Genomic DNA, 144,179 nt, shown 5'->3' on the forward strand with positions numbered 1-144,179 from the left:
AATCTGGGAATGCGTCAAGTTCCATGGATGTTCCTGTGGGTGTTCCATGGAACGCCCCTTTCACGCAGAGTGATGCGAGAAAAGGGCCTATATTTACAAGGCCATGAAAGACCATGCAAGGGTGGCTTTAGGTGGGCTTGTAAATATGAGCAGGTTCACTGCGCCAACTGTGCGTAAAAAAAATGACAAACCAGCAGCACAATGGGTTTGTAAATAAGCCCCACAACCCTGAAACTGGTCTTTGCTTTCATTGGCACACAATTGCAGGCACACACACATGCACACACACAAACACACACTCCATATAATATGGACATGAAAATTAATACACAAACTCACATACACAAAAAAGCAGGATGCACAAAATATGGAAAATACAGCCACTAAACATACACATTTACCTCCAACAAAAAGATCTAAATAGGAATTCAGACAAGCACAACAGGCACTCATCAACAATATCAGTGCATACAAAAGACTTACAAACATGCAGCGTGTACACACAACTATGACATCATTCAAAAAGAAAACTTAAGACACCCATCATACACATGCAAAACATTTGCATAAAATACTCAATACAGACCAGCACACTTTTGGGCCAAAGGAGGTGCCGCACAGAACACAAACTCACTCTTCATGTGTGAAAAAGGCCACTTTATTAAAGATAGGTGGACCTCACAATGTTACCTTGCCCTTTGCTATACAAAAATACACCTCATTAGACATTGGTTCACCTACTTGCCTCCTCCCCCTGCCCCTAAGGTTCCCACATTTATTTGCTTTCCTTGCAACTGTTTAAAACCCCTGCTCATTTATTAACTGTTGAATTGTAACCCCTGTAACTTCTTACCTACTTTTATAAGCATCTACCTATCTAAGTATCTACTATCTTAATTTTTCATTTCTTCCTTCCGGTGTAACTTGTTCACAACCGTAAACTTAACCTGTAACAATGTGAAAACTAGCTGCCAACCGCCTTGCACCCACTTCAAGCGACATCCAAATACAATTATTCCCCCACGCACCTTTGCTACACAAAACCCGTCATATATGTAGAAACATAATCCATAAACTTCCGAAAAAAATTAAGGGGAGGGATGTTTACCCTCCCTGGCCGGCAGCCATGTCACATTGCTAAATATGGTGACACGGATCACTAGATGGCCATTTAAATATCCGCCCGACAGCCCAAAATGCCTAGCCCAGTCCCCATAATTGGCCCAAACCCCCTTGGGGTGCAAGCTTTCTAAGCGGTTGACTGCCACCCAAAGCCCCATTACCCAAAGACGACACAGCATAGACCACAAACTCACTCCTTATGTATGAAAACTTTTTTGAAGACAAGTTCCCCTCACAATGTTACCATGGCATTTTCCTTACAAAACTACACCTCACTAGACATTGGTTCACCTACTTGCCTCCTCCCCCACCCCTAAGTTTCATACCCTTCTATCCTTTCCTTGCAACTGTCAAACACCCATACTTGTTCATTAACTGTTTAATGTCAACCCCTGTAACCTCTTACCTATTTCTATAAACATCTACTTCTCTAAGTATCTATTTTAATTTCTCTGTTACTTCTTCCTCCTGGTGTAACTTGCTCACAACTAGGGGTGGGCGGAATTTGCGGAATCGCGTTACGCAAATCTCCGCGAAACGGTAAAAAATCTCTGCGAACATGCAGAAATTCCACGAACACAAGGAATTGCTTGTTCACAATGCTTTTTTCCTGTTCGCAATTGCTGTTTGCGTGCTCGGGGGGAAATATCTTGCGAACACGCATTTTGAGTACGCGCACAAGCAAAAAATTTCGCGAAGTCGCGGAATGCAGACTTTTGGGCAATTTCGCGTTCTCCGTGGAACACGAAATTACCCAACTTATGCAAATTCAGCGAGCGGAATGGAATTTACCGCCCAGGACTACTCACAACAGTAAAATTTAACTGTAACCATGTACAAACTAGCTGCCAAACACCACTTCAAAAAGTCCTACTACCTCACCAACTTTTCTGACCCCACCCACTAGAAAGAACTAGGGAACCTGTTTATGTCCAGGGCCATACCCAGTGCCTCCTTTGTCTGATTCAATTACGCACCTTGTCCAAAGCAAAACAAATGCCCTCTGTCCCTTCTAAAGAGTTCCACCTCTTTAACCTCAAATCAGGAGGCTCTACCCTACCAACCTTTCTCCCTACAAAGCTTCTCATGTCCCTGTTATATTTACATCCCTGATTAACAATTGAGTCATGCAGCACTGCCCCCTACCGCTGAGTCCAAGAAAAAATTTCCGTCCACATGATGAAACATGCAGACCACTGCTGCCCTAATTCTAGTAAATCCCTCTTAATCTGCTACAGTGACACTAAACCTTGACACACCCCAAATTATATTCCCCTAAGAGCAAGATTAAAACAGCTGAGCAAGTAAACAGATGCAGACAATGTCCAAACAATGCTAAAGCCTGTAGCAACGCATCCCACCCTTCCAGTGAATCAGTCAGTCCGAGATTCAGACCTTCCCCTTTCTGCACTACATGTTTTGCAGCTCATTGTACCAGATGAATGTCCTATTATCCAGATGGACAGATTTGCCGCACCCAGCCCGCTGCACCTGCATCTGAAAAGACACACATTAAGAAAAATGGAAGTCTTCAATTTTCCTCAAAACATCTGATCCCCCAACCGGGAATAACCGTGAAAGGAATCAAACACCAATCGCTCCAATTGCCTTATCCTGTTCCAGCACCACCTTGTTAAGGTTCATCTACAGCTACTTTGCTCATGAAAGAGAGACTGCCAAAATGCTTTGGGGGTTCTCCCAACTATGACAACACCCTCCACCTAACCCATAGTAGCTGGGCAGCAGTCAAAACCTCTCCCAGACTTTTGCTGAAAACTACCCAAAATACCATGTTAGACATATTATTCAACCTAACCCCCCAAAAAAATGATTAAAGGCTGCCTCAAGGCAAGCCGTCACCAGAAGGATTTTGCCTGTACCTCTTTGATCTGGCTTAAAGTATCTCAGCGACACCACTACAGAAACTAGATCCCTGTCGCCCCACCCTCAACTGCTTTCCAATCCAACCCTGACACTCCTCTTCTGTCCAAGAGATCGCCATTCAAATGTGATAACAAACATGCAAGGTTTTATGGTGGAAAACAACGCTAACTCCTCACTGCCTTTGGATCGCTGTGGCAAGATCCCAAACATTTTCCCTGAAAATGTCTTCAACACAGGTTACTGAACCTTGATCTGATCCCTGCCTCCATTGCCACCCATCAAACTTGTACCTGCCCAGTTCACCTGCAGAAGGAGTGTAACCCATAGAAGTTCCCCATACATGCACTCCCCGCAAGGATTCCGGCAACCGTAATTAGGACAATCTGTTGTTAAATTATGTGAAAATAAACTGGATGACATCTTCCTCCTTGTCCAAGCCTCTGACCACTTCTGTAGCATGACAATATATATTCTTAGTTGATATGTTCAGAATCCGTACCATCAACTGCTGCATCCACTTTCACCTATGGACCACATCTCATTTAGACCTGTTAATCCCTGGCAGACTGTTTATTGACCATGTGTACCACTACAATAATGTCCCCCCTGCAAATGGCCTTCCTGTCTGACGATTCCTGACCCCATAATGTAACCCCTAACCCTATAGGAAAATGCCAAATAAGGCAATACGCCTATCCCTATGTTTACAGCACCCTGGCCGTTCTTCTGCACACCATCAACCCTGCCAGTATAACTAAACCATTAGCACCTGCAGCATAAGAGTATCGTTGTATGTTCCATTCCCATTCTTTATAAGCTGTCCCATGATTGCCATTAACATCATCCAAAAACCTGCTCCCGACGCATCAATCCTCCCTGGTCCCTGAGTTGATCGCATGTGATGTTGTGATGTCAAAAACCCGCTAAGGTCTGCTCCATCTTCTACGCAATGTCCTTCCTATCCGTATTACTCTACATGCAAAGTCAAATGTCCTGACAGAACCTGTACCTCCCTGACCATCACCTTTTGTTTAGCCAACATGTCATCTAGCCGCATCTGCACATGCACTGTTTATTTATTGGTAGGCATGCCTGCCATTGCCACCAAATCCAATTCAATGCCCCGAAATGCTAATGATATTTTGCAACCAAGTGTTTCTAGTTCTAGATTGCTTGTGATGTTTTGCACCGAGGCTGGTGAGATTCCGAATGGTCCACTCAGTTGTTTAGTTGCTGCCGTTTCCGCCGCTGCTGCTCGATAGATGCAGAAGCTGAAGCTGAGCTTGGTGCGACCTGCTTCCTCGTGTCCCGGTTCCCTCGGCTCTCCCGGACCCTTTGCGGCTGCCTGGTGTTGGTGTTTGGTTGTGTGCCACCGAGGGCTCCACGGACACGGACAGTGGCACCGCCCACTGCAGAAACGGAGCAGTGCCTCGATTCCGGCATTAGGCGAATGGTGTTCAGCGCCTGGAGGAGGGTGCAACCAAAGGCAGCAGAGAGGCGTGAGAGGCGTCAGAGGCGCCTTCAAGGTAACAAGCAGTTCATGTCGGGAAAGTGGGGTGGGGAATGAATTGTTTTGCCCCCCAGGACTCTGCATGTCAATCCCAGAGTCTGTGTCCGGACATTTGAGCTTGGGCCTCCCTGACCTAATTTTTTGGCTTTACTGGAAACAGTTGCCCAGGTAGAAGTGAGACAGTTCTGTCCCGGCCCACATTCCATTGCTGACCCGCAGATTAGTGGGACACTGGCACTGACACAGGAATTTGCACAAACAGCCTGCACCTGAGTTTCTGGGTGGAGGTGGTGACAAGTTGGGGCAATAACCGGGAAAGTCAACAGCCCCAAAGATTATCCTGACACCCCACCCAGACCCGGATCTGGGCATACAAAACCATTGAGCACAAGCCCAAAGGAGGAAGGACAAGCCTGCCATGGCCCCTTACAGCCACTGACAATCGGGCCTCCGAACTGCAGGATGACTAAAAAAAGCCCTTGCATCGTCAGAAAAGATAATACCTCTGAAGCAAGCATCACCTAGAATATTAAGGAGAACACGGAAATCAGTCCCTGACTTAAAGTCCTTTCTAAAGACTCCAACAGCAGGCCTCCTAACCCAATTTTTATAGAAACGTTGCCCCAGCATCGTAAACCACCCTGCCCTGTCTGACCCACTGTAAGAGCCAAGGCTAGCAACGTAACAAAGCAACGTTCAGGGAGCTCTCCCGACAGCAAACCCTTTGCACCCCAAGAGCAATGTATCCACATTGGGAGATGCCGGTCCCATTCTTGCCCTAGGCCCTGCTGCTCCTCAGGAAATGAACACAAATTTACAAGAGCTTTAGTTGTGGACACCACAGTTCCGACCCTTGGAAACCACAAGCAGGTTGTCACAGCCCAAATACACTGTCAACAACAACCCTCTCCGCAGCCCCCCATCCAGTCAAGTCTATCTGAGCTCTCAGGACACGTACCAACTATGACTGAAGTGTAAGAATGTCAACAAAACCTCGGATATGTATCACCGATATTCTTACAAAATTTGGAAACGAAGATATAATGAACATTCAAGCTCACTCCAAAGCATTTTAGATCGGACAGGGAAACCCAGCCATCTCTACCCATTCAAACTCTTTAAAATAATAGTTTTATCAATGATTCAGGACCAACTCCAATGAGTGAATCAATTCACCCTACAGCAAGGGCACTAATCTGGCAATCAAATAAAATGGAGCTGCAAATCGATCTCTTATCCACCATTGCATAACGTCTAGTGGAGATGAATAACAAGGTGGATCACATAGAGAATAAGCTTTGCTATAATAAGGATATCTGGCCCTACACCTGCTTGTGTGCAGTCCTCATCGACAAATGGGCAACACTTTCTACAATTTTAACTGACTTGCAGGCTGATTCATGTACGGGCCGTTTTGCGTGGCCCTAATAGCGAATCATAGCGACTCGCTATTGAGGACACGCAAAACGGCATTCATGTAGGAATTGCTAAATAAATAGCGATTCCTACATGTTCTCTATTTGAGAGTAGCAATTTGCTACTCGCAAAAAAAGGACTAACTCCCCATTCATTCCTATGGGCCAAAAGGCCCATAGGAATGAATGGGGAGTATCCCTTATTTGCGAGTAGCAATTTGCTACTCGCAAATCAGATAGCGATTTTAAGGGTGCCAGGGGTGTCCAAAGGACACCCTGTAGCACCCCTTAAATGCAAATTGTAACAGGTGATGCGCACACACATGTCCAAAGGACATGTGTGTGTGCAACATGCAACTTAGAAAAATGCTTTTAAAAGCATTTTTCTAAGTTTTTGCTATTTACCGAGAGGTCTGACCTCTCGGTAAATAGCGGCCCAATTTTGCTAAATCGCAATTTTTGCAAGTGTCATGAATAGCATTTAAGGAATCTCTAATAGAGATTCCTTAAATGCTAATCCTCGCATATTTGCTAATTCCTCATTAGCGATTTTAGCATTTGGGATTGTGAATCCCAAATGCCAAAATTGCACTCGCAAAAGGCAAGATTCTGAGAATCTTGCCCTTTGCGAGTGCAATTTTGCTTCATGAATCAGGCGGTTGGTAGTCTCACTAAAGGCACAATCAGGAGACCCCACCAGCCCGCTAAACAACAGTGGTATTTTATCTACAACTGTGTGTGCCAATACGCAGATTAATCTGATTGAAGCCAACTTGGGCATATCTCCCACGAAGCCCATCGATCAATCACTACATGAGCCCATCAACCCTTCCACCAGAACATTGAGACCAAGTTCCTGCCCTTGCATTTCAAACTCAGCCCTCACTTAGAAAATTAAAGATGAGCCTCTCTTGAGGTGGGCCAAGAAAAAGAGAAAAAGGCTAAACCCTCCAAAAACATTGTTCTCTCGTTGACAACTTACAATCAAATACCACAAGCAAACAATGACAAAATACGTCTCTACCCAATCTTCGCCAATAAAAAAGCCTTAAGCACTTAACCACCCATAGTGTCAATGGCAACTGTTGCTTAACAAGCGACTGACAGATCATCACCTCCAACTACCCAAATGTGTGACTTGCACAGCCTACTAGGTCTGGCAACCGAAACTCAACCAGCTCCTTTATTAAACATCACAAAGTTAGAGCATAATAGCCAACAATGCTCACTCAAGTAACAAGGTCCTATTATCAGGGAACATATCTCTCAGGGACTTCTCCCCCCAGAGGATCCATGACGCAACAATCCTGCCATTCCAAAGCCCCACTTTCAGTATAGGAACCCGTCAAGGAGATGCCTGTCCAAGCTGCAACTCTGTTCAGATGGGACCAAGAGCGCAGACCAAAGCGAACTAAATCAGCAAAACAACCCATGAGGTAATTCTCATGCCCAAATCTCACATCAAGGGCCAACATGACATTTTAAACAGGGGTAATATACTTCGCTTATTTAAGCATATCCCCACTCTGGCAGAAACACTATAGGATGACCTTGCCTGGGTCAAGTTCTTGAGCCTTCCCAGTGATTCCCATGGCAAATCAACCTCAAATGAGCTGAGTTGTCACACCCGGGTGGGGCTCACACCAGAAGAACAATCCATAATGGCAGACTGGAGCATTGGCACTGCATTTCCTGTACCAGAGAAATATACACATGTGCTATCAGCACCCCCACCAAAGAACAAAGTTTACTCTGTTTTAAGGGGGACAGCGAGCAATCAACCAGGGCACAGTCCAGCTGCAAAGCCAATATCTTATAAGATAACAAGCACCTTTGATCACAGGCCTGTTTACACCAGTGGACCAACGTACATCTCCGGTCACGGAACTCAGACTCGTCCTGAAGATCAGCCACTCCGATGGCATCGCTAACTTCACAAAGGCTGTCTACCACCAGACCAGCACCAGAATCTCAGAAACTAATAAACAGTTGACCATTATATACTGGAATGTAGCCAGGTTAAAAAGACTCCTTGGTTTCACCTCAGTAACAAATTATCATAGAGAAAACGACATCTTGTGCCTACAAGAGACTTGGGCTAGCATCTGGCGGTCTCTCAATTTTCAATAATCATGCTCGTAGAATAGAGACTACCGTAATTACAACCAAAACTCCTGACCTGCAAGCAGTACTCATTAGCGGTCTAAAAAGTAACAACAAATCAATTTGTCTTCTATTAATCAACTGCTATCTTAACCCCGCTGCTCAGAAAAAAAAAACAAGCACTAAAAATATTGACAATAAAAATGGACCTTCTTTTACACAAATAGGTCTCACATTTCCCTTTCATTCTTGGGGACCTGAACACCCCGGAGTTAGGGAATTTGAAAATCAACTCGCTACCCCACACCGAAGCTGCTCTTCTGCAGCAGCTTTTCACAATCAAAACTTGTTTTCCGCACATACCATCAAGATAGTTGCGGAACCTCGCTGGTTCCCTCACCCTACCTTCAGGGACAAGTCTACATTTGACTACATCTTCATTTCGGCCCAGCTGGTCCCTCGTTTTAACAACTTTGAAGTGCTTAACAGGGGTGAGAGTGACCACAGACCACTGAGGGCTATTTTTCAGCTAATAAGTAAAATCACACCGCAATTGGAAGCAATGGGGGGCTCTAATGGAGAAGAGCAACATGAAGTTCTGAGCAGAATAAAATGGTCCAAAAACCTTGGCCTAAAACTATTGGAGTGGATAACACACAAAGATTTAACCCTACAGATGTGTGCACCCCCCTCCCGCACCCCCCGGAGCACTGAAAAGCACTTCTAGTGGAAATAAAACATGCTCTACGGGTGCGACTAGGAATCAATCTAGCACATGTTGCCCACACTTGCGGTAGAATCGAAGGCAATCAAACAACGGCAATTACAGTTCTTTGCGCTGAGCACAGAAGGAAAGTTTGGGAGACAGGAGCCAAGAAAATTGAGGCAGAATGGGTAAAAATATTTACCATCCTTAAAGAAAGAGGACATATCCAACTTTGGAAATATATTAATCATCTTAGTAACACTGGACAGACAAAAGGGAATGGAGTGGCATCCACTGAGTGGGTCAAACACGCAAAACAGCTATACTTAACCCATCAGAACATGTGCCATACTTGTTCACAACAACCCTCTCCAGAATCATGCAATGTCGACAAAACACCTAATATCACAGAGGCCGAGGTAACCATTCTGATGAAAAAATATGAGGACAGATGGTGCTCCAGGACCCAATGGGGTCTCCGCATCAGTGTTTCAAGCCTCTCACACATATTGGGCAGAACAACTCACACCACTCTTTAAGTACGCTTTTACCACATCCACCGTCCCATCGTCATGGAAAGGTTCTATACTTTCCCCCATCTACAGAAAAAGGGGACAGCACAAAACCAGAAAACTATTGGCTTATTGCCCTATTAGATATCAAAGCGAAAGCATATGCAGGAATATTACTGAAATACCTAGAAGCCTGGGCAAAAGATAATAACATCCTTCCTTTCTTTCAATCCGGTTTTAGGAGTGAAAGTTCCACCATAGATAACATCATAGCACTGGGTCACCAGTTACATCGAGCAACCCAACCATCACAATTACCCCTCTTTTGCTGTTTTCGTGGACTACAGTGCAGCTTTTGACCGGGTTGATCGAGGAAAACCATGGGAAAAACTGGACTCCCGAGGAATCCCCAAACAGTTGCTGAAGGCAAAAATTGCATTACATCAGCGGACTTGGGTCCGCATCAAGACCAGCAAAACCACTGTAACAGCTAAGGTGCAAACTAATAACGACCTGGAACAAGGATGTGTTGTTGCCCTTCTACTTTTTAATCTCTATACAGCCGACCTGGGAAAAGCCCTGGAAGGGTCAAGTTTATTAACACCAAGGCTGGGGAAAGTAAGGCCCTAAATCCTTCAGTATGCTGATGACGTTCTAATAATGGCTCGGACGTGGACAGGACTAAAGAAAGCCCTAAACGCCCTATATAGATATAATCAAAAGTACAATCTATTGTCGAACCAGGAGAAGACCAGGATACTCATTTGTGGAAAGTACTAATGAAAGAAAACAGTATAATGGTGCCTAGGCGAACTGCAACTCAAAACATGCACAAGCTATAACTATTTGGGAATCAGGCTATCGGAAGAGGCAAAACCAACAGTCCATCTGAAACATTTAAGAAGTAATGGGGCCGGCAATATTTATAGACTGAGATATCTAAACCAGCATCTTCATAGACCGACAGCAGAACCTATTCTGAAAGTTCTAAGAGCTAAACTTGTTCCATCTTTTAACTATGGTCACCTGGTTTTTCCTGGTGCCTATAATAAGATCCTCATGAACCTCCAAAATTCTGCATTCAAAAAGGTTCTCACTCTCCCACGGCAGGTCAGGAGAGCCAGAGTAAGGCTATCACCAGCTCAGGGGATACATTAAAATATTATATTAGCATGATGCGTACCCCTCCATCCTCAGTGAAAGCGCACATTAAAACAATCTTGAAGAGGGAGGCTCTCCATCGCAAGTCCAGTTGGCAGCAGCTATAATTCTACTCGAAATAGAAGCCCAAAATTTGTACAATCAGGATATCCCGGTAACAGCCAGGAAAAATAAGGTGAACACACAGGTCAAGAGAATATCCTTTGAAAGGGATCTGGAAAGTCTACACAATCAACCCAACCTCTTCACATTGGATGCCTCTTAAATCCAGGGAAAACCGCAGCTCTACTTTTAGCAAGCCCTGTCAGTTCCAGTCTGTAATAGAATCACTTACATGAGACTTCTAGCACTGCCCATTGTGGACTTTAATCTCTCTTGGGCCCGGCAAGACAATTTAGTCACCTGTCGTCTCTGCAGTTACTATCGAGAATCTTGGCTCCATCTGCTGTGTTGCTGCCCAAAGTTAGCCAGTGAGCAGCACCGCCTGGTACTTCCAATTTGCAGGTCTCACGGCCTTAGTCGATGTAGAGAAGCATCAGACTTGTGCTTCCCTGCTAATACAGTGCAAACCATGGCCCAACTAGAGAAATTCATTGATGCACTTCGGGCCGCACTGACACAAAACAGTAAAGACACAAGAAGTTACCAGTCGGCCATTAAACAAGAGTGACTATGATTAAACATCTCCCAAAGTTCGACACACCAGCAATTTTTCTCCAGCTTGGATAATAGTTTTTAAGGTTTTATTTCATGCTTAGTTTTTTAGCAAACCCTTTGAGTTTTAAATGTTTCACTTTTCTCATTTATAGTAAACTGTAATGATAGCATATTATAACGATTTTAATTAATTGAGCAATAAAGTACGATACGATACAATGCTCCAAAATGACAACACAGTTCTTGGACCTTGTGTCTTCTCAGGTGCCAGGGGCACTGCCAGTACCCCAGTGAGCTCTTGGCGCCTTGTCAACCATTGCTGACAGTCCGTTGAACTGGGTTGGCCAACCAGGAAGAAGTCATCAACTTAGTGTGTCACCGTATCTTTACCAGTTTTCCATGTGAAAACCCATTGCAGAATTACACTGAAACACTCAACAAGACACAAGTTATGCCACACCCCTGGGAACACTGTGTTCCCCGAATATTTGTCCATTAAACTGAATGTCCAATAGCTGGAACTCGTCAGGGTGCACAACCAATAACAGAAATGAAGATTTAAATCAACGTGTTCTCTTTTTGCTCTTCCCCTCACTCTCTCAACCAGTCCCCCTGCTACCTCTACAGCTAAGTATGAAACAGAAGTATGTTCCACAGATATGAAATTGTTAAGCCAGAAAACCCACTGGCTGAAACAAGTGCTGTATCCATCTGAACTGCCTTGATTATTTCTTTAGAACAGTCTCAATAGTTGAATTGACCAAATCTCAGATCATCAATTTGTAATGGGCTTAATTATTCCCTCTGCAACTTCCTTGAACAGCTCCTCCCACACCACTGCCTTATGTAAATTGCCTGACCTTAAGCTATCTGCCTATCTGTTGGACCAAGGTCCCTTGTACCCTAGTTAACCCCTCCTCCTCCCAGAATCCTCGACTTAATCACATTGCATCCTTATTGAGGAAGTTAATGTGCTAACCAAACATCAAAAATGTGTTATTTAATTGGCGACCTTGCACCCCCACTCTGCTGTCCTGTAGGAGGCAGGGTGCGGTTTTCCTTCGCCAAAACTGCCACCCTTGACTGTTGAAACCGTGGCCTAAAAATTGTCCGAGTGGGTGTGGTCCTGCACACTTCAAATACTCAAGTGGGAAACAGATCTACTCTATCTCACATGAATCTTTGATAAAGTCCCCACAGACTTCCTTAAATCCCCTTTGATGTTTTTTTAACCCCCTCCACAGTAGTGCAGTTTTAAAGGGGCCGGTATACTAACAGGAGACCGCAAGCTGATGTTTTCCTGAACCTAACATTCCCATTGTCTGCTGGTAACAGCTCTATGTTTATTTCCCCCCATTTGGCCTCGGTGTCGCAGTGTAACCAGGCCCTACATTCTTCATTATGTAACCAGCCCTAACCTACCATGTGTTACCTGTACCCTCCTGATCACCTCTGTGTATTTGAATAAGACATGTCTCTGTGTATTTTCCACAATAAACACTAGCAAAAGTTAGGAAAACAGAAGTCCAATTCCCTATTGTCATCGGCACCTATGCCTCTTCAACAAATCCAGTGACCGCTTCTTTATATCTTTTTTCTTTTTTCAATACCCTTCCTTTGTCCTTAATTCTTAATTCTCTGGAAAGCGATATTAACATCTCCGTATGTTCACCATTACATCTTCCCTGTGTTTGGTAACATAAGTGCTCCCAGGTGTTTCGTCTGTACAGTAGTTTCTTTATTATCATCTCATGACTTCCTTTTACCACTGCACCCAGAGGCTTTGTGTTGGCTGTCTCCACCACCTTGTCCACATCCTTGTGCGCTTGCACCATTTTCCCCCTCTTCCCCTTGACCCTCAGTCATCAACCCCTGCCTGTCTCCCCCTATGTTCTGTGTCTCTGTACCTACCCAGTTATCTTACGCATACAAAACATTTCTGGAGCCAAACCTCCTGGTTCTCTGTGCCGCACACATTAACCCCTGACATCTTATCAATTGTGTGACCCTGAAATCCGTCCCCTCCATTGCTTTTTGCCTGGTGTCAAGGTCAGTGTCCGCACTGGATCCAGCCACCTAACCAGTCATGAAGCGTTTGAAATGGCGTTGGTCTGTGCAGGGTATCCTTTTCCTCATGTCCGAGCTTGCAACAGACTAGGCAAAACATCATTACTGTGACCACTCCAGGCCCCTTGGGGATCTCCCCTCTTTCCTCCTACATTTTGCCCCATCTGCCACACTCCTTCATCAAAAGCCCAACTGTGTGCTTTCTTCTTTCCTGACCCAAGAACCTGCCTTAGCCTGCGTGATTAGCGGTGCCCCTGCTATTTCCTGCCCTAGCTGAATTACCTCCTCGATGCCCACCACCAGGTATCAGCGGGCCGCAGTATGTCCTTCAGTCACAGCCTTTTGCTCCTGATGCCTGCAGACTCAAATGGGGTGTTGCACTGCCAAGGCCACCCTTGACCTTCATGGCAACGTCGGGCTCGTCCCCCGCTGAACTCCGGTTGGCTGCTCCAGACCCTCCCATTTCTTCCCCTCTGGGGCTTTGAGCCACATGTGACTCTCCTGAATTCGCCTTTCCCCGTGGCTACTTCTCCTGCAAAGCAAAAGTAAGGTCCAGCAAGTCGGAGTTAGCCGCCATATCTTGCGTTGCTTTCCCTGCTGTCACGATTATTGTCTACGCCCATTACCCCCTCCCATCTACCTCCCCATGATCTGTGCCCCCCCCCACCTCAGGGCCCTGCCCATCAAGACAACTGGGAGCCTCCACCATGGCCCAGGCCACCTCATCTAAACATTACCCAACCCCTCCCGCCCTTGCAGTCTCCCGTTCCCAGTGCTTCCCCGTGTACTCCCTCTAAACACCCTGTCTGGGTAGCCCCCCCCCCCCAGCCACCACCCTGCCCTCGACCCCCCTCACCCAGTCCTACCCTGCTGTGATCCATAAAAATGTTTCCTCCTGCCATTGGCCTGAGACTACCTTCTGCCCAAATCCCAGCCATGAAAACTAGGAGCATTTTCCCCCACTCTCAACCCTGCTCCTCACGAGGTCCTCTATGCTGCCAATGCCCTGTATACCCAGGTGCTCAGTCGTGTGGGCCCCCTCCTTAAAGGCAACTTTACCACCCTTCCTCGCCGGTTGCCGTGTCACCTCACTAAATGTGGTGACACAGATCACTAGATGGCCATCTAAATATCCCTCTTCTCCTACCCAAATGCCTAGTCCAAAAAGAGCCCAATTGGGCCAAAAGCCCTGGGGTGCAAGCCTCCCGAGTGTTCGGCTGCCCCTCTAAGCCCTATTCTCATGCAGCCAATCCTGAGCAACACTGGTGCTTGAAAACGAATTGTGATATGACACTGGCTCGAAAATAAATCCAATGTAAAAACAAATTGCGCCCACGCGGTGCCCCTTACTCCATAAAAATCAGCTCTAGGCAATGTTTGCCTGAAATAGAATGAGAGCACGCAGCCTGATAAACCACTCTACATTTAATCAATGCCAAACGTAACATCTCTCACTCATAGGTAACTTGTCACAGAGAGCAACAGGCCTTCTCGTCACATGTCACAAATCGCCTGTTTGCACATGTCTGACTGTCACTCTGAGGTACTCAAAATGAATAGGGGATATTTCCGCTCAGCTTAAACTCTTGCTTCTGTTTCAATCATTTTTAGAACAACAAAACATTTCACTTTGATCTAAGTGTTGCTCATGTTGAAATCGTGTCAGCAGCTTGATCTAATGACCTTGAATATCCGATATAAAAACGAAGCAGATTTTCAAGGGTGTTTTGAATTCGAACTTAAAAAGAGAGTGGGTGATTTGTGTCTCACTGTGTAAAATGAATCATAGCACCAGCCCTATCCCTAAGTCAGTCAAGAATTAATACACTGAAATGTAATGTGCTCCATTTTTGCTTGCTTCGATAATGTATAGCAGGACCTCCTGACCCGCTAGCTCGCCAGAGGATATCACTTTGAGCCCTTGCTCTAATCATTTGTAAAAGTGTTAAGCTGGATTGATTGTTTTTAATTCTGTGAACAAAACGGAATAATCTTCTTTTTAAAATTACTCGCTATTCGCATTCTGGCACGCACTTCACCACACTTGAGACCGGTGTACTTTTGATGTAAAAAAACGTACCTAAGACCGCTGAATCGTCTTCCCTCTGAATGGAAGGGGGAGGACACCACTTCCTGTTTCGAACTGCTGGCGGTTAGCGCTCTAGCAGTTGGGTCTACCGGGGCTATTTAGCCCTCGCCCCCTACTGAGCTCGCAGAGGTCGCGCGCAGTGGAGCCGAAGCTACGCCGAAGAGTAGCCAAAGAGTAGCCCGTCTGCGCCCGTCCGCGACTGGACGGGGCCAGGGGCCACCTACTCTGCCCTTGTTACTATGGACTGCCCCATGCCCACCCCTTGTATCAGGTATGCACCACATGCTATCAGGGCGCTGCAACCCCAGGGGAAATATAGCTGTACCAATAAAACGCTAAAATGTCCTGAGGGTCCCTTCTCCTGCATCAATTGCGGTTTTCAAGCTACGCACTCCTACATCATTGCCGGACGGCCCACAGATAGCATAGATTCTCAGGGAGGCTGGAAAAGCTTTTTGTTAAATGTCAGATCACTCCCTAAACATTATATACAATTATGGGACACCATTTACAGCATTCAGCCTGAGATATGTTTCTTAACTGAAACATGGCTGAAACCCCACACTATCCCCACTATCACCTTAGGGATACCCATGGGATATAAAATTCTTCACCTAGACCGCCCTGTGAAGGTAGGAGGCGGGATCGCTATCATATATAGAGACACTCTGAACATCAGAGTCTTAGAACAAGTGATGCTGCCTACCATGGAAGTACTAATCTTTCATCTAAAAATCAATCCCAAGGTACATTGGAAAGGAGCACTAGTCTATCGCCCGCCTGGACCCAATGCTGGGTTCTCCCTTGCCCTCACTGAATTGTTAGCCCCCCACATGAAAGCTAACGGGAACTTCATTTTACTTGGAGATTTTAATTTCCATATTGACACTGATGATCATCCGGATACTAATGTATTTCTGGCAGACCTTGCCGTCTTAGGGCTACATCCGAGAAATAGTGGTCCCACTCACTCGGGTGGTCACACCCTGGACCTAATCCTCACTACCCATCCCAACGTCTACTGTCATCCCCCTAAGCACATTAAATGGTCTGACCATAAAATGATAGATTTCTCTTTACCACACTTATCCAATCCCATAAATCGCCCGGCCACTCAGTCCACTAAACGTAGACCATGGCATAAAATTACTTTTGCTAAGCTTACTCCAACATGGGAACAGCCTATACTCTCCAACTCTGATAACATCGATACTGCTCTCTCCAAGTTTAACTCCACACTGATGACAGCTATTGACACTCTGGCCCCTCAGAAAAATGTGAAAAAACCCACCATAGCTAAAAGGGAAGCATGGTATACTGAGGCCCTTAAAACAGAAAAGCAGAGATGCAGAAAATTGGAAAAACTTTGGAGACGGACAGGCAATGGGGAAGATAAGAGCCGATACTTGGAGGCTATGACCTCCTATTACAAAAATATAAAAAAAGCAAGAAAAACAAGTCTCACCACCCAAATTGCAGAGGCGGGCAACTCTACAAGAGAGCTATTTAAAATCATTCAGACCTTCACAAACCCTGAAGTATGTGAGAGCCCAGACACCTTTACCCAAGTTCTATGTGACAAAATATCTCAGTTCTTTGAGGACAAAATAGAAGGGATATACAAAAAAATCACTGTAGTCTCTGATCCCTTGGAAACTGAGATCCCTGACATTTCCCCAATGTTGACCTCTGGAAAAACTCTTCAGGTCATCCCAGAAATAACCATCAAGGACCTAACCACACTCATCAACCAAATAAAGACTGGCTCTCCTACTGACCTGATACCCGCCAAACTCATCTCCCCTCTAAACAAGATATTAGGTCCCCCTATTCAGAAATTGCTCAATCTCTCCTTTGCCGAGGGTCAACTTCCACTAGCCTGGAAGGAAGCGGTAGTGAACCCCATACGTAAAAATTCCACCTTGCCCTGGTCAGAACTCTCCAACCTCCGCCCGATTTCTCTCCTTCCCTTCATCAGCAAATTGGCAGAGAAAGACGTTAACCCGCCCTTTCCAGCTTTATCGAGGCGACAGGGGGCCTGGACCAATCTCAATCTGGGTTCAGGCCCAACCACAGCACTGAATCGGCCCTTCTCTCTGTGACAGATCAGATCAAAATGTCACAAGATATAGGTGGTTCCATGGTTCTAGTGCTGTTGGACCTGTCCGCAGCCTTTGATACCGTGTCCCATAACATCCTTCTCAGCCGTTTGCAGGGAGTAGGAATTGGAGGCTTAGCACTATCATGGTTGGAGAGTTTCCTCTCCGGGAGATCGCAATCTATCAGCCTGGGCCCCTTTCATTCCATCTCAAGGGTGCTCACGAAGGGGGTGCCACAGGGCTCATGCCTTAGCCCTACATTGTTCAATGTTTATGTGGCCCCCCTTGCTGAGATTGTGCGGAAATATGGGTTCATACCGGTTTCCTACGCTGATGACACCCAGCTCCTCTACCCTTTCAGCTCCCATGGCCCCAAAGTCAAGGAGAACTTTGCTGAGGGTATGAGAGCGGTGTCACACTGGATGGCGGTGAACTGCCTCCAATGCAATGTGACAAAAACAAAGGTCATGCTCTTTGGCAAGGCAAGCATCCTTTGGTCCCCTGACTGGTGGCCAATAGATCTCGGCCCAGTACCTACATCCAAACCTCATGTAAAAAACCTTGGGGTGAAGTTGGACCAAAAGCTGACCCTGAAGGAACACACCAACTACATCGCAGGGTTGTGTTTCCACACCATTGGCCTACTTAGACGTGTCTTCCCATATCTCCCTGCCACCTATAGAAAGACACTTGTACAGGCCTTGGTGACCAGTCGCCTGGACTACTGTAATGGCCTGCTGACATTAGCAAATGCAGATGCAGTAGGTCGTTTGCAGGTAGTCCAGAATACGGCAGCAAGACTGGTCATGGGTGCACCAGCCAGGACTCCCTCTAAACCCTTGCTGAAAGAACTGCATTGGCTTCCCATACGGCAGCGCATCAATTTCAAAATCTGCTGCACGGTTCACAAATGCCTTTATGGAGCAAGTCCTAAATATCTATCTCAATCCCTGGAGCTGTATCAGCCCAGTAGGTCTCTCCGCTCAAGCAACCAAGCCCTTTTAAAACCCCCTGCTACAAAGAAATCTAGACAAGGAGACCGAGCCTTCTCCTCAGTTGGACCTGCCCTGTGGAACAAACTTCCCATCGATGTAAGAACAACCACCAACTACTTGTCCTTCAGAAAGACATTAAAAACCCTTCTCTATCAAGAAGCATTTCTGTCCATATAACTTCCTAGGATGCTCTTCCTGATAACTCTACAGCTAGCAAAGCGCGGAGATACCCTTACGGGATTGATTCCTGCGCTATAGAAGAAATTAAAATAAAATAAAATAAATATAGACAGTTTATACCATACAGCGCCTGTGCCTGGTTCACATCCGTAGTGGGAAGCCATCCACCATGATGCTATCTGAATGCAGTGCCGGCTGGCACAGGTAAACGCGCTAGGGTGGGACGGGACCGGTGGGAGGGGGGAGTCGACATACGACGGAATAGGTATATTTAAATAAATAAATAATACCTAATCTGTCGTGTTTTGCCTCCCTCCCCTCCGCTCCCCGCCTCACCGTGCTTACCTGCGCCAGCAGCAGCTGTCTGCATGTAGCTCCCTCTTTGGTTTATGCCCGCTGGTCGGAGATCACGCCGTCAGTTGAGACCGTCTGCCATGGTCCTTTCTGTGGTTCCTCCACCACAGCCCGTCGACTATGTTCATTGTGTAAGAAAAATTCAGTGGTCATTGCATCGTCTTCTCATTGAATCTCCTTAATACTTTTCTTATAATGCATTTATTAGTTCGGATATAACACAAGATAAAAACAATACATTTGTGGTATATGCTTGGTGGCATCACATGCCATGTACACATAACAGTAAGCATTATGGAGCATATTTTTGAAAAAAATCAAGAAGCGCAGTGCAGCGCAGCAAGTCACTTTGCTGTGCCACATTCCATGATAGGGAAAGGAAAGGAATGCACTGTATCTAACATTATATGGCGCATTCCTGTCTTTTCCCTACTCTGGCACACAATGTGCTGCCTAGCGCCAACGTAGGCACCCTTGCACCATGGTCCAAGGGTGCCCGTGTTGTAATCAGGATTATTTTTGTGCACGAAGGGACGTCTTCCTGCATAAAATCAATCCTGAGAGGCATGTTCCTCTTTCTATGTGTGCTTCAGAATGAATGAATGAATGAATTTGTCATTTGTACCGCGCTATATGGAACTTAACCCAATTAAGGGCATCAAGGTGCCTTAAGATGGAGAGGAAGCAAAGTCATACATTACCAGGTCAACGGTTGAAGAAGAATGAAACAGGGCTCAGAATGAATGGTCTAATACGCTAACGAGAACAGCCAATCCATGATTTGACATTTTAGATCATTAGTCCATTAATATCTAGCAGTAGGGAGTCTTTCTTGCTGAATCAAGTTATATAGTATGGATAATGGTTACTGTACAGGGTTTGGTGTAACAGGCTGTTGGTGCTTGAACAGGTAGCTATGAAGGGTGACTAAATATAAGAAGTGGTTAAGGGGTATGGTGCTGCCAGGAAAGGGGGAAACCCAAAACCCCTAAAAGATCAGGTGCAGGTTCCTGAACTAAACAATGAGACACCAAACCTGGGCACACATATAAATATTGACAGTACATAAAGTAATAAATAAATGTGGTCAACACCGGATGTATATCTTGTAGCTTTTTATGCGTGTAGATAAAAAATAGACAAACGCCAGCCGACACGTGTTTCGTCAAAGGACAGTGCCTATGACTCTTCAGGGCTGGGGAAAGGTGACATAGGGAGACCATAAGTGTTAAATTCACAATGTGTCTCATTATATAGTATGGACACCATACCTTTATTTGAGGGAATAGATAGAATGCATGTCGGTGCATGGGGGATGGGTGTTGTGGGGATGTGGGAAATGAAGTTCCTCATTTAGCCCGAAGCCTATAACGTAGGAAACCATCTAGTGAGTGTGACCTGGTAATCTGTGACAGGCTGGGTGAAAATAAATTTGGAATCTGAGTGTTGTGCTAAGGGATTTTTATATACAGTATTTTATATACAGTATGGAGGCCCTCATTCACTAAGATCCAGTCCTCCTGGCTTCTTGGAAGATACCAATCAAATAAACTCTATAAAAACAAGCAACCTCTTAGAGACTCACCAATATTGGGTTTGCATTGAGGAGGAGCCAGATGATGGAGCATGGCCTATCAGTGAGTAAGAGCCTTTGCCTTTTGAAGAAATGATCCCTGAGCACAACACCTTGGTCCTGAGAACGTCTTCAAAATAGATATTATTGTAAAAGGACATTAGGGACCAGACACCTATTTGTGGACACCATTTATAGGGTGGGAGTATATTGGTCCTCCAGTCCCCCACTCTACCCTATTGTGTACGAGACTGGATTGCTTTCCAGCCCAGGGTAATTCCAATATTAGAATTCAGAAGCATTGAAAGAGATGTCTAGTTTGTGGGATACATATATTTAAAAAGAGATATAATACATTTGATAGTACCACCATTTTCATTAGTGGCCTGCTAATGAAAAGGGAAAGGTAGCTAGGGAGAAAACGTACTGGTTCCTTTTAATATGGAACTCAGTGCTGAAAGTAGGTCATTAGTCCTAATATGTGCGCTAGGGAATGAGATAAGCAGCTTGTTCCAGCGAAAGAAGGTCCTGGGCAGGCCCCTCCTTTCCTGAAGCCACATTCCAGTGATTGAATGCCTTGCCAGTGCCCAAAAACTCTGCTGTAGTGGTTAGTTGTAGATCAACATGGAACAAGAGCCAGAACATGGTGCATATATTCATAGCTGCCAAGTTTTCCCACATCAATGCGTGATGTTCTGGTCTAATGTAGTCCTGTTTACAAAGAAACCAAACTAGAAGTCCCAGAATTGAAAGACCTGGACTAGAACAGCACATGATGCATGAACCAGAGAAACGTGGCAGGGCTGTATATTATGGGCTGCAGATCTTCCCAGGATGTACCCAAACTGATCATATAGGATCCGATTTTGGAACAGTGAACACACCCTTTTCACTAATGTCTTGCTAAAGGAGTTTATGAGGGAGAGAGGCTGTAAGAATCACAGCAGTTAGGTGGCTTCTCCTGCTTCTTTAGCATGATCAAGATAGCCTCCCTCATCGAGAAAGATAGGCATCTCAATTTACATGCGCCAAGGTAAGGGTCAAAACTGTGAGCAAATTCATTATAGACCTGGCCTGGCAGTCTATCACTCACAGGACCACAGTTTATAACCAGCTCTCGATAACTGTCCTGATCACCTCAACAGTGATAGGATGCTTGAAGACCAGGGCTATATTGTTAAATTATGTATGTTCAACACTGGTTTTAGATGAGTACATTTCAGAGTAGAATAAGACAAGTTCATTTAGCACTTGTTCAGTATCTTCATGTGTGCAGTTATCACTGGTTGCTACTTGAACAATATTGTTTGCTGCCAATGGGTGATGGGTTGGGTTAGTAAGGGTTTACTGGGGCGGTCGCCTTCTACAATGAAGCGGTTGGTCACATTTTTCCTCAAGTGTTTCAGTTCTGCATCTGTAGTTTCCTTATGTTCAGTGAGTTTATACTGAATGTAATTTAATATGATGTGTGGCCAGTACATGTTTAGGCTATCCCCAATTTACTGAGTTCTCACTCGAGATGGTCCAGAGGGGCCCTGAAGGTGTTTGAGACACCACAGTGTTTGGAGATACATAGTTTCCTGAGGATGGTTTAAAACCCCTTCTCACAGCGTACACCGATTATCTACTGTGGTTTAATTTATAGTGAAATATTCTAGTATTGCATTCTGAAACTCTTCCCTAAACATAGGATCTGTTGGAGTGCATTGAGTGGGGCACCACATAAATTGCTTTATGTTGAATATCTGGAGTCCACATGTTGATTGGCACATGGAAGTAGTCAGACACGGTCCTGGCTACATGTTCCAACCAAGAGTGTACATCTTATGCAGTAACCTAGTAGGTGGCTCTGGATCATATATTGAAGACTGATTAAATGAAGGTGCCCTCACTGGGAAGAGGGTGTCTGTTCCACCACACAACAATCCATCCCTAGGTATCAATTATGTCTAAGGAGTTGAATGCCATGTTGGATGTGCCTATTGAGAAGCATACGTTTGGTCACAATGGTGGTCTACAGCAAAATATAAATTGCTGTTCCAAATTGTTGTCTGGTGTGATAAAAGTAGGCATTTATTTCACACTTCCCGTATAACCTTAGGGTAGTCTTCATTCAGCCCTTATGTTAATGAGGGTAATATGATTTCCTCCCAATAGACCATCGCCCATGACATACCTGTCAAATATATCTCTCTGGACTTTCAGAAGATGGAATTGTATTACGTTTTTAAAAAAAGAATCACCACCTCTCTAGTGTAGGAAGAAAATTAAGAAAATAATCAATATAAGGCCATCTGGTTGTGAAAGAACACTCTGTGTTCTTAGCTAAGTGAGTTACCTGTAGAAGGGAGAATTGCTACAATTGCAAACAATCATAGTCCCAAAATGCACAGTTAAATCAATGGTAAAAAAAAACTCTAAATGATTAAAGTATTTCCTCCGAATCTTATTTAATTTCTTGAATTATATTTATTCCATTTTGCATGATTTTTCATGCTTTGTGAAATTCTCATCAATATGAGTCAATCAAAATACAATTGTAACTCCATGCTTTCCATTGCATTTCAGACCACCTGTCCTTCATCTGGGGAATATTCTCATAACATCAGATTGGTAATGAATAACCCGAGTGAACAGTCTGGCATTTTCCCAGCTGCTGTGGCAGAGATGCTGGGAAAACACCAGTCTATTCACTCAGGTTACTCTGTACCAGTCTGAATTATTAAGAATATTGAAGGACAGCTTCTTGCGGAGTTCAGGAAGAGAGGAGGAGGCTCTGGTATGGAGAGGGATGCCTTTCCATGCTTTAGGAGAAATGTAAGAGAATGCTTGTCCTCCTGATTTGGTTCTGTGTATGCAATGGATGTTGGTGAGCATGAGTCCTGTGGAGCAGGAGAGGCGATTGGTCAGGTAGGTGGGGCCCAAGTTGTGGAGTGCTTTGAATGTGTGTTTGAGGAGTCTGAATTGGGTGGGCTTGTTTTTTGGACAGCAGTGAAGTTCCCTGAGGCGTGGTGTGAGTTCTGTTTGGGAGGTTGATGATGAGTCTGGCTGCTGAGGTATGGATGGTCTGTGGTCTTCTAGTGAGTTGCTTGGTGATTCTGGCTTAGATAGTCCAACTTGCTGGTGACTAGGGTGTAAGTGACAGTTTTTCCAAGGTGTATCTTGGAAGCCATTTGAAGGTCTACCTCTGAATTTTCAGGGTGCGGAAACAGGATGCAGTGAGGGCATTGACTTTTACAGTCATCATCAGTTTGCTGTTGATTATTCTGAGATTCCTGGTGTGGGTTCTGAATGTAGGTCCGAGTTCGGCCTGCCACCAGTTGGTGCCCCATGGTAAAGTGTGTATGCCAAAGATCTCTACTTCTGTCTTCTCCATGTTGAGCTTGAGACAGTTGTTTTTTATCCAGTTAGCTACTTCGGTAATTCTCACAGTGAAATGGTTTCTTGTGTTGGGGGTTTAGAGGAAGAGTATGAGGTGCATGTCATCAGCATAGGAGAGAATGTTGATGTTGTGTGAATGGATGACATGGGGCAGAGGAATCATGTATGCGTTGAAGAAGATGGGGCTGAGCGATGAACCTTGAGGACCACCACAGATGAGTCTGCGGTTTTCCAAATACTAAGCTGCCAGGCTCACAGCTTGTGTTCTATCAGTTAAAACGAAGCAGATCCAGCAGGGAGAGGGTCCTTGGATGCCAATATTTTGCAGGAGCCTGATGTTGATGGAGTGTGAGACTGTGTCAAATGCTGCAGAAAGCTGCAGGAGAGTGAGGGCTGCTATCTCTCCTCTTTCGAGGATCACGTGGATGTTGTCTGTGGCGGCAATGATGCTGTTACTCTGGTTGGGCCTGAATCCAGACTGAGTGGCATTGAGGAGCTATTGTTGCTTGGTGGACAGTGAGGCATCAGCTGATTTGTTTCTCTAAGACCGTTGCTAGATATGGTAGGAGGGAGATGGGTCTGTGGTTGGAAAGCATGGCTGGGTCAGTGGATGGTTTCTTGAGCAGGGGAATGACAGTGGCATGTTTCCTGCTGTCCAGGAATGTGGCTGATTCGATGAAAGCATTGAGGTGGTGCAGCTGATGGTATCTTTGAATTTTGTTGTGATAATGAGCAGTGGTTAGGAGTGTTCAACAATCAAGGAGACATGGAGTACTGTGAGTTTATACTGGCAAGTGGTTGTATGTGTAACCCTTTAATCAAGGGTATCATTTGGAAACACCAAGCATTCTCACTGGGCTATTGTAAGATTAAGCAGTGAGGATGGAATCACATATCAAAGTGATATTTGAGGCTCCTGTTCATGATTTCTGTGCATGATATCACAGCCCAGATTTCATACCTTATTTGGTTGCACCGAAAGGGTTTATTGACAAGTTTTCTTAGGTGGTTGATGGGCCCAGTATGATTCTGCGCTCTGTTTGGGAATCAGTGATGAGTGGGCACAAGTAGATCTACCAGATTGGTGGTACCAGCAGTTGAAGAGATGTTAAGGGGGGTGTGCCTGAGAGTGACAGGCTATGGTGTGCAGGCACTGTACTGTTATTTTCCTCTGCCCAATATCTCACTCAACTTTGCCTTCAGGTGAGGGTAGTAAGGCTGAGTGCCTGCTAGTGCATGTGTGATTCAGGTCTCAGCAAACACTTCTTCTCATCAGCTCGACTTAGGGCCCTGTACATAGGCTGAAATGCAGACTACGAGTAAGATAGAGCACTACAGACAACAGACCGGGGGCACACAGGCCAGGCCTTTTCTCAGTCTCCTTAGCTAGATTCCCAGACAACTATGGAGGGGTGAAATGCACCAAACAAGATAAACTACTCCCTTCTCACTATGGCCAATGCCTACTCCCACCAGTACTAGCACATTGTCACTGGCAGCACCTAGGGAAATGAGGCCACTGATCTCTGCAAACCTGCAGACCTGCCTCTGGGCGCCAGGCAGCTTGTGTTAGGTCCCACATTACCCATCACCAGTAATTCTTCACATAATATTGTTAGCAATCAAGGCAGTTGGATTGTAGCTTTATCAGTCATGCAACGCTTATGTAGCAAGGATTCTGGTGGGTTGTTTCAACCTGGATTGTAGAGCGGGAGTGTGGCCATCTCCAAACTAGCACTCTGTCATCCTTGTCCCCGAAGATCATCCATTGTGGTCCACACTGTCTATTCTCATCATCTGATATCCTCAACTACGCTGCTAATGGTGTAGTGCCTTCACTGCTGCACTCTCGCTATATTGTCCCCCTTAAGGGCTTTCCGTTTATGGTCCCTGTTTCTGGTAGAGCACCCATTGCTTGAGACCCTGACCCATGATGCTCCCTCGATATTGCCAATAGCTGAGAATCTCTATTTTTGGTCACAAAATTGACCATTAAGACATTGTGGACACTGTGTGATATCCTCCTTACAGACCCTCGACCACAGAATGTCCTGTTTGGTGCTAGCACTAAATACTCTCCACAGAGGTGCTACACAATATGACACATGCCTTTAGTTCACAACCATCACTAAAAATGTCATCTGTGTTTCTTCTGTATGGCCTGTCATTAGGAATGTTTTACAATGGTGCTTTCTGTTTTGACATTCAACATTCAATCTTGCCATGAACTCCATTCTATCATAATGATACTCTGTATTCTATCATAATGTACTCTGTATTCCTTTTGGGTTTAATAGTAATGAGGTCCTATTGGCATATGTTGGAGATGTAACCTCTGTTTCTTCATGTAACCCTTCCCCACCCAGCTTCCATAGTTCCATTACTAAATTTCACCTATCATGATGCTCTCTGTTTACCAATCTTTTTTCAGGATAAATCTTGCTGTCCACAAGGTGCTCCGTTTGTCAGCTGTCTCAAAATGCTACTTTTGTTATGTGTTACCCGTCAATGTTTCAAACCTCTTATCAGAAAACATTCCATGAGCTCTGCTCATGATGTCTGCAGCATCATGGACCCATATGTAATCTTCCACATTAACATCTCATTAGATGGCACTTGTCATAGCTGTAGACCAGTGCTGTCATTACTATTACCTTTCCTACTGTAGATCAATTGTTAGAGACACAATGGTCATCTCTGCAAGTTGCACCCGCCTAAATGTATTAATTCAATGTGGAGAATATCTCCAGTGCTTCTTTCAGTGTGTGATGTCCACTCACTGTGGCCCAAATGCTAGGGACTCTGTGCAATGGTGTTCTCTTTATATAGTACCTGCCTCTTGATAGACTTTTCATTGTAACCTCTCTATATTGGTCCTCACGAATGTGGCACCAATACCACTATAGTCATATTATGAAAAACGGTCTATGATGGGCGCCTCTATGTATGCTTTCACTCTCACTAAGCTATCAGTGGATTCTTACTGCAATGGTGCATTCGGTTTTTGTCGCCACTCTCACTATAAAGTCGTCATTGAATGTACTAGATGATTGTGCTGTCTGTCTGTGGAATCAGCCTCACTAATGACCTAGCAGTGGAAATGTTTCATAAGGATCCTGCTTATTTCAGAGAAAATCTCAATAGAGTCCATCCCTGCAGGTTTTGCCTATCATTGTTCTGAGTATGGAGAGATATTCCAGTGGAAAGTTACTATAATGGTGTCCTCTCTTTATGGTGAGATACAACAATTTGTTGGTTGAAAGTCTTGACAATAGCTTCAGTTGAAGCTCTGCATAGAGCTGCTCTCTGTGGGTCCAGTCTCACTGTAGAGCAATCACTGAAGTTTCTCAAATCTGGTGCTCTGTGTGATGTCAACCTCACTCCAGACCTATCTGTGAAGACCATTAATATTCACGCTCTCTCTATGGGGCAACCATCTGCCTATAGACCTACTTTTGAAGGTCCTGCATACCAATCCACTTGCTGAATTCCTTTCTTTTATTTGATCTTTGACTTGTAGAGTTTGTTTCCTTTACAATTACAACCTACTTAACATGGATAATTTAGCATTTGCTGCACAGTCATGTGACATAGGTTCTAAAGAAGTGATCTTGGGTAAATCACATAATCTGCTCAAGTTATTTTAAAATGCGGAATCAGTAGCTGGGATTCTTTTATTAATGTCCTAGTTTAGAGTTTGGCAGGTAAGTTACTATATCATAATCCTTATTGTTATTCCATCCGCTATATCAACAGTGCATTGTTTTCTAGGACACTTGTACTAAGGTGGACAGGTAATGACGGGGTATGTTGTTCGCCAAACTCTAAATCTAGCCCTAAGATCTTTTGATGCTACACATTTTTACTAAAACGTTTACCACTGCATAGAGTATGTGCTAGTTGTAGACATGAGCAAGTGTGGTGGTGTGGCACTCTGTTTTTTTAATTCTGATTTAGTTCAATCCTGGGGTAGCTTGGGTGCTGATTGGTTCGCTCCATCTGACCAGTGGGGAGTTGTCGAATATATCAAATTGGATGCTGTCAGGGTTGACAGGGTAGCCAATCGCACTCCTTAGGGAGATATATGATCTCTCCAATGTTTAAACCAATGTTTAGGGAAAAAGTACTCATGAAGTATACCAAGGGAAGCGACTTTTCATTCAAATTTATTCATCTGTTCAAAGTTATTCTCAATGTGTGCTGTTACATCACAGCTATATGAGGATTCCAAAACGTTCCATGAGGTTTGAACAATCCATCCAATCGATATTATAATCCTCCAAATACCCATTGCATTTCGTGCTGTCCGCACTTCATCAGGGGAAATACATTTTTATCTATAAAGTAAAGTCAAATGAAGTATTGTCAGTGATACAGGAGCAGACCACAGTCTGTCAAAGAAGAAACAATGAAAACATTTTATGCACTGTATATTGTCAACCAATCTGTTTACATGCATGGTAAAGGAAAATGAGAATGTGCGTAGGGAGAATAATAAAACATAACCAAAGTGAGGGTATTGCTAAAACTAGTGATGTTGCCTGTAATTTATAAAGCCGGTGGATTCACATGTGTGGTAAAAAATCCCAACGTGTATTACGAATGAAGTCTCCATTTGGGTAAAATTAAACTCGCTAAACAACAGTGATATTATACACAACTGTTCGCTCACTAGCCCCGTGAACATTGTCACCGTGACCGGAATTGCATCACAATCTTATCGGATGTTTGAAACAAAGCAACTATGCCGAGGATACATTCTAAAGTATATTTTGTGTGTCACTTACCAAGCGGGTAATCAGGAAGAAAGCGTAATTGGTCTTCTGGCCCTAGTCGGGATCGAGTTTGTGTATAATGCGCATGCGCTTAAACACGGTCTAAATGGTTCCCTCGTAACCCGGAAGTGTGTTGTATCTCCTTTAGAATGTGAATGTACGATTAATTTACAATGGTAACATCAAAAAACGTGACAATAATGGTTAATGCCGGATATAGCAAATCAAGTAAAATAAAATTACCAAAATTAAGATCATTGCTGTTGTTGGTGCCGGAGAATATGTGGAAATGGTGGCCATGTTGGTACAGTGTGATTCACATAAACAAAGGTGCTATCGACTAAAAAAAGAGAAGGGTTTACAAAATCAAGGAGTGTAAATTCAAACAATGCATCAATGTTATAAACAGGGGATGAATTAAATAGATCTAGATAAATAACGGTGTTCACATAATGATACTCTGTATATAACAAAGTAATGAAAAATTAAATTGCAATCTAAAGATTATTCAATAGTTTTGTAAACATATTGAAAAAAAGGTATCTGTGCTATAGAAAGCAGCTGTATTCAAGCCGTTCATTTAACCCTGTTGGGTTGCAGGAATTCAGTTTTTTAATCCAAAATATTTCACGTTGAAGCAGTCTTTTTTTGTTGTCACAGCCTTGCTTCACAGGAACGCACTCCAAAACCATGGATCGGATCTGGCTGATGTTATGGCTGTTAGAGATGTAATGTGCGGCTACAGGAGCCTTGGTAGATTTGTTTCTTATAGTACTCTTATGTTCAGTCATTCAAGTTTTTATTTTCCTCTCTGTTTTTCCCACATAAGGGAGTCCGAATGGACATTTTAGTAAATAAACCACATTTTTGGAGTCACAAGTGGCATTGGTGAAAAGTTCAATAAGTTTTCCTGTGGTGGGATGGTTGATACTGTTACCACAAATTATGTTATTACAGTGTCCACAGTTAGCACATGGAATCGTCCCTGTGTACTTTCTGATTTTGTTACGTACATCCTTTTCAATCATATCCTTAAGATTCTTTGATCTTTGATAGGCGAACAAAGGTTTTGTGAAGAGTCCTTTAAAATCAGGTTCCTTTTCAACCATTTCCCAATTTTTCAGAATGATTCTCTTTATCTGTTCACTTCGGTTTGAGAATTTAGATACAAACACTGGTCTGTCCTGATTCGTGTCCTTTGGGTGTGTCTTGAGTGACTCTGCCCTGGGAATGGTTTGTGTTCTCGCTTTAGCTTCCTCAAGAATTTTATCCGGATATTTCCGTTCACGAAATTTTGCATGACATTGTCATCCCATGTCATTGAAACATCATTTACCCTATTCTCAGCTGCTAAGAATGAAAAGAATATCATCAAGCGATCAAATTTATGAAACAAACGCAAATCAGATGATTGCAAAATTTCGTGAACGGAAATATCCGGATAAAATTCTTGAGGAAGCTAAAGCTGTGTATAATATCACTGTTGTTTAGCGAGTTTAATTTTACCCAAACGAAGATTTCATTCGTAATACACGTTGGGATTTTTTACCGCACATGTGAATCCACCGGCTTTATAAATTACAGGCAACATCACTAGTTTTAGCAATACCCTCACTTTGGTTATGTTTGATTATTCTCCCTACACACATTCTCATTTTCCTTTACCATGCATGTAAATAGATTGGTTGACAATATACAGTGCATAAAATGTTTTCATTGTTTCTTCTTTGACAGACTGTGGTCTGCTCCTGTATCACTGACAATACTTCATTTGACTTTACTTTATAGATAAAAATGTATTTCCCCTGATGAAGTGCGGACAGCACGAAATGCATTGGGTATTTGTAGGATTATAATATCGATTTAAAGGATTGTTCAAACCTCATGGAATGTTTTGGAATCCTCATATAGCTGTGATGTAACAGCACACATTGAGAATAACTTTGAACAGATGAATACATTTGAATGAAAAGTCGCTTCCCTTGGTATACTTCATGAGTACTTTTTCCCTAAACATTGGTTTAAACATTGGAGAGATCATATATCTCCCTAAGGAGTGCGATTGGCTACCCTGTCAACCCTGACAGCATCCAATTTGATATATTCGACAACTCCCCACTGGTCAGATGGAGCGAACCAATCAGCACCCAAGCTACCCCAGGATTGAACTAAATCAGAATTAAAAAAACAGAGTGCCACACCACCACACTTGCTCATGTCTACAACTAGCACATACTCTATGCAGTGGTAAACGTTTTAGTAAAAAGTTGTTTCCCTTGGTATACTTCATGAGTACTTTTTCCCTAAACATTGGTTTAAACGTTGGAGAGATCATATATCTCCCTAAGGAGTGCGATTGGCTACCCTGTCAAGCCTGACAGCATCCTAGTTGTATACATGCCATATCCCCCAAACCCTATTTTAATCATATTTCATCACCTCATTTAATAGCCCCATAAGGAATTGTGAGGCTTAGACAAGTGTGAAACACAATCCATGGCTGCCTGATGTTCTAGCCATAAGGGGCTGAACATTCATCTGCAGTGTGAGAGTCAAGTGCAGTGAAACCATGCCTTGGATGAAGACTATGAACTTGGCACTCATTCATGAGGTGTGTAGTACATCGACTTCACCCCATATTTGAGGAATAGTGCTTGAGTTCACACAAACCTTGTCACAATTTAAGTGTAGGCAGACAGGTTATGGAATGTGAATTTGCCATGTTGTACCCGGGATAACAGTTCATTCTTGTTCCATTGATGGACATTGGGTAAGGTGGCCACGCTAGAACTGGAATAAGGCCATTAATAATTGTGTAGATCTTCCATGGAGATAACACAGACATCTCGTCCACCCTGAAACGGTCTGAAACTAGTCTGTGATGGCATTGTGTAACTTGTGTGGAAGCTAATATTAGGAGTGACATCTGTTTGAGAAAGAGTAAAACCAGATTTGAACAAGAAGGTTATCCCATAGTCTAACAAAAAACACTTTCTAAATGTTAGGGACCACTATGGGATGAGCACTGTGGGCATGCTTTGTGTTACGCTTGTTGCACATAGGTATGTGCCGAAAATCTGAGGAGCTGTCATGAAATAGAGTAAAGTCCTGTAGTAACAGGCAGAAATGAATGAATGTGTGCTAATTATACAGCGCAAAGCTAGCTGTAAAGGACTAGAGACTGTGTGTAGTCACAGTTGGCACAGAACTATATCAGTAGGAAGCCACAATTTTAAACTAATACAAGTCAGTTATAGGTTTGAGTATCAGTGATTCTGTTGCTGGTGCTATCGTAGCAAAGACTGAAATGTTTTCTCTTATCCTTAGTGTAAGATGTTGCATTTGCCACAGTCTTTCTTAGGCCTTTCTACCAAACACATGTCTGTTTATTTAGGTGTCAATGCTCAAACAGATCCATTTAGACAGCCCTTTGAGTATCTTTGTGTGGGAAGGTGCATTTGATATTACAGTGCTAGAAAGCTTCACATCACCTGCTATATCTTATTTTCTCATGTATTTGTTGTAGCACACTCATACACCCAATGGACGCTACAAACCTCGGAGCCTATATGTCTTTTGAAACATATTCTGCATCCCTCAAATTCTACACTCTACATCCTGCTTGAAAGATGGACCTACTCCACCAGTGACATAGCCTAGTGTAAGTAAGTCTTTATATGTGTGATTAATTTAAACCATTGAAACATAGTAAAAGTGAGTTAAGCAAGATCAAGAATTGCAAAATAGTAAATTAATTAAATCGTGTTACCTAACAAGTTTTAGATGCTAAATAAAAATTTCACCTTTCATTCACTAAAAGTATGTATGACTAAAACAGTTTAGGGATGGATCTATAGGCGACAAGCCAGACATTGTCACCTAACAATGACTGACAGTTCCTTCTCCCCTGTGCAAAGTTTAGGACCTCTGACCCTGCTCACAGGCAGGCCACTCCTCACGCTGCTGCACGGCTCAGCCTCCATTGTTTTTGCCTAATCTTGTATTTTTCCCCTGTGCCTAACCTGCTTTCTTGCCCAGACTTGTTTTTATTTCTCTGTGCATGTACTTGCTTTCTTGCCCAGACTTGTTAATATTCCTCGGTGCCTGTACTTGCTTTCTTGTCCAGACTTGTTTTTATTCCTCTGTGCCTGTACTTGCTTTCTTGCCCAGACTTGTTTTTATTCCTCTGTGCCTGTACTTGCTTTCTTGCCCAGACTTGTTTTTATTCCTCTGTGCCTGTACTGGTTTTCCTGACCAGACTTGTAATTTTATTCCTCTGTGCCTGTACTTGTTTTCTTGTCTAAACTTGTTTTTCCTTCCAGTGCCCAGTTCTCCCGCGGCCCGCCCATTTTTCCAGCTGCTGCGTCCCAACAGCCCCCCCCCTCCTGCAATCCCAGTCACTGCCCCGCTCTCGCCTCCCAGCTGCTCCTCCCTCCCACATCCCCTCATATGGAGGCCGAGCAGCAGGCGCGCCTAAGGCAAGCCTGTCCGCGCCTTTTCGGCGCCCAGCGCCAGGACCCCTGTACCCCACAAATGCCACAACGGCCGACACCCCTACGATGCCAGAACCCTCCATGCACTCAACACCGAATGATCACACACCTGCTTCCTGGCCATCTGAAGCGCACCCACTGAGCTTTCATCTGCGGGAACTGCAGCTTCACAAGCATCTGCCCCACCATGCTGCCGACCAGGAATGAACCCAACCACCTCAGATGCATCCTTCTCAACACCCGCTCCACCCGCAAACATGCCATTGAACTCTGGGAGCTACTTGTCTCAACCTCCCCAGACGTCGCCTTCCTGACGGAGACCTGGCTGAACTCCGCCTTCGGCACCTGACATAGCCATAGCCGTCCCGGAAGGCTACAAGATCACCCAAAGGGCTGCACCAATAGAGCAGGAGGAGGAATCGCCATCATCCACTGGAACACTATCAGAGTCTCGACCAACACCAACGACACCCACAGCACCGCCGAACACCTGCACTTCCAGATCCACACCGACCCCAACACCATCCCCAGAGGAACCCTCATCTACAGACCCCCCCAGACCCTGACCACAGTTCAGCGACTCTTTCGCTGACTTTGTCAGCACACATTCCGTCGCCTCCACAGACTACATCCTCCTCAGGGACCTGAACTTCCACCTTGAGAACAACAACAACACCAACTCCACCACCGTGATTGACAACCTAGCCAACCTCAGACTCAGATACCAAAGAGAAAACAGGCATTGATCAAGCACCCTCACAAAATATGTAATGATCCAAGTAATAATCATAAGTTTGTGGAATATAGTTCATCGATAGGAAAAGGACTTCCAAAATACGGATCCAGAGTCAAGCGTTAGACTTCAAATCTTTTATTTCATAATCATTAAAATTATTTCCAGCATGTCCTGCCGACACATGTTTCGTCTCTTTGGAGACTTTTTCAAGGCCAAGTAGACAGAAATAGTGCACTGGTATTGAACATCACGAGTCTTGTTGTCAAAAATGGATGAAGCCAAGTTCTACGGTCACACCAGACATATCAGTCCCAGAAATGATATATCTTAAGGACACAATCTTTATATTCAGGTTCACTGGTGTATACTCTTGATAGTCATGAACTGGCATCCAAAGCAATGGTTGATAGTGAAAAACGGGAAAAACTTAGTCAATAATAAATCCTGCTTCGTGAAGGTGGGTTTAAATATTCTTAACTTTGAATGATGACCATGATAAGTCACTCAAATGTCACAGCGTCACCCTGGCACCTCCACTGCTGACATCAAGAACTGTTTATAAGTGACAATACACGTATACGTGTTTAGAGAATTGTACTACTCATATGTGTGGACGTTTTCTCATTCTTGAGAAACACTACCACCACAATCCCTTCTTGCAACCTCAGACTCAGACAACTCGCCACAACACCCACCCACTCTGCCGGTCACACGCTTGACCCCATCTTCTCCGCAAGTCCCCACTTCTCCTTCAACCACACCACCGAACTCACCTGGACCGACCATCGCTGCATCCACTTCACCTTCAAGAAATCCACCACGCACCACTGCACCCAACAGATGCCTCACCGCTGCTGGAGCAAAGTCAACGAAGACCAGCTAACCACCACCCTCGCCTAGAGCCCACCCGCCGACCCCACCGACCCCGACACTGCCGCCCACAACCTCAGACAGTGGATTAACGACTGCGCCAACACTCTCGCCCCAATCAAGAAACCCTCCAACAGTCACACCAACAATAAACCCAGCTGGTTTACTGTAGACCTCCGGGCCTCCAAGCAAACCTGCCGAAAGCTGGAGAAGATCTGGCTCCGTGAACGAACACCAGACAGCCACACAGCCCACAAGAATGCCACCCACAGACACCATCACCTCAATAGATCTGCCAAAAGGGCCTCCTTCAAAGACCACCTAGACAACAACGCGCACAACAGCAAAGAGCTCTTCAACATCGTGAAGGAACTCTCCAACACCAACAACGTCCCACCCTCGCAAGACTTGTGCAAATCGCTGGCCACCTTCAATCACCACACGATCGCTGACATCCACGACAGCTTCAACACCACAACTGCCCCGACAACAGCTGAGACCTCCGCCCCCATGACCACCATCCGCACCAACCGCCTGCTCTCCTGGACCAACATTAACGACGAGGACACCATCAAGATAATGAACACCATCCACTCCGGATCTCCGGATCTTGCGTATTACTTGTCTGGAGTTTGAGTGACAGGGGCTGGGGATTCCAGGAGACAGGGTGAGTCAGCACAGGGCTGAATAGAGAGATATGCATGTAGATGTGTGGGAGGAGGCCTCTCTGCCTTCAGAGAACAAAGAGAAAATGAGGATAAAAGGGGGGACCAAGGCCCAGAACTTTAGATCACTTTTGGGAAGCAAGAAGAAACCTTTGCTGAGGAGAGGAACCAGAGGAACTGAGTCAGAGACTATCCCTAAGCTGAGTGCTGTCTGGGGGATTGGCCTGCAATGGTTGCCTGACTGCCAAAGAAAGGAGAAAATACTTTGTGCTACTTTTATTCAACTTGTGAAGGATCTCCAAGGGCTTGAGAAAGAGCTTGCCTCTTGCTGAAGTCTCATGGATAACTGCTGCTACCTGACGGAGGAGGACGTTGTACTGCAGGTGGATCTAGGAACCAGGGGATGCCTTAGCTCACTTTATTAAGAGTGCCTAAGCAGAAGGATTAATACCCCTTTCCTTATAACAAGTCAACAACAATAGATAGCCAGATTGAATCTACATTTTCTACTACCCTGGTTCCAGCTCTTTTTGGACCATCATCCATATTTTTGATGATATTTACATGTACAATATTGAAATACCTCTCCAAGAGAATTTTGGCAGTACAGACTATAAATAGATATATATTGCCTAACAATAAGAACGGCTCGGACAGACGAGATTCCTCCACAGAGAACTTTTTGTTCAACAGGATGCCCTTTCGAGCATAATAAATTGTTACAGACATTTCCACGCACCCTGATAGGCCCGGGAGAAGATATAAGGACACTATACTATCTTTCACTTCGCCCTGAAGAAGTCCCAAGAGGACGAAACGCGTCGGCTGTAGCTCCTGTGTGTGATTTTTTACTCCACCGTTGTTCTTTTTCCAAATCTCATGGATAACAGACTTCACCCACCATCTCCCCAAGAGTTCTTTGGAAGTGCCTGCAGTTGTGTTCGACTTTCTGAGGGACTGCGTGTCGCAAGGAGCTGGAAGCACGGCTCACAAAGAAGAAGTGTGTCGCCGCCGCAGCCACTGTTGTCGCATCTCTGAAGAAGGGTGTCGGCACTACCACTGCCGCTTTGCAGAAGCGCCTCGCATCACCGGAGAAGAATGTCGCTGTCGCATAATCTGGAAGCATGTCGCTGCTGCAGCAGCTTTCATTGCATCACTGAAGAAGGGTGTCACCGCTGCAGCTGTGGCATTGCATCGCCGAAGTGTCTTGGATCACCGGAGAAGGGTGTCGCTATTGCATCAGACACCGTTGCATCAACGGAAAAGTGTGTTGCTGGGCCTGTCGCGGCTCAGAAGAATAATTGAGTCGCCGCACAGCCTTCAGGCATGCACACATTGTGTTGCATCAAGGAGAAGACGCCATTTTTGATTCATTGCACCGGATCTTCATCGCAGCTCGGCGCTGCTGATCGCATTGCCATGGAAGCGCAGTAAGAAACTGATGCATCACCTCCCCATGCCGAGAAGAAATGACGCATCCCCTACGCATCAGGAACCCGACGCATCACCGTTCTGGCATGTAAGGAACCGACGGATCACCTCCCCTGCAACACTTTCGTTGTACAGGGTTACGCATCCAAAGGTACATTGAACTTAAAGTGTCACATTTTTACCATCTAAAGAGAACTAAGCTATTTCTACAATTTTTAAAGTACAGTATTGTGGATTTTTATCATTTGTGGTCTTGTGTTAAGTCTATATAAAAATACTTATTTTTATACTACAACTTGTGTGGTGTCCATCTGTAATGTTATCACTGGGCTACGGTATGTGTTCACAAATGCTTTACACACTGCCTCTGAGATAAGCCTGCCTGCTCGTGCCAAGCTACCAAGGGGGTGAGCAGGGGTTATTTTAGGAGTGTACCCCCTTACCGTGACTAGACACAAGGGTCCCTATTAGGTCAAAGGTGCCTAACTCTGCCAACTAGAGACCCCAAAATCCAACACATTGTGTCAGTGGTAAGACTTTAATATGCTCTGAAGATTTAGGACCAACAGTTTCTGGGGACTTTTGGAATGTTACAGTTTGTTTTTAGGTAGCCTCTTCTAATTTTACCGTCCGATCACTGAGTCCTTCAGGTATGTCTCCGTTGTTTAGCCTTTCTAAGGCTATGATCAGGAATCTTACCAGAGAAGAGTGCTTTTACCACCTGCCTGCATGCCTATATTCTTTTAAGTTTGGAGAGTTGCCTCAGCAGTGATCTACGTTCACTCAAAATGTCTTTGCATATACATAGCAAGAGGATTATGTCTTCTCTCTCTTCCCCACACAGTCAACAACGTGATGATGACAAGGGATGCTTTGATGGTGGAAGATGGAATGCAGAGGGTAAAATGCCTAGATGATATCATAGACATTTCTCCATGGAGGTTTTGGTAAAGCCAGTACCTCAATAGAATTGATGGGCTGCCTTTGCTTTGCTTTGTAAGGTAAACCATTGGTACACCTTTACCACTAGTGCTTCATTGCCCTCCAACAAGGACACTCTTTGACAGTTTTGTTGACAAGCTTTTTTGTAAAGCTATCATGTGTCCCTGAGTTCTCCCAGAGGCCCTGCAGGTCTAGCTGTTCTAGAGAAACTTCCAGTTAGGCTCCTGCAGCTTCTTTCTCCTTAGTTGACAGTTTGGACCCTGATGGGTCTTTAGTCAACGTGGTTCCCCTCTTTTAATCTTATGCCAGCATTTGATGTACACTCCTCTATGGGCCAGCCCTTGCCTCTGCATACCAATGTGTATTTGGGTAGATTTAAGATCATTTAAAATTCTCCTGATGCTGTGCCATTTATTGTAACTGCATCTGCTGTACTGCTTTCTTTCAGGTAGTCATAAATGCTCAACAAGGCTCGTGGCCTGCGGCCATGAAGGTGTACTCTTCTGATTCTTTATGTTCAGATACTCCAGGAAATCCTTGAATTCTCGACTGTTAAAATGGCAGGTGTAGGAAAGTAGGATCTGTTTCTTATGGTTTTTTGCTTGATGTTACACTGTTTTGACTAGTCTGACTGGGTTCCTGCTAATTAGGACCCCAGTCTATCTGCTTCCTCCCTAAAATGTTATGCATGTACTTAGGTACACTCCAGATTGGATACTGGGGTACCATTGTCAGTCCCTAGTATATGTTACACCAGTCACTCCTTTAGCAGGCCTTGACAATCCTGAAGGCAGGGTGCTGGGCTTTACGTGAGAGGGTGCAGCCGCATGAGCAGATCCCCTCAGCAGCTTTCGAAGACCATTTTCCTGGGTTGTCGGTAATGCAGCCAGACATATAGGTACTGGTACATTGTGCTCCTTTATATGCTTGCATTAAATGTTATCTCGGAAACCCCTGCAACACAGCATGTCGTGTTTGGTATCAAACACCTTGGAATCATACCTCCACACCAGTAACCGGTGTGGAGGTTTGGCTCCATCCTTCTGCAATGAGCTTCATGGGGTCACTGGTCTTTCCAGTACCAGCCTTTTTGACCCAGGCAGCACGAAATGGTTGCTGCTGACGAGAGACACATTTCTGCCATCCTGCTGCTGAGCCAGGCTTGAGCAGGGGAAGGCAAGGCAATAGGCATTTTGTCAGGGGGATGTGTGACCACCTCCAAGACAGGATTAAGTGGCTGGATGGGTGCATTTCCAAGGTGCCTGAAAGTCTGCATCTGAGGTACACTTAGTGTCCCTGTGCATAGTCCAGTTCAAAACAGTCCTGGGAGCGGTTGGCTCCTGCTCTGGTGCAAAACTGGACAAAGGACATGGGAGTATCCTCCTGACTGTCCTGAGCCTCCCCTGGGAGGGTCCCCTGAATCTGTCCAACCCTCTCTTGTGAGTACACAAGGGCTTACCTGGCAGTAGGACCCTAAATTCAACGTGGACAAGATTCTGAACAAGAAACCACTGAACTTCGACCATCTGGACACTCTGGACTTCACTGGACTTTGACTGGGCCCAACTTCGTCTCCCTCTCTGTTCAAAGCATGGTCTGTGCCTGTGCACCATGCAGGCTCCGTGCAGGACCTGTGGAGCTTCAAGGACATCTGAAGTATCTCCCTTGGGGTGATGGGAGTCACTCCCCTGCATTCGCAGGCACCGTAACACAACTGACCGACCTGCTGATCCTGAGCTCCTGCAGACTCCGAAGGCTCCAGCAACACAGGAGGTGGGTTCCTATGCTCATTGAGGTCAAGCTGCCCTCTAACTATGCTTGAGGTCCGTATACCTTGTGGGAACCGCATATCCCAAACCCCTGTGCACTGCATACTTTTACAAGTGCATGTGCTCATTGGCTTTCCCCAACTAAGTGCATTGGGCTATCGATAGCCCCAACATCTGCGCACATTTTGTAGAAAGGACTTTCAAGTCAAGTCAATAAATTTATATAGCGCGCTACATACCCAGAGGTTCTCAAGGCGCTTGAAGAAGGGTGGGAAATTACTTGTCAAATATCCACGTTTTAAGTTGTTTTCTGAATGCTAGGTGGTTCTGAGTGAGGCGAAGGTGAGTGGGAAGTGAGTTCCAGGTTTTAGCTGCCAGGTAGGAGAAGGATCTACCTCCCATGGTGGTTTTGTTGATGCGAGGTACAGTGGCAAGGGCACCTCCTTGTACTTTGTACCCTGCAAACTATGACTTTGTGAAACTGCTAGAGGTCCCCTTGCAATTCCTGTGGCGTCAGCCTGTGGGTCCATTTGAGGGACAACACTACTTTTATTGGGCTCTCCTGGTTGCTCCAGGCCTGACCTGACTCGCCTTGCTGTAGTGAGTCTCCTGGTCCTGGCTTGGCTAGACCGTGACCTTCCTTGACCTTCCTTGTGGATTGCTGCTGCCAAGGTTTGTTGGTGCTCCTGCTGTACACCGACCCCCTCAGTCCTCGATATCCTTTGTGGGAAAGCTTGTATCTGGATCCTGGATGTCCTTGACATCTCCTGGTCCCTGTGGCTGCAGAGTCAATTTTTCCCTCTTCACACCTGAAGCACCCGACATCTGTGGGCATTCGTCTACCGAGCCCCTGGTCACTCCTGAGTGACCCAGACTCTGGTATCCATGGGTGGGTTGGCTCACCCAACCTTGTATGTTCTAAAGGGGTTCTTGGTAATCCACTGGGAAGGTCCCTACTTACTCACCTTGGGTGGTTCATTGGGGTCCCAGTGATTTTACAACCTCTAGGCACTGTCTTGACTCGAGTCATGGTTCTTATACCACTATTTTACTATATGGTTTGGTCTCCTCCTGGAGCCCACAGTGTATTAGTGCTACTTACGTTTGCTTCTGTGCTACAGTATTGTGTGTTTTGTGTTTATCTGCATGTAGCAGATACTCTGGGGTATTTAAGGTGTGTTATAATAATAAATACATATATTTACAACTACTGTGTGGTTCTCCTTTCATTTAACCTATACATTAAGTTGCATTTTGGTAAACAAGCTGCTTAACATTCCTTCCATTCCTTCAGGACTAAGCATGAAGGCTGCTCTCCACAGCTACCACTTGAATAGCTTTCTAAGGTTATCTTTGACCTCTTAAATCACCATATAGGTGGTTTGGACTGATGCAAGGTGCCCACTTTAATTAGTGGACATCATATACCTGGCCAACTCCTCACAGCGGGCCATACTCAGACTTCAACATGGCTGGAATGCCCCATGTCACAAAGATGCTACCTAGTCTCTCAATGACTTGCTCATGAGTTGTGGATGAGGGATCTTCTATTAGGGGAAAATGTGAGTACTCGTCCACAGTTACCATCAGATGATGTCCATTATCGAGTGGACCAAAGACATGACTATTTTCTCCCATGCATGCTTAGGGAGTTCTGAAGTGTTAAGAATATGTTGATTGATACTGGTCGACAGAGATGACAGCCCTTGAGTTCATTTTCAAGGCTCAAACTCAGTCTCAGAGAGGTCTTTTGGTGGCAATAAAATCACAATGTATTTCGTGAGCTACTTCAGTTATTTTCTGTTGCAGACTCTGGAATCTGGATTCTTGACCCTCGCAATACAACTACTTCCTATGCCATGGACTGTTCATCTTTAACATTTTTGTGTTTTTGATATTCACCATCACTGGTGAGTATGTCAGTTACATGACAAACGTATAAATATATCTTTCAACTTTAGCATGTCACTATCATAGCTCATGGCAGTGATGATCTGGGGTAATGATATAGCAGCTGGCATATTTGATGTTACAATGAAATAATGTGGGCTTCAGCTGTATTGGATGGAGTACCCGGATCGTGTATAGGCACTCTGGAAATGTTGTCAGCAGCATTTTGATCCTTCCCTGGATGATGTACAGTTGTATAATTGTACTCTTGTAATCATAGTCCCTACTGTTCAATGCGAGGAGACATCTTGGCTTTTGAATTGCCAGAGATTGTCATTAAATGTTTGATAATCAGTTACCAACATAAAAGGCTTTCCATACAAGCATATATGGAAATGTTCAACAAGTCAATACCATGGCTAAACTTTGCTTCTCAAGTTGTGAGTAAACCCATTCTGTCTCAGACAAACTTCTACTGGCATATGCCACAATATGCCTTCAAGCATTTGGGTGTCCGCTGTGCTGTGCTGTTCAAGGATAGTGCCTAACCTGACTGGGCTAATGACAACAACCTCTGCATGAAGCTTTGGATAGAAATAGGCCATTTCAGCAGCAGTTTCTATGGCTTGTTTGATTTTCTTGAAACTTCACTCACAATCTTGTTAACACTTAAATTCAAAAATTTTCTTTGTTAACTCTGGTAATGGAGTACTTATAGTAGCAAAGTCTCGTATGTGTTTTGAACAGTAACTGGCCATGTCAAGAAATGAACTTATCATAAAAACATCTTGTGGGGGATCAGTATTTGTCAGTGCTTGGACTTTTGCAGGATCGGGTGTCATACCCCCATCTGAAAAGGTATTGCCAAAGACCTTTAACTTTGTCTTGTGGAACTCAAACTTGTTTTCATTCAAAGTCAAATCCTGTATCAGTAAGTAAACAACATACTTGTGTCAGAGCTTTATAATGGTCCATCTGTGTGGCACCGAAAATACATTTCTCAACTCTGTCATTGAATATATTCATAACAGGCTGTATGACATGTTGGATGATGTCTTGTAAAAGCTTTGCAGCTGATAACACACCAAAACTAAGTCTCTTGTGTCAAAACAGACCAACATGTGTAGAAAAGGTTGTAATGTACCTGCAATCTTCTTTGAGCTCCAACTGATGATAACCTTTAGTAAAATCAAGGCGAGAGAAGAACTTTGCACCATTCAATTGCTTTATCATGTCAGCAATGTGGGGACTTTTTTGTTGTTGTAACTCTTATAAAGCGCGACCATGACCCTTATGGGTATCAGAGAACTGTACAGAGTGCCGAAAGCAAGAATGAAACAACACAGTGGAACAAATATGTTTGTTCAATAATCACATGGACAAATAGAGGGGGGAACAATCGGGTCAAGGGGGAAGAGAGTAAGCCCGATCAGAGGGCCAATACAGTTTCAGCAGTACCGTAGAATAAGATAAGTAAAAAGAAAGCAAAAATTCAAACAACATAGTATAAAAGAAGTATCAAATCCTGTGGAGGGTAAGTCAGGTTAATGCTGTTGATATTCACTCAATATTAGCCATTTAACCTGTTTCTTGAAAGATGCAGTGGATGGGATTCATCTGGTCTCTGGAGTAAGAGCGTTCCAAATTCTTGGAGCAAGACCAGTGATAGCAGGATTGTAAGTTCTTTTCTTTTTGAATTTTGGGGGGTTTCAAAAGTAGGGTGTCCAAGCTTCTTAAGTTCTGACTCTAGCCAGATAGTTCAAGCTTTTCAGCCAAGTAAATCGGGGTGTTGTAGTGGATAGCTTTGTGCATCAAGCAAGCTATCTTGAAATGTATCCTATCTTCTATAGACAGCCAATTTAGTTGAATTACGTCAGGCGTGATGTGGTCACGTTTTCTGGAGCCTGTGATGAGCCTGGGCGATGCATTTAGAGTGGCTCTGAGCAGCACTAAACTAGCTTTAGGAAGCCCTGCAAGGGTCACCAAGCCATATTCCAAATGGGAGATAACCAGGGATAGAACTGCCGGCCAGATGTCCTCAGACGGAAGGAAGGGCTTGATTTTATTGAGGCTGTTGAGCTGGAAATTGGCTCCCCTAGTAGTTGCACTAATGTGTGTTTTCATATTTAGGTGTTTGTCCAAGGTAACACCAAACAATTTAGCAGAGTCAACAACATGCAGAGTGCAGTTAAGAGCAGTGAGCTGTTTAAGCCAATCCAGGGTAGGGGCAGAATGGTTTCAGGGGTAATCAGAAGAAATTCTGTTTTGAGAGTATTTAACAGGAGATGGTTTTGGGCTCACCATTGTTGAGTTTGTAAGAGTGCATCATTTAAGATTTTAATGTCTTCTGGAGAGGAGATCTTCAAGTACAATTGTGTGTCATTAGCATACGTGTGGTACTGAAATTTAGAACAGGTCTAAATATTGGTGAGAAGTTCCATAAGCAGGTTGAAAAGATTGGGCGAAAGTGCGAAGCCTTGGGGAACTCAAATGGTGACTGGGGTACTAGATGCAAGGGAATGGTTGACTTTAATTCTTTGTGTGCAGTTCTGCAAAAAAGAGGCTAACCAATTTAAGACATGGCCTGATAGACCCATCCCATGCTGAAGAAGCGCAATTAGGTTTTCATGTTTGATGGTGTCAAATGCTGAGGACAGGTAAAGAAGGATCAGAAGACAAGGGACATTCTTATCAAGTAATCTCAGGGCGTCATTGGACGACTGGATGTCGTTCTCATTCAATTGCACTGTTTGCTTGACGCATGTCAATGCATATGCATACAGATTCTTCCCTGTACTTTTCGGGCACTGCCACAATGGGAGAAAGCCTCGGCATTGGATCAGTAGATCGCTCAACAACGTCATGCTTATGTATTGATTCAAGTTCTTTTTCAACAGCATCTTCTGAATAAAAAGCAGTTTGTGTATGTCTCTGAGCAACAGGATGGACATCTTAATTAATATGCAACTTTACTTTCATAGCCTTACGTTTTCCTAAACCATGAAACAACCAATGGAATTTACTTTCTATTTTGTAATGAGCACTCATGTTGTAGTTCACCGATATCAGTCCCATATCAGCAGCTGTTCTAAAACTAAGTAGACAGGCACTACACCCTGTACCTTGAAGCACAAGAATGGGTGCTTGCACCTTTGTGTTCTTGTGTTTCATGGTTGTCACAAATGACCCTTGACTTTTTATAGGTGTTGAGGCAGCCCATGTGTCCATTTTGGTTTTTTATGGCATAGGTCATTGTAAATAAGACAATTCATTGTTTTTTCCTTCAGGCATTATGTTTGTCAATACACCGCTGTCAATGAGGGAAGGTATTGAGCAACCATTCATTTTCAATGCAATCTTCAGACAATGTTTGTACAACTTTGGTGCTTTGGCATGTCAACTTTTCTCTGACTGACCTTTTTCTTCATGTGCAGCCAGGCCAACATACGCACCTTTCTCTGAGGTAAACATCAACATAGCACAATCATATTCCTCACTTTCACTTGATATTGAGGAGGAAGAACTGTTTGACGATGATTCAGATGACGATCAACTTCGTTCAGTGTCAATTTGCCTCAATTGATTTCGCCACTTGAATTTGTGGGTGTGCTTCAAACTTTGCTTCTGGAATGTTCTGTTTCAATGCACTTTGCATACAATTGCAAAATTGTATTCTTTCTCACAGCCTTTAGATACCTGTCCAATGGAGGAACATTTATCTTTGTGTAGAAACGAAAATCCACATCTAAAACATAACTTCTTTTTACTTTTAGGCATTACTATGTTCCATTCCATCTTTTGCTTTGGCTTACTCATGACTGATTTGTTCCAGGTACCTCCAGCCTCCATGTCAGCAACTTTTCTTCCTGCATGCTCCTCAGCTCTGGCAGCCAATAGCACTTTCTCTAGACTATGGAGCTGATTACAAGTCTCTCAGAGTGCAAAAATGGCAGTCTCCCCACTAACCTATTACGAGATGGGCAGTGGGATCACCAGAGCCTCGATGCAACCGTCATTCCCTAGCATTGTTGTGGCAGTCAAGCATCCATATGCTTGGCGGGATATGCTTGGTGGGACCGCTGTGGTCCTACCAAGCATATGAGGAGTTTCTTCTCCGCCATAGTTTTCATGGTGGTTCCTCCGCCATGAAAACCCTGGCAGAGGGGAAGCTAAGTTTTGGCAGTACGGCAGCGGGGAGAACCGAGCGCTGCACCACCAAACTCGTAATTGGTCTTTCAGAGGTTCCCTCAGCCTTCATCGTCTGACTGAATCTGACAAGCATCCATCAATAACTCTAAGATGCATAGCATCTTCTTCATAAAGTTCATTGAGTTTACAGTGAGGAGAATATCGAGTCTCTCCAAAAATTCATCAATGGTTTCACCTTCTTTTTGGTTTTCTTGACTGAAAATGTATCTTTTATAATAAAAGTTTGGTATTGGATTGAACTTGATATTTAATGTTTCTCTGATCTGACAGAATGTGACTTCTTTGTCAGTTCATGGCATTTTCTCTATGACTTCTTTCACACTATCAACAGCAAGAGTTTTGAGATATTTGATAATGTTTTTGTTTTCTATCTCTTCAAGTGCAAAAATAAATCATTGAATGTCTCTATCGAGGACGTCCATCTAGCACCAATATTTTGCTTTGTGGCTGTATCGAAAGGAGGTGGTGGTTTCAGGAAGGTTACAGCACGGTAACTAGTTATGGTAGTGGCTGACATTGAGGTTGGAACTCTTTCTTCTCCGGTTAACTGTCCATTTGAACCTGTGTCATTTGCTCTATTTATTGAGGCCTTGCAATGGACTGGCTTCAGAGTCATCATGGACAATCAGAGGAACCGTGACCTCCTCCTTGGGCTCCATTGGAGCCCCTTCACTTGTTGGAGACCTCTGGAGTTGTTCTGAGCCATCACATGGCAGCTTATGTGGTGTGCCACTCCAGGTAACAGACAGCTCAGTAAGCAATGCTGAGGTTGTACAGCTCCACTTATCAAGGATCTGGTAAATGCAATGATAATATACTTCGTTCGCACTTATTCTGTCAGCCAGTACTTCTGCTCATAGCATTATTTTGCTAGTTATGATTACCAGTGGCTGTGCCTCGTACACCTTCACTGTTAACACTCTGGATAATGTACAACTTTATCTGTGTGGCAGCGTGGTACCTTCATGTATGGCCTGACCAGCAGGCTCTCAGCCATCGATGTATAGATTCTTTGCAGGTCTTATGTTGTCTTCAACTGCTTTATGGCGGCTTGAACTGTGGTTTGACTCCAAATGCATTAAGCATCAATTCTGTACTTCAACAGCGACACATGTGGCATACACAAGCAGTTTGCTTGCACCACAGTAATATATTTGAACTGAGCATTCTAAACCTTCCACTCTGACACTTAAGTCACAGCTCTACGAAGTCCATTTGGAGCCAAAAGGGTTCCATCATAAAACGTGAAACAAACTACAGTATGTGGCTGGTGGTGCCTTTTGGAGCAGAATGTTGAAAAGCTACTCCTTTTAAAAATAGCACATGAAAGAAATTGGGCTATTAGTTGTCAGATCTGAACAAGTAATAGGTCCACAATTACCCCCTCACTGGGAGCCAAGTCCCCCCATTGAAGCACTTGAGTCTGTCAGAGTAGAGACACAGAGTAGTCCACGGCCTACTCCGAGGAGGTGGTGTGGCCTAGTAATCACTATAAGTTGACAGGCAATAATAACATTCAATAAATGATTGTCCAATCCGTATTATTTCTTTAGAAACTGAAAAGCTTATTTAAGACACACGCACTACTAAATACTACATAGTAACGTAGACATATACATAAGGCTGGTGGAAATGCCTTTGATGACATTACATTTGACCCCTAAAGAGTCAGGACCCAAAAAATCACAGTATCCCCTCCCACACAATATAGCATGTAACCATTTAGGGAGGAGCCGCTTTAAACCTATTGGCTTTCTCAATGTTACCACACGTAAAGACCCAAATAACATCTCAATGCATCACCCTATCACAGACTCCAGTAACCATAATCCATCAGAAATCATTATAAATATTAAAGCATTAATAAAGCATTGCAATAATTTACAATTACTAACCTTTCATGAAAAGTCATTATTATTAGCTACACATTTGAATAAAAAAACTCACATTTGAATAAAGCATGACAGAGTAACAGTACAAGTGTCTGTGCACTTTAACCACTTCATGCCACAAATCTTGCACCCATATAACCAATCAATAAAAGTCTCTGCACTACCACTGTGTAGAGCAAAAGTACCAGCCTTCGGAATGCTTTCCTTTGGCTGGGGGGATTGATGGTGTGAAGGGGGTTCATGTTTACTTAGGGTCAGTGCCTTTTTAAATTTCCTTGGGGGGATGATGCGCTCCTGCAGCCCCACACGCTCTGTTGAAATCAAGAGTATCCAGAAAGCAAGAAGAAATTGTGCAAGAAACCCAAAAGCCTATGATCTGAAAGAATAGAACACAACCCCTTGTCTGACTAAAAGGCATCTCAATCGCTGTAATCCTGACCCAGAAGACAGCGTGAAAGCCGTGAAAAACTGAAGACCCACCTGAAAGGTCACCCAGAGGACCAAATTCACAGTCTAGTTTACATGCTACAAGGGCTAGCATCATAAGTCTCCACATGGCTGAGCCATTCCAGACAGAGATGCAAAAGGAGTGAACAGCACTGCAGAAAGGAATTAACATCCTACAGGAGTCTGACATGAGAACATTCACAAGATTTTGCTGGAAGGCCTACCATGCTGACAGGTCAGCCTTCAGTCACTGACAACAGAACCAGCGGCCCACCAAAGACAGCCCAGAAGAGAAAAATGCTGAAAACAACAACCTATCAGGATACAGCAAGCAAATGCTAGGAGGCTTCAGAGGGGCAGGAACCCAACAGTAAATCCTACAAACAACTGCCTACGATATAGGCCAATTTCCAGGTAAGAACAAAGTGAGATAAGAAGAGGCCACACAAAACAGGGGACCATGCCCAAAGCCAAGATGGGCCGTCCTCATGTGACAACCACTGACCATCCCCATAGGATTTATAGGATTCAGCAGGATGACAGCTGCACAAAGCAAGCAAAGGCAATCCTCTAGAATGTCAGGCGGAGGAGACAGACAGCAGGATGATCCACGATAGAGGGAACATCCAAACCCATACAGCATGCAGCACCAGAAAAAGCAACAGACAGCATCTAAGTCCAGCTGGCAGGATGTGGCACAGGAGAGAAACAATACAGGAAGATAAAGCACCAGTTCTCAAGCACAACCAGAAACCCTTGGAAACCCCCAAGCCAAGCCTACACTGCAGCCAACAATGGGGGGGGGGGTACAAAACCATCTCAGCCCAGCACAATACAGGGATTGGGTACAAATCATTTGGGACCAAGAGGCCAAATGAGGACAAAACCATCAGATAGCCACAAACAATCAATTAAGGGAGGCAACAGAAGGTGACAGAAAAATAAAAGGGCAGGATCTGGGAAACTGAAAAACTGTTTCAAAGCCACAAACCTCAGTAAGGAGCACAAAGGCATATCCAAGTCAATGCCCTCAGAATGAGGAGGTTCACTCCACCAATAACAGAGATGAGTAAACTAGCTGGCTCCATACGAACAAAGGAACTCGGCCAGGCGAGAGGCAGCACAGCATTTCTCCATACACCCTTTAAGAACCCTAAAGATATGAGACCAATGAATTCTACTCACAATGCCCAAGCAGCCACCATCTGGACAGGAGGCATGTGCAGACGGCAATCCCAACCAATGAAGCAGAATAAATAGAGCAAATGCAAAGAGAATTTAGAGGAGACACAAGAAAGGAAAAGGGTACAGCTATCAGCAGAGCCTGCTGAGGGCAAAGGTGACTATGAGCACTCTTCAGCAGAACACCACAGCAATACACCACAGGGGGATGCACGAAACACAAAACATGGAGGGAAGAAGTACTGCAGAACATGTCCACTGCTTCAACAGGCCCACATCAGGAAGAAACTGACCAGCTGGCACAGAAGACCCTAGGAACAAATAGCCACGACCCATACATCATCCAGACAACACAATAAAAATTACTGACAAGAAAGGACTCCCACACAGTTCCACCTGCACCATCACAGCAAGGTAGCACAAGCAAAAAGTTGAAGTGGCACACCAGGACAAAATACACAAGCATGTCCGTCAGTAAGCATTTTGCAGGATGTCCTGTCAGTTGTTTCAATTGCTGCCAAATGTCAGACCCCATTCAGGGGGCCATGAGCAAGCATGCTCAACAGAGGAGGTTATTTGCCTGTGATGTCACAGAGTCTGTCCAACTGTGGTGCTGCAAATTAGGCCATGTACAACTCCTTGAGCACTTGACTCATAATGGTAATGATGGCCAGCAGTCACAGACTTCTCATGGAGGTAATGTGCGGATGATCAAGTTCATAACTCAACAATCTACCAGCAGCTATACTGCGACTCTATAAAAAAAGTACATAATTACGCACTAAAACTGAATAATACATAGGTAACAGTGAACAGGCATAATTTAGTGAGCTGGGCTCATGGCTTACGGTTCCTCCTTCTACTATCCACTTCTCTCCCGCGGGTTTCGCTCCTCCTCTGAACTAGGTCGTTCTCCCCTCGCCTTAAAAAGGCCTCTATTAGCATGAATCAAGGTTCATTTGAGATTACCTTTGTCTAGTATATTTGGTGTGCCTAGTTTATCATAGTTTGGATTAGTCTTTGGTATATCACTACGATGCAGATCCAGGGCAGAGACCTGAGGCTAACTGAAGACAGTGTGCAGCCTATTCCACCCGTTTGGAGAGAGGGCGCTCCAGAATCAGATGAAGCTTCCTTCAGTTCCAGTAAGGTTGCGGTATCGGCGGCAACAAGAGCTGAAGTAGGTGGCTTTGGTCACAGTTGCCCTCCTTTCCACTTCTGGTCTCTCTTTGTGGTGTGAAGATGCAAGTGAGCAGTGTCGGACTATGAGTCACAGTCGAATATGAGGAGTTGCAGTCACCCTTCTTGGGTATAATGGCACAGGAAGTGCAGCAGATGCCCTACTCTGGTCTCAGCCGCACAGAATAAGCCACAAGCCCACTTCTCTGTCACAGAAGCACAAACATGCATGATTTTGCAGTTCCCAACTACCAGTGGGAGAGTATGATGCTTACCAACACCTGGGGCACACAGAAGATTTTCCTCTGTCGTCCTTCTTCTGGCAGATCCCATAAGCACTTTAGAGCTGTAGCTTTTGGCTCTTTCTGAACAGTCATACCTCATGCAGAGTTAGCAGTCTGCTTCCCTTTTTCAGCAGGCAGCCTGGCTTCTAGGCACGTCAGATCAGATGAACAGATATGTTATGTTTAAGACTTGTGGAATACTGTGCATGCAATGTTCTATTTTCTTGATCTATGGTGTGGGAGTTCTAGTAGAGTCAGTTAGCACTCTAGATGGCTGAGGAAACATCACAATCAAGCAAGATGTATTAAAACATATATAATTAATACAAGTGAGTGGCCAGACGCTGCTGTCACTTCAATTTAGCAAAGTGGAGCCAACCTAGCAACCTGCAGGGTGACGAACCAACCCAGGCGGTAAGCAGATGCAAGGTTTCCTTCCTGGTAATGTGCTGTAGTCGAGACAATGTTTCCAACCTCGTCAGAAGTCTAGCCCATGATTGCCACACCTGGGGATTGAACATGATTACCCCTCAGGTATTTGGTTTGGACTCATTGGGGGAGCAGCGTGTGAACTGTGACACGTGAAGTATTTTGTGCTGGTAACTTGATTTAAAACCAGAGCTTGACATTGCCTCCAGCACAAGCCTATGGCGTGAGCAATGTCTTGCAGCGCCTTTCAGCGCATGCCTCAGCGCATGCTCAAAACTGTGCTGGAAGCTGATATGCAGAGTTGAGGACCCTGCGCTGCTAATAAGGCTGAACACATTGGGGCTCATTTACGTGCCCCTGCGTCACTCTTGCGCCACCGGTGCGTCACTTTTTGTGACGCACAAGTGGTGTAAAACATGCACCATGTTGCGCCGTATTTACATAGTGACGCATCTAGGTACATGCGTCACTTTGTAAACCCCTGCGCTACATTATACCTACGCCAGGTATATTGTATGCAGGGTGGGTGTACCCCCGCAAGAAAGGGTCGTAGGAGTGGCGCAGCGAAATCTATGAGATTTTGCTCCGCCACTTCTAGGATGCCAATGCATCAAAACCTTACGCCTGCCTCATGATGGAGCAGGGGAGAGACAAAATCTTTTGTGTACCCCTTGTAAAATCAATTTCGGAATAAATGGTGTGATGCATGAAAATTAATCAACAAAATGCACTTAGACATTATAAGTTACATGTGGGAAACTAATGGCCTTTTACAAAAAATATATACTAACAATGTGAATGAGTCATATTAATATAGTGCTATAATACGCAAATATACATGTATGTTTACGCTTTATTAGAGTGTAAGTATATGTTGTGGCAAAAGAAATAACATGAACTTGGTAAGAAAAAGAATGCTATTTGTGTTGCTTGATGCTAGGGAACAACTAACTTGGAATATTAGAATGGTGGGAGGTAAACAGAAGGGGTATAATTTTAAATCTAACTTCTGCTGTGTTTGTTTTCGCATTAGTTCTCATTGAGGCCTATGCGGCCTGTTTGTTGAAAAATGGCTGGTGATTGAAACGTTGACATCAGTTTGAAAGAAAAGGCCTCCACGCATGTGCGTCAGTGAAAAGATGAGTCAACGGAATAGCCTGTGCGCAAAGTGAATGATGTCAAGGTCAGCTTGGCCTAGGGCACGGAAGTATGCCAAAAGATGCCCGCATCTAAAACCGTGTGAAAGGAACAGTAAGGATGAAGAATAACAAATTCTGTAACAAAACAAGAATGACAAGCATAAATCGGAGATGGAAGCTATGGGAACATTTTGTTGATGACTTCGCAAACACACAAACTGGTTTAGGCAAGGATGAATGAGGTGATCATCACCACCCCTCTAATGGACCAATCAGAATGAATGGTGGACCATAAAAGTCTCAATTTTAAGTTAGTTAATTAGAGAAAAAAGGTATAAAAGAGCTTCTTCGAAAGGGGGAAAAATTATCTTATTTTGCACCACGACATGCTGTCTGTTTGAACTATTTTATGGTGCTTGAGACTTTGAACATTTTTTGGGACTTTAACTTTTATGAAGCAAAGAAGAATGATTGAATGCAGAATTTGTATTTTGAGGAGAAATAGAGAGACAGATTGGGAACCTCTGCGTAATGTATTTTCTAAATTTTCTAAATTTTCAATTTCTTTAACATGCATTAAATAAATTGCTTTAATTTTGCTTGTCTAACTAAATCTTTAAAAGTCTTTCCTAAATGAAGTAGATAAAATCAATATAAAATTTAAACTCAAGTCGTTATTTTTTTAATTTAAAAACATTTCATGACAGTATAAAATTGCTAAAGTTACAGGATTACTATGATTAAACTGGTCTTAGTCTCCATCAAATAATTTCTACTGGATGATCCATTGACCAAAAAGTGGAGTACCTTGATGTTAAGCTTTACAAGTAACTTTTTAGCATAAGTTGAGTACAATTTTTTTTATATATAAATGTATAAAGTATAAATCATAGGTACCCCGTTAACCAGCAGCTCGCCTTCTTTGTCAATGATTAAGGTGTAAAGGTATATGTGTATGTGTGTGACTCGCGGTGTTATGGGCCCCACCGATGAGTACGAAATAATTGCACCTGAGTTAAGTGAAATGAGTATTGAGGGTTGTTGGAGAGCTACGCTGGATCAGATTTCTTGGTAGCAGAGGTCTGGTTTCTATAAGTTTGGAGAGTATTGATGTTTTGTGTTTTAACACTACATTTTGAGTCTGTATTACGTTATATGTAGTCGGAATTTTGAAACTTCTGGGAGGTAGGAAGTTGGTCACTCTGTCTGCAGGCAGAGGAAGTGTGTGGCAAGAAAATGTGCACTCTACATGGTCTGATTTCCAGGGGGTTACATCGTGGTGTGTTATCGTTAGGGACTTTTCTGTGTGAAAGTGGTGAATGTATAGCGAAGGCAACGTGTGAAATTTCGGCCTTAAGCACAGGAGTCGATTGTGTACACCGACTAAAATTTATCCCTGAGAAAGTAATAGGTTTTCCCCTAAGCTTGAGAGAAGGGTAAAAGTGGAGGGAAGTGCTACTTTATCAATACAACTAAAATTCTGTTCTAGAGAAGAGGTAAGCGCTGTCTACTGGAAATACAGAATCCTTGTGAGTTTGGACAAACTATCACTTTGGTTTTAGTGAAACAGACTATGGATATGTTTTGTGTCGTAACTAACTTATTTCGGTTGTACAAAATATAAGTATATTGTGAGGATAAATTTTGAAAAGGAGGGGTCAGCAGAAGCAGGAGTAGAAGCTGATGTGACAAGAGTCGTGCTAGGATTGGTCAACGTGACTGTGATATTTGAATTTCTATTTGGTGCCTTAGTGTGAAGACACGCTGGGATAGGTCGGAAACTGTGTGACGAAGATTTGTGCTGATTGGTGCATTAGTGTGAGACGTGCTGGGATTGGACAGAGAATAGCGGTACAGATTGAAAGGAAATAAACGATTGTGATTTGAGACAGAAAATTCATAAAAATGTATTACTATTATGAAGAGGACGGAGAAAAACCTTCATGGTTTAAGAAAATAAAGAATGTATTTAAAAAAGACAAGAAAATAGTGACAAGAGAGGGAAAGTTCTTCCTCCACCGAAAAGGCCAGCATCATACATGATGACAAAATATGGCTATCATACTTGCATATGATTAGACAACTGGGAAAAATACACTAAAGATGACGGAGTATTGCTATTTGCAGAAACAGGTTCATTTATTACAGCAGTGTTAGAGAAATTTAAGAGAGAAAATGATATAACTTGAGCCGAGTCCTAGACTAACACAATTTGAGGCTCTAATGGAATGGGAAGACGAAATGTATGAAAAAGAGAAAGAAAGATTTCAAGATGTAAGAGAGAGTAGAAACAGTATAAGAGGATTGTGGGGATCGACTCATGAGAGTAGAATGAGAAGATGGAGAGATGCTGATATGTGGGATGGTATGTATCCAATGCAAATAGTAGAAGAGAATTTAGGTAGATAATGTACTGAAAAGAGGAATAATCAGGTTGCAGAAACAAGTGGATGCAGAATGAGTGATACAGAGGATGGGGTGCTGGAAAGCGTTCTAAATAAAAGACCTCTACCATATCAGTCAACATCTACAGCGGTAACTCCAAATGCAGAGCCAATGGAGAATGATATTGTACAAACCCCAAAAAGACATTTAGAAGAAAAACATATTTCTGAAAAGTCAGGATCTACGCAGGCTGAGAAAACGAGAACATCAGAATTAGAGAGGTCAACAAAAGAATTAGCAGAGAAAATTAAGGACTTAACTAAAAATGTAGAAGCTGTGACAGTACCTGTAACAATAGGTCCTGTAATACCGGTTTTCGAAAATCAGAATAAAGAGGAGAATGTGTTAACTATTCCTTAAAATTCAAGTATTCAAAAAGTCAGGGAAAAGATTTATCCAGATCTAAATGAAACCAAGAATACTGTTATGACGTCGCCACCTAACTTAAAATGAATCAGAGTGCCATATATTAAATTCCCATGGGAGCAGAGTAAGCAACTGAAACTCTGGAGAAAAGCTTGATTGATTTAGATTTAACCAAAACTCCAGTAGGACCATCAGCTGAAAAATTAAATGATTGGATTAAGACATTACAGCAAAAAGTTACAGAACCTAAAGTTTTAGATGTAGCTAGGTTAAAAATAGATATGGAAGAATTGATAATAGGAACAATTGGAACAGAAAAATTTAAAACATTTCAAGATGAAGAGCTGATATTTATGAGTAAAAGTATAACATGGAGAGCTAAAAATCTTCATGACAGATTGAAGGAACTTGCAAATGAATTAGGTATGTAATTTGCAAAGGTAAAAATGTTGCAAAAACCGTACGGAGTAGATTTCACTGAAAAAGATATAGACAACATGAACACAGCAGGGAGGTTGACCCAAATAAAAGAATGAATTGTATTACTGAGGAAATGGGGAGATGTAGATCGATGGAAAATTAGATGGACAAAGAAAAAGGAAGAAACCAGTGATAAAACCTTGTTAGCATTCACTGTTAAGAAGAAAGAACCGGTTGTAGCAAAAGAATACCCTATGAGAGAAATACCAGGAGGATATGTACATGTACCTTGGAATAGACAGGATATATTGTCATTTACGAATGATTTTTCAAGACTAAGAGAAAAACCAGTAGAATGGTATAGACAAGTAGATAGGTTTGTGAAGGTATCAAAAGTGTTGTGGGAAGATTTAGACGGATTGTTTGACAAAGTGGTACCAGCAGATTATTGGACTGAACGTAAAATTACCATAGATTGGCCAAAGAAGAATACTCAAGAGATGTAAAAACAGGTGCGCCAGGTCCAGAATTATTGAGAAAATATGACCAAGTAATAACGTTTTTGAAGAACAAAATTCCGCCAAAAGAAACTGATTGGTTGAAAATTGATAGAACTACTCAAGAACTTTAAGAATCTGTACATGCATATTGAAAGATTGATCTTAGTTTTTAAACAATATAGTGGGTATAAAAACCTAAGTGTAAAAGATACGAGTCATTTTGTATATAGATTTGTGTTTGGTTTGAGACCCGAAATAGGAGACATGATAAAACACCACATGATATGTTGGCAGTCCAGTTCATTGGATGAAGTTCTAAGATATGCAAAGTACTGTAGTGATGATATTGAAGCTAGGCAGCGTAAGTTGAAAGAAAAAGCAATGTGGGCACAAGTAAAGGTTGCAGAACAACAAGAAGCACTGATTAATAACCAGAATAATGATGGGAGTCAAGTAAAATTTGAAAATATGATTAAAGGAAAAAGACAGATGAATATTGATGAGGCTAAAAAGAAATGGCCATGTCATAATTGCAGAAAAATAGGGCATTAGAGGAACAAGTGTAAGTTACCCCAAAGGGTTAATCTAGAAAATAAATATTTGAATCAACAGGTGCAGAATGAGGTAAATTAAACAGTCTCCACCACAGCAGCAGGTAGTAAAACAGCAAAATCAGGTGCCGTTACTACCTCTTCCACAGAGTATAAATCTACAGAAATACAGTGCAGAGACAGGATTCTACGAAGTAGAGCAGGTAAAAAGATCACCGCGTGTGACTGCCGTTCCACAGTTTTGGTTAAAATCGGATGGCAATGAAACAGATGAGAGTTATTGAAGGGGCCTAGGAGAGGAAGTGTAGTGCTTGCTTGGCTCAAGTCTGGGGGTAGCTCAATCCTTCATCTGTCCTTAAACAGGAACCATCCACAAACAGCACATAATCTGACAATACTCTTTTGAGTCTTTGATTTCTGCAGACCAATTATCTCCTTTTTTGGGCTTTTTAATCACTGGTTCAATTATTTCACGTTCAGCTTTCCACGCCCTTTTTCTGGAACACAGATGGTGTAGAATGGGTTAATATGTACTGCTTTATTAATGCTTATATGGATTATTTTAGCAATATTGATTCCATTTCATTCAAGTTTTTAGCATTCATGTAGAAATAGAGGTGATAATAAGAGTGACAAAATACATGATGCAAAGAATGATGTAGAACTAGTAGATAAAACAGAATTGCACAAAGATAGATCTGTTAATGATTTTTCAAAGAATGTTTTTTATAGATTGTTGAAAGAATATGTAGAAACTATGGATGTACAAGACTGCTACGTCTGTATGCAGTTGCCTGCATCTGTATCAGAGGGGGTAACCTACCATCACCTTCCTTTGACGTATGGAATGACTTGTAGTGTTATAGCATGTTTATTTGATAAAACCTGGAAATTAGAATATTACTATTCTGATTTTTTTAAATATATTTACATTAGAACAGGAAAAATTGGTAAAGTAAATAGTTTACATGTCAGTTTACATATCAAATAGCAAGACCAATAAATTAAGCAAGCATAGTCAACAGTTATAAAAAAATTCCATATTACAATTTCCAATGGCAACCTACAAGGAGATCAGACACCCACCGCCTCTAACCAGAATATCCTAAGAAAATTTGTAATTAATAAGTTACATCAAATAGGATTAATAAAGTGCAAATGCCAATTGCAAGTCATTTTGTTTCGTATCTGATATAGGAATACGATAACTTCTGCAAAGTGCTGCGTGCATATATAACTTATTTTTAACTAGTTCATGATCATCAGGTTTCATCTATGAACCCATAAGGAAAAAAAGGTCGCTAAATACCCCTAAATCTTACCATAGCTCCTATACGTTTGGCATAGGCCTCTTCAAGTCTACAAGTCCTAGTCATTTTATTAAAACAATGTTCAATGCTAGGTTGTAGACTGGTTCTCCCGGTTTGCAGAACAAGTGATCTGGCAACTGCAATAGAAATTAAAATAAATATTACAGATTTTTTGTAAAACATTTCACTTCTCCTGAAGAACCAAATAGCACCAGCATGGCTAACAGACGAATTTGCATGGATAAAATCAAAGAAATTTCAGCAAAAACCCTCTTCCAGAAATATTGTAAATCATTACATTCGAAAAATATATGTACCCAACCCCCTTCACCCTCTCTGTTACAGCGAAAGCATTTATTTGGGCAGGTTGGAAACATTTTAGACAATTTCAGGGGTGTAAAATATAGCAACCATCTAGATAAAAAATTCATTCTTTTAAAATTGGCGCCTCTGAGAGCTTTATTTGCTATATCACTAAGTTGTTTCCACTCTCTGGTATTGAACTTGCAGCATGTCTCTGAATTAATTCTTTGGAGCTCTTTTGACAAGATCTCTTCCGAATTGGCTCTTTGATGAAGTAGCTGATACCAACAGCCAACCCCTACCATTTTATTTACTATCTGCTTGACAATTGGCCTTACTGTCTCATCTAGCCTTGCATAGTTAATTTTAAGGAAGTTGGATATTTGTACAAAGCTCAGAGCCAGCGCAGTATTCGGTGTAGTGGCCTGGAGACAAATCGATTCCCAGTTAATTAAGGAATCAAGGTTATAGAAATCCCTGAGCTGAAGATTACCCAGTTCTTGCCAGTCCTGAAAAAGCCCTCTGGAGAGTTTAAAACCTTCTGCTGCCGCATCCTGTATAGGGGTGTAAGCATGAAATAAAGGGACATCTCGTGATTTAAAAAATAACTGCATTCTATCAGCCAGTGTGAAGATAACCTTATATCGTGTTTTTTTGGGAAGTTTCGCCAAACGTAGGAACACAGGGAGTCCAATGACGCTTTCATTCAAGATATGCATCAAATACTTTTTATCAAAAACAGAGTTCAACTTACCCAATTGGGAAGACAGATTAAGTAAAGAAGCCTGATGATATGTTAAAAAATTTGGGAGTGCCAGTTCTCCTGAAGTTACATCAAGTTGCAGTATAGAGAACTTAACCCTAGGTTGTTTATTATTCCAAACAAATTTCTTAAAATAATAATTTGGAATTTTCAAGGGCAGATTAATAAATAGAAACAAAAACAGTGGAAGGTGGGGAGGAGCCAAGCTCGCGACCGTGACAACCTTCCTGCCTAAACGCATATCCTGATCTTCATCCTGCTCCGAGGCAACACACTCGGCAAGAAATGGAAAGGTGAAATAATACTCGCACTCACCGTTTGTCCCGGGGGCTCCTGTGTGCTGTGGATCAGGAGTTATGCCCTTGCTTGGTCCGGGGCCTCCGTGGAGTGCAGACCGGGGACTTGCCTGTGACGGTCAGCCGGAGTGAGGGTGTCGGCGGCGGCCCCTGGTGGAGGAGAGGGGTCGTCTGAGGAGGCCGTTGTGCGGTTGTGCCGGTGGCGACTGTCCGGGCCCGGTCTGGCGGCCAGGGGGCCCTGTGGCAGGGCGCGGCCCGCCGAGGATGGGGGAGACCACGTAGGAGGCATGCCCCCCCTTTGTTGCCCTGTCCGGCCATCTTGAAGCCCTTCGCCCGGATTCGGCGGGCGTTGTCCGTGGGACGGTGCAGCTGGTGGTCCCCGTTTTTGGTGGCCCTTCTTTCTGCACCAAGATTGCCATTTCCGTGGCTCGAGGGGACCCCAGCGGTGGGCCTTGCTTGAGAGCCCATTCCAGGAGTTGAGGCGCGGAGAGGCACGGCTGAATTTACAAGATGACGACCGGTGCTCTGAGTCACGGATCTACTCGGAGCGGCGAATGTGATCGTGAGCCCACGATTGGTGATGTCCTTGGCGCCCTGCATTCTTTACGTGAGGCCATGGTCTTCGGCTCCGGTGTGAAAGATTATAGGTCTGCCACCATGTTTTTTGGGCCGCCCGTCATGGACGCGGCTCGACTTCGCATGTGTGCTCCTTCGCCCTCCTCGGCTGCTACGAGGAGTGCCGTCGCTGTGCATCAGCAGGACCGTACGCCGGCGGCCCCGAATCTCCAGGTAGCTTCGATTGTGGTGGGTGCGGGCGTGGGCCCCACGTCGGGGCCCATTCATGCCAGAATGACTGGGGAGCGAGGTGCCTGCTCGATTCGAACTGCTTTGGTGTGGCCCCGCTGCTACCTTGCGGGGGAGACCTCGCTTTACTGGGCGGCGAGACTACACCCATACTGCTTGCTGCTCCTGATGTTGCTGTTGGAAAGTCTAGACTGCCACAGCCATTGCTTGCTCTGCTGTTTGATACTGGGGTCCTCTGGTTTAGGCCCCCTGCCTGATTTGTTCCGATCCTGTGCCCATCTCACCTCGAACTATTTGCTACCCACTAAACTATTGCGCATGATAGCTATGGTCAGGAGAGGACAGGGGTGAGCCGGACTGGACCCGGCGGACTACTGGTTAACGGATGGAGATGAGGACTGCCCGCAGCCATGCCAATATGGCCGGTTCCTTCGAATGTTTCTTTTACTTGGGGTTGTGTCGATCTCGCTTGGATGTGGTTTAATGTGTGTGAAGGCGGGGGGTGAGGGCCGAATGATTCGATTGTAGATCTCCTCTCCCACTGGTTCTTTCTCCTCTCTCCTCTGTTTTGTTTTTTTCTCACTTTCTAATTTCCTATATTTCGGGTTTCTATTTAGGGCGACAGGCACACTGCTGGGGGGGTAGGCTGTAGCCTTCTGCAGGGGTGCAGGGTGGGGCAGGTGGGATGGGGTTTCTTTATTGTTCGTTTTTCTTTTAGTTCTATGGCTCTTTTGTATCCCTTTATCGGGACGCTGTGGCTGTACGTGTTTCCCATGGTATGGTAGCTGGTGGGATGGGGGATGACTTGCTTGCTTCTACGGTATTGATTGCACATGTATCATGACTTGCATGCCCTAACCCCGACAGCGGATCTCTCAGTCTTGCGCGCGTTTATTGCTGTGGGGGGCGTGCAGTAGCGCGGCGCTCTTTCTCTCCCTCTTTTAATACTTTTTCCTCCCTCCTTCCCCCCTTTTTTCTCTATTTACTTGGGTTAGTATAGAGGATGAACACAACTAAGCTGATGCTCTGGTTCCTCTGTTATGTACTAGCATATATATAGGTGGTCGACGAGTGCGTGATGGGCCACGGTGGGACTGTTCTGAACTGGGGTGTCTATAAGTTGATTCCTGTTAACCGCGGCTGTTACCTGTTTTTATCGATGCCCTCCTGTCTTGATGTTTGGCGTGTGGCCCGCCAAGGTAACTTAGATGGCTAAAAGTTGCAATTGATCCTGCTATACTTCCTATTATATTATAAAATTAATCTTCGTCAATCCTGTTTCCAACGGTCATATTCAGCCCCCTTATAATATTAGATCGCTTGCTTGTACAACGCTGGGTGACTGCCGGGAAATCTTATTATTGTCTCATGTGCTTTCATAATGTGTCGTGGCCGGCCTGACTGGTTGTAGGCCCGTATATGTATATTTCCATCTGTACAATAAAGGTTTTTAAAAAAAACTGTGGAAGGACCGTCATTTCAGCCATTGAGACCCTCCCAACTACGGACAGTTGAAGCAGAGACCAGTTATAAAAAACCTTTTTGACTTTCATGTGCAATCTAGTACAATTCAAAGAAAATAATCGCCCAAAATCATTAGTGATTTGTATCCCCAGATATCTAATTGGGTGCAGAGGTTTTAGATGGATGACAGGTGGGAAATTCAAAGGAGTCGTATTAAATACTAAAGTTTTGGTTTTTGCATTGTTAAGTTTGTATCCTCCGTTTTGCGTAACGTTTTGAATTTCATCCAACACATTCTGTAGGTTATCTGCCCTGCCTTCAGATATAAAATGATATTGTCTGCATAAAGCTTAATTTTTGCCATACCATCAATGGGAGGGACGATACTTATGCTCTTCTCGATCTCCTCAGCTAGGGGTTCGATAAACAATAACAATAAGAGAGAAGACAACGGGCACCCCTGACGGGTGTCTCATTTGATAGTAACCTTGCAAGTTACTAAGCCATTAATCATGATTGTAGCTTCTGCCCCTCTATACATTTTTGTTAACATCTGTAGAAGTTGTTGTGGAAAACCAAACTTCCATAAAATAAAAAATAACGCTTTCCAGTCTACCAAATCAAAAGCTTTTTCAGCATCCATCATCATAATCACCGCATCAGTCTGATTAATAGAAAAGTAATCGATGGCTTACACAGCCGCGGCCCGTGGAGGGAGTTACGGTGGGGCAGGAAGGCGGGGCAGGGGAGGGGCAGGGTGGGAGTGCTAAAAACCGGAGTATGGATAATTGGAGGTAAGTATACATTTTAATAAATAAAACGAATTTCCTAGCGCGCCCTGCATCGCAAAATGAGAGGCAGTGCACGCTATGAAATTTGTTTTATTAATTAAATTATTTACTTTCCTCCAATTATCCATACTCCGGTTTTTAGCACCCCCCACCCTGCCCCTTCCCATGCCCCGCCTTCATGCCCCACCGTAACTCCCTCCACGGGCCGTGGCTGGGCTTACATTAAATAATACGTATTCCATGCCATTAAACGTCCAGGAATAAAACCATTTTGATCGATATGAACCACCTGTTGTGCACAGGGAGCTATCCTTTTTGCCCAGATTTTCATAAGAAATGTATAATCTGTATTTTTACAGACCAATAGGACGATAAGAGCTTTGATCGGCAGGATCCTGATCCTTTTTAGGAAAAACTATTACTACCGATTCCTTAAAACTTTTGGGAGAATCTATATCATCCTTGATTTCATTAAACAATCTTACCAAAAAGGGAAGAAGTTCAACCTGAAATATTTCTACAGACAGGCAGAGGCACAGAATCGTTAAGCAAGAAAATGCCCACTTCCTAAAAGTGTCATTTTCAAACACGCAATTTAAAAACCAACTTCAACAAAAGATTAGAGTGGCGAAAATCCAGATAGATACCAGAATACCACCTGAGGAAGCAGACAATAGATATGTGTATCCTCAATTCACCCCCGACTTGAATTTCAAGGTTACCCCTCAAAATATCACAGTCAGACTGGCAGGAATACATCAATAGATTTGACATCTGCCTATTCCAGGAAACTTGGTCTATTGAGCCCCTGTTTAAATCAGGATATAGGACGTTAAATGTCAGCACAATATCTTCATGGAGACAGAGGCCCTCGGGTGGGTTGGTGATATGGGTAAAGATAAACTTAAACATTACTATAGACGTCATGAACATTCATTCCCCAGACATCCTGGGGTGGAATCTGAGAACCTCCTACAAAATGGATTTTAATGTTTTTAATTTATACATAAGACTGAGATTGACCTCTACAGAATCACCAGTAGTACATTTATTAGATGGGGCCTTTGAATCCATGAAGTTAGAGGGAGCGGTCCTTATCAGGGGGGTTTTTAACTGCAGATATGAGCCTATACTAGGGTTAGAATCAATCTTTGAGGAGGAACATTTGGCTGGAGGAATCATGCAACTAAGCATAGACTCTTCGGTGCTGTGTACCACAGCAGCCATGCAGCTAGTGTATTTCACAATGAGCGAGGGCTGAGAGCTTGTAATGGTCGGTTTCCGTCTGGTAGCCATTGTTCCCACACCTGCAGAAGGGGCACAACCAAATCGAAAATAAACTATAACATGGTGAGCACAGCCCACTGGGGATACCTAAATGATCATACGGTGGGTAATAGAAAGTAAATTGACTATTACCCAATATGTCTAACTATGTCAGGGAGGTTGACCGGAGCCCATGTAGTTGGTAATAAGAGCATGTCCCCACAACTATCGATCACCAATAATCGGAGATCGATAAAAACCTGGCTGTTCGGGCAGCAGCAGCACCCCCCCCCCCTAGCGCCTTGAGACCCTCCGGGTAAGTAGAGCGCTCTATAAATGCCTATGATTGATTGATTGATTGATTGACTAAAGTTGTTGATAGATTTGAGCTCCTTACACATATCTATAAAGCCTTTTATGATGTTCTTTACCTCTACAGTGACCAAAGACCAGACTCTATACCTATAGTACAAATCCACTGTCAATTAAGTGAGAGAATATTAGTCCATCTAACTAAACCACAAACATCAGGCATAAACCCAGACACTGGGAACCTATCTAGCACTCCTTGGTATAACAAGGAATGTGCATTAGCAAAAAAAGATTACTAGTGGCACTTAAATCAAATAATGTGATCCAAATTAGACAGTTAAGGATACAATATAAAAGGATACAGAGGGGGACTCAAAAGATCTGGGATGATATCATTTGGGAAGACCTTATTATTTCAGCCAGTACAAAAGATTACTCTTCCTTCTAAAGAATAATAGCACATGGCCATAAAAAGGGCAGGTCCTATACAGACCACTAGTTGGGCCCTAACTCATGGCAAAATCACTTTTCTTCCTTGTATGCAAAGACAGAAGAATCATGTGTAAACCCTGTCTCATCTGATGCAATTTCTCCTCATGATCGACCAGAGGTTAGCCTTCAATTTAGTATGGAAGAGACTAGATTAGCAATAGATTCTACTAAATCAGAAAAGGCACCAGGTCCAGATAAAATACCAGGGAATCTCTTTAAACATAACTTGGAAGTATGGATGCCATATATTAATCTTTTAAGCAACGCTGTAGCTTCAGGGGCTCCTATTCCTGAATCTTGGAAGGATGCAGAAATCGTCCCCATCCATAAGAAGGATAGTAAGGTTGATCTGGCAAATTATCGGCCTATAAGCTTAATAAATACTCTTCAAAATGTTTAAGCACAACAGCTACTAAAGAAACTAAATGATTGGATAGTGGAAAAAAATATTCTTTCGCCATTTCAGGTGGGTTTCCAGGCGAAGACGAGTACAGTCCACCAAGTTTTTAGATTATTATGCATAGCCTGGAAATACCCCAAACTAAGGGCTCGCCACTTGTATGTCATATTTATTGACTTAAAGGCATATTTAACTTGATACCAAGAGATCTCCTCTGGGTATCCTTACAACAGCAGGCAGTACCACAGGAGATCTTGAAACAGACAGGCGCCATCAAGACAATTTGGCTAAAGTACCATGGTGACCGGGGGGTGAACTGACAGAGGCTATCCTAGTTAGGAGGGGAGTAAGACAGGGTGTTGTCTTGGCACCACCCTTTTCTTATTGTGCGTGAATGATTTAATTCAACATTTAAAAAGTTGTATCCATGATTAACCTAGGTTAGGTGGGGATCATATAGTGCACTGATGTTTGCAGACACCACAATCCTGCACTCCCAGACCCCTATAGGATTACAAAGGTTTCTAGACAGCTTTAGTTGTTATTGCAAACTAAATGGCATTGGAGTAAATCCGAGAAAAGACTAAATATAAATATATGGCTATTAAACCACTCAAATGCTTGAAAAAACAAATAGTGCTAGAGCACCCACCACTTGAGCATGGAATCAATCTTTATTATTTGAGCATGACAATAGATGCAAAATTACCATGAAAACCCCACAGAAATAAGGCCAAGACAGTCCTGCTCCAAAATGCCATGCTAATTATCAAAAAGCAACAAGCCACTAATTCCAAGGAAATTTCCCCGGCACCCCTTTAACTCCCTTGTATTATGACATTCTCATTAAGAGAATAGAGCACTTAGCTATACTGAGATCTTAACCATACTGGATTAGAATGTGGACAATAGATGAATTCTATCACTACAGACAAGGCCTGAAAGAACTATTGGACTTTGATGGCCAGCTCACCTTTCCCTGGTTCAACCAATTGCGAAATTGGTTTTCCAGTTGGGATTGATTAGATTTTGGTCAGACCCTAGTTCATTGACCGCAATTTCGAAGAAGGAGCTAAAGTGCATTTATTGGGATTACATTTTGAACAACGCAACTTCAGATTGTATAATGGGGCGATTTTCTACACAATTTATACTATTTTAACCAATCGCACCCTTCGAACATTTTTTGGATTAAATCCAATCACAACTTGCTAAAACCTTTTATTGGAAATTTCGCTACAAGACCCTTTTGATTAATACATTTACAACCAAGTGGTTAACCGGTCCAGTAACCGGGAAAGAATCTAAATGCACTTTATGCTCGTTAGACGCTGAGGAATATATTGCAGACATTTTTTTTTTCCTGAATATTCCAGAAGCAAATGGATAAAACCACTATGCTTGGATTTGGGGATGAGGGAGTTCCAAGAGGCATTAAGAATATTAGAAACAGAGTTCAAAATGGATTGTATTTGGAGTTAGCCATTTTCTAAGTGCTGTGAACTATTCACGGAGAAAGAAAGGCCTAAAAATCTAGTGCCAATCAATTATAGTAGCCATTCAATTCTCAGTCACATGAAGATTGAATAGCAAAATATAGAATATTGGCCTTTCATTAATGGATGCAAACATTTAAATATGACAAATGTTAATGATTTACTAGACTGGTTTTAATTGTGAAAATATTATCATGAATGCTTTCCACAAAATATAGGTTTTAACTATTTCGATTTATTGATTGTATGAATTTGCTTCCTTTGAACTTACATATGTCTAAGACTTGTATATATATATTTGTAAAGTTGTATCTTAGAGAAATGTTGTATTTTACTGTAATAATGTACTTTTATGGTTCTTTTGAACCAAAATATAGTTCTTAAACATTAGGCAATAGAAAAAACAGCAACAAAACGATGTATTTTTAAATTGTGAGCTCAGAGACCCCAAACTCCAAATCTATATCTGCTTCCAATGGAAAATTACACTTAAAAGATATTTCCAGACAATCCCAATGTTACCCTATGGAAGAGATAGTCCTTACAATAGTGAAAAACAAAATTAGAAGTATTTCACTATAAAACATGCAAAATACAGCAGTGCATGTCCTGCCTTTTAAATGTACTGCCCCCTGTCCCAGGGGCTGCCTTGCGCCTACTTAGGGGTGGCTTACATGTTTTAAATGGAAGGTTTGGCCTGGCAAGTGGATGCACTTGCCAGGTCGAAGTGGGAGGTTAAAACTGCACGCACGGACAAAGCAGTGGTAGGTCTGAGACATGTTTGCAGGGCTATTCGTGTGATTGGCACATTTAGTGCCACAGGCTCACTAGTAGGATTTGATTTATAGGCCCTGGGAATATTTGGCATTGCCAGACTGGGACTGCAAACCAGCCTTGGCTATTACATCAGACTGGCCTTAGGGTTGGGGGTGGTTGGGGGGTCGGATATGGGTGCTGCACTTTTGTTACAGGGGCGATTTTGCAGCATTACTGCAAAACCAGCCCCCAGTAACAAAAACAGCACCCACCAGTCCAAAACCAACCCCACCCTTCTAGCCCACTGGGAAAATGCCCAGTTCCAACTACAGCCAGTCCAGTCCTGACACCTGGTCAGAGACGTTTTAATGCATGGGCAAAGTGGGCTCTAGCCCAGGGCCCCAGCCTTTCAGGGGGCCCCCTGACAGTCAACTCAGTTCCCCAGAGTTTTGCCATAATGACCCTGAATATTTCTTAGATTGTTTTAAATACTGTTTTCCTTTAATTTATTTTCTATGTACCTGATGTGTGAGTCTAATACAGCCATTTTTCAGAGAAATGTTAGGTTTATGTTTCATGCAATATACATAAAAAAGTTTCTTTTAGATCAAAACAAGGCCTAACATATAAGAAATGGGTGGGCGTTACTGAGATTATTTGTAGTAATATTGGTGAGCTGCTGCTATGTTACAATATTGAAAACACACATAACTATCCCTGAATATTAGATATAAACACATTTAGCGCCGTATTTCTGAGAAGTGATGCATCTCTCTGTGAAAACAGGGTGCACAACTTCTTAGTGCGCCCTCCTTGCGACATGTTGCAAGGAGTTACAGATACATCAGTATTTCTGACGTATCTGTAGGCGCAAAAGCGATGCATTGCTGGGGTGTGTCTGAAAATAGACACAACTCCAGCAATGTGTCCGGGCCTGCATCAGTCTTATGCCTGCTGTGAGGCAGGTGTAAGATAATGACGCAATTGCATCCTAGAAGTGGCGCACTGAGTTCTCATAGATTTCAATGCCCCACTTCTATGAGGTTGTTTGCAGGGGACACCCACCGATCATACATTATACCTGGCGCAGGTATAATGTGGTGCAGGGGTTTACAAAGTGACTCACCTGCCTAGATTCGTCACTTTGTAAATAGGGCGCAAGATGGCACATTGTATACGCTGCTGGTGCGCCCAAAAAGTGAGGCACCGGCGGCGTAAAAGTGAAGCAAGTCTGCATAAAAAAGGCCCTTAGAATTTGGCCGAGTGTTCCTTTGCACTGTCAGGGACCTAATAAAATGAAATAGTGTATTTAGTAAAGTGTGCAGCTACTCAGACTAGAGTGTCCTGGCACGTGAAAGTGGGAGGAAAACGTGCGTAAAAGACCCATCAGTTATTAAAAAGCCAGGTTTTTAAGTTCTCCCTAAAAGAGAGTAGGTATGTGGTTAGGTTCAGAAACTTAGGGAGTCTATTCCACAATTTTGCGCCTAGAAAGCCGAGGGATCCGCCCCCAGTGCAGGCACTCCATATTTTAGGCATGATGGCCAGGATGGCATTGGAGAATCTTAGGGGTCTAGATGTTGGGTAGAGATTAATGCGCTTATTTGGGTAGCTGGCTCCTTAAGTCGTGGAAAGCTTTAAAGAAGATGGTCATCGCTTTGAAGTCGATCCATTCTTTTATGCGAAGCCAGTGTAGAGACTTAAGAATAGGGGTCATATTAGATCGCGGTTTAGGTCTCAGGATGGCTCTGGCTGCCGCGTTTTGTACCACTTGTAGGCGATGGTTAAGGGATTTGGGAAGACCGAGGTACAATCTGTTGACATAGTCAAGCTTTGATATCAGCAGAGCCTGCACCACGATCTTTCTGCTCTCAAGCAGTAACAGTGGCAGGATTGGGGGAGGAGCCAGGCCGGCGACCGTGATGGCCGCTTAGGCGCCCGGCTCCGTAAACCTTTCCGCCTCGCGACCATATCCTGCCCGCTATCCTATGCCCGCATCACGGAATCGTGCGGGGGAAAAGAAATGACCGCTGTTTGTTTGTCTCCGGGACTCCTACCTGCCCGGATGCTAGAGATTTGTCCCATCTTCTCTGAGGCCTGTGAAGACGTCGGAGCCGGGGCCTGGAGTGGAAGGCTGTGCTGACCGCTGACACCACAATGGCGGCCATCAGTACGTGAAACCTGACCGATCGCCCAAGCTGGGGCGCATTTTGTCCTGATTCTCTGTTTGTGCCTCGACTCCGACATTGGCGCCGTGGAGCGATCCCGACTCCTCCTCAGACGGGCTGCTGCTTCCAGACGGGAGTGCTCAATACAGCGGCCGCCGGAATTGTAACCCAGCTTGCCTGCGACCGGGGGACTTCCTCGACTAGTGCAAGTGAATATTTTCGTTGCTCACGGGACCTGCCGGGTTGAGTTGACTGCCTAGTCTGCTGCACTTGGTTTCCCTGGCCTGTTTGTGAAGCCATGCACTCCCCCTCTTCTTTGTCTGGTGCCCACTCCCGGTCCTCCACGGTGCTGGATGTTGGCCGTGAGGCTGTTTGCGGTGGTGACTCCCGGCTTCGGCTGCTTCACGGAGATGGAAGGAACGTATTTGGGAGGCGTGCGGACATTGCGGCGCATGGCGATTGGCTGACAGTTTGCGACCTGGTTCTGGCTCTTGGCGCCCTCCGCGGTGCCCTACAACGAGACGCTCGTAACCTGGCAGAAAAATTGGACGCCATTATTGCCACCCAGAGGACGGCGGCGCCACCCATGCCCTGGGCGTCTGCCACTTTGCTAGTGAGCACATCAGATGACCGAGCTTCTGATACCCTGCCGACTTGGGAACTCATTGGGGATCCGACTCCTACCACTCCTGGTTGCCCACTGGGTGACTCCTTTGAGTCTGGGACCACTGGCTCTGTGATACCGAAGGGGTCGGTTGTTCATGTAGCGCCCTTGAGTGCTCCGACGAGGTTCCGACAGTGGAATGGAACGGTTCCTACATTTCAAACACTGATGTCCCCTTGTGCTATCCTGCCGCGACGTCTGATGGACATACTGGAATGGCTTGATCCCCGCGTTTCCTCTACGCAACATGGCCGACTGTATTCCCCACTCGAGAAACCTGAGTCTCCCGGAATATTCATCTCGGACATTGACTGGTTGCTGTATATGGGTGAGCTGGATAGGGTGGGTCAGGGGTGATGGAGATTCCACTGAGCTGAGACTGCTAACGGACTGATGGAAAAGGTTGGACTCGGAAACGTTTTAACTATGTATCTCTGCGGGCTAACAGTGTATCCTGTTCCCTCTTGCGGATTGATTGTGTTTAATTCAGTGTTGCTTATTGTGTTGAGGGTTGGCGCGGGATGTGGTGGGGCCGGGAGCTGGCCTGGTGTTCCTCCTCCACTTTACTCGTAACTACCATTCTTTCTTTCTTTTATGAATCTTTTTCTTTTGGGGGTTTAAGTTCTTTAGGGCGACAGGCACACTGTTAGGGGGGTAGGCCATGGCCATCTACAGGAGTGCAGGGAGGGGGGTTGGGGGGATGGGTCTTCTTAGTTTTGTCCTTTTATTGTTTCTATGGCCTCATTTTTCTTTCCCTTCCTTTCTTTTCTGGGATCTAGGTAGTGTATTCTATGATCTGTCCAGTTTGTTCTATTAGGGTAGATGTTTCTGGGACGTTCTGGGATGTGCTGGTCGGACTGCTATGACGACATAACGTGTAATGGTTTCACTTCCTATCCTGTTTAAGGCGTACCGGCGCTCTTATTTTAATTGCAGTCATCCTGTCTGTGAATATCCTACAATATCGTACTCCCTTCCTTTGTTCTTGATTGAATATACGGTTCCGGATCCTGTTCTTCTTTTAAAATTTTCAAAAGAAACCTTTATTGATCATGTAATGTGTGTGACGAGCAGTGGGCGAATTTTAAGTAATCTTGGTATTGTGTCGGTGGGCGGCGAACAACTGTTTTCAATGACATGCTTTATTTGCGTTGATCAAATCGTGCTAGCGGCCAGCCGTGATGGTTGTAGGCCCATACCTGTACTCTGTGTGTAAATAAAGGTTTACCAAAAAAAAAAAAACAGTGGCAGGATTTTTTTTTGCATCCAGAGTATGCCACAGCAAGCGCCAGTTAGGTTTTGGATTTTAAAGCCCAAGGAGAGTATCTTGCCTATGACAATTCCTAAGTTTTAGACTTTCTCTGTTTCCGCGGGGGGCAGATATTTTGGCCACCAAAAGCTCCAGTCAGGCATTTCTGGATTACCAAAAAAAAATCAACTTCAGTTTTGTCAAGATTGCACTTCAGCTGATTGATCTTAAGCCAGTTAAAAAACTTTGTTAGGCAAGACCTAATCATTGCCCCGTCAAAGTCGGTTCCTTTTTCACATGTAAAAATCAGCTGAGTGTCATCAGCATAGGAGACAATTTTGGCGCCCTCTTCCTCTACCAGAAATCCAAGGGGGGATAGATATATAATAAAAATGGTCGGACTGACAATGGAGCCCTGAGGGACACCTACATTCATGGCTGGAAGCGGGGATGAGAAAGTGGGAGCCAGATGTCCTGAGATCTATTTGCCAAGAAGGATGACATCCATATTAAGGCGGTCCCCACCCAGGTCGATGTTAGCATGTCTCTCCAGGAGCCTCTCACGTGGGACTGTATCGAAGGCCGCCAACAGATCGAGTAGTATCAGAACAGCCTTGCCTCCCTGGTCCAGCTTACCCTTGAGCAATTCACTCACTTCCCACAGAGGGGACTCTGTACTGTAGTTAGCCCTAAAACCGGATTAGGGCTCATGAAGGAGCTTCCTTTTTTCAATGTGTTTTTGGAGGGCCTTGTTTACATGCTTATCTCAAACTTTGGTGAGCGCCGGAAAAAGGGAGTGGCCTGTAGTTGGCAGGGTCCGTCAGTTTGGTGGTTAGCCTATTTTTATCCCTGGAAGAATCTTAGCATTCTTCCAAAATTTCAGCATGCTGCCTGAGGAGGGGGAAACATTAGAGAGCTGGTTTACCATGGGGTTTGTGGTTGGAGCTAATAGGTTCAGTATATTCACTGGACATGGGTCGGTAGGAGAGCCAGACTTATTACTTAGGAGAAGGGTCAGTGACACTTCAAGCTGAAACTCAGGGAAAGCTAGTAAAGATGGAAGATCCAAGAGGTGAAATGTGCTATTAGACCTAAGGTAAAAGGTCAGTTCTTCCTCTGAGATGTTAGTGAAGGCTTGTTGGATCACAGATATCTTTTTGTGGAAGAATTCAGCTATTTGCTTACACCATTTTTCTGTGCATGGCCCTTCCTTTGTGTCGGCTTTCGGGCGGTAAAGGATTTAAGTTTGCTAAAGATTTATTTTCTTTTTGTTTTGGGCATTTTCTATCTTGAAAGAAGTTTTTCTTGACTGCCTTCACGAGAACGTAATGATCTTTTAAGGTGTCTTTATACACCTTCCTGTCCTCAGGTAGATAGGATTTACGCCATTTCCATTCCATTTTTCTACTATTTCTTTTGCTAGATCTGAGGGAATCATTAAACCATGGAGCTGGTTGGCCCGACCTCTTTAAGGAGTGGAAAACAACTGGTACCGCTGCACTAATGTTGGTTCAGAGCCATGAATCTATTAAGAGGGCGTCCGAGTCGGGGTAGCCAGACAGCTCTGGCGAGGAACGACAGAGAGCGTCTGCTAACTGCGGGACGGATATTTTGTGGAACGTCCTGTAATTAGGGACCCTCTGCCGTGCCTTAGCCCGAGAGGGCTGCGGCAGAGTTGGGAATGACAAATTTTAATAGGAGGTGGTCAGACCAGGTAATGGGAAGGGGTAGGCTTACTGATATTTCAAAGTTGGGAAAGCTTTGGTCTAGGGTATGGCCCTTCTTATGGGTGAACGAAGAATTAGATGGAAACATGTTGCAGGCCTGCAGCGTCTCCAACAAGGAAACTGTCTGAGGGTCTTTTCAATTGTCAATATGAATATTGAAATCTCCCATAATAAGGCAGTTGTATTTTAAGGTTAGGGAGGTGGTGGCTGTATTAAGCGTAGTAATAACATTTCTATTTGCACCAGGTGGTCTGTAAATCAGAAAACCAGCTATGCTATTATGGAGGGATAAGGTACAGTGGAAACCTAAGGACTCTGCGCCCTCGATGTTTTCCATCGGGATGGGAGAGCAGTCTAGTTTTTGATTGTAAATTATGGCGACACCACACCCCCTTCCCACTCGGTCCGGCCCTCCTAAGGAATTCATAACCCGTAGGGATGGCCAATGTGATAGGAGGGTTGGAGGCTTCAGAAAGCCAGGTCTCAGTGAGAAAAAAAGATCAGGGAGTTTGTGTAAAAGTAGGTCATAAACGTGTGGTTCATACTTCTGCCTAGAGCGATAATTTAAAAGGGTGGCCTTCCTGTCCTCTATTTTCTCATTGTTTTTACACTTATTGTTGCGTGGGAGGATCTTGGGTGCGAGTTCCCTGTGCTGGAGGAGAGACCAATTGCACTTATTGCATCAAAAGTCTACCTCCAAGCTCAGACCAGCCGCTGTACACTGACATAATGGTAGCCACCTAAGGCAAAGCAGTTTTCCCTATTGTAATATAGTGGAAGAAACTCACTGGAGGGGAACTGGGCAGCATGGCCGGCACCGGATGATGACAAGACACTGATGGGCGCAGGCGGGCTTGCCTTTGGCGTGCCCGCTGCGCGCGTCCGTTTGCATCTGGAATATATAGGCTAATGCCTATGATGCAAACTGGATCGCTAACGCAGCTGAGGAAGTGGAAACTACGTGGGCAGGAAGTGAGGAGCCCGAGATTACCCCCAGCCCTCTGCACAATCAGTGTATCAGCCACTGCGAACCAGGACTGGAAGAAAAGTGAGATGCAAATCGGAGCAGCAAAGGAGATGTAGGCAAGCAGAATCAAGTAAAGTGCGAGTAAGTAGGAGAAATTGTTAAAAAGCACAGAGTAATTCAGCCACACATATTCAATTTAAAAAGTATTAAAACCTTGTAGCAGGGCAGGAAACAATAAATCCTACTGATGTCAGCTGTAGGAGTCTGTTACATCAGGAATTCGTAGGCTAATGCCTATGATGCAAACTGGATCTCTAACGCAGCAGATGAAGCAGAAACAGCGTGGGAAACGTGGGCTAAAATTGGATCATAAATTCAAAGCTGTTCTGAACAGGGGCCCCCAAAGTATGTTTGGCCCATGTGCACGTTACTAGGGACTTGCTAGTAAGTCAAATATGCAATCAATGAATAAACCAATCACTGATACAATTTACACAGGGAGCACTTGCACTTTAGCACTGGTCAGCAGTGGTAAAGTGCCCAGAGTCCTAAAATAAGCACAAACGAAATGCAACGCACACTAAAAAAAACAAGAGGTCAGTGTCAAAAACACAGGAAATCACGCCAAAGATGCCAGGTTAAAAAGCTAGACGCTGGGAGACTGTGCTGGAGCCACAGTATGCTGGGACTGGAGTGGAGCACCGAGGCAGCGGGTAAGTACATTTATCCATTTTTTTTTCGTTCTAATTAAATGTTTCCTTTGACTCACTGACAGGCACTGTGGGACATTCGCAACTCCAGAGTTCTCAATAGTGGCCTGTTATAAATACTGTTTGGAAGGGACCATGATTGAGAGCTTTGGTGAGGAGCCCAAGGGCATTGCAGGTTTCTTGCAGTGCCTGTCACTCAGTCAAAATATTCTCAGCGCAGCTGCCCCACCACTTTAATGTGATAGCAGCCGTGCCTCTGTGCCTGGATTGGCGGCTCGACTCCTTAACATATGTACTGTCATGGGGAAGACTTTAGGAAGTAATGCCCATGTTCCCTGAATACATATCTCCTCCAGTAGCAGTGTGCCTCCTTCAGGTGGGGATGTGAATATCCGTTTTATTATAACACCAGTGAACCCCCTCTGTGCATGCAGAGGCCATCAGTACATGACCTAGGGGTACCTCGGTCTGCAGAGCCCCGTCGCTTCAAGCCGGCAATATTCCTTGCAGGGAAACGCGAGGTTTATTTCCTTGCGCAGAGATTTCCATGTATTGAAGGAGGGCCTCACCCATGTGCTGGAGTAAACAATATCTAGCTACATTACTGACGGGTTTTGTGCTTTGAATGTAAACAAACTTCCTTTTGTCATCCCACAGAGACCCGTGTGCCTCTGTCTCTCACAGATTCTTTGCTCTGCCTTTGATTGTGACTCAAGTGAAACTGAGCCGTGCAGCCTGTGACACAAACACCCCTAAAAAAAACAGGATCGGCGGTGTCTTATTGATTATTTATAAGGCATTGGCGCGGCCAGAGAACCTCAGACAACACAGAAAATAAAATGTTTTTTTCTCATCTCTAATGGCTTATTTATAGACTGATCCACTTCAGTTAGTTTGATTTTTTTTACCCTCTTAAAATTGGTGTAAGCAGGATTGTCTTCACTGCCAAGAGTGATAAAGCAAACTCCCGTATTAAACCACACAGCAAATACTGCAGGGAAAAAATGGGAATGAAAAGAAATTCTTCAACTTCTGAGTGCTTTGGGGGATCGTGCTGGTAAAGCCTTTCTTTGACTCCACGTGACTTAAGAGACATGGGAGCTGCGAGGCGGTGAGTGGGCCAAGGGAAGAGTTACTAAGGCATTGCTAGTGAACAATCAAGACTTGGGGGCATATTATCAAAGAGGAGCGATAAACATCGATAAGTGCACGTAGCGAGTTTCCGTTTATCCCCGTCTATCGCTGAATAACATCGCCGTGTTAGCGTGGTATTATCAACGCTTTGCGAACAGGCGATGTAATTCCAGCAATAGACGTCGAGAAACAAAAATATCTCCTGAAATCCAGCGATGATTAAGGAGATGCTTGCTGATAGGGAAGTGTGGTCGTAACATGGCGATCCACCTCCCATTATCAGCATAGCTAAGTAAAAGAAAAAGCAGACATTAATTTAATGCGATAACCGCGGTTAGCGCGGTTTGTTTAATCGCTGGGGCCGCATTGTTAATAGTTCGAAGATGTGTTTGCCACGTTAATCATGCAGACATTGTGAGGAACGCCCACTTTGCATGTCATTATCGATAATAATCACTGACATGCAAAATGGAAAAAACGGCTACTAAATCAAGGAAACACCAGTTAGCGTGTCCTTGATAATAGTGAGATATTTAAATCAACGCTTTCTGGACGAAATCGTCCGCTAAGGCGGCGATAATGAGCTTGATAATATGCCCCTCGGGAACCCGCCATTTTGAAAGTTAACCCACAATAGACAACGTTCAAACAGGAAGTGACAAAGGTGTGTATTAAAACACATATTCATAAATTGTCCATCTACATGCACTGAGTTGCTCCAGTTTCTGGTTGCCAAAGCTTCTGCCTTCTCACACAAAAAAATGTAATATTATATCCTTCTGTGTCTTAACTTATAACCATGCACTTCACACATATACGGACAAACTGCTACAGCAGAGATTATGCTGGCATGTGAGGAAGGCCAGCCTCTTGACAGCATCAGCCTGCACTGTTCATGATGGGTTGATGAATATTGAATACGGAAAACTATAGTCCACCAGAGTCCACACTTGAATAAACTGAGATGCCTATCACCCACCAAGCACAGGAAAATTCATTTAGCTGAGTCTCAAATGGGGAATAGCAATTGTTGCTACCTCAGCCATGTCATATTTGGAAATACAAGTTTTCACAATTCCAGACGTGGCATGGAATACTCACGAACACTAAAGGACCTGGTAACTGACAAGGGTACTTCTGCTGTAGACATTCAGGACAATCAGAAGAGACAACTACAGATGCAAAAGTCTGAACTTTAGGTATGCCAGTTCTCACAAAAGTAGAGGACTTCCGCAGATCTACATTGAGGCGAACAAGCAATACTCCCCTGTCTGCAGACACCACCAAAATGCATGTTCCCAAAATAACTCATGTGGCTTAGCACTCACTTTTCCTTCAGCTGTGGATAACCAGTATTTCAAAGGCGTAAATCGCAACAAGTCCCTCTCAGTCATTCAGAAATTGATATGATTTTAGCTATTGTATGAGAAGCAAGGACATCTACTTTGTATCATCTGCATAAACATCTGAATGCAAGTCAAAGAAGCGATAATATATGCTAAGGGAATATTAAAGTGAAGAAAGTATAGGCCGAGATAAGAACCTTGAGTAGAAATACTTTGTTTCAGACAAAGTAAAAAATAAGAGTATATCAGACAGAATCCCCAAAACGAGAAGGTGCAGCAGGATCATGGAGTGGAAAGGGACTTAACCACATGGCTGCTGGGCGTTTTCCCCCCCCTGTGCTGGAAAATGCCATTTTAGTGGCACCATGACGAGCTCAGCTCGTCATCAGCACACAACACCCGTGGGTGATGACGAGCTGAGCTCGTCATCAGCATCGAAAGGGTTAAGAAAGAAAAGTGCTCAACAGTATTGAAAGCGAGACAGAGATCCAGAAAAAACGATAAAGCATAAATTTATGGGATAAACATGAAGTGGTAGAAAGAGAAGTTTGAAATCTGAAGCACAGTCAGAAGAAAAGAGCGTGTGTATATTGAAATGAGATAAAAACAGAAGATATACAATTTGTTAGACCTGGCACCTTGGCGTGAGTTTCCCTCCCACTTTTTGCTGATGTGCCTCAGATGTTTTTGCTGGTGTCCGCCGCTCAAGGCACTGCGCCACGGCCAACCCGTGCCGCAGTGCAAGTGCTCCCTATGAAAAGTATAACTGTGATTGGTATACCTGATTGGTTCATTGGATTTACTGTCAGTCCCCAGTAAAGTGCACCATGAGTGCCAGGGCTCGTGAATGCCAATACTGCTAGTGGGCCTGCAGCGCTGGTTGTGCCACCCACAGAAGCAGCCTTAAAATGTGTCTAGGATCTGCCATTGCAGAACCTGTGTGCAGTCTGGTACTGTCATGCTGGCTGGGCAAGTGCACCCACTTGCCAGCCCCTAAACCTTCCCTTAACTTCATATTAGTCACCCCTATGGTAGGCCCTAGGGCAGGGTGCATTGTAAGTGTAAGGTAGGACATGCTCTGATGAGTGTGGCATGTCCTAATAGTGAATTACAGCCAAAATAGTTTTTCACTATTGTAAGACTACCTGTTCTCTTTAGGCCAGATGGGCTGCTGGAATTATTACACTCTATAATCCCAGCAGGCTCAGGGAACATGGTAGAAAATAATGTTTAGTATGCCTGAACTCAGAATAATAAAATACTTATTTTAGTAAAGTTTATTTTAATATCCTGTGTTTGCAAATGCTACTTTTAGAAAGTTAGCATTTGCTTGCCTAACCATTTCAGCCCGCCTCTGCTAGTATGTGTATCTGGCTGTCTGGGATGTGTGAGTGACAGGGCTGGGGGATGACAGGTGGTGAATGCAAGGATTACACCTTAGTGGGAGGTAGGAGTGGCCCTGGACTTTTAATCAGGCTGTGCTCTGCCACCACAATGCTGGCTCCGACCCCCTGGGGGGCGACTGATGACTCAGCCTGCACCTGGCCCAGGAAGGGCGAAGCACCATCAACAAGGTACTCCTGGCTGCCCCTGTCCACACAATGCTGGCTCCACCTCCTGCGGAGCGTCTGATGTGCCTGCCCCTCACACTGAAAGAAGACACCAGAGTACACCCAACAAGTGCTCAGAGACTGAAAGGAGTTATGCAGAGGCCCCCCTGGCCTGCAAGACCAAAGAAAATTTGGTATAAAAGTAGGAGCCCTGCTCCTTGTAAATCAGATCCTGTTTGTGCTACAGAAGAAACTCTGCCCGAAGAGAAGGACCTGGAAAGAAGACTACAAGGAGGAGTGCTGTCTCTGGTCTGTGTCTGGTGCCTTGCTGCAGAAGGAGAGGAGAGAAAAGACTACAAGAGACTTTTGCTTTTATTGAACTTTGTGCCAAACTTCTACAAAAGATCTCCAAGGACTTGCTGTGGAACTTGCCCCCTGAACTGCGCCCAGGAACATTGGGCGCTACCCCCCCCTGAAGGAAGCTGCTGCTGGCGTGGGCTGTCTGTCCCAGCAGGGCCGAGTGAAGGAGAGCTGAGAGCGTCGTGCTTCTACGCCGCGCTCTCTACCAATTTGAGCATCTGTGTCCCCTGAGCACCGTGACTGTGGCCTGATCGTGTGCCAGCTACAAAGTGAAGACCAGCCCCTCACTGGTACGAGCACCGTGACTGCCCCCGTTCTGAGCCGTAGCTCACACCGTGAAGGAGGACCTGTCCGGTCCGAGCACCGCCGCCTACTGATCCCCGTGTCGCAGGCTGCCCAGCAAAGACGGACTCTGCCTGCAAGTTGTGCCCTCCGTGACCCGTGCGCTGAGACCCGGCTCCCCGCAGCTGTGAAGTGAAGTGCTGCGGGGCTGCGCCTGGCTGGTACGTCTGGTTCTTTGAATCGTACCCCCATCAGCCCCGCCTGCAGCCGCTGCCCCTCCAGGGTCGAAGCGTATGCTGCGGGTACGTCTGTTTGCCCCACAACGCACCGTCCTTTGAGAGCCCTGCGCCTACGCCTGACGAGCGGTAGCCCGCCTTGCCCCCAAGGAGCACCGCAACGTGACCAGACCTGACCCCCGCTGCTGGGCCCTTCGCATCACCCCCAAGAAGGTACTGTGACTGTGTGTAAAGTGCGCGGCGCTCAGGACCCGAAGTCCGTGAGGCGCGCACTCCCTCGAGCCCCCTGAGGCCCCTCCGCTGTGAGACCGTACCTGCGAGACGTCCCAGCTTCGGTACGACTCGCACAGCTCCAGCGCACAGTACGCCTCGCCCCCTTCTTCAGCGCCGTGCGCTTCTCACGCGAGATGCGTGAGGTTTAGCGGGGCCGCGCTGGATTTACCGAACGAGTCGCACTGAGGCTAACAGCAGAGTACAAAGTTCCCCAGGGAGCGTGTAACAGTGGGTGTAACAGTGTGGAGCAAGAAGTAGGTATTGTCAATACCGTGGATATCACTGAAGGGTTCCCTAGTCGGAGCCTCACACACCCAAAGTAATAGGCGTGAAACACACCCTTACTGGAGGGTGTCCGGTGTCATCATCGACTCCCTGCCCCTCGTCAGACCGGCGCTGCAATGTCTGACGGAGTCCCCAAAGGTACTCTTTTGGCGGGGTTCTTTTGTTCCTTGCCGATGGTTGGTGTAGGTGAGGATGAAGAAGGGTGTAGTCAGTGTAATAGTGAGTGAAAGTAATAAAAAAGGTAAACAGTCCACTTTCAACTTTAATAACGTGGCTGATTCCTTAGTTAAAAAGGGGTGGGAGGGGAGTTTAGAGACCGTAAAGGTATACAGAACAATAACTCAACCCCCTAGTGTGGTCAACATGTTTCTTGCCAAGAGGCGATTCGTCAGGACCTCAGAAAAGTACTACACAAAAACAAAAAACAAATGTGGACTCAATACTCAATCTCTATAAAGAAAGTGAATACAACCTCACTGGGTCGGAGGACAAGAGGGCCAAGGGGTCCTGCTCTGTGAAGCGTACCAGAGGCAGCGAAAGGGGCCCACACGCAGCACACTGTGCCTGGACCATTGTAAGCCTAAAGTTAATCTGGGAAAGGTCATTTTTCAGTAACATTGGTCCATGAGTAATAACGAGCACACTAAGACCTATTTCTTTTAAGCTGAATAAGAACTACAATTGCTTTTGAAACGCTGAACAAAGGACTGTGGCATATTTACAAATAACTGGAATCCTGAAAAGAAGTAAAGACTGTATTTTAAACCTGCTTGACGTATATGTATAAAGATATATTTTTTTTACTAAAATACAGTTTGGTGTCATTGTGTGGTGGGTTAGTGGTCGTTGTGTGTGATGTTGCAAATGTTTAACCCTATGTACTCCAGAGTTTAGCCTAGACTGCTTGCGCCACACTACTTAGAGGGTGAGCAGGGGTTATTTCTGGCAGTAATCCTTTGCCCTGACTTAGAGGAGAGGGTCCCTGCTTGTCGCAAGTACATACCTGCGCCAACCAGAGACACCTAATTCTAACACAATTTGTTAAAGGGTGTTCAGTAAATACAGAAAAGGGGATAAAGTGTGATAAATTGACAGTGGTGTGTGTATCTTGAACAGAGGCTTAACTGCAGAAATCAGGTGGGGGCACAAGCTTCATGGTAAAAACTCACTAGCCTTGAGCACTTGGAAGGGATGGAAAGGAATGAGCTGTTACCAAAATGTCAGAGGCATTTGATGATTGGTTTGTTAGGATGTATTGAGCAGTAATGCTCGACCACAAACTCCTTTCAGATGATTCCATTGAATTCTCATGATATCTGGAAACAGCAGAAGCAATTTGAAGTAATTTCAGCATGTTTCCTCTGTGTTTACAACAACCTGGCTAGACAATCGGGATTCATTGTTGCCTCTTGGAGGACTTGGATTCGAGTTCTTGTGGATACCTTAGAGATGTTTTTTTCCTAAAAGCGTGTATGAACACTGAGTAATATTGTAAGATTTTTCTGTCAAATTTTCAGTAACTTACTTTGATAGTGTTCACTACTGCACGTGAACTATTTTAATGGTGCAGAGAACTGTGGTGCATATTACCAAGCAATAGCGATAATTATCGCTATTGCTTGGTTAGAGACAAAATTTTACCGCTGAGCTGCGGCGATTTTTATCGCAGATAAACTTTGGTATTACCAAGGTTTATCGCAAATGCGATAAAAATCGGCCGTAATGCATGAATATCGCTGAAAAGTCAGCGATATTCATGCATTACCGAGCTAATGCTCTTAGCCATGTTATCCACCTCCCATTGGATAACATGGCTAAGAACTGCTCAGGGCAGGTGTTAGCTTTTGGAGATATTCACGCTTAGCGCAAATATCTCCAAAAGTTGGTAATAGGCGATAGCGATGCTAGCGACTTTTTCCAGTCGCTAACATCTTGGCACGCCCACTTTGCATGTCATTAGTGATAAATATCACTGACATGCAAAGTGGGTCCCAAGATGGTCGCCATCTCCTACTAGCTGTCGCTAACTGGTGTTAGCGACAGCTAGGTAATAGGGAGATAATTTTATCTCCACTTTCTTGGCTTTTAAAGCCAAAAAAGCGGAGATAAACCCCCTGATAATATGCCCCTGTATTATTTTGCGTTGTACATATTAGATCCTGTTACATGAAGCAACAGGAAGGATGCTTTCTTATTTTAAAAGACTCTCAAAACATTCACAATCCATATATTCCATTTAAGAGCGAGATGATGTTTTGTGAAGAAAGTGATATCTATTCTAGGTGAGCTATGTACTATTGATGATTGTTTCTTGAATTACATTTTTGCAAAATGATATTTATGTATGTGTTACAGTTGCAGGAAGTGTATACTTCAAAATGGAAGATAGTTGTCTTATCATAGAGGAAGGTCATGGTTGTATAACATTGATTACAGAGATATTATTTGTGTTGAAGGTTTCAGGGATATTGGTATTCCTCTTCCAGACAGAAAGTCTATAAGAGAGAGATATTCTGAAAGTAAATCAATTTATAAAAAGAGATTGGTGATACATCATTAATGATCAGATTCTAAAACCTCATCTTGTCCTTAGATACCCACTGCAACCCACAGATACCAGTGCCCGCGCAGAGAGACGTGTTAAAGTGATAAACAATGTCTATAGTGTCTTCGTTTTCTCTCTTAACTGCGTCCCCTTTCTGGGTCTGTAGTTAACCTCTATGTTGCAACTGTGTGTGTGGTTGGCTACGGATGCAGTGAAGTGTAGAAACATACAGTGCTCCAATTGGATCCCGCCTGCACGGTCGGTGTTTTCTGACAACTTTGAATAACTTGGGAACCCCCCAGCCTGCTAGAACATAAGAAACAACAAACTAGAGCAAGAAAAGATCTATTGTAAATTGATCCGATTTATGACCAGGGGAAAGAGGACATTAGTAGAGATTGTGGAATTGGCAAGAAATATATTTTGCAAGAGTTCGGATTCTGAGACTTGAGCAAATGTCGAACGAGAGATACTCAGTGCTATGTGTTCACATTGGGAGCACCTCAATCCTTAGGCCCGCAGGTTGAAAATATTAAGGTAGGCACATAGAAAGGTATATATCTGTTGCTGTGGTTGGACGCACCTCTCTCACACTCTCCCAGTTGGAATCTTGTAAGTCGTTCATGAACGATGGTATCACATCGACTATGAATCAGAAAAAGAGCAATTGAAAGTTCAAACAGGAATGCTGGGGGTCCACGTGGGAGCATGAAGCAAAGAAGAAATTGGGGTGAACTCCCGTGGCACAAGCCCTGCACATGCTCACGGGAGGACAGTATCTTTTTCGCACTCTTAAGTGGGATCTGTCCCATCTGCCCTGGACAGAGATACCTGTGCTTTTTTTCTAAGCAGCTGGCTGGCTTTAGACGGTGGCAGCATTTTGGGAGATCTGTTTTCAGCACACAGGGAGGTAACTCAGACGTGTCCTATTAAAATGAACTATGAAAGCTTTGTAATTGCGTTCTTTCAATAAACTTCTCATGCTGACATCACCGGACCATTAGGGATCATTTGGCTGGGCGAGAACTGTCAAATGTGCAGTTTAATACCGTCTTAGGCCAAGCCAAGGGCTCCCACTCCTCATCCAATGCCGCCGCAGTCGGTGCCAAACCTCTCCGCAGCAGGCAGAACAATTGCTCGCATTCTTAAACTCCGGAAAGACGAAAAATGAATGACTTTATGTTCAAGCATGGATGACAAATGTCTTTAAGCGGATACTCCATTCTGTTAATTTTTTCTCTCCGAGTCCATGTTCATTCTGCACTCTGGGCTGGTGAATAAGCAAAGGGGACATCCGTGAGGGTCATGCTTTCTCATCATCCTCCAGAGGGGTCACTGTAGGTATTAACTGGTGCACAACAGCACCATTGGTGCCATAGCATTACTGCTATAGCACATGTGCGTGAATATTCTAATATGTTACATGCATTAAATGCAGAGGCGCAACTAGAGCCAAATTTCGGGGGGCTAGGGAAAAAAATCGGGAGGGGGCTGATTCTTTAAGCAACATGCAGAGTGGAGCTGCAGGGGCTCTTAGAAAGGGTAACGCAACAGCAAGACCTAATTACCATGCAAATGGTCTTTTAAAGACCTGTGAAGTGCTCGGGTGCGGCTGTGTGTGCGCCCGGGAAGCTGTCTCATCCCGGGCTGTCACACACGACGGCTGGAGGGTGTGTGTGTGTGTGTGGGGGGGGGGGGGGGGGGGGGTCTGAAGCCCTTTGAATCCACGCCTGATTAAATGTATTGTAGAGCTCAAATGTATCAGGTGGTGGAATGCAGGTGCTTACACTAAAGTGAAATAATGCACTTTTATGGGGATTTTTTCTTGCACTGAGCACAGATCATTAAAGACCATACCTTAACCTCAGATTCTGGGTATCTCTTACAATCTTCAGGCTTCACCAACTGTCTTAGGGCCTGATTTAGAAACCTGCAGACAAGGTACTTCACTGCAATGATGACAGAGCGCCCTGTCCACCAAACTCCCAGCCTGCACACCAAGTATTGAATTGGGCAGACCGCTAGGTGCAACCTGACAGAGCAAAATGTACTCTTTCAGCATAAACCCTCCTCCAACTGCCTGAGGGAGTGCGGACCATCAGAGATAAGCCATCCGCCCCATTTATAGTGGGCGGTCAGACGGCTTTCCTTTTTTTACTGTATATCACTGCCAGACATATCCTGGTGGAGATGGAAAGTAAAAATAAAAAGAATACCCTCCCACATTCCATGCCAGGAGCCACCATCGTGTTGGGGGACATTCATTTTGAGTTTTCCAAAAACGATCTCTCACTTTTGGAGTTTGTTTTTGTCAAAGTAAAACCTTTTTACAGTTTGGCATAAGCAGTGCTTAATATGAGGCAGTGGTGTCATCGGCACCTATTTTTGGGCACTAGCACTCATTTGATCATATTAGACATTTCCCGAGAGCAAAGGGGTAACAATGATAAACATTCATAAAGGGAGAAAGCAGGAACCTGCAAGAGGAAGATGAAGGAGAAGGGAGTGTCTGGTGGTAGATCAAAGAGGAATCAAGACTACATAGACGTGGTACTCAGAGTGCCCACATTTAACCGCACTGGCCACAGGCTTTTTGAGCAGAGCATTGGGCACCACACTCATTCTTTTCCAAATTAAGCACTGGGTGTAAGTTTCCATCACCAATGACAGACACACACCACACTTTTAACCCTTTGACTGCGGGGGTTATTCCCCCGCTGTGCTGGGGAGCGTGCATGGCGCCCCGGTGCTCATGATGAGCTCAGCTCATCATGAGCCACGGTGCTCGTGTGCTCATGAAGAGCTGAGCTCGTCACGGCCACACCAGTTTCTTTAGAACGCTCAGCACAGCAGGGGAATTATCCCCGCATGTGAGCATTCCAACGGACATGAGCACACGAGCACCGTGGCTCATGACGAGCTCAGCTCGTCATGAGCATGGGAGGGGTTAAATGACTTCATATGAACCACTTTGGCAGCAGTTCAAACAACCCATAGAATTAACTGCTGGGCCTATAGTAAATTGCACATTTGGCAGAGGAAGGCATGGTGGCTGATGTAAAGTCCTCCACCACCTTGACTGCCTTTACTCCATTCATCAACCTCTAAATCAGACCCTTATATTCTCTAACCACATGCACGGACGCCCTGCTTTCAACAAAACACAGCGACACTGCATGCATGGTGTGTTTTGCTTTCAGATATTCGTACTGTGAGAAACTCAAAACTGATAAAGATATGAAGACCATTTTGAGACTTCATGGAAGGAGAGACACATTTTGAGCTTTCTGTTCATGCAGTGGAAACACAGCCAATATGGAGAGAAACAAGGTATGAAGGAATTGTTCGTTTTTGTTGTCCGGGTCAGTGGTAGATTCAGCGCTTCAAGACTTCACCAGAAGTGTCCAGAACTGGATAGAAATGAAATAAGTGTATTTACATTTCCTCATTCCATGCCAGTTCTTGAAGTCTTGGATTTAATAACCAGAAAGCACCACTAGAAGAAGATAAATAAGAAAACGTTACTATATGAGCTGCTCACACTGGAAAGGGGACAGCATGCAACATCCAGTCCTATCTCTGGGGGACAGACTAAGGGCCTTGAGACTCACTTTATCTTCACTTATTATCAGGATGGTTGCAATTAGGTGATTCTGCAGCTGTGCATTTTCTGCATAATTATTAATTTACCACAAATTCCACCTGATCCATCATCTGGTGCATAATATGCAAACAATGAGTATTGCTCTCAAACAAATCAACATTCACTAAAAAAATCACCATGCATGGTGGCAATAAGAGGCATACCTTTTGAAAACTTTAATTATTTCACTATTAGTTGCTGATTGCTGTATTTCTGTGTTAAACGATTACTAATTAAGTGAAACCTTTGTCTAGACCCTGGTAGGGAGTATTAAAAGAGAAAGTAGCAATTAATGCTGCCAATGAAAGTGCCACATTATGTCACATATTCAATGCTTTGTCAGGTCATAGTAAGCGCTATATAAATGCAATTTGAACATAATTTGCCTTTCTTGTTGACTATTCACTAATCACACATCCATTCTCTCTATTAGGGCCCTACTGAAGAGTAATGTGTCAACTAAAGTACTCTCCCCCATCTTTATATTAATGGTAAGAGCTTGCCAACCCCCCTCCAGAGGAATGTCAATCCCCTGCAGTGTGTTATACATAAAAGAATGCTGGAACTCTTTTATTTCGCACTGTACACCAAAGGCCTGTGACATAAGCGCTAGAGAGATAAGTTGAAGGCAGGCTTAGAATGGTGAGTTCTGACTTACATGCAGCGGAATAAAGATGTGTAAAATGAATTACTCTCTGTGTGTGGTTATTGTCGATTTCCTGGGCTGGTGGGCCGCTACAACTGGCAACAAGTTATGGGATACGAAGCCCATACACTGAAAGCACTCTTCCAGAGAGTTTGCCGTGGTCCAGAAAATCGCTCGTGCATGCTACATGTGCGCAGTTCAAGTGCAAAATTACTAGTGGAGTCTCAGCACAGCGCCAGCCTATATAAAATGCTTAAAGATAAAGAAAGCGACATTGAAAGTCTATGTTTCCATGGCCAGAAACTGAATGAAATGGCCACAAATTATATGTACTGCACCATTACGCAAATTAATGTCATATGCTATACGGAGCAAGAGCGGTAAAGGTGGATACAACGAGCGACGGCTCGTGGAGGGAGTTACGGTGGGGCAGGAGGGCGGGGAGGGGGAGGGGCAGGGTGGAGGTTGCTAAAAACCGGCATATGGATAATTGCAGGTAAGTAAACAATTTAATTAATAAAACGAATTTCGTAGTGCGCCTTGCATCGCAAAATGCAATGCAGTGCGAGCTACGAAATTCGTTTTATTAATTAAATTGTTTACTTACCTGCAATTATCCATATGCCGGTTTTTAGCAACCTCCACCCTGCCCCTCCCCCTCCCCGCCCTCCTGCCCCACCGTAACTCCCTCCACGAGCCGTCGCTGGATACAACCAGGTTTCAAAAGCAAAGCAACAGCCCTAGTTCAGTACAAGTCAAACTGAAATTCATATGCTGTGAAACAGAGATTAGCAGGTGTTTGTGAAGTAACATTTAAGCACAATGTCTACTAAATATCATAAATGTATCTGCTTTCATGGAATAGTAGACTTTAAGTTTTATCTATCTTGTAACCAATAATTACTCGTTGTGGAACAAAGTGCTCTGGAGATGAACCAGAAAGAGGGTCAGGGTTGGGCATGCAGAGCTGTCCCCAGACAAATCGGCCCATCACTGAAGCAGCTTCATGGGGGGCCCAGAACAACTCCTTAGACAGCCAAAAGATAAAGAGCTCCGATGGAGAGCCAGGGAGAGATTCAAGTTCCACAAGTCATTAAGGCTGATCCCGAAGCCAGCATATCAGGATGAGCTAAAGAATTTCTACCTGATTAAGTTCCACAAGAAGGGCCTGAGAGAGCACTACTGTTCACCAATTTGTATATGGCTGCTGCATTCTTAAAACCGCCATCTGCATTTGATACAGCCAAGAAACACAATAGTGGCAATAGATGGACTGCATTGATAGAGACTTTTGAAGACTTCATAGGTGCAATAGATGAAAAAGGTGATGAAAATATTATAAAGTATCTGAAGAACATGGCTGGGGAAGGAATAAAAGAAGCCACGAAAAAGGTACCACAATAAGGTGAGGTGATGCACTATCAAATCAAAACAGCCTTAAATGTCAAATTTAATCCAGAGCCAAATGTGGATTATGAAAGCTACATATTCAGTCAAGAATGCCAGAAACCAAGTGAAACCATCAATGGGTTTGTTGAGCGACTGGATGTTCTGGTGAAGCACTGTATATTCAATGAATTAAAAGATGAGGAAGCCACCCCCTCAGAGTAAATCAATGCATGTCTGTCAGATTCCTTTCAATGCCGAATGCTGAAAGCAACATTGAGCTTAGAACAAGTCCTCAAGGCGGCCCACAGTGAAGAGCATGATAATCGTCAAGCGACTGACTTGAAGGCGGGAGGTGCCCAAAGTGCATCAGTGATTAACATGAAAAGTAAGTCAAGATACAAGCCCAGGGACGCAAGGAAATGTCTCCACATAAAAAGAAAAAGTGTTAAAGATGTGGACTGTCATTTCCACACAATAGTAAATAGTCTGCCATTGGACAGATATGCATCACCTGTGGTAAAGCGAACCATTTTGTGACGACTTACAAGGCAAAGACAAACGTAAGCTCATCTCAGCAAGAAGACAAAATGGCCACCTGAACGCCCCCTCAGCGATGTTTGACATGCTCCCACAAGACTAAGCTGTCATACTAAATGAGGCAAATCTAAACCAAATCAAACCGATCATCATCTAAATCATCGAAAAAGAGTTAATCAGTATCAGTTTCCAGTGACAGTGACTATGACAATAGTGTGCAATGCCACTGTTTTCTTTGGGCATGCAGATGAGGGACCAGCCGAATGTGAATAAAAATGTAAGGTGAATAAAAATAAACATAAAAAAGCACCACAGACATTAAAAAATTGTCCGAAGAACACTCTAAAGATAAACAGGAGTTCAATACCATTCATAATTGATAGCAGTGTGTCAATAAATATCAGGCCTGAGGAGAAGTATCTAGAATTAGCTCTGTTAACACAAATTACAAATTCAATGGCTGCAGTATACACATGTGCTGCCTCAACACCCTTAAAGATTCAATGTTCATTTGTAGCCACGATGAAACATAAAAAACTGTGCCTATTCATGAACTTCAAGGAACAGCATCAAGTGCCTGTCTGCTTCATTTTAACTCTGCTGCTGTTATGGGACTGATATTAGTGAACTACACAATGAATGGTCATCATGAAATTGTAAGTAAATTTTCCTTCATTTTTTCATGGGTTAGATTAAAGAGGTTAAATAGTTGAGATTTTAAAGACTTACTAAATCACCTCAACATTAAACACTCCTGTTGGAAATGGCCCTTTTTGCAGGGTTATCCCCAAACCTTTTGCTTCTTCCTCCTATTTTTTCCTGCCGTGTTTGTGTTGGTTTTAGGCCACTGGGCGCTTTACCACTGCTAATCAGTGCTAAAGTGCATCTGCTCTCTGTGTAAATTGTGTTATGGATTGAGGTCCATGATTGGATATTTGATTTACCTATTAGTCCCTAGTAAAAGTGCACTGGGTATGCCAGGGCCTGGAAATCAAATCTACTAGTGGGCCTGCAGCATTGATTGTGCCACCCCTGTGAGTAGCCTTAAAAAGGTAACTCAGACCTGTCATTGCAGAGTCTGCGCGCAGTTGGTAACTACCATGTTGACTTGGCCAGTGCACACACTTGCCAGTCCTTAGCCTTCCATTTTCTTACATGTAAGGCACCCCTGAGGTAGGCCCAAGGTACCCCAGTGGGCATGGTGCAGTGTATGTGAAACGTAGGGCCTGCCCTGGTGTGTGTCTCATGTCCTGATAGTGAATTTTAGCCTATTTCGTTTTTCACTATTGCAAGGCTACCTGTTCCTCATAGGACTGAATGGGAAGTTTGTTTATAACATCTTATAGATAAAACTGGCCCGGGGAATTAAGTAGAAAAATAAAGTTTAGTATGCCTGAACTCAAAATCTAAAGATGCATCTTTTAGTGAAGATGTTTTTTACATTCTGTGTTTGAAATTACCACTTTTAGAAAGTAGATATTATCTTACTCAGTCATCCCGTGTGCCTCTGCTGGAATGTGGATTGCCTCTCTGGGTTTTGGACGACAGAGAGGGCTAGGAAGCAATGGGGGCTCCCGATAGTCTAGATAGGTCAGGAAAGGGCTGAATAGACCTGGGCTGCGATGGGGAAAGAGGAAGATTTCCTTGGACCTCAAAGGGCCTGGTCTGCCTCTGGTATGCCTCTGACAATGCCGTCTCCACCCCCTGCTGGGAAATCACACCAGAGAAGGCAGAACTGGTTCTGGCTGGGCACAGACACCCTCTGCCTATAGGATTAAAGGATTTATGGATACAAATACTTGCCCAGACCCCTGAACTTTAGAACTCTTTTGGATCAAGAAGACTGCCAAGAAGAAGAGCTGGAGAAGATGTTAGGAGGGACTACTACTTTGCTGTGCGCTGACGACTCCCTGTCCCAAAGGCACTGCAGAGGGCACCGACGCAATGCCGCACCGCGATCCTGGTGTCACCGATTACACCTGCTGAAGCCGCCACTGAGCCACTGCTCGCACCACGACCTGTGAGCACCACGCTCTGCACCGCCTCGCTTCACGCTGAAGTCTGGGAATCGCAGAGAGCACCGCTGCAATGCCGCACCATGACCCTGGTTTCACCGACGACACCTGCTGATGCCGTCACTGAGCCGTTGCTCGCACCGTGACCTGTGAGAACCGCACTCCACTCTACCTCACTTAACGACGACGCCTTGCCCTCCCCGAAGCCGCCGATCCACGCCAAATCGACGCCGCTGCCTGCACCGTGGTTCGAGGGAAGCGCTTGTAAAGTCACATGACGCACAGTTCTCATCCTGTACCGCAGCCTTGGCCTTCCGATGCTGGCACCATCGACTCCAGTTTGTCAGGCGACAACAGAGATTCAGCAACGACGATGCCGCTGCTTGCACCGTGACCTGCCAGCACCGGGTCGATGACTGCCTTCCCCTCGCACCACAACCCTGGTCTCACCAACGACACCATCTGACGCAGCCACCGAGCCGCTGCCCGCACCTCAACCTGAGGGCACGGCACGGCTGCACTTCGCACAGCAGCACCCGACGCCTGCTGATGCCAGCGCTCCTGATTTCAACGGAAAGGAGCTCGACCTGCAATGCGAGTGACTTCAAGGGCCTCGGCCCCCTGCATCTCTAACAGGTTCTGTCTACGGGTCTTCCGGACACCGTAGCTGATGCTGCAACCAGCCTGAACTGTTTGGATTGGTTTGCTCACAACGCCGTGATAGCCCCGGACGGAGCTATTGACATCAAGGAACTGTTTTTAAAGCGAATTTTGATAACTGTAGATTTTTAAGTATTGTTGTTGTATTTATGTTGTTGTATGATCTTGGGTGACATCATGGAGTGTTTGGGGCTTAGCCTGGTGACAACTGGCAGTTGGAACCAGGCAGTCTGAGTGGCAAGCTAGTCACTCCTGGTGGGTCTTCTCTGTATCTCATCTTAACATCTTGAAGACTTGAATAAAGCAACCTAAATGATACCAGGCTCCAGGCTTCTAATTACAACAACTGTATTGTGGATTTTTATCATTTTTGGTCTTGTCTTAAGTATATATAAATATTGGATATTTTTCTAAACTGGTGTGGTGTCCTTTTGTAGTATTTACACTGTATTACTGTTGGTTATGTGGAAATGCTTTACACACTGCCTCTAATATAAGCCTGACTGCTCATGCCAAGCTACCAAGGGGTTGAGCAGGTGATATTTTAGGAGTGTAACTCCCTCATTCTGCCTAGAGTGGTGATTTCTGCCTGGCTTTGGCAAATTCCCTAGCCTGCTCAAAATTCCACTTCTAACAACTCCTCATCGGCCCCAGGCCAGTGGTCTGATAAAACTGTTCATGAGTACTCTAAAGAAAGCTGTTCAGTGTGCTGCTTTAGAGAAACTTGACCTTAAAGTTGTTTTAAACACCATTCTTTGAGCTTACCATTTGACCCCTCACTCAATGACAAGGAAAAGCCCTACAACGCTTATGTTTGGAAGAGCCATGACGACTAAGCTGCCCCAATGGACCAACCTCAGATCCAAGAATGAGGAAGACATTCATGCTACGGACTTTGTTTGCAAACAGAAGATAAAAATGTATGTTGACAGACATAAAAGATGTCACTTTTACAAGAGAAGATCGAGTACTTGTCAGACAGCAAAATAAAAAAAAGTCTGATGCTTCTTTTGAGCCGAACCCTTCACCATCATTAACACCAAAAGACAGATGGTGATTGCACTGCGTTCCGGTGATGTCCCTTACGAGAAATTCCTCTCGTTTTCAACATGTGCCCATCACACACCAAACATTGATGGCAATGTAGAGACTGGGTCCCGAACAGACTGTTGATGACTCTGTCTGCTGCCAATCCTACCACACATGTGCAGATCACTGGCACTTCGACTGCCAGTTCACAGTTTCCATTGACCCGATCAGGAAGTGTGATTCAGGCGTCACAACACGCAATTGCAGAATTGCAATTGCCTGCATATCTATGATTATCTGTGTATTTGTTTTGTGTATTTATTAGTTTAACTTTTAGTATAACTTTTAGTTTAAGAAAGTGGGAGATGTAGTGCCATGTAAATAAAGGAACACTGGAATTCTTTTGGTCCCCACTGTACACCATAGGCCTGTGATGTAAGCACTGGAGAGATGAGATGAAGGCAGGCTTGAAATGTTGAGTTCTAACTTACATGCAGCAGAATAAAGACTTGCAAATGTACTCTACATGTGTGGCATGGTTATAGGTAAGTACCTGGGCTGGAATTACGCTACATCCCCTTGATCCTGGATACACAGATTTAGAAATCATATTATCTGGGATAGAGATTTCTTTACCGAGTACAAATGGTCAGACACTAGAAAACACTGCTCGAGGGTCACACAGAACTGGATTTCTGGAATCCCTGCATGGACCTTTATCAGATAATTGGACAGTGACTTATTCTGCCTGTATCTAAATGAATCTTCTTAATTTTCTTCACAGATATCCCTAAAGCATTAACTGAGTTTGGAGAATACTCTGAGGACGATTTTGCTCTGCTACTGGATGGAATCCTCGCTGATTGTGGTTTAGACTTGATCGAAGGTAGATGCCTCATTCGTCTGACAGCACTGTACACATATCTTATCATGCTCAGAGAGAATGCTCCCAAGTCTCCTAGAATAGGGCCACAAAAGGAGGCAGTTGCATTGAGTGTCTCTTCATTAGTAGCTTTACATTTTCTCATAGCAGGAGCACAAAGGGACCATTCACTGGGTTTTGGTTCTAAAATTATAATACAGTTCTCTGAGTGCACTTTGCATATATATATTTAGTGTGCATTTTATGAGTACATTGGTACAAAACCGGAAATCCTTCTGTAATAAATTTAAGTTGATACTCTTTAAGCATAAATGGCTTAGGTGTTAATAGAGGAATTTCATAATTTAAATTAATGTGCATTCTTTCGTGTCCTGGGAACACATTGAAGCCTTCTGTAAGTACACTCTAGGGTCAATGGAGGCACTGAGTATGGATAACATAGGTGATATGGTTAAAATTCCCTGTGGCCTGCAAGTACTCTTTGGGTTTCATAGATACAGCAAGTTTACAATCTATGGATGCAACTGCTTTATATTCCATATGCACTATGTACATTCGGAGTATTCATGGATGTCCAGATTATATATTTCAAGCGAGCAGTGACTATATGCTTCTTCTGACATTCTGACACCCCACTGAGTCTGCCCCTGATATCAATTCCAGTTCAGGACCCAAAATGTCTTCCATTTTTCCCACCAAGCATAACACCATAATATGACTGTGCGGAGTCTCTCGAAGGGGTGTCAAAGTCAAGGCTTACAATAGAGCCAACTCACCAAATTCAAGATCCACTCTTCACTCTCTTATGTACCACTCACTCTAAAGGGCCCATTACTGGCAACTCTGATTATGGGGCAGACTGCACTGTCCCATGAGAAGAGCACCTAGAGGCTGGTCTCTCTGGAAGCTAAGGGATCTCCATGAATAGGATTCCTGAGTCAAAAGGTGACCAGTTGGGCTATGAGTATCCACTGGAGAGAGTGTGCCCATTCCCTGAGTGATCACAGGACTGGGTCTCTGGTTACATTTGATTTTGGCCAAATGACAATTCGGCTTGTACGATGAAGAAACACTGTAACAGGAATTATGAGCCAGAGCTGGGGATCTGTGGTCTGGAGGGACACAATGGATGACCCCTCTTTGACATAGCATAATGACAGTCAGCCCTTTGAGCTGCAGTGGCCTTAGAGTGAATTTCCTACTGGCCTCTCCTGTCTACAAATGGTCTTCCCGTATGCAGCATTCGCATCCCTCGCTTCATTTGTGCATAGACATTGCATGTTTATAGGGTACAATGATAGAATGAATGACCTTTCAGAAGGAAGTTGTATGAGTGACTACTGGTCCATCAGGGTCCACATTAGATCTTTTATGTGTGGATGGCGGATGGGATTGAGGGTGGATAGAGCCTGCTAGACACCTAGAAAGCAGTCGTGTGATCCTTGTAGTGGAACATGCACTGCACACAGTATTTCCAAAACTGTGGGTCGCAATCAACTGGTGGGTCTTGAGCTGATTTTTGGTGAGTCGTGAACGTTCAATAATAAATAAAAATGTATTTAAATTAATTTTCTTGTCACATGTACTGTGCTTCAAAGATAGAGGTCAGGCTTTAACTTCTGACTAGTTGATGCTTATGTTTGCTAACATGAGATTTGGTGTTTACAAATTAATTTCACTTTGCAGTCAGAGACAGAAAAATGTAGCACATTTTGTGACAAACTTCCTGTTGTACAGAGTGTGAAGTCTTAGGCTGCAAGATCAGCACCCCCCGCCATTCTTTAGGGAAGAGGACCATAACCCTCCTGCTGCCACTGCAACAAAAGTGAAAAATAAAATGGTAATAATATGAATTACAATTTTATTTGTCACTGCTCCCAGCCCGAGCAGTGTTTGAGGGCAGGGTTGCTGCTGACTGGAAGCAGGGGAGTGGTGCTCTCTCCACCAGTTTACTCTGTCCAGTCTCTTTGGCCGGCTATCTTCAGAGGGCCAACCTAACAGGCGCAGTGAAAAGCTCTCCACCTAGCTGTCTTAGACAGCTGAGTGCAGGGCAGGCACAGCCCCCCTGCTGGAGCATTGAGGCAGCCTGCTCCAGTCAATCCTGGTGCTGCTCTCATGCTGCTTATCTTCAGCATGAGAGCAGCGTTGGCACTTGGAGAGGGTTGGCTGAGGCTCCAGGAGGATTCGAGGTTATGAGGAAGCGTAGGTAAGTATGTTTTTAAATTGTATCTTTTAGGCCACTGACAGGCACTGTGAGAAACTTGCATTGCCTTCAACATTAATTCCAGAGCTCACAGTCATGGCCAGTTATAAAATCTGGTAATGATCCATGATTGAGAGCTTTGGAATGTGAGTCTAAAGGCATTGGCCCAGATTCACGAAACTAAAATCCGCTCGCAAAGGGGCAGATTCTCAGAATCTGCCCCTTTGCGAGCTGTATTTTTGCATCATCCCAAATGCAAAAATCGCAATTTTAGAAATCTCTAAATTGCGATTAATTGCATTTAAGGAATCTCAAATTGAGATTCCTTAAATGCAATGCATGAAAGTTTTTAAAATAGCGAAATGGCTAATAGGGCACACAAATTACCATGAAGTACAACTTCATGGTAATTTGCAAAAACTTTGAAAAATGCACTAAAGTGCATTTTTCAAAGTTTCATATTGCGCACACACATGCCCTAAGGGCATGTGTGTGCGCAACATATGTGCACATATCAATTTCAGCGGTGCAACAGGGTGTCCTTTGACACCCCTGCACCCTTGAAATCGCAATCTCAATTTGCGAATCGCTAATTGCGATTCACAAATTGAGATTGTCTTCCCATTCATTCCTATGGGCCTCTAGGCCCATAGGAATGAATGGGGAGGTATTCCTTAATTGCGACTCGCAATTTGTGAGTCGCAATTAAGGAATTCTAAGAAATCGCTATTTATTAAGTGATTTCTTGATACATTCCATTTTGCAATTCCTTAATAGCGAATCGGTATTTTTCGCTATTAAGGAATCGCAAATTGGGTTGTTGATGCATCTGGGGGATTGTGATTTATCACAGTGCTTGCCACTGGGATTTGCCCCTGGGTTTTGGCACTAGCTCAACGACCTTCCACTTTTGAGGGTTACTGACCGACACTTTAATTGGTAATGCACAAATAATAAATATTAACTGAAACCCAATTTCCACACACTATCGTTTGTGTGTAATATAATGTTATCAATAAAACTGAAATACTGTGTAAATAGAGGCTATTTCAATGGAAAGTGTGCTGCCTGTAAAAGACACTAATGTACCACATGATGCTTTAATTATATGAAAGAATGACCCACCTAATTTCCACTAAAGCTAGGTGGGTCGCAAAAGTTTGTCATTCTAAACATTGGTTGTGGTTCTAAAATGTTTGGGAAGCACTGCCCTATAGTGCGAAAGGAAGGGAGCCAAGGCTTCCAAGGCGGTCTAAGATAAGTCTCTGTCTTTGCCCTGCTACTTCGTTCCCTAGTGGTGGTACTCTGAACTCTCCCTCCCCTGAAACCTCACTCCTGTTGACACTAAGGCTAAGGGGCATAGACTTTAGCTTGAGCAGTGTGATTTGAAGACTTTTAAGGAACCACCTGAAACCAGTGCCAGATCTATGCCAGTGGAATCCATAAGCTCTGCCTGAAATATGAATATAAGAGACCCCAAGCCATTGTTCAAGGCCATGGTTTTCATGGCTGTGGTATGTGGGCTTTTCATGAGTGTAGTGAGTATAGTCCACATTGGGTGAAATGGGATCACGTAACTTGTGTGCAGCAGGTGTGCACTTCATGGGTACACCCAGTGATGGCTCCTCCGCTAAGGAGGAGGAGCATCGCCTCACAGAAAAAATAAAATGATAATAACACCTTATTATCATTTTATTTGTCAGTACTGGCTCTGGAGGTGAGGGGGCAGGGGTGCCCACACAGCAGGGGGAGGAGTGGTGAGCACGTTCTATGTGTGCATGACTTTTTGTACGGCCATCTTGGGACGGCCAAGGTGAATAACATGTACAGGTTCCTACTGAGTGCTGAACCACTGTACGCAGACCAATCATGACGCTGCTGTTATGCTGGTCACAGCACCGTTGTGATTGGCTTAGGGGAGTCTGCTTCCTGCGTCAACAGAAGAGGACAGAGGGCAAGCAGCGGCTGGCAGGTAAGTGAAATTTTCTTTCTTTCTTTATATCCCCACCTCTCTCCCCCATCGCTGTCCCTCACCCCGGTCCCACCACTCCTGCTCTGTAGCTGCCACTACTGGGTACACTGATTACATCTTGCTGTCGACGGTTGTAATAAGTATATATTCCATGTTTGAAAAGAATGCAGAACACCTGCCATGGTGTCAACATATATTCTAAGGCCACAGAGAGTACTGTGAGGACCCTGTGCTGTTTTCCAACACGCTATTCAAAATGTAGTTTGTGCATTCTGGTGGTTCAGAAAGTACAGTAAATGTTTGAAAGGTGATGTGTATGCATCATTTCAGTGCAGTGAGAATGCACTCCACTTGGTGCAGTCAATACGGTAAATATTTAACATGGGTGCAAAAGTTCAGTATACATTACTCGGATAAGTGGCTATGTAAACTATGAGTGCAGTGAATGTATTATGCAGCCATTGAGCGCGGTGGGTATACCCTGAAAGGGTACATTAAATGCATTATCCATCTGTTGGGTACGGTGTTTATGCAGTGCATCTGTGCAGTGAATGCATGATCATTTCCCTTGACCGCTGTAGCTATACATTGTATGCGTGTAGTGAGTATATTATGCATCCATTAGGTACTGTGGATTAACATTGCAAGGGTGCATAAAGTGCATTATGCATCTCTTAAGTGCTGTGACTATGCACTGCATATGTGCAGTGAATGCATTATGATTCCTTCTGGCTGTTGTGGCTATGCATTGCATGATTGTGTAAATATATTATGTATCCATTAGGTGGTGTGGCTATATACTGCATGGTCGCAGTAGGTACATAATGCATCTCTTGAGTACTGTGCTGTGAGTATATTATGCATACATCAGGTGCTGTGGTTGTACACTGTAAATGTGCAGTAAGTGTATAATCCATTTCTTGAGTGTTGTGCCTATGCATTGCGTCTGTGCAGTGACTGCATTGTGATTTCCCTTGGCTGCTCTGGCTATGCTTTCCAGGCGTGTAGCGAGTGTATTATTCACCCTTTGGATGCTGTGGCTAGACTATGCATTGCATAGGTGCAGGGAATACCATACATATCCTTTGGATACAGTGGCTATACATTTATGGAAGGCAGTGAGTAATTTCACAATACACTCCATGTGCTCAGTAGGATTCCCGTTCAGTAGAAAGTGCACACAAAATCAATGCACAGCCTGGTATTGGCGTCTTTTTTTTTTTCTAAACCTTTTCACCAGTAAATGTTCTGTTTTCTTGGAGACTGTTGTTTTCCAATCTCCTGCTTTGGTTTCTTTTGTGCTTTTGTTTTTCTTTGTTCGGTGTTGCAGGAAACGCAGCCGGGCGAATGAGAAATGGCAGGTAGTTGCCATCTTCCGGTTTTCTATTGGCACTTGCAGGTAATGGAAAGCTTTCAGGCGTCTGGAGGGGGCAGGAAAGGTGCTCCCTCACAATGCGTTGTATTTGGGGAATCGACTGAGCTTTTGTGCTTGGCGCTGCGGCTTGGATTATTTCTTTTCTGTTCGCTTCCTTCCAAATGAAGGACTCTCTCCCCTCCCTCCAGCAATTCTTCCAAACTCACCTCGAACAAATCACTTAGACTCTGTTTTGCAAATGGCATAAAATAGCCTTAATGGCTCAAATCTATTTATTTAGGAGCAACAAAATATTTTTTCCTTCGGTCTCTAAAGCATGTGATCCTCTCATTGTGGTGGTGCCAATGACGTTTGAACCAGGGCCATTTTTATATCTATATAAATGTTTACCGTTCTGTTACCTATAGGGATCCAGCTTTTATGGTTTACATTTCAATCTGGTGTTCGCCATATTATTTCATCCTATTCATTCACAATAAATATTTATTCAAACTTATTTTTGTTATATGGGAAAAGAAATTGCAACTAATCTATTTCCACATGCATTTAAGCAATAAATGTACCCTGACACTTGGGTGACTTTATAGTTGTAATACTATGATAACCCATATACAGTGTGACTACAATAATGCAGTAAACGAGGACACGAATATGTCGGAGAATTGACTACATTATTCAGCCTCTAAAGGTAAAGTATGCATCGTTTATACACCACACCTTCCAGTCTCTTCTATTCAGGGAGTGCATTTCATGTTTGTTGTTTCGAAGTCTCACAGAAAGGTACTTTAGGATTTAAGACGTAGGACTTAATTTATATATTGCTGGGTGCAGTGGTGTAACGAAACTTTAGGGGCCCCCCTTGCAAGATACATGGAGGGGCTCCCCTCTGGACTCAATCAGAAGCTCTCTGGTCAGGGTACTGTTCTTGGGGGCCCCCTTGCACCGCGGGGGCTGCGGGGGTCCCTGTTACGCCACTGGCCGTACAGGTTTAACCCCTTGAGGGCAATGGAGAAAATTAATCCATTGACCTGATGGAGTCCCTGTCCACAAAATGTAGAAATGACAGGCAAGCTGGCGGTCATTCTGAAGAATTTCCAGGACCTGCCATCACAGCAGTACCTGTCAAAGCTTTTTAAAGTTTGACGCATGGCTCGCTCAACATTGACGGAGCCATTCGTCAATGATTTTCAAAAAGAAAACCCGGAAGAAGGATTTTTTTTTTAAATAAAAAAACAAACAATGCCCCCCTTGCAATGGGAGTTACCTTTTGAGGGGGTGTTTTGATAGTTTTCATTGCGTATGCTAGTCTGCCCATCAAAATTAGAGGAGCGGATAGAGGTCAACAACCAACGGCCCTTACTCTGTCGGGCCATCGGAGGGGTGCAACCATAGTCTCTGCCATAGTTACACCAACGGTCCGCCCCCTTTTAAATCGGGCTGGTGAACCATTATCTAAGCGATAAGGATACTCTGTCTCCTTTGCAATGGAGTATACTTATCACCAACATATAAATCAGGCATTCAGGACATTATTGAGAATTTGGCAGGTGTGAAACTCTCTCGAAAGGTGGCAGTTATCCAGTCTGCTGACATACAGGTGTCACTGGCTATAATGCACTTGTAATAGGGCGAATGCAACGTCCTCCACGTTTGTGATGGAATCTCCTGTGTGACAATTTCTAAATAAGGCCTTGAAAGGACATGCAACATATTTGTGATTTTTCTAAATTCGGAGTGCAGTGTTAAAAAACATGTTCATTTGAGAACAACATCTGTTAAATAAACATGAAATTGTGCCAAGAGTGAAATTAGAAAAAATCATACCAGATTGGGAATAATTCAGTCAAACCGGTTTGACTTGCATGCAATTAATGCTTTTGTTCCCTGCTGCAAACAAAAACCCTTGCCTATAAAAAGGAGGATAATTACTCAATCAGGGTAACATTGTCACATCTTTATATGGCTGATTACAGCAACAAACAGCAAAACGTGGCCAGATAACTGTTGCAGCCTCTGAGTAGCAGAAACTAAAACCTTTGATCTGTTTGAGTTAGTCTTTTCGTAAAAATCTGCAGCAGGTGTTGGCTAATGCTGTGAAAACACTACAGCCAGCACAGTCAAGTTGTTGCAATCAACCTGCACGCATCTAATACAACAGCATTCTCATTTGAAAACATGCTTATTTGTATATCTACAAGTACATAAGCATCCTTGGAGATCTCCATTCGTTTTTTCAACTCCCTGTGTGCCAATCTGTACAATTATTTCTGTCAGTATTAATCAAAACCACGGAATGTCACTCAAAAAAGACCGACATTTTTCTTTTCAAATGTTAAAATTAAATGCAGGCCGGGAAGTGCACTGAATTTTTATCAGTTTTAATTGAAAAAGAAGTCAAAGTTGAAAACTCGGGGGCATATTATCAAGAGAATTATCGCTGCTTTAACGGACGTTTTCGGCCGAAAAGCGGCGATAGTTCTATTGCATTATAAACAAGGACACGCTAGCGCGTGTATCCTTGATTTATCTTGCGTTTCTATCACCACTCGCTACGCATCGATAATGAGATGCAAAGTAGGCGTGGCTGACAGAAACAACATGGGAAAATATCGCAAAAGCAGCTTCGCGATATTAGCAAGGAGGGATAGCGATGATAATAATCGCGCTACCTCTGGCCTAACACAGGAATGTAACGTCTGCTAAATTCCTGTGTTAGGCATACCTAACATGGGAGGTGGATTATGGGGTTCAAGTTCAAGTTCAAGTTCAGTGATTTGTATAGTGCACTACTCACCCAGAGGGTCTCAAGGCGCTTGAGGGAAGGTGGGTGCATTACTTATCGAATAGCCAGGTTTTTAGCTGCTTTCTGAAGGAGATGTGGTTCTGTGTAAGGCGGAGGTGAGTGGGGAGAGAATTCCAGGTTTTGGCCGCTAAGTAGGAGAAAGATCTTCCTCCCATGGTGGATCTATTGATGCGCGGAATTGCGGCGAGGGCTTGATTGGATGAATGTAGTTGGCGGGTGGGTGTGTAGAAGGACAGTCGTTTGTTGGGGCATTCGGGTCCTAGTTCGTAGAGGGCCTTGTGTGCGTGGGTGAGGAGACGGAACGTTATTCTCATGTTAACGGGAAGCCAGTGGAGATCTTTCAGGTGACCGGAAATGTGAGCTTGACGGGGGATGTCCAGTATGAGTCTGGCTGAGGCGTTTTGGATGCGTTGGAGTTTTTTCTGTAGTTTAGCTGTGGTTCCGGCGTAAAGGGTGTTTCCATAATCTAGTCGGCTAGTGACTAGTGCGTGGGTTACTGTCTTTCTTGTTTCGGTGGGGATCCAGCAGAAGATTTTTTTGAGCATGCGTAGGATGGTGAAACATGATGATGAGACGGCGTTGACTTGTCTGGTCATCGAGAGGGAGGAGTCTAGGATGAAGCCCAGGTTACGTGCGTGATCTGTAGGTATGGGTGCTGTAACCAGAGCCGGTGGCCACCATGAGTCGTCCCATGCAGAGGGGGATGATCCTAAGATGAGGACTTCCGTTTTGTCCGAGTTTAGTTTTAAACGGCTGTTCTTCATCCATTCGGCTACTTCTTTCATTCCTTCGTGTAGATTGGTTTTGGCGGTGTTAGGGTCTTTGGTGAGGGAGAGGATCAGCTGGGTGTTGTCTGCGTAGGAGATGATGTTGAGGTTGTGTTGTTGCACGATGGATGCGAGGGGACTCATGTACACGTTGAAGAGGGTGGGACTGAGTGATGATCCTTGTGGTACGCCGCAGATGACTTCGGTGGCCTCTGATTTGAATGGGGGGAGGCGGACTCTCTGGGTTCTTCCGGCGAGGAACGAGATGATCCAGTCCAAAGCTTTTCCTTGTATTCCGACATTGCTGAGGCGTTGTATGAGGGTGTTATGACAGACTGTGTCGAAGGCGGCGGCGAGGTTTAGTAGGATGAGGGCAACTGTTTCTCCGTTGTCCAGTAGCGTTCGGATGTCGTCTGTAGCAGCGGTGAGGGCGGTTTCAGTGCTGTGTTTGGCTGGGAAGCCGGACTGTGAGGGGTCGAGTGAATTGTTGGATTCAAGGAAGGCGGTGAGCTGACTATTGATGGCTTTCTCGATGACTTTGGCCGGGAAGGGGAGGAGTGAGATGGGGCGGTAGTTCTTAAGTTCAGAGGGGTCTGCTGTGGGTTTCTTCAGAAGGGCGCTGAGTTCGGCATGTTTCCAGCTTTCTGGGAAGGTAGCAGAGTTGAAGGAGCAGTTGATGACATCGCAGAGATGGGGTGCGATGATGTAGTCTGCTTTGTTGAAGATGTGGTGGGGGCATGGGTCAGTTGGTGAACCTGAGTGGATGGAGTTCATCAGACGGATGGTGTCTTCAGTAGTGATTGGGTTCCAGGCGCAAAGGTTGTGAGAGTGCTGTTTTGGTTCGGAGGTGGGTGGAGTGGATTGTTCTTCGGACAGGTTTTCAAAGCTGTTATGAATGTCGGCGATTTTGTTGTGGAAGAAAGAGGATAGAGAGTCGCAGAGGTCTCGGGAGGGATTGATGTTGTTGGTGCCGGCGGTGGGATTGGTAAATTCTTTGACGATGTTGAATAATTCCTTGCTGTTGTGGGCGTTGTTGTCGAGTCGATCCTTGAATGCTGATTTCTTGGTGGATCGGATCAATTGGTGGTGTTTGCGGGTGGCGTCCTTGAAGGTGGTCAGGTTGTTAGTGGTTGGGTTTTTTCTCCAGGTTTTCTCGAGGGTACGACATAACTTCTTGGATTTCTTAAGGTCATCGTTGAACCAGGGGGCCTTTTTGCTACCTTGTTTGTTCTGGTGGTTTTTCAAGGGTGCTAATTTGTCAGCGCTGTGGGTGATCCATTGTTTGAGTTTGGTGGCAGCTTGGTTTGGGTCTGATGATATGGCAGGAGGGTTTTGGTTAAGCGATGTGAAGAGTTGGTCGGTGGTGATTTTGTTCCAGTTTCTTCAAGGGATAGGTTGTGGTGGGATGTGGGTCGTGGTCTTTTTGTAGCTGAAGTGAACGCAGCTGTGGTCCGTCCAATGGAGAGCTGTGGTGTGATCGAAGGAGATGTGTTTGCTTGAGGTGAAGATAGGGTCGAGCGTGTGTCCGGCTAAGTGGGTAGGGGTGTCAACAAGTTGTTTGAGTCCGAGATTGGCTAGGTTGTCCAGAAGGGTGGTGGTGTTGCTGTCGTTATCCTTTTCCAGGTGGAAGTTGAGGTCTCCCAGTAGAATGCAGTTCTCGGAGGTGAGGGCATGTGGGCTGATGAAGTCAGTGATGTCTTCGTTGAATTGCATGCGGGTTCCTGGTGGTCTCTAGATGCGGGTGCCTCTGAGTGTGGTCCTGGGGTCGGTGTGGATCTGGAAGTGAAGGTGTTCGGCGGTCGCGAGGTTATCGTCGGAGCTGGTCGTGATTCGGATGGTGTTCTTATGGGCGATGGCGATGCCTCCTCCTGTTTGGTTGGTGTGGTCTTTTCGGATGATCTTGTAAGCGTCCGGGATGGCTATCGCGATGTCGGGCGCTGATGAGGCGTTCATCCAAGTTTCTGTAAGGAAGGCGACGTCCGGCGATGTAGTGTCGAGTAGGTCCCAGAGTTCAGTGGCGTGTTTGTGGACAGAACGGGTGTTCAGCAGGATGCACTTCAGGTGGTTAGAGTCGGAGCTGTGTTTGGAGGAGGAGGATTTGGTGTGGGTCCTGATGCAGGGGAACTTGCAGGAGTGGCAGGCGAATGGTCCGTGCGTGTGTCCTGGGGTAGCTACGCAGCATTGTGGAGTGCGTCCGGGGTTAAGGGCAAAGAGAGTATCTGCGTCATACGTTAAGCGAGTGGAGTGGGTATTGCGAGGACCAGGGGGTCTGGCGCTGGGCGCGGTCCAGGCGCGGACGGGCGTAGACAGGCTTACCTTTGGCGCACCTTCGGCGCACATGGGGCGCGACCGCAGCGCGTGAATGCTGCGCGCAAAGGTATCTTTCATATGTGGATGGTGGAGGGGGGAGGGGCGAGGTAGGAGCAGCTGGGAGGCGGGAGCGTGGTGGATATCCGGCCAGGGGGGCACAACAACAACAACAAAATGGCTGCAAGCCAAAACCGAAACAGGATTGGGGTACAAGCACAGTGGGCGCGATGCAAATGGCAGTGGCACCGGCACAATCAGGCACAGGGCCTTATCACCAAGATCATCGCCGTTTTGGGAGGGTCATTGCTTTTTTTTAGGCTTTTTTTTAGGCGATGTTTGGCTGTTTGCCCACTATTGCTGGAATATTTATCGCCATAGCGCTGAGCGTTGGTAATACAGCGCTAGCTTGGTGAGATATTCCTATCACGGTTGCGGGAGCTAGCTCAGTCAGTTGTGTGGACAACAAGGGAATTTGTGGGAGTCTTAACCTCTACAGAAACTGTTAGACTTCTATAAAGATGTTTGAAAGTAGAACAAGCTCAAGTAATAGCTTCCATAAAATCTATTAGTCTCCAAAGCATCCACAGCCATTTATATTCTGAATTGTCATCAGCATCCATTCCTAGGCGTGATTTTATTTTAAAAAAATGTTTTGAAACAAAAGAAGGCAAACCAATATTCCCTTGAGAACGTGGGTCAACGTAATATAACAGGTGCAGAAGTCAAACACGGAAATTATTCCGGCACTAATATGTACGTTTCCAAACTTTTCAATATGTCAAAGCTTGACATTACAACTTAATTAAAGGTTTTTTTCAAATAACATAAAAAATAATCAATGCCATTTTTAGCCTACTATACTTTTTGACAGTCTTCACCCATGTATATAGGAAGAGGTTGTTTGATAGATTGCCATAGGGCATCTGAAGTTAGATATGAATAAGTAATGACCAATGCCAATTTGTCCTAAGATTTATTTTTACGAATCCCTGTTCTTCTGTATATGATGATTTCTATGTTTTTAATATATAGCTGTAAGCAAAGGAAAAATAGAGAACATTGCCGAGAGCTACTTCTCAGTTCCCCGTTTTCCTGTCAGGGAATAGGTGCAATAGACCATCTACTGAGAAAGATACAATCGCAACTAAAATTGTCCATTAAACTATTTTTATTCTTGCTATTCATTGCGTGTTCAAAACATTTGACAGTTCATCTTCGTTGTTTTCAGGCATAAACTTGATACATAATCTTCTTTAACAGAAACAAAGAAATACTGCCAAGCCAACACGTGCTTCCCGAAAACAAATCGCTTCTTCAGGGCTTAAAATGCAGAACAGGTAATAATCGTAAAGGCTGTAGCCTCCCTTCAATAATAAAAAAAAAAACGATTTATTTCATATATACTCCTGCATTTTGAAATGTTGTTTCTTTTTATATTATTTGAAAATAACCTTCAATTAAGTTGTAATGTCAAGCTTTGACATATTGAAAAGTTTAGAAACTAACATATCAATGCTGGAAGGATTCCTTTTTTTTTTTTTAAAGCAGATGCATTTTTGTGTAGATTCTAATTCGATTTAACACTTTGCAACTTCATGATATTGAAAGGAAGGTTTTGCGTTTTTCCATATTTGCATTAAAAAGCATCAATTTTGGAACAATTTACATTACATATGTTAAACGTGCTGAGAAGTACTTGCAAACATTTGCCATAATGCATAAAATTGCAGACATTTGTCACTGTACGTTAGAAAGCGGTAAAATGTTACTTGCAAAGAAGCAAGCCTGCATACATTTTCCGTCTTGGTTGGGATTTCTAAGTGTATATATTATCTGAGGATGCTGCCACAACTCTCTCAGAATGAACAGATACATTTAGAACAGGCCTCACTGGCTTCACTGATAATGTCCTACGGAGCAGTCTCACCTGCTGTGAAGATCTTTCACTGAAATAACATACCGTGTTGTACACACATTCTCATCTTGCATATATCTTTGGTGTGGTTATTGTCCTTTCCATCATATCACACAGCAGAACCAGCACCATTCCTTCTTCTTATTCTAAGAACATTGACAGATGCCAAGCTCTGCCTGGTCTTAATGAAATATATAGGTCCAGTCTGACTAACGCTTTACGCCAACACTTCCCAATGCGCAGTGATGCACAACTCCTTGGGATTTTGACGCAATCCCAGATTTTCTATTGCTGGTAGACCTGGGAATGTGACAAAATGCCACACCTTACTAGGTGAGGCGTAATGAAGAGAAATATCTATGGGGCATATTATCAAGGGGGTTTATCTCCGCTTTTTTGGCTTTAAAAGCCTAGCTGTCGCTAACACCAGTTAGAGACAGCTAGTAGGATATAGCGACCATCTTGGGCCCCGCTTTGCAGGTCAGTGATATTTATCACTAATGACATGTAAAGTGGGCGTGCCAAGATGTTAGCGACTGAAAACAGTTGCTAACATCGCTATCTCCTATTACCAACTTTTGGAGATATTTGCGCTAAGCGCGAATATCTCCAAAAGCTAACACCTGCCCCTGAGCAGTTCTTAGCCATGTTATCCAATGGGAGGTGGATAACATGGCTAAGAGCATTAGCTCGGTAATGCATGAATATCGCTGACTTTTCAGCGACATTCAATCATTTCAGCCGATTTTTATCGCTTAGGAGATAAACCTTGATAATAGCAAGGTTCCTAAGCAATAAAAATCGCTGCAGCTCGGAGATAAAAATATCGCCGCTAAACAAACATAGCGATAATTATCGCTAGTTCTTGGTAATATGCCCCTATATTTCTCCTCATTACTTCATCTTTCTAGTGTGCTGCATCCTGCTTCACACATAGATAGAGGAATAAGCTGCATGGGATTGTTTTTTGTGTGCAAGAGTGTGCCACTTCCTGCACAAAATAAATCCTCCATGCAACACAGGCATCCTTGCACCATGATGTAATGGTGCCTGCGTTGACGCGAGGCTGTCCATTGTGCACTAGCGTTGGAGAAAGGATAGGAATGCACTGTATTGTAATATATATAGCGTTTCCTGCCCTTTCCCTGTAACGCAGCTCAGCAAGGTGACTTGCTGCGCTACGTTGCATCACTTTTACATAAATATGGCCCTTATGTTTTAGTGCAAAAAGTATTTTCACTGGATGGGTGCCTCTTTATGTCCTCTTTGTGTCAAGAGGACAGATCACATTCACCCTCTTTAGTTTTTGATGAAAAGCCTGATCAACTAAGATTGCCTGGATGCACTTTGCATCCAGGCAATCTTAGTTTGGCACCCAATACCGCTAGGGATTTGCCCGCGGGGGCAAATCCCTAGCGGTATTGGGTGCCAAAGCATGGAATGCCCTACCCCCACCATTAAGAGCACTGGACAAGGAATCTGAGTTCCGCAAACAACTGAAAACCTGGATTTACAATCTTCCAGACTCAACTGCCAGAGCACTAGTGTGACTCCGGTCTTGGTCTCACTAAGCAGTAAGGCAACCTTTACATCTGGTTGTCCAGTTATTGGCGCCGAGATGCTCCTTGGAGCGATTGTTAGCGCGGTATAAATTAACCTTACATTTACATTTACATTTACAGAGAAAGAAGGCGCATTTGAAGGGAAATGCTCACTTTCCTCCAGAAATCAACCCTTTTCATTTGTGCTACAAGGCAAAGCATATATCCAATGCAACCTTACTCTCTGCCATTGCCTACACATAGGAATTTGTAAAGGGTAGGTATGCATTCAGTACAAATCCTATGCAAGACAATGCTTATTCTCTTCTGCTCCATGGTGAGAGATTGCGTGCCGTGCTAGGTAGCCTGTTCCTGCACCAGCGCGGTGGATGACACCAGCAGTAAACTGGTCTTTTTAGCTACGGTGTTGAAATGTATGTTCTCATTTGCAGAAGTCAGCACTGCATATGTGAATTCGTTGAGTGGAATCTTAGACATTTAGAACCATAAAGTCTGAGAGAGTTTAATATTGTAATAATCTTTCATGTATATTAGAGTTAAACCACAGCCAATGTGTAGGTTTCTGACAAGCTAATCTGTGAAGTGTACAACGTTGGAGCATGCAGCCCTGTCCACAAGTCCAGCAATCTAGTTGTTTGCATGTTAAAACGAGTGCGAAAATTGCCTTTAAGTTGCTTGTATGTAGCAACCACATTTTAAATGGGACTGTACCATAATTTCTACCCGATTGCTGGTTTTCCATACATCTGCAAAAAGAAAACAGGACTTCATCATCCCTTAAAGAACCATTAGAAAACAAGCACTACACAGTTAAAGAATGTAACTACAGGCTCTACAAACTTTAGATAACAACAACAGAAGAGAGGTTTAGCCGACTAGGCCATCAACAGTGTCGATTTATTGTTATAGGATGTTCTGCCTTACAGTGGGAAATGGATGCATGTTGAGGGTGGAAACTGCTCAAGTCAATGGTAGCTGAGGAGGGGATGCAAACAGATTGATGACAAATCATAGATGAACGGCCACAATCAAATGAGTCACAATAGGACTTTGCAAATATTCAAAATCAGTCAACACGGGTCATTGCAATCTTTTCTCCAAATTTTCCAATCTTGCGAGATACCTTTGGAAGGAGCGGGAGAAATGTTACTTGGTACACCAGCTAGGCAAGCACGTACCTCAGCCCCACCCATCCAACAGGCTTCATCCCGAATGTGGTTTTCTCACTCACAACTACACTTGCCCATCTGCGACGGCCGGCTAAGGTAAGCGCGATGGGCGGTGCAGGGAGGGAAGAGGACAGACGACGGAATAGGTATTATTTATTTATTTAAGTATACCTATTCCATCGTCAGTCGACTTCCCCAATGACCCATCGCCGACTGCGTTTACCTGTGCCAGCCGCTGCTGTTGCCCATGTGTGCCAAAAATGTCTCTCATCTCGTTCCAAGGCCTAGATATCGGCTTATGGGTTGAATGTACAGAGGCTTAAAGTCTGCTCAGTGGCTGGGCGAGGGCAGATTAAACTTGGAACATAGAATATAGAAAACAAAAAATGGAAAGCGTGTGCCCCAAGCAAGACAATTCCTGAAGGGTTTCAAGATTATGTATTTTTTATTTAAACAGTTTTAGAAGTAATGGGCATGATATAAGCCTGTGAGGTAGGGGAGGCTAGCAAAAGCATTGGCAAAAAGGAAAGATAATAAATTAAGTGTGCCACCAAAATATCAATATCAAAGACAAATCTATATATACATTAAGGAAGCATGATATATGTTCAGGAAGAAACTATTCTACGAACGTATGTGTAAAGCTGTAGCCCTGAGATGGCCAGTGTTTTCACAAGTCAAGGGAACGGGTAAAGTGTATGCACAAACAGCTATTTGACATATCGGCTCTGTGTACACGTTTAAAGTGTTTTCGTATGGATTATGCCATTTTTACCTTAGTGTCAAGAATCCTGTCAACGATGTAATCCGGAGTAACTTGGAACCTGGAGCCCATGAAATCCCCCAGCTGGGACCCTGCTCTATGTTACTGCACATTTGACAAAACCACATTGTGCTTTTCACATGACCCACTGCATGGTGAACAAGATACCCTCCTCATCCCAAAGGCGGGGTCTGTCTGTGAACACCACACATTGGGGTACATTTTCAAACATTTTGTGCTGGGTCACAAAAGTGCCGCTAACCAGCCAAAAAATTATTTTTCGGGATTAACTTTCCAGCGCAAGACTTGTTTTGCGTTGGAAAGTACCCTAATGGTAGTGCAAAGCACCGCTTTGCGTTAACTAGCAATAAGGATGCGTTACCTGGGTGGTACATTGGCGTCCCCATGCAACCACCCATGCCTTTTCATGCAAAACGCTATCTACAAAGAATTGTAGACAGACGTTAGAGCCATATTAACGCAGCTTCAAATAAAGTGCTAACAGGAGAAATGATTTTGTTTCTCCTTTCTTTACCCGACTTTGCATGCGTGCTGTATTGTGCGGCACACATACAAAGTGGAAAAAGCTTTAAACCTTGTCTAGGCATGGTATTTTGTACAGGAAGGGTAAACTTCCTGTAAAAAACCTATGCTAGACTCATGTTCACACCCTAGCTCTATTGCGCTAAGGTGTGTGCGTGGCGCTTGGCAGCTGAAATCAGCACTGGCACTAGGGGGAGGAGAGTGCCATATCTCTGTAGATGTTGTGCTCTCCTGCTCCCTCCTTGTCACGCAATGCAGCACAGCCTCTTTGGGTGCTACCCTGCGTTTCATATATTTTTGTAAATCTGTCCCTTTATTTTCCATCTGACTACACATGTAGCTTTGAATCAAATGAAATAAATCAAACAGGATGGTAAGAGCTCCGCGAGGAGTATCGTGACTATCACTGTGCAGAGAGAAATACAAATCTAGGTTTCATTTGAACACGTTTCCCGTTTCGCATCCTAGCACAATAATTTTCCCTATGCAGCCATAGCTATAGAGATCAAACCAGATACTGCAACTGTGGTCTTTTTTGTATACAATTTAATTTAAATATGTGCCACATAATTTACTATCTGCAGTATAATTTGCAAATTGCTAATTTCAAGAAAAATACTACTTGCTCATTCAGAGCAAAGGCTACTTACAAAGGGTCAACATGGTGTATTGTAATGGCAGAACATATATAAAAGGTAACTGGTCACATTAAGGTCACTTATGGCTGTATTTAGGTGTTAAATTGACAATAATCAGACAAAACATTTGCCCAAAGAGTACTAATGTGATGTTAAATTTCAGAAGAGGAGACAGTGGCGGCTTCTCCGCTATGGTGGAGGAGCGTCATCCCACTGCCTTTGAGCAGTGTAAAGTAAAGGAAATATAAAACGATAATAACTTTGAGGTATTATCATTTTATGTTTCCTTTGCGGGTGAGTGGGTGGGGCTGCACTGCTCTCGGAGCGGGGCAGGGGAGAAGTGGTTTGCCCACTCCTCAGTGCGCATGGATAGTCAAATTCACTTTCCCCGTTCTCCATGCAGGCTGCATTGCCGCCTGCATGGATAATAAGCCCAGACCCCCATTTCCTGGTTGAGCATCGAACAAGGACGCTCAAAACCAATCACCGCATTGTGGTTGGGTGGGGGAGCCTGGCTGTTCTTCCTAGCTTCCTGTTCCTCGAGTCCCCCGAGGAGAGCAGGAGCAAGGAGTAGAGGCGCTGGACCCAGTGGCAATGCAAGGGTATCATTTATTTTCTTATTTTTCATTGCACAACTCCGCACCCCCATCACCCTCCCCCGCACCTGTCCTCACCACCTGCGAGTCATGCCGGTTGCCACTGATAGGAGAATTTGGCACTTTATGCCATGTGATTTTTCTTGCAGCATAATTTAGTCAACCCTGCTGCATAATTCTGTAATTCTGTTCTCTGTTGCCACATAAGTTCACTGGCTTTTGGTATGTCTCAGCACTTACAATTCCCTGAGAGTTGTCCAGTTGTCAATCAGCACAGGCAACATAGGGCAGTGTCAGACTCTGCTGAATTTACAATAGCTCATGTAATGTTAAAAGTGATGGAAGGGGAGAGACTGAAGCATTGTCATTGCATTTATATAGCCAGTGCCCTATGTTTATTTTTTTAATCAGTTTCCTTAATCACTTTGAGATTCATTTTAGGTACTTGTTCGCAGATTCTGTAATCTTGGACTAATCACTATTTAGCCTTTTTTTTTTTAATCTCTGACTACTTTTTTTTGAGAATCACAAATGAAATTCAGAATTTCTAGTTTATTAAAATGTTATTTAGGGAAATGTGCGTTAAGTTTTTACATACGTTTAACTTTATCTTTTACACTTAACCTCATCCTTCATCATTTTTCCTTAAACGTTTTTCTTCTAATTAATATATTCAATTATTTTTATGTTAAAGTTTCTGCTTATCTGGATTTCTTACTTTTTGCTAAGAAGATCCTCCATTGCTACCTTCTGAGGTCATCTGTGAAATGCACAAGAACCAGAGTGGGGCTCACTAGTCTTTTTTGAGAGTGACTGCTGTCATCTCACTAGGCTACAAAGAACTTGTAGTGGTGGTAATAATTATTTGTAGTAGATTGAGACATTTTAACTCATTCGTTCTGTGGGGGAGTTGAGGAACCAGAATGGAATTTGGGCCTAGCGAAACATATAGTTGCTTTTAATAATTAGCGTGATGCATCTAGTAGACTAACGAAGAGACGCAAACATTAATATACACACGATATGTAACACTTTAGGAATTAGCATACGCCATATTACATCCCTGTTTTGGATTTTAGGAATAACTAGAGATTAAGACCACACGCCTCGGTGTAACTTGCGGTTTTCACCCGGCCGGACTGCTCTCGGAAACGCCGGCGGCTGAGATTGGGTAGCACTAGGACAAATCTGGAGCGGCGCTTGAGAAAGCGGGCTTAGCCAGAATAGTTCTGGAGGTGAACCATGAATGCTGTCGGATGGCCTGTAGGTTGGTCTGTGGTTTAGAGAAACCTGTGTGGCTATTTCTAGGCAGTCTAAGGATAAGACTGTTGGACTTTTGTCTTTTTGGATCACTGAAGTTTTGGAAAAGGTTCTCCATAGGTGGGAGTCGACGGGCTCCACCTCTTGTTTGCAATACATTTTGTTCTTGTCATTTATGTTGATGTAAAATTGAAGATCCGTTTTCGTGCTGCGTTCACTTTATTCGTGTGAGAATGAATTTGAGTGCAGACATGGCCATGTGTATGAGAGTGTTGTAACTAATAATTTTTTATTCCTTTTCAGCTCGATTTTGGTAAGGAGGTGATGCCGTGCTTTAGTAAACTATGCTTTGGCTGTATTGACCGAGGGAGCACAAGGTTGGATGAAAGACAGCCAGGCCCCCCGGAGGGAACTCCCAGCCATGATATGTACTGCAAGCACGGAATCGGGCCCCTCTTCTTTAATACTTTGTGGAATAAATACACTAAAGATAATGTAGAACTGCAGTGGCCAAAGACAGGTTCTTTTGATGAGAAAAAGATCCAGTATCTGCAAGAACGTCTGCTTGCTAAACGCAGCAGACAGGCCATGTTTGATACTCTTAATAAATGGCAGAAAGAGGCGAAGCGGAGACGCATACGATCCGAAAAACTCCTGAAGGTACAGCAAAGGCAAACTGTAACTCAGAAAGCCATTGCTCATGATAAGAACAAGACTGAGCAAAATATTGAATATGCAGACAGACAGTTTAGGTTATAGGTGGATAAAAGTTATGTGACACGAAATGAAGCCTCAACGCACATATCCCGCTGTACCTCTTCAGATGGCTGCCGCGCCTCAGGCCTCTGCGCCAGAGGAAAACGTGCCTCTTACCTCCCTGGGGACCACCCGTACCCCACCTACCTCAGTAAGAGACACAGCAACACTCCTCCCTGACTCCCGGCAACCCTCGGGAACGTCCCATGTGGTGTTAGCAGCTCCAAGTCCCATATGGACTGCCCAATCAGCCAGTACAACCCCCGGGGATATGGAGCGAACACCGATGGGGGAACCGGGAAGTCTGAGCAGTAAATGGTTATTCACGAGAGCCTCCTTAGGGTATGTTGAAAAAGAAGCTGAAGCAGACCAGGCAGCTAATTGGATGCGGAACAATATATACACTTTAGTTGATGTATGGAGCACTATTAAAGATTTGGAACCGGTAATGCAGCAGCATGCTTTATATCAAATGTCTTGTTACCTCATCGAGGCCTGGGAACTATGTTTCCGGGATAGGATGGCCCCTTAGTTATTGTATACCATCCGAGACTGGACTCATAAGTTTAACATGGATCCACAGGAGGTATACAAAAATGTAGAGACGTTAGTAAAATATCGAGGCCGAATGTTCTTGAAAAGCCCCAATTGGACTTCCCAGCATCCCATGCGGGAAGTACACCCTATTTTTCACCCTGAAATTCCAGAGGCTCGTAATAATGGTAACCAAGTTATACGAGCTGGAGTGGAAGCCCGGTTCCAGGAGCAATGGGTATATACTCCGTGGAAACAAAGTGAGGTTCTTGCCCTTAAAGCACAACTGCCCGATCCCCGCAAGAACCCTACCGCTTACTACAAGGAACTGACTGAGGCCGCCGCCTCGGCCGTAATTACATTGGCAGATGTTGAGCTATTCTTCGGGTTATTGGTTCCGGTCGATATATGGTGACAGGTCCATGACACTGATCATCCTGCCGAATTAGGGGGCACTTGGAACAAACTAAAAGACTGGGACCGAGATCGAAAGCCTGGAGATAAGCCTAGAAACTAAATCACCGCTTTACCAGCGAAAATAATAGCGTACATGCACACCCTGATTCCTCCACGGAAGGTTGACTGGGACAAACTGACAGCTTGTAGGCAGAAAAAGGATGAAAGTGTGCCCAACTTCTTTACCAGGTTTGAAGGAGTTTTCATTGACTTTAGCGGACAGGATTTGGCCACAGAAGGTGGGGTAAGGTTGTTCGTGAATAGATTCGTTACTAATTTGGCACCAGAAATCTCTGCACGGTTACAGGCCGCGGAAAGCACCTGGACTACCTCCACTCCCACTGTTATTTTAAGCATGGCCCAATATTACGAGCACAGGGAGAACGAAATTAAGGATGAAGTGGAGAAAAAAGCCAAAGATCTTAAAACGCGGGTGTTGCTTCAACAAGTCGTCCGGGGACAAGGAGGGGGGAGAGGAGCCAGAGGGCCCGTATCTAGAGGGGCGGGGACAGGCAGAGGCGCAAGCACGACCCAGACTATAGGGATAAACCAATGCTCCTATTGGAAGCAGGAGGGACACTGGAAAGCACAGTGTCCGTTATTGCTTGCCCAGAACGGAGCAGTACGGGGCCACGGACGAGGTGGCCCAGACCGGAGTGATATGCGCAGAGAAGAGGCACCAGGCAAATCCAAACGGAATCATTTTGATAACCACCAAGTCAGACAGTATTATAATGAAGATTACGCATTCGAAGATCAGGACCGGTATGTCCACCCATAGGACAGCCAGGGACAGAATAGGGGCCAAGTGTCGATCCCGGTCAATCAAAAGGGGCCTTACATGAAAGGGGAATTGATGGGGACTTCTGAGAATTTCCTGATCGACACGGGGGCAATGAATAGTTCAGTTGCTCGTTCATTGGTTCCAGGGGTGGCTCTGTCTGGGCAAAATAATGTATCTGTGGGATTTTCAGGAGTTCCAGTAGTAAGCCCCGTCTCTAAACCTCTTTCCTTCACGATTGGTCCTGCTACTGTTGAGTCACCTTTCTTGTTAACCTCGCATTGTGGTGAGACTCTATTGGGCTTGGATATGTTGAAGAAGTTGAATGCCAGAATATACTGTTCCCCGGATGGGGTTTTTTTAACGATACAACCCCACACAGACAGCATGAAGCAATGTTTCGCTAAAAACAAACCCCTTCCCCGAGTTTGATAGCATTCCTGCTACATTATGGGCGACAGGGGATGCGGATGTTGGAAAATTGGACATCCCACCGGTCCATATCACATTGAAACCTGGCGCAAAGCTACCGCGCATACCACAGTACAAAATTTCGCCAGCCGGCGAGCGGGATTTGCTATCAATTATTCAGGATCTGATTGATAAAGGGGTAGTTGAGGAGACAGCTGCCAATATTTGTAACAGCCCGATTCTTCCGATTTTGAAGAAAAATTCTGATTGTGGTGCACAGGGGAATGTTGATGCTTATCGTTTTGTGATTGACCTGAGAGCAGTTAATAAGGTTTTAGTACCACAGTACCCTGTGGTAACTGACATCACCACTATTCTTACGATGATTCCGCCTACTGCTCAATATTTTTCGGTCATTGATCTGAAGAATGCTTTCTTCAGTATCCCTATCTATCCTGATAGCAGACAGATCTTCAGCTTCTCGTTATCTGGCCGAAGCTTCAGATTCTGTTGTGAACCTCAAGGCTATACTGAGAGTCCGAGCATCTATAGTCAAGCCCTCAAGGCTTTGTTAGACGATCTCGTCTTGCCCGAGGGCAACGTGTTCTTGCAGTATGTGGACGACTTATTGATCGCATCCGACACTGAGGAAGGCTGTAAGGAGGCCACTGTTTAATTACTGCATCATTTGGCGGCAAAAGGTAATAAGTTGTCCCTGTCTAAGTTTCAATACAGTCGACAGGAGGTGACCTACTTAGGTCATCTGCTGTCGAAGGAGGGTAGGCGTTTGACTCCTAAGCTTGTTACTACCATCTCTAACATGTCTGTCCCTCGCACTCAGCGTGAAGTTCTGGCTTTTCTTGCCATCACTTCCTACTGTCGCCAATGGATACCTAATTTTTCTCTCCTTGCTAAACCTTTGTTGCATTTAACAACTAAAGATGTGCATGAACCCCTCCCTTGGACGGATGAATGTCAGCATTCTTTTGACTCTTTAAAATCTGCTCTCTGTTCTGCACCCGTCTTGGGTACTCCTGATTACCGTAAACATTTTGTACTATACGTGCATTAGGTTGACGGTTGTTCGCTTTCTGTGTTAACACAAGGATTTGGTGGTAAGCAAAGACCTTGTGCTTATTTGTCGGCCACATTGGATAATGTGGCTAGAGCACTTCCTAGCTGTCTGAGGGCCACAGCAGCTGTCGCTGTGGCCATCCGGCAGTCGGAAGGACTCGTTCTAAATTCCAATCTAACAGTGATGGTGCCGCACGCTCTGGATGCATTACTAAACAAAACTAAGACGCAGCACCTCACAAGCGCACGCCTTACTGGATATGAATTGACACTATTTGCTCCACACATTACGATTACGCGATGTGCTACGTTAAATCCAGCTACATTGCTACCACTCCCTACGAGTGAAATTACCAATGATATACATGGTTGCATATTTCGGACTGAAGGAGAAACGAAGGGTAGGATTGACCTTACTGACATTCCTCTATCTGACCCTCAGGGGGAGTTATATGTGTATATATATATATATATATATATATATATATATATATATATATATATATATATGTTAGACCCAGTATGGAATAACCCTACATACAAAGGACAGCTGTCCGTTTGGTCCAATATTGAATGGTCTGTCTGCAACACAATCCGGGGAAGGCAGAAAATGTTTTGAGTGGATGTTTTGCACCCCCAACGTTACCCTTTAAAGTGCTCCAGATGGATTATATCCATATGGAGCGCCACAACAACTTAAGATATGTGCTAGTGGTGGTCTGTGCTTTCAGTAAATGGGTTGAGGCCTACCCTACGAAAGAGAATACTGCCTTAGCTACAGCAAGGGCCCTTCTCAAGGAGTTTATACCACGCTACGGTTTGCCCGTTTGATTTGGTCGGACAACGGGGGGAATTTTCATGGGGCCCTTGTTAAGCATATTTGTGATGGATTACAGATAAAACAGAAATTCCACGCAGCCAGACACCCCCAGTCAGCAGGGCTTGTGGAGAAGTATAATGGGATTCTGAAATTGAAGATGGCTAAAATTCAGGAAAGCACAGGTTGGATATGGCCTGACACCCTGCCCATGGCCTTCAAACCAGAGGGGGACCCCACATCAATTTAAGGCAGGTAGATGGGGACAATAAAGATCAGATAAGGGAGAAGAACCTGCCCTATATGGTCTAGTAAAAGGCCTCAACGAGGTCCACTATGTTATACAATGTGCCCAAAACCCACAAGGAACACTTCAAAAATACATTTGCTCAGGTTTATCAAAATTATTTTTTATTTTAAAGTTCATTTTTCTTGTGAATAGGTTGAAACAATCCAGTGGATAAATATATATAAAAATATAGGAAAGAGCAGCAAGGCAAAATTAACAGTGGTTCTTACTCCACACTATCATACCAACTACACACATACTTAGACATTCATACATCACACAACACCATGCAACGGGTTTGAAATGGCCTGACACCCTGCCCTTGGCCCTCATGTCATTGCGCGTTACCCCTCATTCTCGCTCTGGTCTCTCTCCTTATGAGATAACCTTCGGGCGACCAGCTAACATATGGGGGGTGCCCAGACCACGATCCTTTTCTGATATTGAACATCCTATGTTGATTGATTACCTATATGCCCTGACTTCTATTCATCAACAGGTAGCATCTGTACTGCAGTCTCCACCAGAGGGCCCCGGACATCGCTTGGAACCTGGCCAGTGGGTTCTTGTCAAGAAGTTTGATCGAGACACCGGCCTAGCTCCAAGGTGGTCCGAGCCGTACCAGATTCTACTCGCAACCCGGACGGCGGTAAAGGTGGATGGGAGGAAGCACTGGATATACGCCTCCCATCTGTAAAAGGCTGCCGCTCCCGCTTCCCTATGATCAGCATTGCTCTGGGGGAATCTTGACCCAGGAAGCCGAGAGAGCCACTGCATTTGTACCCTTTTCCGACGCCTGCAAAGTAGAGCAAAGGCAAGAAGAGGGAGTGACAAGATCGGGCAAACCGGTCTCCGCTGAATCTGTAATTGCTCTGAATCCTGTCATTGATATCCCAGCAAGCAAAAGCTCTAATGAAGGAGAGATACCTTCTGTGCTGTTTTCTGATCAGGAAACTCCGGGTCATGTGTGATACAACCTACAGCCAAGAAAGCACCACAGTACCTCAGACCCCACTGCCAGGAGATGAGGAAAGACTTGATTGAGTAGACAGGGTTTGCTAGATTTCGGGTCTGAGGTACTGAGCGGGACACTGGACTGAACCCGTTGAGAGCTGGAACTTTTTCTATTGTGCTCTGTTCAGAAAGAAAGACTAACACTTGTGAGCGGCCAGGTTGTTCATCGAATCCCTTTTGACCACAACGTTTTGTTTTCTTGAGATGAACGATAGGAGTCTGCCTGTGAGACTCTGACGGACACAGGGAGCAGTACCCTCTGACTCGAAGGACTGCTAGGCCTGAGTTTAGTATTGGACTTTTAGCTAGGAATGTACCCTTTTGGTCGTATTGTACCCGAAGAAGAGCTTACCATTGCACCACGATACTTGCCATTTTATGAGCCAATGTTTTCTACATGGACCACGTGTGTCAAAATAGTCTTTGTGTTGGTGATAGCAGTTATATTAGCTATTTTTATGGGTCTATTCATATATTTAGAATATAAGTACCCCCTGCAAACTTTTCTGCCCTCTACCGTTGCCCCGCCCGAACATTTCATGTTCACACTGGCTACCCATAAAGAACGACATCGCCAGACTTATGCGAAGAATGTATTTGTAGAAATGCTCCATCAGACCCATAGCGCTACCAACATTACCGACTGTTGGGTTTGTGGGCTTTTGCCATCTGTTATGCATAAACATGACCTGTTCCTCTCACTGCCCTTATCCTACTTAGGAAGTTGTGAAGCATGGTTTAAATTGTTTTCCGCTATGTACAGTCACTATGTAGAACATCCCAAACAGTACACCGAGAAGGATTACAATATGATCCTAGCATATATTAAAACACATCAGGGATTTGACCCAGAGGGAAATGGGGATGGGGATCGTTGGATCCAGAAGCTTGTATGAATTTGTATACTGAGAACGAAAATAATACCTGGTTAAAGGACAAACTTTATGATTTTGCTAACTTTAATGATTCGCAGTATTTCCAACACTTTGTTGCTAGAAATGTTACCAGTGAGCGTATTGTACCTATTCCCATTTTGAATACTTTGTCCGATTTCTGTGTACAAGGAATGGGACAAGTACAGGTTGGTGACAGTGTCTGCAACTATACCTATCGCATGAAAATATTCAGTAGCCCTCCACTGTTGACACCACCAAATGTGTATTTCGTGTGCGGGGAAAATGCTTACACTTGGTTACCTCGAGGCTGGGCAGGTCAGTGTTATCTATCCTTCTTTTACCCCCCTGTATACATTGCACCATCAGACTATCATAGAACTCACCAACTCCATCCCGCTAGAGCAGTTCCAAATAGGCAGCATAGACAGCTCGTAGTAACCGAGGTCGATCAAACTGACACCTCCCTGCAGCAGTTCACGGACTTTAGTAAAGGATTAGTCCCTTTCTGGGGGCCCATATTCAATAGTAGGGAAATAAGACGATTGTCCAGGATAGTAGAGACCGTCATTAATATCACCACAGATATCATGACCAACATTGCAGTAGAGCTTCAGGCCACAAGACTCGTTTCGCTCCAGAACCGGATGATTCTTAACGTTATCTTGGCTGATCGGGGAGGAGAATGCTCGGTGATTGGCAGCTCCTGCTGTGTGTATATTCAAGACTCCGCCCCCACAGTTCATTTGGCTATCCAAAAATTGCATCGCATAGCGGCTGAAATGCACACCGATAATGGGTCCTGGTCACTCTCTGGCTGGTTCTGGGGGCTCCTGTCAACTTGGGGTTGGAAATTATTGTTGATAGTAGCTGGGGCAGCAGGTATCATCTTCACCTGTTGCCTTTGTCTGCAATGTGGTCCGGCTTGTTGCTCCTATTGTGCCACCAAAGTAACAGCCATGTGTGTCCCTTCCCCTGTCCCCACTAAAATTCAGATGCTACAGCAGGAGATTCGTGAGTTGATGGCCATTGATGAAGAAGTCATCCAAGATTAGTACTTCCATGTAGTTAGCTACATCACGCTAAAAGGAGGGTTTGAGGAACCAGAATGGAATTTGGGCCTAGCGAAACATATAGTTGCTTTTAATAATTAGCGTGATACATCTAGTAGACTAACGAAGAGACACAAACATTAATACACACACGATATGTAACACTTTAGGAATTAGCATACGCCATATTACACATTTTTATAACTAAAATCACAAACAGTAGCGCTTGACTCGACTGACGCCATTTTGTGGCCTTGCTCGCTCACCGCATTAGTAAAATCTATTGTTGCATTCCACCCAAGCCTTTCCCCTGAAAAATAGCCCAACTGTTGCAAACTGCTGCTTCTGCACGTTAGGCCTGTCAAGGTTGTAGGTGGAAGGGGGAGGCTGGATAAGCACATTCCGAGGGGTGCTGTGCGGACTCTCTCTGAGTTAGCAGAAGGGAGTCACCCTCACGACCTTGCTATAATGAGATGAGCTAAACCAAGAACGGTTTGTTTCCCATATATGGTCTTTCCCCTGCACCAACCTGTACCAACTTGTATTTTTCCATCTTAGGTAACGGTTTGGAAATGTAACAGTATATATGTGATGTTCTGACAATGTGCCAGCAGTCTTCTTGGTGGACCTTGTGGGGTTAGGTCGCAAGGAGCTCCTCTGGCAGAGTTTGTTTGTTATAATAAACTATTGGACCTTCTACACTGCCAACTGACTGATTATTGGTAATTGGTATTGGGCTATCTGTAAGTATAGCTCTAGGTGGGTTGTAAATTATTTTTTGGTACTTCAGAGTTGCCTACTGGGCTTTTCTCTTTAAAATGCATTGCCAGTTCCTTTTAACTGGATCCTTTATTTTGTTCCAATAGTATCTGATATTGCAGGTATTTTTAATCTGTAAGCGTGGGGCAGATGGAAAACGGAGCATGGATTTGGTGCTTATTGTGCAAGCGAGAATCCATCTTTGATCAAGTCTGTGTGTATGGTTTACAAGATGGAGTTTCAGCCTTCTAGTTATGGATATGATTTGTAAGAAAACCACAAATTCTTTTAATGTAAGCCAGGATCAGCTTGAGAGCATGGAGGGCAGAAGCCCCTTCTGAAGTGCAGGGACAGCTCCTACACCTTTCGTGCTTTATTTTTCAATAGAGGTGGACGTCATATAGTGTTGTGTAGCAGCCAGGCATGGAACACCCCGCTCTTTTTGCGATATTGCATACAGCCTGTGATGGGGAACACCCACTTCCAAGCCTCTTTCTGCCTAATTTGGAGATCAAAGGAATATGGCTAGACCACATGTGTGAAAGATGCCCACTTTTATGAAACCAGACCTTACACAAAACAAAACTGGACACTGAGATATACATTCATCTCTGACAAACTAAGAAAAATACTGATAAGAAGCCTCAAGTCAGGCTGGCATTGGCACTGCTACGACTCCCAGCTCCATTCATTCCACATTCTTGGTGTATGCAATATTCTACAACCTGCATTTCACATGTAGTACTGAATTAAGCATAGTGATTAAAGTCCTATTTTTGTTTTTAATTAAACACATTAACTGAAGAATGATGTGTTAATTGTTATTACATGCCCTATTGACTTCTACCATGCAAAACTGCCCTTAGAAGCTCCGGGCTGCTTTGTCTCTCGAACATGAGAAAGTCTAGTACTTTAAAAGGCATGCTGGGTACTAATTTGTGGGTCCTTTTAGTTGCGTGAGTTCCAGGTCACCAGAGATAAAAAGCTTCTTGGGCTGATTTATACTTAGTGCCCAGTGGCTACAATGTGTGTTTGCGCCTACTTTCTGTGCCCCAGGGGCATTATCGTATTATAGCAGGGTCCACAGACACACTCTTCAATATGGATCACCTCAGCAGTACACCAGCACAATTCCAAAGGAGAGTGCCCTATTCAAAAGATGGAATTCTTTGGTTTGTGCCTGTGCTGTTCAACTGGCATGGGCACAGAGGTAAAGAAACTGCCATAAGGTACACTAATTGCGCACCACATAGAAGCAGCACACAGTCAGTGCACCCTCAGAGGCACCCCTTTTGAAGAGGGCATGGGGATCCTAGAGACCCACAGGCATCACCAAGTAGGTGTGTACAGTCAGGGACTCTACCAGTCTTCGAGGGATCGCTAAAATCCCTTTAAAATGGAGGCCAGCTTGTGGATCCCTGTGAAGACAGATGCGCAGCCTGTCTGATTTTCACTAAAGATCCCAGAGCAGGTGCAGATTCACAACTGCACCGGAAACAGTGCATTTGCTTTGATACAGTGGACTGTCCTGGTCCATGCCTGGTGCACCTACTTATGGGTATGCCCTGGCGCATAGTGGGAAAGTGAGCTGCATCTGTAATGTTACCGGAAGTTGTCCGACCTTGGGCAGAGTCATCCCTGACTGTCCTGGGGTTCATGAACAAGTTCCCACACTATATTTTACCTTTATCAGAAAAATATTTTATGATTCATACTTTTTTCTTTTTTACTTTATTTAGCAGTTTTAGCAAAAAACAAAGCAATACACTGAGCACATTAAAGGGGCATCTTGGTTACAAAGTTATGAAACTTCACCGTAATTCTCTAAATTGCACAATAGGTCACATGTATATATTGCAAGTCATGAGTAGACCAAATCCAGCCCTTGTTAGACTTGGCTGCCAATTATGCTTCCCAAACATCGCCCGCTCCCACCATCCCGCCACCCACTCTCAATATCACGTTTGGCCAGTTGTTGCATGTGGATTGCATATCGAACCATAGGTTCTATTTACATTATAAAGCAGTGCTTTTGCCCACACCAGTTGGCACCATGCTGGTGACAGAACCGCTCTGTCACCAGCCGCGGTTGCACTGTGCTCATGACGGAGCGGTTCCGTCAGGGCCCCGCCCGCTCAATAGAACGCTCCGCGCAGGCGTGCCGAGCGGGCCGTGACGGAACTGCTCCGTCATCAGCACAGCGCGACGGCGGCTGATGACAGAGTGGTTCCGTCACCAGCAGGGGAGGGGTTAATGGGGAATTGTACCACATATCCCAATAAAGCAATCTCAGGCAGGGTATTTTCCTGTATCAGTATAATGTTGCTGAGTGTGCTAAGCACTCCCTTCCAGAATGTGTGAATCCGAGGGCAGGTCCAAGCCAGGCATGCAAAGTCCGCCTGGGGGGATTGGCACCGTTGACATTGATACGACCTATTAGGGTCAATCCTATGTACCCTAAAAGGGGTAACATACATTTGGCGTAAGAATTTAAAGTGAAGCAATCTGTGCCTGCTGTTAATGGACACTAGTTTGGTCTCCAAACCTCATGCAGTCCACTGCTCATCCGATATCGGATTGCCTAGGTCCGCCTCCCAAGCACTCCGCACCTTAGTATCGTCCAGTGTAACCAGATCTGCACCCACCTTATAAAGTTGGGAAATCAAATGCTCCCCTCTGCTACTGCCAAAACCAATGTCATTGGGGCAAATGATGGGGGTTCCAGAGGGGAATCAGGGAGCCGGGCTCGAAGCACAGCCCTGAGCCTGGCCAGCAGAAATCTGTCCATTAATGATGCTTCAGGAAGAAGGGACCTATCTTCCATGTCAAATATATGGCCCTCAAGAAATAAGTCTCCAAGGTTGGAGATGCCAAACTTCGTGCAGGTATTTTGTACAAGCTTTTCTCTGGTTATGGGTAGTAATTTGGGATTTGGAAGAGGTATTGCTGATGAATATATCAGCTGTTCATTTGTGAGACGCCTCAGTGTGGCCCACGCCCAGCTGGTAGTGGAGACAGGTTGAATATCTGTGCGATCTCGTGGGATTCCCACAGGTAGGACTGCGGCCAAAGTGTCCGGTAGAACAAAGTCCGACTCAGGCCTCAGAAAGGTTATTCTGGCATCCGGGTGGTACCATGCCTGTGCAAAGTTGCACTGTGCCGCCATATCCCCCTTTGTTGTATGGAAGTGTCATGACCTGCCACATTATTCCCGGTGTTCTGTTGCCCCATACCAATCTAGTTCATTGTGTGCGAAGCGTGCTGAAAAACTTCTTAGGGGGATTGGGATATTGTGGAATAAATATAGAAATTTGGGAAAGACTATCATTTTGACAAGCGCCACGTGCCCTGACATAGACAGAGGCAGTTTCAGCCAATGATCTATTTGTGATTCAAGCCTGGTGATCGCTACCCCATAATTGAGGGAAAGAATTTGGTCGGGATCGCTATGTATATGCACCACCAAGTATCGCACCGAGTCGGAGCACCACTCCAACGGAAACTCTAGTGCCCACGGAGTGGTACTCTTCATAAGGGGGAAGATTACAGATTTATGTCAACTGATCCCCAGGCCGGATAGGTGCCAAAACGTATGATTTTTTGAAGAAGTGGATCCAAATTAGTATTGGGATCATGAACATAAAGGATCGTATTGTCCGCATACAGCGACACCAATAACGGGCCCGCACGAAATACCAGGCCTCTGTGAAGATGTTTTTCCTAAAAATGTCTCACTAGTGGGTCCATAGCTAATATGAACAACAGGGGGAACAGAGGGCATCCCTGCCTTGTACCCCGGGATAGCGAGAAGGGCAAAGACAGCGCACCATTAAGTCAGAGCCTGGCCGTGGGCGAAGTGTATAGTAGGGCTATGGTGGATATGAAGCCCAAAGGCATGCCCATTCGCTGCATAACAGGGGGTAAAAAGGGCAATTCCAGGGAATCAAAGGCCTTTTTGGTGTCTAACAGAACAGCAGCTGCAGGGGTGTCAGGTCCTATTCTAGGCAGGGTGTTGAAAAAAATACGTAGATTAAATGCAGTAGATCTATGGGGTATAAAGCCCGACTGAGCCCGGGAGATTATGGATTCCATAAGTAATGACAGGCGGCATGATAATGCTTTAGCAAGTATTTTATAGTCAAGGTTAAGGAGGGATAGAGGGCAATAGGCGCCACATAGTACGGGGTCTTTCCCAGGTTTGGGAAGTAATATAATAACTGCTTCGCGGAGTGTGGGAGGGAGGACTTGTTTCTCCAACGCCTCGCCATACATATCAAGCAGATGAGGAATCAGTAGTTCCTTGTAGGCTTTGTAAAATTCCCCAGTATACCCATCCAGGCCTGGGGCAGAGGAGGAGTTTAGAGATGTAATAGCTTCATCTATGCTTTCCGCTGTGATTGGAATCGCCAGGAAGTCCTGCATGAAATTTTCAAGGTAAACCAGCACAATTTCTGATAAATAGGCTTCCTGTGCTGTATGGTCGGAACCCAACCTTGTGGAGTACAGTGTCTTAAAATAAGAGAGACATTCCTGCCTTATTTCCAAAGGATCAGTGAGGTGTTGTCCTGCTTGCGAGCATAACTCTGTGATGTAAGCCTTAGTGTAGGGAGGTCTAACCATTTGTGCCAAAACCCTACCAGGGCGGTCTCCCTCCCCGTACACCTTTGCATTGTGAAACTTCCCCATGTATAGAATTTCCCATTCAGCCGTGTCCCTGTATTCTAGGAGCAAGGCGGCTCTCATCATCACGCGCTCCTGGTCGAAAGCTGACATTTGGGCAGAATCCAAGGCCTGAATTGCCCTCTCTACCGGAGTGAGAGTATTGCGAATGGCACAAAGTACCCTGGCACATTTAGCCATGCAGACCCCTCTAATATATGCCTTAAAGCCCTCCCACAGCACTGCCTTTGTGTCTATCGATCCTGTGTTAAGTGCAAAATACTCCTCTATTGCATCCTGAATCTCCTGCCGAAACACGTCATCCTCTAATGCTCGATGGGGGAACCTCCATTGCCTCTCAAACCCCTCGAGGCGTGAGATCCACAGGGTTAACAAAACAGGGGAGTGGTCAGAGTAGGTTCTGGGTAGCTGAGAAGACCGTGAAACCACTTGGAAATGTCAGGAGTAACCAAACAGTAATCAAGCCTGGTCCAGGTATCGTGTGGACTCGTCTAGTGGGTGTAAGTGGTATGTCCCGGGTCTCGTGAGCGGCCCACGTCTAGGAGTAAAAAATGTTCACATAATGATCGCAAAGCTTTACGGCCTTGGGTTTGGTGTCAGGGGCAGTTGAGGTACTGTCAGTGGTGGGGTGCAAGGCAATATTGAAGTCACCCCCCAGAATGAGTGGGATGGGCCCCAATAGTAGCAGTTTGGATAATAATGCATAGTAAAAATCAAGGGAGTCAGTGTTTGGGCCATACACGCAAACCTGCGCTGTCTTGTGATTAAATAGCGTGCCCACCACAATCACATATCTGCCATCAGGGTCTGTAGTCACCAAATGACACTTAAAAAGAAGCCGCTTGGGTATAAGTATGGCAGTCCCCCTTGCGTAGTTGCTTAAGTTTGCAAAAAACCTATTTGAGCCCCAAGAGGAAGCGAACTGGGCTTGGTCGCTAGTAGGGAGGTGCGTTTCCTGCAAGAAGGCCACATCTACTCCGTGTCTTAGCAGATAATGAACCACCTGATGTTTTTTGCGCGTGTCGTTTAGGCCGCGGACATTCCATGTCGCTAAAGTGACACTAGAAGGACCAGCATTATAACCTAACCTAACCTAACTGTGCCATTTCAAAAAGTACCAGTCATGTTTTGTATAAAACCTAGCATATTGCCCTTCTGTTGTGGAATGAAAAAAGGAACTAAAGCTACAGTGCAATGCAATGTGAACAATACCCCACCCACCTCCCCCCACCCAGCCTGCCCGCCCATCCGGAGAGGCAATACCAACTGCATAACAACATACAACTGTACCAGTGGAGTCCAAAACTTGAAAACAGTGTAATAATCCAGGTACATTCTGATAGCACATTACAATCTCGAGGTGTTCACCAAAGTGGGGAGGCATTTGCCCTCCATGGCCTAGTAACCCAATTGAACAATATACTTAACATGAGGCGTCCTGGCTATTCTTGCAACTTAGTAAACGTGCAGCATATTGGAAGGAGATCCGCAAGGAACAGCCAGTACTGCCCAGAGTTCGAAAACAAATCCTCACTAACCGCTGAACCGCTGTTTGGAGGCGAGGTGGTGTTTTTTTGGTTTTCTTTAAACATTTTTATTGTTTTTTCCTCATAGAAAAATACATAACTGGCATGTCACCATCAAGAAGTGTCCCCGCGCCCCCCACCCCACATCCCCTCCATGTCCGTCAGATTGCAATGTCCTATCATCATATTTCAAATGTTCTTTCACATTCGTATAGCCCGCATTTAAACCCATCATCGCAGTTCCGCACAGCCCATCCTCCCACAACAAGTCAATATACAAATTCTTGGACCCCTCATAGACCTACGTCTAAACCATGATAGTGTCTCCATTTACTCCATACTCTACGGAATTTCTTCGGGCATCCTCTCGCTGTATAGATGACCCTTCCAGCCGCCCTGTACATGTCTAGACCCCTCCTCCACTCCTCCAGCTGGAGTGTATCAGGTGCCCCCATTTCCTAGCTAGATCTCTTTTGGCCACTACTAAGGCTGACATTAGGAAGATTAGCAGCGGACGGGCCAAGTCTACATCATTAGTCATTCCCAGGAGGATGAGCTTCGGGTCTAGTGGTATGTCTGTCTCCAATATTTCACTCAGTTCAGTGGTGATTGCGACCCAATATGCCTGAATATTTGGGCAGGTCCATATTATGTGGAGGAAACTCCTGCTATCATGTCCGCATCGCAGGCAGCTAGGATCGGAGGTTCTCCCCATTTTATAGAGCCGTATTCTATCATAGTATACCCTGTGTAGGACCTTGAACTGGATCAGGCGTAAGAGCGACTTGATTGCCACCTCCCTAGGGTGCATCAGGGCCATTCCCCAGTCTACATCATCCATCTCCCCTATTTCTTGTTCCCACGTAGCTCGTAGACCCTCCAGTTTATCCGGTTTATTATTCATGATCGTCTTGTAGGTCAGGGATACAGCCTTTTCAGGGATCCTTTCCTGCAGTAGGCGGCCCTCTAGCGGGGCATATTCAGGGAACGGCTCCTGTAGTGCAACTTCTACCCGCCATGCATGCCTCAGTTGTATGTATTTAAAAAACTGGGAGTGGTGTAGTCCAAATTTAGTCTGTAAGGAAGTAAAGGGTTTTAATTCTCCATTTTTTGCTACATCCCCTAGAGTGGAAACGCCAATGGCGTCCCATCCCTGGAACCCCTTCAGCTTGCCAATTTCTTTGAGCCATGAGCATTCCCACAGCGGGGTCTGCTTCATAGGTCTATGGGCCCACCCAGTGATATTCGAGACTCTGTTCCACACCCTGAGCGTGATTTTGGTAGCTGGGAGCAATCTGGCCTGACCCTTCCCACCATATATGTAGTGGAGGCATGAACGTGTACCCATGGTGTATCTTTCTAGGGCATATGTGGGGTATGTGGTGGGTGCGTGTATCCAGTCATTAATGGGGGTTAAGTGCTCTGCCCAGTAATAAGCTTCAAGATCTGGAAGGGAAATCCCTCTGTCATATTGGTGGCGCTGCAGTGTTGTTAGCGCCACTCTAGGGTGTTTTCCCAACCATAAGTAGGACCGTGGCACCGGGAAATATTCATTTTGAAAGGCGTGAAGGAATTTTGGGATGGAGACCATTTTGAACATGGCTGCCCTTCTAAGTATTGTCAAGGGAAGCGTTTGCCATCTGCAGGCATCAAGTTTGAAGTCGCGTATAACACGGTTAACATTTCGTTCATATGAGACGGCGCTGTCAGTTGTGACAAATATCCCTAAGTACTGAAATCCATCATCTGTCGTCTGTAGCCTCTGTGGCAATTGGGGCCAGTCGTTACGTCCTCGGGGGTCATAGAGCGTTGATTTATGCCAGTTGATCTGGTATCCTGACCTAGCGCCATATCTTGCCAGTTCGTCGAACAGCGCCGGTACTGTGCTTTTCGGTCTTGTGATGTATAGCAATCTATCATCGGCGTATAGCGATAGTTTCTCGTCCTGTACGTCCGCCTGTCCCATCCGGAACCCCGTGATCCTCTAGTTTTGTCTTACCACGCAGGCCATCACCTCGATAGTCAAGGCAAAGAGCAGGGGCGATAGGGGGCACCCTTGGTGAGTTTCCCGCTGGATGGGAAAGGCCCTTGACATTGTCCTGTTAACCCTCAAACGGGCACTAGGGCCTGCGTAGAGTATACTAATTTTGTGCCTATATTTAGGTCCAAAGCCCATTTGTTCCAGCACTCCCTCCAAGAAGGGCCAATGAACAGCATCAAACGCCTTTTCTGCGTCTAGTGACAAGAACCAATGTGGCTCTGCTCTGTCTTCCATCTCACGAAGCCAATTATGTGTTCTTCGCAGGTTGTGCCTAGTTGCCCTTTCCGGGATGAACCCCGTCTGGTCCATATGGATCAACCCCGGGATGACCCTTCTCATACGGAGAGCTAGTATTGTGGTATAGATCTTTGCTTCCACGTTCAGCAATGAGATGGGGCGATATGATGTGCAATATTCTGCCGGTTTCCCTGTCTTATGAATTGGGACAATCGTGGCCTGCCTGATGTCCGGTGGGAACTGTCCCTCCTCCTCAGCATCCAGGAAGAGGCCCTGCAAGTGTCGGGTCAGGAGGCCAGTCATCTTCTTGAAAAACTCTGCTGGGAATCTATTGGGGCCCGGGGCTTTCCCCACTCGGATTTTTGTCAGTGCCACCCTAACTTCTTCCTCAGTGACGTCAGACTCTAGGTCCATGCGATCAGTTCCGTCAAGAGTCGGGAGGGTGATGGTTGTCATGTATTGCAATGCCTCCAGTTTGGATCCTAGATCATGGGCCTTGTATAGGGTTTCATAGTAGTCAGCAAATGCTTCAGCTATCTTGTCATCGGTACATACCCAGTCGTCAGTACCCATCCGAATTCTGTCGACCCAACGTTCATCCCTTTCTTTCCTGCTAAGCCATGCCAAGAGCTTGCCAGATTTATCTCCCACATCATAGATGCGGTGGAGAGTGGCTAGTGCTTGTGTCTTAGTTTCCCCAGTCACTAGTTGTCTGTACTGGGCCTGTGTATCGGCAAGGCGTTGTTGCGTCTCTATATCCCTCTTGAGTAGGTGTTTGCTCTCCAGCTGTAGTATTAGTGCTTCCAAGGTCTGGATCTCAGACTGTCTCTTTTTCCTAGCCTCCGCCAGTCTACAGTGAGCCCTATCTCGAAGCACTACTTTAAGCGCCTCCCATAGCACTATCCGGGAGTCCACAGTCCCCACATTGTCTGCCAGGTACACCTTCACGTCAGCTCTCAGCCCCTTTATAATATCCGGGTCTTGCAAGTCCCAAGCAGAGAGTCTAAGGAGTGCAGGGCCTTCCCTTTTCCTCCTACTACACTGTACCACCAGGGGTGAGTGATCAGATATCCCTCGGGCATGATATTCCGTTGAGTCTGTCACCTGTAGTGCCTGTTTCGCCATAAAGATATAGTCCAGTAGGGAGTAGACCTTGTGTGCTCCGGAGTAGACGAAGTATGCCTGTGTGTCTGGGTGTAGCCAGCGCCACACATCCAGAAGGCCCAGTGTCGTCATGACTTTGGCTAGTGGGGTCTCCCGTACCTGTCCTGTCTGCAGCCGTATTCATTACGTCATTGAAGTCCCCCCAACTATTTGTACTGCGTCTGATGTGTTGAGTATGATGTCTGACACTCCCCTCATAGTATCTGCCTGTAGTTTAGGCGGAGCATAGGCTGAGATAAATGTGTATTCTCTCCTCCTCCATGTCCCACTTACTCCCACGTAGGTGCCCTGACAGTCATTCCAAACTCGTGTCACTTTCATTGGTGGGTGTTTTTTAATCAATATTGCAACCCCTCTGGATCCCGAGGTAAACCCTGCGTGCGCTAGAACCTTATACTGTCCTCTCACCAAGAATGCGCAGTTAGTGCCCTGCAGGTGTGTCTCATGAAGGAGTATTACGCTCCCCATAATCATATTGGTGGTGAGTGAACAAGGGCCCGGACATCCCGTGAGGGTGGTCAACGCGGGCTGTATGTCGACGTCCAGTAGAGCTTGTTACGTAATATCGGAGAACATCTGACTGTGTGCTGCACCTTGCGTGCGCCTTCCTGACAGGTGAATGCATCTTTCGTGGTGTGAGACTCCCCCCCCCTCCCCTCCAACTCCCCCAATGCCCTCGCCCTCCCCCTCGCGCTGCCTTCTACGCGCTTAAGCAAACTCAGAAACATTTCCCAACATTTCCCCCCTCCCCCCACCCCACCTTCCTCCCCCAACAGGCCCACCTTCTACCTCCCTTTGCGATAGGCCTTATTGGCAGGAAAAGGTCTGTCGTCCTCCCTGGTATCTCCCTCCCCTGCAGATCTACCCCAACTTGTTAGTCACAAAATGGCCTAAGTGGCCAAGTATTTCAAAGTTCACAGCGTTGAGTACAAGTGCTCTATAGGAAGAAGATAGAACAAGAGAAAACAATCAAAAAGAACTCAGTATTGAACAAATATTAAAGGTGCGTGTGAGTCACTTGCGTGCTTCCATGCGGTCTAGCCGATAACGTGTTCATCCACCATCCTGACTAATCAAGTGCCGCGGGGGACAGTCTCACCCGGCGTCGCGGGTCCATCTATGGTAGGCCCACTCTCCAGTTCTTGAATGGCCAGTGCCAGCGGGGGAAGCGACTGATCCTCTCCTTCCTCAACCTCGGACATTTCTCCTCCCGTTTCGCTCTCCATCTCCGTATGCTCCTCTATAGCAAGGGCGCTAAACCTAGATCCCGATGGGTCTTCGAGCTGCGGTGAGCCAGGGTCTCACTCCTTCCTAGGGGATCCATTCTGTGGTGGATACGGCGTCGTTTGTGTCCTCCTCTGTCACCGTGGTCTATGCCTCCTCTGTGGTTGTACTCGCTCCCATAGGTTTCCAGCTACCGGGTCTGTCCTCAGCGCAGTCATCTCATTCCCCTCTCACCTGCGAAGAGGTGGGCGTTCTTCCGACCATTGCCACGCATCACCCGGATGTACGAAGAAGTATGTTTTGTCCTTATAGATGACCCTTAGAGGAGCATGTACTGTATTTTCAACTCTCTGAGTTTGGCCTTTACTGTGTCAAAGGAGCGTCAAGACATTTGTACCTCCTGACTGTAGTCGGGAAAAATCATTATTTGTGCGTTCTCGAGCCGGATTTCTCCCAGTTTTCTGGCCTCTCGCAGGATCAAGTCTCTGTCAGCAAAGTTTAAGAACTTCGCGATGACCAGCCTTGGCCGTCCCCCTGCCAGTGGCTTGGCCATAAGGGCTCTGTGCACCCTCTCAATGATGAAGCAGTTGGAGAAGTGCGCCCGGGGCAGTGTCTCGATCAGCCACATGCGCAGAAACGCCGCCATGTCGGCCCCCTTGATACCTTCTCTAAATCCCACAAAACGGAGGTTGTTCCGCCTCGCCCTGTTTTCTGCATCATCCACCTTCCATAGGAGCTGTTTGTGCGCCGTCTATAAGTCTTTAACATCTTTCCGGAGGCCGTGTATGACATCCTCCGCCTCCCCCAACCGCGTCTCCGCCGTGGTGACCCTCTCCATAAGGTTTCTGAAGTCCTGCCGTAGTAGATTGACCTCTACCCCCACCTCACTGATCTTCACTTCAAGGGCCGCTCTGGACGCCTGAATGTCTGCTCTAGAAGACTGTATCGCACTCATCAGGAGAGCTGTGCCGGAGCTCGATCCTGTCGCATCTCCGCCACCAGTCTGATGCTCCACTGCGAATTTGTCTATGAGGCCTGGCTTCTGTGCCTTCGCGACCGCCTCCTTCTTCCCCATGGCGGACTGGCTTCTCTGGCGCAGGTGGGGGAGGGCAGAATCCAGGGACCGAGTATTTGCCCGAAGACCACTTCTTCCCTCCACCGTGCTCTCGGAGTGGGGGCCCAGCAAGGCGTATGGGGAAGGGTGCCAGTAGCCTCAGGAGAGTGACCCAGTAGGCAAGGGCCTCAGGCTGCAGCAATCTTCTTCTGGGCGCGGGAGGTAGGGGCATCTGCCCATCCGGGGCGACTGGCCAGGTCAGGTCCAGACGGGTGACTCTCGGCCCCGTGAGGGGGGGCGCAGCCGAGGGGGCACGTAACCCGCGAGTTAGGGATGGCAGCGCTCGCCTGTTCCTAGGCAGTCCCCCCATCTGGCCCAGCCCTCCGGGTATTGTGCGCACTGGGTATATAACATGCGATATGGGGCTGCACAGAAGCACCACCGTGCCACGCACCCCCTTACCTGCCTTCTTCCCCCGATCTCCAGACAGCAGCGGGGTCAATCTCCTCATGGCAGGGATGCGCCGCGGCTCCGGTCCCCCGCAGGTCGGGTTGTCTCTTCACCCCACAGATGCGGTTGGGCCCCCCTCTTGTGGCTCGCAGGTGTTCTCTCCCCACAGCCCACACACCCAGGTCCCGTCAGGGGTCCGGACCCGGGGCACCTCGCCCGCCAAACCTCGCCTGCCAAAATCCCACACCGCGTGGGGGTAGGGGCTGGGCAAAAGTCACGCTCCTCCGGTCCGCCGCCTCCGCAGGGTCCAGGCAGGTACCGGTACAGCAATGGAGGACTCCGGGGCAGCTTTCAGCCCCCAAGACGGCCAGCGCCACAAGGCCGCAGCTCCATAGCCCCTCAAGCGGCACTCAGGTCCGAGCCTTCGGTGAATCGGAAGTCCGATGCGGCTGCCGCCATCTTGGCCCCGGCTCCAGCTCCGAACCCGGTGGCTGCTTCTCGGCGATTACTGCGTTCTCGCGGCTCATGAGGATTGGCAAAGGCAGTCGCTTGGGTCAGCCAGTCATTCACCACAGCATGCTGTGTTTTAAAAGTCGGTGGAACAAGGTAATGATGTCAGATTAATTCGGCTAGCCGGAGCTGGCGCAGAGTGCGACTCACTCGGCCATGTTGCTAGCCACGCCAGTACGGCAAAATTCTTGAACATCTGTAGGATTTTCAAAGAACCGTGCCCTGCCATGTACCTCCACCCTCAGACTTGCCGGGTAAAGCATGCCGTATTTCAGCCCCAAATTCTTCAACGTCGCCTTCACCCCCAGGTATTTCCTCCGAGCTTCTTTCACCATGTTCGCCATGTTCTCGCGCCAGTCGCGCCAGTCGAAGTGCCGTGTCTCTGTCCCGAAAGTTCATTATGTGTGCTATGATGGGTCTGGGTGGGCAACCCGGGTTGGGGCAGGGGCCCAACGACCTGTGGGCATACTCCACCACGAAGCCGGTAGTGAAGGCCTCCTTCCCAAACAGATCTGTGAGGATAGTTTCTACTAACGTGTTCATGCGTTTTACAGATGTGGATTCCCGAACGCCCATCAGACGGATATTATTGCGCCAACTGCGTGCCTCCAAATTTTCATTCTTCAACGCAACTTCCTTCAGGATCCTTTCCATCCGGTCAAGCCGCTTCACTGACTGTGCCATCCTATCCTCCAGATCAGATGTGCGAGACTCCACCACATCAAGTCTTCGATCATGCACTTGGATCTTGGTTCCCAGTTCTGCAATGTTTCTGTCAAGGGAGTCAAAGCGCACATCTAGTGCTTTAAACCCGGCCCTCATTTCCAGTAGTAGTGGATGTAGTTGCTGTGGGTCTTCTACCGAGGAGGACTGGGGTTGTCCCCCTTCTGCCATGTCGTGAGAACGCCAGTTTTTCAAATGGAAGTACTCGCTGCTTTGGATCTCTGCGGCCCATGCCGCAACTGGTCAGGTCGGATCACTGGCGGCGCCCAATCAGTGTCCCGGGGCCACAGAAACCGGTGGCTGGGCCTGGGGGGGACACAGCAGGTGTTACAGCACGGGGTCTGTCCCGTTGTTGCCACTTGCCTGTTACCTCTGCAACCTACCGCAATGCCTGCTCGGGAGGGTTTCTAATGTCGCTAGTGTAGCTGCGCCCCAATTCACAAGAAGAGCAGGGAACAGTAACCCAGGTACCACCCGGGAGGAAATGCTGAAATGTCTCTTTAATATATGTATTCTCCTCTAATACAGCGAGCCTCGCGTCAAACCTGCTGCCAGCCGTGTATACAGGGGAAGGGCTTGATTGTGATTTAAGTAGCCCGGGGAAGACCCCAGCCCCACGAAGCTGCAGTAACGTCGGGAAGGAGCCGCCCATACGATCACGGCACCTGCCTCCCGCCTCAATCCCGTTCTGATCTTCTTTTTCTCTAGGAGGGCTGCGTATGTACAGCACCTTGAGGCCATCCCGTACACGGCGTAGCCACACCCCCCTTTAAGATTCATACTTAACTATATTCTCTCCATTTTTGCATGTAATGATTTTGGTTTTTCAAGTTTGTTTCACTAAGAATTTTTTATCCTGCTGTAATGGTCTAAAAAATGTACTACGCTTGCAGCCGATTTTATAACCCAAAGGTGCTATTACATCACTCTAGACAAACATCCGCTGCATGCATGTGCGACTAAAAGATGGGAATGGACACCATTTTTATTTGGCTCCATATGAACTATAGCTTGATATTAAAATTGATTCAAATTGTTTTAAATGTTGATGATCTTGTGGGATTGGAACTGATTATAACTGGTTGTAGACTGCTCTAGCTGGCATTGTATTATCCTTCAACTTATCATAACAGCACTTACATATAATTCGTTGTAAGGTATAATCAAAGCATTTCTCTACAAATAAATATTCTGTAAATTCATGCCACTTTCTCTATATAATATAGCTAATATTACTCTATTAATGTTCATGTTCATATCTCGGTATCTCTGTCTGCGTCAGACTAGGCATTACTCGCTCACTGGGTTTACTACCATATCCATTACTGTGTTTCTATCTATCTAGAAATATTTCTCCTCATTATGCCTGCTTTGGGGAGTTGTAAGGCATTGATGCTACCCCAGGTTTACGTGATTAAGTAATCCTGGGAGAGGATCAAATTCCATGGATGTTGCATGGGAAAACCCACGCAACACCCAGGAAAATTCTCCTTGGTGCGTAGTAAGGCAATGCAGTGACTTGCTCTGCTTTGTTTTACTCCATATCTATGAGGCCATGCAAAGTGGCTTTGCATGTTCTCATAAATATGATAGAGATGCTTGTGCCGTCGGAGCATCAAAAAATGTGACGCTGCAGCAGCGCAAGCCTCTCATAAATAAGCCCCTCAGTGAGAGTGCAATAAGGGCACTTTTACATACATTCACACACCCACACAGTAGTAACTAAGTTAGTTGCGTACTCGGTTACATACCCCAACACTCACTAAGAAAGCCAATAAGCAATCCATACATCCACTTTCATACACATTTACAGACCCAGAGAGGTACTAAGAGCGCCAGTCATATAGCGACATACTTATTTATATGTTCAGTGACACACCCACAGAGGTTCTGATAAAGTCACTCAGATATGTACTAAAGTACTGACAGTCCTAGTCACCCATCCTGACAAGTGGCCCTTTAAACATGTCCAGGAACTGCTATTGCAGAGCCTGTGTGCGTGTTTTTTTTTATCTCTAGGCCAACTTGGCATTTAATACCCTTTGCCAATGCTTAAACAATCCTCTTTTTACACACCATTCGAGAGGTACAGCCTGAGTAGCACAATGGACAGGGTGCTGTGTACTTAAAAGGTAAAGCATGTACTTTGAAGTTTCAGTCACTTACACAGGCATTTACAGACCCATAAATCCAATGATATAGCCAGTCACCCACCTATACAGCCAAAGACATACCTATTTAGAAACCCAGACAGCCACTGCACATCCAGTAAAACAATGGTAGAATGATTTACACATTTACTCACACACTCATACAATACTTATGTATCCACTACTAACTGAGATACTGGCACACACATATACACAGCCAAACACTGACTAACACCACCAGTTACTAACACTTCTCTGCCCATTTAGACACCAATACAGTTACTCACTCACCTAGTCACACAATAAGACACTAATTTCGTCTTGGTATCTGAACAGTTTTCCACTGCTAGATAGTGATAAAGTATATGTGTTTCTCACCTAAGCATGGTTTTATTGACGTATCCATGATTGGTATTTTTAATTAAACTGTAAGTCCCTAGTAGAGTGCAATACCTTTGCCAAGGCCTTTAAATTAAATTCTGTTAGTGGGCCTGCAGCACTAATTGTGTCATCTATTCAAGGAGAACTTTAACCTGATTGAGTCCTGGCACTGCCGAGCCTGTGTGTGCACTTTGCTGCCACTTCAACTTGCCATTTATTACTCCTTGCCAATGTTTAGAATCTCCTTATGTTTACACATAAAAGTCACCCTACGGTGCGCCCTAGGTAGCCCAATGAGCAGGGTGCTCTGTAGTTAAAATGTAAGACATGCACTGTTAAGTTTCAGTGACTTACACATGTACTTACAGACTCATATACACAGTTATACAGCCAGTCACTCACATATACATTTAAAAACATATCTATTTAGATAACCATACAGCCACTGTCATATCTACTCAGTGACAGAATCACTTACACATCCACTTACACAGTATTTATGTATCCACTACTTATAGAGCCACTTGCAGACACAGTTACACAACCAAACACCCACTATCATAGTCAGTTAGAAATCCATACAGTCACTTACATACCCATGTGAACACCCAAACAGTCACTAACACACCCAGTCACATACTGAGACATCCAGTTTGCCTCAGGAGTGTGAGCACTTTATCACGGCTAGATAGTGATAAAACATATGTGCTTCTCCCCTAAACATGTTTTGATTGACTTAACCATAATAAGGTTATTTGATTTATTTTTAAGTCTTCAGTAGAGTTCACTGTGTGTGCATAGGGCCTCCTGCAAATAACGTGCCAGCAGTTGTCCTACAGCACTAGCAGTTTTATATATTTAAAATATTTTTGGGGCAAGAAAATAAACAAGGTATTAAAAAGGGCAATGGAAGGCATCTGGGAAGAAGCAACTGGCTTCAGTCTGTGAAAAACATGAAAGTTAAACAGGGAGTAAAAGAATATATAATTTGGAGATTTCTTCACTGCATCCAGGTATGCAGCCACAGACGACATCTTTAGAGCATGGGCATCTGGCATTTGCTACAGTGAGTTACTATCTCAGATATCTTATAAGCGACAGCTGGAAGTGATATGATAGCCAGTGACAATGATTCCTCTAAGGCTACTACAGATAATGATTGTTCTTCTGCTGCACCTACCTGTTCCCTCATTATGCAACAGTACATGAATTGATTGATAGTTCTAATGTACTTCCACATGGAACTTATCTCATGGAAATACGTTTTCCCAGTCTGTCCCAGCAATTGCTTGCTGCAGACATTAAACTGGACAAATTTAACACTAACCTATTTCTATCCCGAAGGAATACTTAAATGATCGCAAACATTACTCTCCTTTAGGGGGTTGGCATCTCTTCCTGCTCATGAAGTACAGGGTCAGGTTTTCCTTACTGGTCTAAAGCCATACCTGTATCCATCTGAAGTACTTGTGCACAAACGTGTATTTGTACATAATTAAATAAATTATGTTATGTTTATTTGTTTATTATTTGGTTTCAATTGTATAATGTTACCATCTAAGATAATGTGTTGGAGTAAGATGGTACTGTTATTTATTCAACTTTTGAAGGTTCCCTCAAGACTACTACAGATGGTGAGTGTGCTTCTCCTCCATTTGCCTTCCTCCTCATGACGTTATTTCATGGATGGTTTTAACATAGTTTACCACAGTAATTGTCCCATAAGAATACTTTTTGCCAGTCTCTCTTAATAATTACTTGCAGCAGATGTTTCACTTCACAAACTTGGCAAATACACAACTCTATCTTTAAGGTCTCCTGGTGTCTTTAATTTGATGCCTTTAATGTTAGAGCTTGCTTCTCTCAAAAAGTCATGTAAGTCATCCCATTAATACTCTTCACAAATGAGGGTTAGAAACCTAGTTGGTTTTCCGAAATTTCACAACATGCACTTAAGCTCAACATGACAACGATGCCAATACTCATTAATCCAACATGGACATACCATCAAATTTAACAAATTTGAAGAGGTAAAGTAAATAAACAGCAACACTGCAAGTATATGGGTGGGGGCCTAGTGTAGTTAATCAGAAGTTCAAATTTGGGTGGGTTTTGTATTTGTAAATAGTTTATTACGTTATGCAATGTTTATTTGTTAATTGTTTGGTTTGAATTGTGTTGTATTGTCTTCATAAAATGTATTTGTAAAGTTATAAAAATGTATATTACTAATTTAACTTATGGGTCACAAGCACATCCATATAGGTACTCATGTATGAACTCATTCACTTATAGAGTCAGTCACAGAGGTACTGACACACACATACACTCACACACCCACTCAAAATCCCATACAGTCAGTCACAAACTACACACACCTACTTACACACACATAGTGTAAAGTTTCTTTCTCTATAATCTGTATGATTGTTTACCCCCACTATTCAATATTGACTCTTTCTACAGTACATCATTTATGGTGTATGAGTATAGAACCTGATAGCAGTAAAAAAATGTAAATGTACCCACAGAAGACATTTTTACAAAGACAAGCATGTAGCATTTTGCACAGTGAGCAACCATCTCACTCAAACCTTCACAGGCAGCTGGTATTGTAATGACTACATCTGATGATGGTACTCCCACGAGTGTTGTAGAGGAGGACTGTCCTGCTGTACCTACTTTCTCCTGCATCATCCATTTGTGTACCCTTTCATGAATTACTTTTAAGCGCTTCCACATGGAACTTGTCCCATGTGGACACTTCTTGGCAGTACCCCTGGATAGCTGCTTCCCACAAACAATGCACTGCACATATTTTGAACTAATCTTCTTTTCACTTTGTTTTTTTGGCAGTAGTGTATCTTCCGCCTCATCCTCAACATGTTCTGGATGTTCATCCTGGACAGAAGTTGAAACTTCAGCCATTGCACGAAAGCAGAGCATCAATGGTTGTCAATCCTCTTTTTACAGAGGTCCCTGTTGAAATACCTGTTTTGGGGTTTGGTTTTTTTCATGTACATGGGTGGGGTCCTAATGTACCCAATCAAAAGGCAAGTTGTGGGTGTGTCAATTCATGAATCAGGTCCATAAATGTGCAAGTTCCCGAAACCCATAAATTGGGCAACTTTCTTGAAAAACAGATATATGGGGCCATGTATATACTTGTAAATATGCCAAACTGATGTTATTAATGAAAATAGAGGGAGTACATATGTAAAATAATCTTTATCTGTGAAACCGTGGATCTGACTTCCCAGATTCATTTCGATCATGTGATCAGAAATAAAAACCATGCAGTACTTGTGGTCCTGTCTATGTTTTCGGACCCGCTGAGATACTGCAGAACCCAAAAATTAATAATAAAAAAAAACTTCTAACAATTACAAAAACATTGTATATTTTACATTAAGTATTTATGTCATTTTTACCTTTAAAAAGATACATACAATATATTTATAAAAGAAAGAATGACTTCAATTTAAAACAGAATCTTAAATTAAAAATCTAAATAAATTACAGGACACATAGTCCTAAAAATAAAACCTAGACATTAACTCAGAAAGCAAAACATTAAAGGGACATAATACTTTAGAAAAACCATTAGAAATAATCTTTGCAATTCAGTTAAAAGAATACAGGATACGGCGAGGTTATAGTGAGAAAATAGAATTTTAAAAAACATTGAAATTCATAAAAAAAAATAAAGGTTACAGAGATGTTATAGTTAGGAAATAGAATGAAAAAAAAACAAAGAAATTCACTGCAAAACTAAAAGGTTATAGAGATGTTATAGTATAGTTATGCTCAGATTTCACTCATATAAAACCATAAAAATTCAGCAATTATAGTAACCTGAGCTAACTATAACTTACACTCCCGCAATCCACTGCTTATGACCTCAAATATTACATCACTCATGGCACGATCAATTACATCACTGATAACATCTCAAATGACACTGTATTTATAGTTAGGGAAGCTGTTCCATATGAAAAGTGGTTTTGTGTTGCTAATACCTTTTGCACTGTTTGACGAATCTACTTGAAACTTTTCAGTTTGTGACTAGATTGTGTAGAGAAAGGTTCAGGGTGATCCATCAATTGGCAGTCGAGAAAAACCGGGGGCCCAAAACACAATATCGCCATGCATTTTCCATAGACTTCTTTAGAAGGGCTACAGCATAAAATTCTAAATGGAATTACACCAATTTTGGTAGGAGGCTAGATCGTGCTCCACAGACTGTGCTTTTTGTGATTTGGTGTAAATCTCTTTAGTAGTTTTTGAAAAATTAAGAGGAAAAAATAATTGTCTATTCGGGGCAGTGTTGCACAAAGTGCCGGTGGGGTCAGCAGAATGGGGTTTGCGCCTGCTTTACATGCCCGGGGCACTTTGGTATTACAGAAGGGGCCTCAGATTCCTGTTCAGCCCCTACTGTAATACTGAAAGCACTGGTGCACATACAGCACCAGTTCCTTCTCAAAAGGGCATTCTATCATTTGCATGGGGGCGTCCTTTTACCTCTGCACCTACCCCATATTAAAGACGCAGGCTCAGAGGCAAAGAAACTGTCAGCAGGTGCACTGAAAGTGTGCCCCTCCAAATGGTTGTGCACTGTCAGTGTGCCTCATCATAGCCGCCCTCTGCAGTGGGGAAATGGGGCCCATAGGACCCACCAGACATCCCCTTGCAGGTGGGTGCAGTCGCTCACTTCACCCTCCTGTAAGTGGATCTCTAATCTGCCTGTAAAGTGAAACATGGAGTGGCTGCTTCAAAGTTGTTCCATTTTTCACCTGAATGCGCTACCCCCTGAGCAGCGTGAATTTATGGCTGCCCTGGGGGCAGCTCATTCTATGAAATAGGGTGCACTTTCCCTGTTTGCACAGGGTGCACCTGTTTTAAGGTGTACCGGGTGCAAACATGGAAAGTGCTCCCTGTACATAATAGGGCCCCAGGATTGTTGGACCCACAATAGTCTAGTGACACAGTAGTGACCATTTAAAAATTCAGCATTTTGATTGGCACAGGAATCTTTATCTTCCTTTGGCCATCTTGCTCCCATGTGAGTCAGACCCCTGAAGGAGCGAACTCCCTGATTGGCTGTCAGCAACATAAGAACATTTTTGCTGGCAGCCATTATAGGAATAGGTAGCTTAATCCAATGTGCTGAACATATGTTTCTTTAAGAATATAACAGAGGGCAGGGTAGGGATATCCTGACCCCCTATGTCCCATGGAAGGGACCCATAGGAACCCCATGGGCCAAAAAGGAAAAAGAATCTGTAAAAAAGCTATGGTACAGCAAGAAAAAACACACAAAAATGGTGGTTTGGCCATGTTTACTGTATTTATGCCCTAGGTAGACTCTCTCTGGTGCTGTATTCATAAAGGGGTGGGGGCTGCATGTTCCTCCTCCCCAAGCCTCGGGAGGCCCTGGAGAGCCCACATGAGGGCAGACATTTAACAAACTCCCTCCCCCAGCCTCCAAAGGCCCCAGAAGCCCAAACCAGGGCAAAGATTTAACAAAATGAGGGATGTGCTTTCTGGCCTAACAAGGCTTGGAGTTGGCCGCATGGCCCCTCTCTCCTTTATTTTAATGAGTGGTCCTGGATGATGGGATCCCCCAGGCCTTGAAAGGCTTTGGAAGGGTGGCCAAGTGGTCTCCCCCCTTTCATAAAACAATTATCATGGGGAGAAGGGCCACGTGCCCTCCACCCCTTTAACGAAAGAAAATGGCCTTGGGTACCCAAGATTTGATTATGTCATAAGTGATGTCATTAGTGATGCCATCAATAATGTCATTTGAGTAGCCATCACTGATGTTGTAAATGAAGACTTGAGTGATGTAGCATGTGAGGTCATTAGCAGTGCATGGCGAGAGCACGCATTTTAGATAGCTCTGCCAAATACGCCTGGTGAATTTCTGTATCTTTCTAGTTCAAAATGTTAATGTTATCACTGACAAATTCACCTAACTATAATATTACTTTAACCTTTGGTCTTTTCATTAAATATATATATATATGTATATATATATATATATATATATATATATATATATATATATATTCACTGAAAAAAACATTGGTTATAGACCATATATAGTTAGGGATTAGCCTTTTCAAAACCTTATTTTACTCACACAAAACCATTGAAG

At 44.6% G+C, this 144,179-nt stretch overlaps 1 pseudogene; it reads left to right on the forward strand.

Moving 5' to 3' along the window:
- The first annotated feature begins 118,676 nt into the window (after positions 1 to 118,676).
- Positions 118,677 to 121,705, forward strand: LOC147663499 (uncharacterized; annotated as a pseudogene).
- Positions 121,706 to 144,179: the final 22,474 nt, after the last annotated feature.

This window comes from Lissotriton vulgaris, unplaced genomic scaffold, assembly GCF_964263255.1.
Source record: "Lissotriton vulgaris unplaced genomic scaffold, aLisVul1.2 SCAFFOLD_1766, whole genome shotgun sequence".
In the NCBI taxonomy this organism is placed as follows: domain Eukaryota; kingdom Metazoa; phylum Chordata; class Amphibia; order Caudata; family Salamandridae; genus Lissotriton; species Lissotriton vulgaris.